Below are 103,923 nucleotides of genomic sequence, written 5' to 3'. Positions count from 1 at the left end.
AGTTGCCAAACTTTGCCCTCTGTACCAAAGGAGGGTGAGGTTTTCATTACAAGAGGGTTTAGCAACGTAGAGAGTTACTGAGCCTACTCACAGAGAGGGTAGGGAGGGAGTCTTGTTTGTTTCCTTTGTTGAGAAAAAAGAGGAATGGTTTCCGGTTGGCAGAGAGAAGAGAAAGTAGAAGGAAAGGAGAATCAAAATTGTGTGCCTCGGGGGCGCCTGGGTGGCTCAGTGGGCTAAAGCCTCTGCCTTCCGCTCAGGTCATGATCCCAGGCTCTCTGCTCAACAGGGAGACTGCTTTCCTCTCTCTCTCTCTGCCTGCCTCTCTGCCTACTTGTGATCTCTGTCTGTCAAATAATAAATAAAATCTTTAAAAAAAAAAAAAATTGTGTGCCTCGGGCGCCTGGGTGGCTCAGTTGGGTAAGCAACTACCTTTGGCTCAGGTCATGGTCCCAGAGCCCCTCATTGGGCTTCCAGCTCCATGGGGAGTCTGCTTCTCCCTCTGACCTCCCCTCTCAAAATAAACAAATAAAAAATTTTTTTTTTAAATTGTGTGCCTCACACGTGCCTGGCTGGACCCCAGTTCGGAGTGGCAGAGGGAAGAGCAGGAAGACAGCTGGGACAAGAGAAAAGGAAGCGAGCAGGACTGACCCTGGAGGAAATGTATAATCTAAGGGAAACCAGGGCCAGAATCCAAGGTGCTCCTGGCACGCAACATCACCAACATGGAGGGACACAAGGCAGACAAAGACCAAATGAGCTGCGTGTAAAAATACCTGCCTAATGGGAAGGTCTGGATTCTGGACTCTGCTCTGACATGAATTTGTGGTGTGGCATTACTGGAACCACCAAGCCTCCCTGGCTGCCAGTTTTCCCATTTGTGGGATGAAGGGTTTAATGTAGACTGTGCTTACTGATAGCTCAGAACCTTCGTGAATGCCGCTGTTCAATGACAATGCTTTTCTCCAGAGACAAAATGAAAGAACACTCAGAAGAATTAAACCCTTTCATGTCATGATCTCTACTAAGCATTTAACAATCCTAACCTTGGGTAAAGGCTCTCTAATCCCAGGTATGTTTTCATCTGGGACTAATTTCCCTATGGGATTTCAGTTATGTTTACAATCATGATGGCTGCTCTTTGTATAATAGAAAGTGTCTAGGCTTTTGAAAGTTCTTTCACGCAGGGCTAGACAAAAGCTCTGAGTGCAGATCTGGAAAGCTGCCCGAGGATACATTGCTCAAACGGGGAGAGCAAAGGTTGGGGTATGGGCTTCCTGCACAATCCTGGACTTAGTGCTAATATGGCCAAAATGCTGGCGTCATCACTCATGTCCATGTTTCCACAAAAGACGTGGGGATGTGTTCTAGACTTCCAGACAGGACAGGATAGAAGCATTTGTCAATTCTCAAATCCTTAATCCTCTGTTTTTATCCCTCAATGTGTTTTGCAAATATTTGAAATTTCAAAATAAAGTCCATCCATTATATTTCTACAAGCTGTTTCGGAAATATGAGAGATAGCCAATCCTTTCAAATGAAAAGTCTTCCCTTTCCCAGTATTTTTCACTTGAGTATACTGCCAGAGCACAAACCCGGATGTCAGGTGTGTATCTTGGATAACTTCAATTCACAGCAGTTTAGGTCCTAGAAGTATTTATGTATTCCCTGGTCTTGATGAGCACAATGACAGCCTTTCCAAAACCTTGCAGTGGAACGTAATAAAACCTGAACTGTGGCCCTGAATCATTTCTACTTTCGAATCTGTCTCTCCGCTGCTGCTGAATCAACTTGGGCATGTCTCAGGAGAAGAGCAGGACCCTGCATTCTCCTGGCAGACATGAGGAGTGACAACTGATTGACTTTTTGAGGGAAAAGGTGGCTGCTGACTCTTGCCCCAGGCAAGAGTGCCCAGCTGCCCCATTTAATCCCGCAGTGGGCAGGAGTCTGACCAGGGAGCACGGGTTTCAGAGCCACGTGTAGAAGACCAGGAAAGGCACCGGGGGGAAGTTCGGGCTCTCAGCTCCACAGCTCAGGAGACTGCGGCCTGAGCACAAACCCAACAGAGTGACCAGGCCCAGGGCAAAGACACAAACACCAGAAGCTAAGGGCGGGATCTTCAGAGTCAGACTGGCCAGGGCACCTGCACACTCTCCGCTTGCTACCAGGAAGATGGGGTCAAGTCCCTTGAGCCCTCTGGATCCCTGTCCCCACCTCCATAAAGAGCGCTGGTGCAACATATCCCTTAGGATTGCTTTGCAGATTAGATCCACAGGGCATAAACTACCTGAGAACAAGAACTGTTTCCTGTTCATCATGGCTTATTAGGCACCCGACACTCTGCTTGACCAAATAGGTATTCACTGAAAGGCTGTTGAATGAGTGAATGCAAAATGCTTAGCACAGAGCCTAACTCATGGTATGTACTTAAGGAATTCATTTGTTGATTGAATGGTTTACATAAAGCGCTTGGGACTGGCCAATCACACAGCATCCAGTAAGTGGTCAATATGAAAAATGACACAGGGCTGATTTGCATAAGAAGAGCTCACCTAAGATGAGAAATCTAAACGGCAGGGAAACTTACTGTCGTCAACATATACTCTTTCCAGTAAAGCAACCAACTTGGGAAAGCAAGGTGAGTGAAAATGTAAAAATGAGCACTTTTCTCTTACTCTCAACATTAAATCTGAGGGTGGAAATCGTCTCCCCACACAGAACTTGGGATCTGAGGGCTGAAAGTGCCTGCTCCCCATATAGTCTACATGTCTTTACATGTCTATTATCCGGAAGACTCTGCTCAAACAAATGGCTAAATTGTAGCCAGGACAGAAGCTTCCTGAGAGACCCATCAACTGGTCAGTGGAAACCATCAACGGACACTTTGTACCTTAAGATTCTTTGAGTCCCGGGGCGCCTGGGTGGCTCAGTGGGTTAAGCCGCTGCCTTCGGCTCAGGTCATGATCTCAGGGTCCTGGGATCGAGTCCCGCATCGGGCTCTCTGCTCAGCAGGGAGCCTGCTTCCCTCTCTCTCTCTCTGCCTGCCTCTCCGACTACTTGTGATTTCTCTCTGTCAAATAAATAAATAAAACCTTTAAAAAAAAAAAAAAAAAAAAAGATTCTTTGAGTCCCTCACCTCAAAATCCTCACCAGTTCTGGAGGGTTGTATCCTAACCCTTACCCAATCCAAATCACAGCTCCTACAATGGACCCACCAGAAACCAAATTCCCAATCTTAGATCAGCTTTCACCTTGCCTTCCTCCTACCAGCCACCACCAAAGTTCTGTGCTGTTATGATTCTCCCTTAACCACGGTCAGCAATAAATTCAGTGTTATCTTTTCTTTTATATTTTAAAGTTTATTTAGTTATTTATTTGTTTAATCAAGTAATCTCTGTACCCAAGGTGCAGCTTGAAATCATAACCCTGAGATCAACAGTCACCTGCTCCTGGGAGTGAGCCAGCCAAGTGTCCCTCAGCGTTCTCTTTTCAATTGGTTGTGTTGGTGTTATTTAGGAGGTGGCACTGACAAATAGAAACACAGAATCTAGACATTACCAAAAATAGCCTCAGGGCATTTGATCCACCAAGGGCTAGAATCTTCATGCAGTTGCCCTGACAGTCACTCAGGCTGTGCTCTGAGATCTCATGTGCTGCTGGGACCTGTTCCATCTCTGCCAAGCTCTCTCCTTGTTAATTCTCCATGCGAATTATAGTTCTGCTTCTGGAAATTCATCCAAACTGTCTTCCAAGAAATCAACTGACCATCAGCCCTGTATCCTTACCGGCTCTCCAAGAAGGCAGCTGACTACAGTATGATCTAAAATGGCAAAGGCTCAGAAATCTCCTGATGTCCTTCAAACAGGATTGGGAATTCTCAACCACCTTCTAAGAAGAGTGATTCTGTATCTTCTGCCTTTGGGGAATAGAGATTCTGTATCTTATGAAACCAGAAAAAAGATAATATATTTGTTCCTTCCTTTGTGTTAAGGTCTGGGGACCTCTCTTCAAATGTAAATGATTTTTGAATGGGCAACATTTAAAGTTCCTTCCATTTATAATTGCCTCACTCTTCACCCAAGATGAACTCAGGGAAATTTTTTTTAAGTTTTTTTTTTTTTTTTAAGATTTTTATTTATGTGTTTGTCAGAGAGAGAGAGAGAGCACAAGCAGGGGGAGCAACAGGCAGAGGGGGAAGCAGGATCCCCACTGAGCAGGGAGCCTGATGAGGGACTCCATCCCATGACCCTAGGATCATGACATGAGCCGAAGGCAGACGCTTAACTGACCAAACCACCCAGGCGCCCCTGAACTGGGAAATTTGAATTCTAAGTCAGCTTGAAAATATTTTATTGTTGTTCATTTGCTATGGACATAATGCATATTCATTATAGAAAAGTTAAAAGAGGGGCGCCTGGGTGGCTCAGTGAGTTAAGCCTCTGCCTTTGGCTCAGGTCACAGATCTCAGGGTCCTGGGATCGAGCCCCGCATCGGGCTCTCTGCTCAGTAGGGAGCCTGCTTCCTCCTCTCTCTCTGCCTGCCTCTCTGCCTACATGTAATCTCTGTCAAATAAATAAACAAAATCTTAAAAAAAAAAAAAAGTTAAAAGAGATAGATAAATTTTAAAAGCTTCTATCACCTAAACATTGCTACAGTTGATGTTTTTTTAAAGACCATTCCTTCTTTTTTTTTTTTTTTAAGATCTTATTTATTTATCTGACAAAGAGATCACAAGTAGGCAGAGAGACAGGTAGGTGGGCAGAGGGGCGTGGGAAGGAGAAGCAGACTCCCCACTGAACAGAGAGCCCAACGCGGGGCTCCATCCCAGGTCCCCGAGACCATGACCCAAGCCGAAGGCAGAAGTTTTAACCCACTGAGCAACCCAGGCGCCCCTACTGTTATATTTCGAATAATTTGGTTTTCAATCTTTTGGTTATTTTTCCATTAACATGCAGGTATGTGTGTATGTGTGTATACTGATAAAGTCAATTTGCATATTGGGACCCACAAAATTGGTGGCCTAGCCCCCATCACAAATGTAAACCCAAGTCAGCCTGCACTTACAGGAACACCTATCAAAGAAACCCAATATATGCCAATCACAATCCTCCGACTGAACTGTAGCTAGCTTACCTTCCCCTGATAAACAGGACCTACTAGCCTTACAAGGAAATCCTCAGTCTCCCATCATGCCCTATTTCCACGTTGCCTTTTCATATGTTCTAGGAAACTTGCTCTTGCCTTAGGTCCCTCAGGACAGAGCCCACTGCTTGTGAGATGCTGCCCTCCCTCAACCCATGAACTGTTTTCCCCTGAATAAAGGACATCAAAGTCATCACTGAATTGTTTTAGTTTTGTCAATTAACAATACAGACCTATGTTATATACACAATTGTAAACCTTTTCATTTAATATATCTTGGCTATTTTCATATCATTATTTTCCATAACATTATTTTAATGGTTATACAATATACAACTACATAATTTACCTATTTCTGGACACTTTGGCTGTTACTCACTTTTAAACATTATATACTGATACTAATTTGTTGTTTATGTACATAATTAAACATATGTGTAATATACTATTATCTCTCTTTGCCTACCTTTAAGATGTTTTGATAGAAGTGAAATAAAGCCAATTTATTGTCTTGGGAAATTATGCCACTCCTATATTCCTATCTGTCGAGTATGACGGGGCCCCTTCCCCGATCTTCATGAATGTTGGATATTAGCCTACTGTATACATCTAACATCCATATCAACTACTAGACAAGAAACCGAACCTCTTGCAGTGTTTGAACTACCTCTGATCCTAAACATTTCTTCATATTTATTGGTCATTTGTATTTCTGGGTGTACAAATTATCTTTTCATATTCTGTGCTCATGTTTTTGCTAGGATATTCAGTTTTCTCTACTAAGTTATCAGAGATCTTTATATAGGAAGATATAGGAAGATCTTGATATAGAAAGATTCATCACTGCTCTATTCCACATTTTATACAATTTCCTGGAGTTTAAAGGTGAGAGAGGTGAAGGATCAGGGTCCTATAGTAACAGAGGAAAAGTACAGCTCAGGAAATGTCCACAGTGGATCCTAGGGGGTCACAGGGGAATTAAAACCGGGTAATAAGTAGGAGAGAGAATGTGGAAAAGGAAGATGGAGAAAGGCAAAACAAACAGACCATATAGAGAGAAAGAGAATGTCTGAATGGATAACCCTGTCCAAAGGACTTGGTGAGTTCCTTTTGCTATATCTAAATGGTAATTAACCTTTTCTAAAAAGATTTTATTTATTTATTTGAGAGAGAGAAAGCAGGAGCGGGGGAGGAGGAGAGGGAGAGGGGAGGCAGACTCCCCACTGAGCAGGGAGACTGAACTGGGGCTGGGTCCCAGGACCCTGAGATCCTGACCTGAGCCAAAGGCAGACACTGACCCTCTTAACCAACTAAGCCACTGAGGAGCCCCTCAAATTTTTAACTTACTCTTTACTGCATGGAGGGGAGCCAAGACTACTCAAAGATGATTTTTAGAAGTGGGGGAGGGGGTAACCCTAAAAATCTAGTTAAGGTAGCAAAGGTTTATTAAGTTCCTCTTCCAAACAGACATGCTTCCCCTTCCTACAACCCTCTCGTGCTGTCAGAGGCCACCTCCTTTATTCTAGAGCCCCTTAATGCTCTACCTAGCTCGGGAATGTCCCATCTGGAAAACCTCCACCTGCCTGCAAAATGACCTTGCCCACTGCACACTTCTGTAAACACCTGGGGCCTATTTAAAAACAAACAAAAAAAAACCACCAACAAAGCTCTGCTAAGTTTCAGTCATCTTCAAACAATCCTGCCTGCGGAATCCTGTTCTGGGCCCTCCATGATCGTACAGAAGCCCTCCTGAACCTATCTGAATCCAAGCTTCCCAGACTCAGTGATGCGGTGGCTGGAAGGAAAGTGACCCTTTGCAAGCTCCCTTTTGCACCATCCACAGATTTGAGCTCAGAAGACTGTTTTGGTTGTTGGTTGCTCCTTTCTTACTCTATATCTAGGCTTTCTTTCTTTCTTTTTTTTTTTTTTTTTTTTTAGGAATTTATTTATTTATTTGACTGAGAGAGGGAGATATCACAATTAGGCAGAGAGGCAGGCAGAGAAAGAGGGGGAAGCAGGCTCCCTGCAGAGCAGAGATCCCGATGCAGGGCTCGATCCCAGGACTCTGAGATCATGACTAGAGCCGAAGGCAGAGGCTTAACCCACTGAGCCACCCAGGTGCCCTGAGGCTTTTTTTTTTTTTTTAAGTAGGCTCCACACCCAGCGTGGACCCCAAAGTGGTACATGAACTCAAGACCCTGAGATCATGACCTGGGCTAAAATCAAGAGTCAGATGCTTAACTGACTGAGCCACTCAGAGGCCCCTCTCTCCAGCCCTTTATGCTCTGAGACCCAGTGAACTCAGACCTAGGTGACATAATTCTTTCTGGGCAAGCGGATACATTGAGCTTTCTCTTCGGTTGGCATCTAGAGATCTTTATTTCTTACCCTTTGACATTCCATAGCTTAGTTCAGTGTAAGTGATTACCTGGGTAAAGTAATTAATACCAAGATATGAATGACCAACAGTCTCCCATTTCTCAGGATATTGGCACATCAAAGGTTTTATCAAAGCACATTAGTCTATATCATTGGTAGATCTGTTTTGGGGGTGGGGGCAAGCAGGAAAGGAAACTGTATCTGTAAATAGAAAGGAATAGAGTCCATCCCCACCTGACTCCTTCCCCTTCCCCATGAAATAAAAATGAACTCCCTACCTAGCACTGTCCTGGTGCCTCTATGCTGTCCTCATTACAGTAGTCATTACCCGGACAGACATTGTGATCACATCTGGTATAAGCCAAAGCAGAAATGTGGTTTTTCTCAATTTTGTTTTCCCAGTATTTCTTTCTCGCTCTTCCCCAATCTCTCTCTCTCTCTCCTTCTCTTTCTCTCTCTCTCTCTCTCACACACACACAGTGGAGGACTTTTCATAAATATTAGTTAAATGAAAAAACATACATTTGTTAGAACATGCATATGCTATAATCCTTGACTCACTGAAGTGGATGAATAACACTTTTACAAATGAAAGCTAGTTTGCAGTGTAGGCATTTCCCTCCTTCCCCCAACTTTGAGGGTGAGGTATATGTTTCCCACCCCACCCCCTGCCTCCACCAGGAAACTATAGAACTTTCCTCTTGAGAAATTAATATGCTCTGGAGAAAAGTTATCAGGAAACTGACATTTGGGAGTGCCTTCCAAAAAAACCTGTTTGCCTCCCAGTCACCCTCTGTGGCTGAGCCTTGCCAATTCACCTACAGCTGCCTCATTCTTCAATATGAACACACCGCAAACTTCTGAAAAAGCCTCCAACCTGAGAGACAACACAATGAACATGAAGTAAAAGCAACAACAAATTGAAGGAAAACACTCTGTACTTCATACCTTCAAAGAGTTAAAGAGAATAACAAGAAAGAATTCTTAGAAGGTGAAAACAGCACAGAATCAAAACAAAACACCAAGAGGAGTTGAAAGATAAAATCCAGAGAGTCGGCGTGGGCAGGCAAACAGAAATGAGGAATGACAAATGCTACGTGAAGAGAAGTTTCAGAAAGAAACTACAGATAAGATGCAAAAAAACTACTTCTTGAAGCAATGAGACAAAAAATTTCATAGAACTGAGAAACACAATAATGCTGATTGAAATTGCACCAGTGAATTTAGAAAGGCCCATGGCAGGGTTATAATCATGAAATTTCAGGATCTTGCTTATAAAAAGAGAATCCCAAAATTTTCAGGGTGGAGGGAGAAAAACAGGTCATGTAGAAAGAAAAGTGTATCAGGGGAGACTCTAAGGCATTTTAACAGGAGAGATAACAAATTTGGCATACTCCAGGTAGAAACAAATTGCTAACTCCCATCGTCACTCAGAGGGAGAGTCGAGGACTGGACAGCCAGCTCAGGAATCTCCAACATCCCGCTTCCAGTTCTGAGTTCAAGTTCAAATTTGTTTACCTCCCTCCATCATGTACATCTACACCCCACCATGGGGAAGAGGGAAAAGTGAAAGTGGGCTGATTCTTCCTAGGTTACAACCTGAAATATAAAACAGTTTCGACTCACACTCTACTGGCCAGAACATGGTCCCCTGTCCAGAAAGCCCTGCAAGGAAGTCTGGGAAGTGTAACGACCAGCCTGAAAGTTAGACATGATTTCACCAAAGGAGAAGGGGAGAATGGGTGCTGGAGAACTAGCAGAAGCCTCTTCACCAAACAAATTAAGAACTGAATCATATTTCTTTACATCACTAGATACTAATAACCTACAGAGCAACATTTCCATAATTTCGAAGGAAAATTATCTTTATTCAAGAATGTCACACTAGTGGAGCGCCTGGGTGGCTCAGTCGGTTAATCACCTGCCTTTGGCTCAGGTCATGATCCCAGGATCCTGGGATAGAGCCCCACATCAGGCTCTCTGCTCTGCAAGGAGCCTGCTTTTTCCATTCTCTCTGCCTGCCTCTCTGCCTACTTGTGATCTCTGTCTGTCAAATAAATAAATAAAATCTTTAAAAAAATAGGTATTAAAAATAATAACTTCTTGAAGCAATAGCTAATTATGTTTACATGTTATAATAAGGCAAACCGATTACCAAATGGACCCCAAACCATGATGTAACTATGGAACAGAGAGGAGGTAGGGGAGGAAGCCATGCATGTTTGGGGGGTATGGGGATAGTATTAATGAAGTAAATCCTCCTTTGTTATGATACAATAGATGAATTATAAAAATCAAGAAGTAGCAGAAAACCTCATTCATAAAAGGAGAAATGCAATATAAAAATAAGAATATTTTGACCTATCAGACTGGTGAAATCCCCGAAGTGTGGTAATACACACACTTGGCAAGGCTTTGGGGAGGTAGGTGCTGGCACACGTTGCTGGGAAAATTGTACATTGGCTAGCCCATTGTGGAGGACAATTTGGCCATGCCTATCAAAATTACAAAGGCATGTGCTTGTCAAGATTTTATTTGAGAGAGAGAGTGAGCACAAAATGGGGGAGTGAGAGGGAGAGAGAGAATCTGGAGCAAACTCTTTGCTGAGCAAGAGCCCAAACCAGGGCTCAACATGGGGCTCGATCCCACAACCATGAGATCATGACCTGAGCTGAAATCAAGAGTCAGACGCTTAACCCCCTGAGCCACCGGGTGCCCCCAAAGGTGTATACTCTTTGAACCAGCAGTACCACTTATGGGAATTTATCCTAGAGATACACTTACATACGTGCAAAATAACATCTAAATATCCACTGTTGCATTTTTTGGTAAAGGAAATACTGGAAATAAGGCAAATGTCTATCTGCCTAAAAAAAAAAAAAAAAAAAGTAAAGATGCTCTGTTTACTCAAATGGCATGATTCATGAAATATTTCTTAGCCGAAAAAAGCAATAGGCGGAACAGTACATATAGGAAGGAACCATCAGGGCTGTTTCAGCAGTGTGTCTGGCTCTGACTCCTGCGTGGTGGTGAGTGTGCACTTCCCTACCCCCTTATACTGCCAGGTCCACGAGACATGCTTTGGTCAATGAATGGGAGCAGAAATGATATGTGTCGCCTCTGGGAGGAAAGCTTTAGGGGCCAGTGAGCAATTTGTTATCTTCCTGCCCTTGACCTTGCAAGCATGGTGCTCCAGATGGGAGAGGCTCTGTTGGTTTGCAGTTCTGGATGAGGACAAGGTAAAATAACCTACGATGGCCATGGAACACGAATGAGAAAGAAGCCGCTTGGATGCCTGGATTATTTATTCCTGCAACATGTCCTACTTTATCATGACTGATAGAGGATTCTGCACCACTTTTTGTATGGGGAAAAAAAAAAAGGCAGAGAAAGTAAATATACCTTGAAACACATCTGTTCTTTTCTTATATATTGACATGCACAGAAAACTAATGACAGTGGTCACCTGAGAAGAAGCTGAGTTAGGCAGGACTACAAGGATGGAAGAAAGGGGTAGGAGAGGTGCTGTATACCCTTTGGTGTTTTGTTCTCGAACCATATGAATGCACTACTTATTCAAACACTTTATTTTTTAAAAGGATTTTACTTATTTATTTGAGAGAGAGAGAGAGAGTAAGAGGAGAGAGAGAGTGTGAGTGGTGAGCATGGGAGCAGGGAGGCAGAGGGAGAGGGAGAAGCAGGCTCCCCACTGAGCAGGGAGCCGGATGCAGGGCTCATCCCAGGACCCTGGGGTCATGACCTGAGCCGAAGACAGAGGCTTAACTGATGGAGCCACGCAGACGCCCCTTATTCAAACTTTGATTAAACAAGAAGTACTAGCATAAGTACATTATTTAGAAATGTGGAAGTAAACAGATGAAATAGCAAAATAATTGAAAGTGGTTATTTCTAGGGAGAGGAAGCTAGGGAGGAAGGTGATTGGTTCCCACTTGGCATCATTTAGTACCATACCATTTTAAAACTATGACTATGTATTATGTTGATTTTTTAAAAAATAAGAGAAAAAAACATGGAGAGTGACCATGTTAAGCATCTTATAAAGTGATATTTTGAGGGCTAAGCTTTATCCACCTCAGTCTTGCATTGGGAAGTGATATTTGAGTGGAAATTTAAAAACTGTTCCAAAGTGCCAATCTTACAAATTGAATCACATCTTTTATACTTGCAGGTCACTAATGTCAATCTTAAATACTATTTGGCATAAAATGTAACACAAAGATTGGTATCTGATTTCATAGTCTAGGAAAGAGGACATCTAGAAAAGCCAGAGGTTATTTTTGCTTTTGCCACGAAAGGCAACTTCTGCCTCTGAATACTTCCCATCTACCACAACCACTGCCCAGTTGTCTGCATCAGAAATCTGGAAGTCTTAACTCTTCCTTCTCCCTGACCCTGCATTTCTTCAAATGCCAAGTCTATAGGTTCTACCTTTACCTGGACCACTTTTCTCCATCTCTGCTGCCTGCATCTAACAGCTCACAGGGTCACTGTTCTTGTTTCCAGTTTTGCCCCTTCAAGGACATTCTCTTTGCTTCAATCAGAGTCATCTTTTATTTTATTTTAAATATTTATTTATTTCTTTTAGAGAGAGAGCAGGGGTGAGGGGTGAGGGACAGAGGGAGGGAAAGAATCTCAAGCAGGATCCCCACTGAGCACAGAGACAGACATGGGTCTTGATCTCATGACCCTAAGATCATGACCTGAGCCAAAATCAAGAACTGGATGCTTAACTGACTGAGCCACCCAGAAGCCCCCAGAGTGAGCTTTTAAAAATACAAAGACAGGGGCACCTGTGTGGCTCAGTGGGTTAAAGCCTCTGCCTTCCGCTCAGGTCATGATCCCAGGGTCCTGGGATGGAGCCTCACATTGGGCTCTCTGCTCTGCAGGGAGCCTGCTTCCCTTCCTCTCTCTCTGCCTGCCTCTCTGCCTACTTGTGATCTCTTCTGTCAAATAAATAAATAAAATCTTTAAAATAAATAAAAGACAAATACAACCACATCACTTGGCCTAACACTTCAATATTCTCCAATTGCCTTCAAAATTAAATCCAAACCCCTATACCAGAACTTTCCGTTACCTGGCCCCATCCACCTGTTGGCCTCATCTGTCTTTACCTGTTGGTCTGTCCTCTGTTTACTGAATTTTCAGATATTCAGAGGAACCAATGGCTATTTTACTTTTGCCTTTATGTCTTCATGTATGCTGTTTTCTCTGCCTCAAACACTCCCCTGTTTAACTGGTACTCAATCTTCCTTCTTCCACAAAATCTTACCTGGCATCCTTGTGCTCAAGTTGGTATAGCTCCCCTGTGTTCCAAGAGTTCCCTCTTATCAGACCAATAGGAGGGACTCCATAGAAGATAGGTGTTTCTTTATCTGACCTCTCTTCTGAGCTGTAAACTTTGTTTCTTTTTTTTGACTTTGTATCCTCAGCTCTGGCACATGGAGGAGTTTGGGAAATACCTGTTGAATAGGCAAATGAACAAGACTCAAATCCAGAAACAAGTGCAGGTTGATATTTGATTTCCAATCAAGTAGAAATGGAATAAATACCTCTGCCTTTCTTTGGTCAGCTATAATACTAAGTCTTAGTAATTTCATCTTTAAAACTCCCAAGTTCTCCAAGTGACCCAACTTAGCTGGTATCCCAGATATAATCAACAATAATAGTGCTTGGTGAATCTAAGGGACTCATGAAAAGATGCAGTTGGTAGACAAAACCTGGTGCCCAGATCTCTTGGATAATTAAATAAACCTTGATATGAACAGATTACAATTGACACTGGCTACTGCTCAATGTCTGGGGCTCTATTTGGTTCTTGCAAGCAGTCAAATCTGCCTTTCATCCATTACGTCTCTATTCCCCCAGGTAACTGAGATAAAAGGCCATATAAGTTTACAGAATGAGGCATTGTTTCTTTCAGCCAAAAATCTGTAATTTTTCATTAGACTTTCAATAGCAACATTGAAGATGGGCAATTTGATATGAAGCCAGTTGTACCAAGAACAAATGTCACCATTGGGAATTGTACATCGTGTAATTAGGAGGCAAAATGGTGACACACGCACTGGGAGCACAGAGCAGATAAAATGCTTCTCTGGGGTGGCTCAAGCAAAAGTCTGCCCTGGAACTGGAGGAATTAATTTAACCAATACTTATGAAAAAGTTTTCAGTGCCACAAAGTAATGAGAAAAGTAGAGGCTTCAGAGAGTTTTCTAAAAAGCTATATTTATTCTTTTCATTTTGCATTTGGAGTTTTCATTACATACATTCAATTGTGCAAATTTGACAGATTTTTAAGATTTTACTTATTTATTTGACAGAGAGATCACAAGTAGGCAGAGAGGCAGGCGGGGGTTGCAGGGGGCGGGCTCCCTGCTGAGTAGAGAGCCTGATGTGGGGCTCGAACCCAGGACCCTGGGATCATGACTTGAGCTGAAGGCAGAGGCTTAATCCACTGAGCCACCCAGGTGCCCCGACAGATGTTTTTAATATGAATTAATGTTAACTAGAAAAACAAGTAATGGGACAATATATAAGATAATAAAAGGTGGGGAAGAAAAACACACTTGTCTATTTATGGAAGATTCTTGGAAGGATGCCCAAGTCACTGATTACGAGGGTTTTCTCAAGGGAGGGAGCTGGTGCGTCACAGGAAAAGGCAGGAAGAGAATTTCACTACATCCTCCTCTAATCCTTCCAGATTTGGAACCATGTGAATTCATTAGTTTTTCAAAAAAATATATTAATTAAGTTAAAATAATAGGAATAAGGTAATTAAATAAGATGAAATGTAGTGGGAACAGTACATGACAATAGTTTATGTGCTTATTTGGAAAAATTTAAAAATTGGCAATTCTTTGTCAGACTTCAAAACAAGTAAAAATTTTTTAATCCATGAAATCCCAAAGTCTGGGAACTATTTCTAAATAATTTTTTCAATAAGCCAGTCTTAAATGAATGCTTTCTCATTCTAGCTAAGGAAGACATATGTGCTAGTTTGACCCATCACTGTTGATGTTGACTCTGGTCACTGGGTTAAGGTATCGTCAGCTAGTTTTCTCTACCATAAAGTTCTTATTTTTTTTAAGATTTTATTTATTTATTTGTTAGTGCGCAAGAGAGAACACACTAGCAGGAGGAGCAGCAGGCAGAGGGAGAAGCAGGCACCCTGATGAGCAAGGAGCCTGACTCAATCCCGGGACCCTTGGGATCATGACCTGGGCCTAAGGCAGACACTTAACCGACTGAGCCACCCAAGCACCCCACCACAATTATCCTTTCTACATAATTTTTTGTGGAGACTTTGAGACTAATATCTTGCCCTCATCAAACTTTTACCCCTATTTTTAGCATTCAGTAATGATTGTGTAGGACTGTCATTTCTTCTATATATATATTAGTTGGCATTCTAGTGTAAGCAAGAGCTTTTCTTTCTGCCTTATTAGTTTGCTTATTTCTTTAAATTATCCTAGACTCATGAAGTTTTTTTTATTTTATTCAAAGTGTTTAAGTCTATTACTGTTATTATTTATTTTTTTAATTTTATAAAATTAAATTAAATTAATGTATTATTTGTTTTAGGAGTACAGGTCTGTGTTTCATCAGTCCTACACAATTTACAGTGCTCACCATGGCACATACCCTTCCCAATGTCCAACACCCAGCCACCCCATCTCTCCTACTCCCCTCCACTCCAGCAACCCTTAGTTTGTTTCCTGAAATTGAGTCTCTTATGATTTGTCTCCCTCTCTGATTTCATCTTGTTTTATTTTTTTCCCTCTCTTCCCCTATGATCCTCTGCCTTGTTTCTCAAATTCCACTTATCAGTGAGATCATATGATAATTATCTTTCTCTGGTTGAGTTATCATGCTTAGCATAGTACCTTCTAGTTCCATCCATGTCATTGCAAATGGCAAGATTTCATTTTTTGATGGCTGCATAATAGTCGTGTGTGTGTGTGTGTGTGTGTGTGTGTGTACCACATCTTTATTCATTCATCTGTCGATGGACATCTGGGCTCTTTCCATGGTTTGGCTGTTGTGGACATTGCTGCTATAAACATTCAGGTGCACATGCCCCTTTGGATCACTACATTTGTGTCTTTGGGGTAAATACCCAGTAGTGCAATTGCTAGGTCGTAGGGTAGCTCTATTTTCAACTTTTTGAGGAACCCCCATACTGTTTCCAGAATGGCTGTACCAGCTTGCATTCCCACCAACAGGGTAGGAGGGTTCCCCTTTCTCTGCATGCTCGCCAGCATCTGTCATTTCCTGACTTGTTAATTTTAGCCATTCTGACTGGTGTGCAGTGATATCTCACTGTGGTTTTGATTTGTATTTCCCTGATGCCGAGTGATATGGAGCACTTTTTCATGTGTTTGTTGGCTATTTGGATGTCTTCTTTGTAGAAATGTCTGTTCATGTCCTCTGCCCATTTCTTGATTGGATTTTTTGTTCTTAGGGTGTTGAGTTTGATAAGTTCTTTACAGATTTTGGGTGCTAGCCCTTTAACTGATATACCCTTTGCAAATATCTTCTCCCATTCTGTCAGTTGTCTTTTGGTTCTGTTAACTCCTTTCCTGTGCAAAAGTTTTTTATCTTTATGAAGTCTCAATAGTTTGTTTTTGACCTTGTTTCCCTTGCCTTTGGTGATGTGTCTAGGAAGAAGTTGCTGTGGCTGAGGTCTAAGAGGTTGCTGCCTGTGTTTTCCTGAAGGATTTTGATGGTTTCCTATTTCACGTTGTGGTCTTTCATCCATTTTGAGACTATTTTTGTGTGTGGTGTAAGGAAATGGTCCAGTTTCATTCTTTTGCATGTGGCTGTCCAATTTTCCCAACACCATTTTTTGAAGAGACTGTCTTTTTTCCATTGGACATTTTTTCCTGCTTTGCTGTTGATTAGTTGACCATAGAGTTGAGAGTCCATTTCTGGGCACTCTGTTCTGTTCCATTGATCTACATGTCTGTTTTGGGCCAGTACCATACTGTCTTGATGATTACGGCTTTGTAATAGAGTTTGAAGTCCGGAATTGTGATGCCGCCAGCTTTTCTTTTCTTTTCCAACATTCCTCGGGCTATTCAGGGTCTCTTCTGGTTCCATACAGTGTTATTATTTATTTTGATGCTTGTGTTGACCCAGATTTGGTTAGTGGAAAAAATCTTTTTTTCTTGTAACTATGGACAATTTAACCTGGCCTGATTGCATTTTATGACTGAAATTCTCTCATCTCACATTTGTTCACTGTATTATATAGTTTTCTGTTTCTCAAAAACACAGGTTGTTTAGTGCCTCAGGGCCTTTACACTGGCTATTCCTTCTTTTTGCAATGCTTTTCTATCCATCTTCCCATGACTGGCTCCTTTGATTCATTCAGGGTCCCCTCCTCAGAGAGTCTCATCTAACGTAAGGCTAATTCCTTTCTCACTTTCTTACTCTCCCTCTCATTCTCTGTCCTGTATTTTTAACCTCTCCCTCTCCACTGGCTCCTTCAGAGGAGTATTCAACATGTTCTAGCCTCTTCCACACAAACTGTTCTAACCTTTACTCATAAAACGAAACAAAATAAAAGCAAAAACAACAACAGAACCCCCAAACCTTAGGAATTCTTCCCATTTCTCTTTAGTTTTGGCTTTCTCTTCCTGTATGTCCATCCCTTATCTTGTCATTAGCCAACTTCTTAAAAAACATTGTCTACGTACTCTCAAGCTCCACTTCTTTGCCTTCCATTTATACTTCTACCCACTGCAAGCTGGGTTTATACTTGGAAAAACTGAAGTTAAACTATTCTCACCAGGGTTACCAACAATGACAGTGGTGGTTAACCCATGAAATACCTTTGTGTGACCTGGAAAAAAGTGCCCCTCCTTCAAGGCACTTGGTTTCATCTGTCCGAAAATGGTCATGTTATGCATACCCATCTGCAATGTCCACAGTTCCTTGTGCCCACTGGCATCATGCAGTGCACTACCTGCACAACCATACTCAAGGGCTCTGCCAGGAGCCTCCTTTCTTCAGCTTTATCCTACTTGACCACTCTCAACCCCTCCCATGAACATCCTTCCTTCTCAAATGCTATCCTCTTTTGGCAACTGCAATACCATACTTTACCTTCTTGCTGCTATTTTCTTATCTTCCCAGGCTCCCCTTTTTTGGACCTTCTCATGACTATTAAGTATATTTCAGAGTCCTTTTCTGGTTTGTCTTCCTTTATTACTTGACTCATCTGAGTGATCTCAATTATTTTCATTCAACAAACATTTACTGAGTGTCTGCTTGGTGCAGACATCTTCCAAATGCCAATGCCTGGCATTGTTCTGAGCACTGACCACTAGACTTTCTATATATGTGTTGATGAATTGTAATCACTTCTATTTCAGATCAACGTATCCAAATGCTTTCCTGAAATGAACTTGAATTCCAAATGAATTCCTCAAGCTTAACTTTAAAAAAAAAAAAAAAAAAAAAAAAAAGATTTTATTTTTAACTAATCTCTACACTCAACATGGGGTTTGAACTCACAACCCTGAGATGAAGAGTTGCACACGGCAATGACTGAACCAGCCAGGCACCCCCTCTTAAGCTTAATTTGCTCAGAGCTCATCATCCTTCTCTCCAGATCTAGTCCTCTTTCCCTGTTTCAGCAAATTATATTCATTCATTTGCCCAAGCCTGAAAGCTAGAGTCATCCTAGATGCCTACCTCTCTCAAGAAAGTAGTAAGTCTCACTTTTCTTTTTCCTAGGTATGTCTCAGTTTGACCCACTTCTCCCCTTGCTATCACCACCACACTGGTCTTCATCCTAGTTTAACCCACAGCCACTTCTCATATAGAATAAATACCGCAGCAGGCTCTTCCCTGGCCTCTGCCTCCTGGCCCTCCTCCTGAGAATGAATTTCATCTGAGGACTCTTCTTATGACACAGGCTGGTGATTCATTCTCCCCCCAGCCATACTGAATTTCTTTTAGTTTCTGCACATTTCATTCTCTCTGGTCTCTGGGTCTTTGCCTAGGCTGTTCCCTCTGCCTAAAAGAGCTCACTTGTGCACTCCTGTCTCCTCACCTTGCTGACATTACCTTTTCCTTCAGGCTTTAATAGAGATCTTACTTTATCTGGGAAGCCTTCCCAGAAACTCATAATCTGGGACAGGTTTTTTTGTGTTATGTTTTGTTTTGTTTTGTTTTTTCCCCTGGGCTGCCAGAGTAAACCAGTAGCATTTACCACACCATTGGGTAACTATCTGTCCATTGGTCTCTATCTCCTTTTAAATTTATTATTTTTTAAAAGATTTTATTTATTTGACAGAGAGAGGCACAGCGAGAGAGGGAACACAAGCAGGGGAAGTGGGAGAGGGAGAAGCAGCTTCCTGCCAAGCAGGGAGCCTGATGCTGGGCTTGATCCCAGGACACTGGGATCATGACCTCAGACAAAGGCAGATGCTTAAATACTGAGCCACCCAGCGCCACTCCTTTTAAGTTTAAGCATCTAAGAGGGAAAGGACCCAAGGGCACCTAGGTGACTCAGCTGGTTAAGAGTCTGCCTTCAGCTCAGGTCATGATGCCAGGGTCCTGGGATGGAGTCCTGTGGCAGGCTCCCTGCTCAGTGGGGAGTCTGCTTCTCCTTCTGCCCCTTCTCCCTGATCATGTTCACTCTGCGTCCCTCTCTCAAATAAAAAAAATCTTTTTTAAAGAATAAAAATTTTAAAAATATAATAAATAAAATAAAATTTAAATTTTAAAAAAAGTGGGAAGGGATGTTGACTTTCTTGTTTAATATTTAATCCCTGGGACCTAGCACAGTGACTGGCACATAGTAGGTGCTCAGTAAATATGTGTTGAATGAATGCATAATCGGATGAGTATAAGATATAGAATCCAAAAAGCCTGGCCCTGATTCCCCATAGGACATTTATAAAGTCCTTCTTTTTGAGTCTGTACCTCAATTTCCTCACTTGTAATATGAATATATGCACTTGGCCTGTGAACAAGGCAGGTGTTGCAGGTACTAACCACCCCCATAATTGAAAATTCTTATTTAACTTTTGACTCCCTCCAAGGCTTTTGACTAGAAGCCTTACTGATAACATAAACAATCAATTAACATATTTTGTATTAAATACGTATTACATACTGTATTCTTACAACAAAGTAAAGGAAAATATTACTAAGAAAATCACAAGGGGGGCACCTGGGTGGCTCAGTGGGTTAAAGCCTCAGCCTTCAGCTCGGGTCATGATCCCAGGGTCCTGGGATTGAGCCCGCATCAGGCTCTTTGCTCAGCAGGGAGCCTGCTTCCCCCTCTCTCTCTGCCTACTTGTGATCTCTGTCTGTCAGATAAATAAAATCTTAAAAAAAAAAAAAGAAAATCATAAGGAAGAGGAAATACATTTATAGTACTGTATTGTATTTATTGAAAAAAAAATGCATGGGTTGGAACCGAACAGGTCCACTTATACATGGATTTTTTTCAATAAATATACATACAATACCATAAATGATATTTTCTCTTACGATTTTAATAACATTTTAAAATCTGGCTTAACTGTAAGAATTCATTATGTATCCCTTCCCCTTAGAATTTGGATCCTGTGTTGTCTTGACCAAAAGATCATGACAGAAGTGATGCTGTGATAATTTGGGGGGGTTCAGATCTTAAGAAACCAGTGATTTCCATTTCGTTTCTCTTGGGATGCTTGCTGGTGGAACCAGACAATGGGGAAGCTGCTTCTGGAGAGGCCCACATAGAGAAGACTCAGGCCTGCCAGACTGCAGCCCACAGCTGAGGCTCGCAGCCAGCAGTCATCACCAACTAGCCAGCCCTATGAATGGGACATCTTGGAAGTTGATCCCCCAGCCCTGTGGAACGTTCTCCGTGCTCGGGGGACCCCTCCTCTCTGGGACTGGCCTAAGCTGTTGATTCTGGAGCTAAATAATTGAACGTGGTTGTTTTAAATCTAAATTTGGGGGCGATTTGTTATGCAACAAGTGATAACCAGAGCAGATTTTGCTACCCACAAGTGGGAGGCGGCTGCCACACAGCGAGCAGCATTGGCTTTGGCTGTGGGACCTGGCAGGTGGCGGACGTCAGAAAGGCCTGCGGGAGGGTAGGACGTTGGTGGGAAGGGCTTACCAGAGCTGGGGAAATTGTTACCTGGAGCTAAAGGAGAGTCTAGTTACATAGAGAAGTTTGGCAATACTGTTGCCATTACCTCCTGTAATGCAGAAAATAAAAAGTGTATTTCATGAACTCAGTGACCTAGCTAAGGACTTTTCTGGGCTGTTTCCAAAGTCTGCCTGGCTTCTAGCTGTGCAGCCAGTTTTTACCATGATACCTGTGTACCCTAGTCATGTTCTCAGACACATCGTGTGCGTTCCTGTACAAAATCATATACAAACTATGGCTTTTCCAGGTCCTCGAAGTGTTGGCCCTGGCCCAATGAGACTGGCTAACTCCAGCCTTCTAGGCTTCTCCCTCCTGTTAGGGAAAGTGACACAAAGAAGGCCAACAATGTCAGCACTGCCATCTTAGATGACCAGAAGCAGGTCAGAAGACCAGCTCCCTCAAAATTGGCTTTCCTCAGTCCTTCGGTACTGTCCCTTCTGTTCGCTCCTATGATTTTCATTACATATATATTAAAACATGTTTATAACACAGGCAAATGTTACAAAGAATAACCAACCGTCCCCTCCACCATAACCACAATCCTGCTTTTTGTTTATCTTTCCCTGTTTCCCTTCACAATTTTATTCCATGTGGGTGTATCCCTATTGATATATTTAATTTTGCTTGTTTCTGTAGTAACTGACAAGGAATTATACTGCATGCCATCTCTTCCACTTTGCTTTGTTCTCTCAACATTATGTTCATGGGTTTCACCTACTTTGTTTTTGTCTTAATCCTTGTAACCAATCTATAAAAGAATTGATAACTTATTATGTTCTGGCACAACGTGTTGTGCATATTGGGTGATCAGTAAACACTGTGTGATAATGCTTTGTGGGGCATGTCCACAGAATCGCTGACAGCTCATTACCATGCAGGTGTCCTTGTCACACGAGATCAGGAGTTTCCAGATGAGGTACAAAACTTTCAGGCAAAGGCAAAAACTGTATCACTTGGGATAAATCTTTGCAATACTCAGATACTCCCTAAGTCCATAAATTCATTATTTAATCTGACAACCTCATTTTTAAAAAAGATTTTATTTATTTATTTGACAGAGATCACAAGTAGGCAGAGAGGCAGGCAGAGAGGGGGGGTAAGCAGGCTTCCCGCGGAGCAGAAAGCCCGATGCGTGGCTCGATCCCAGAACCCCAAGATCATGACCCTAGTTGAAGGCAGAGGCTTAACTCACTGAGCCATCCAGGGGCCCCCTGACAACCTCATTTTCTAAGAAAAAAATTTTCTGGGTATCTGGATGGCTTACTCGGTTAAGCTTCTGCCTTAAGCTCAGATCATTATTCCAGGATCAAGTCTGCATCAGGCTTCCTGCTCAGTAGGGACTCTACTTCTCCCTCTGCCCCTCACCTCACTCTCACGCTCTCTCAAATAAATAAAATCTTAAAAAAAAATTTTTTTCCTAGCAAGAAAAAACTAATAAAGCTTGAAAAGCCCATCTTTCACATCATCTTCCTGCCTAGATGTCTTCCCATTAGTGCAAAGAAGTGAGAGCAAACCATCAGTGAAGGAATATAGAAAATCTGTCTCATTCACTCCTTTAAGCATTTAGCTTAAGTATTATGGATAAATCTTTCCTACAATGTAAAGATGAAAACTAAAATAACTGTTAATCCTAACTGCCTTTGGCAATCACCTCCTGAACTTAAAAAAAATGATGTTTGTGTCCCCAGGAGACTCTGATGATCCAGGATGGTGCTGGGGCACTCACATGCAGCAGAATTTGTAAGCCATAGTCCTAGGCCACTTTGTCCTCTTCCCATGGTGTCTAGCACGGTGCCTGGTGGAAAGTGACACTCAGAATGAATAAATAATGTTCTATTTGTCAGGAAGGAGAAGCACAGTCTCTAGTGTCCGCACCACAAACTCTCCAGGCGCCCTGGACAAAGACACGGAGGAGGCAAGGGGGGCGGAGAGGGGTAGTGCGATGCCGCTGACGTCCAGGTCTCTCTCTTGACTGACTCGAAAGTGTCCACCCCGAAGCTCAGGTACTGTCCAGAATGCCTCGGAAAACACAAATTCACCACGAGGTTCAAGGGGTGCCAGACTGTCTCCTGTTTCCACAAATGAGGCAGGTGCGGGTACTTTGAGCTTCGGTCCAAGTCGAGTCGACTCCTCTCGGCTCCAGACTGCAGTGTGGCAGCTCTTCCCGCGTGGGGAGAAGGGTGCGAGTGGGAGTGGACAACATGACGAGCCGGAGCAGGCCTGTTCCGCGGGGACAGCGGTGCAGCCGCAGGCGCTAAGAGAGAGCAGTTGCACAGCCACCCGCGGGTGCACGTGGCGCGGCCGCAGCAGCTATTCTGGGGCGCGCGGCGGCGGGGGTGGCGGGGGCGGGGACTACAAGTCCCGGCATGCCTCAGGCAGGGGCGGGCCGGCGCAGGAGCCGGGCCCGGGGACCAGCCAGGCTCAGGCGTGCGCAGTGGTTCTCGGGAGTGGCGGGGCGGGTCCTCCCAGGCTGTCAGCTGGGGCCCGGGGCGCCCGGGCGGCGGTGGTCGCGGCCATTGGCGGAGAGGCGGGAGGGGCGGGGCCCCCGCGAGCCTCTGTGGGCAAAGCCGTGCGCGCGGAGGCAGGCAGGCTGCCGGCTGGGGAGGCACGGGTCGGGCTGGTGCGTTCCATCCTGGCCATGGCAGCGGCGCCGCTGAAAGTGTGCATCGTGGGCTCGGGGAACTGGTGAGCGGCGGCGGGCCGGCGGCGCGGGCTCCGCCTCCAGGAAGCCCCTCTCCCGGGCGGGCTAGGGCCGCGCGTCCCCTCCGCAGCGTGGGCACCGGGCACCGCGCGCAGGGAGGCGGGGCGGGTGGCCTCGCGGCTGGGCTGGGCACCGCGCACCCGGGGAGGCCGCGCCGAGACACTGGCCCGGGAGGCCCTGGGCCCGCGTGCCCGCGGAGGGCAGCAAGGCGAGAGGGTACTGCGCGTCCGCGGGCACCTGTCTGCGCTCTCACCCCGCGGCGGGCGCACGGAGGCCACCTGCTCGCCACGCCCGGGTGTTTTGCGCACCATTCTAAGAGCGTTCTCGGTTCTGGGCGGATCTCCTGGGTCTAGGAATCGGTGGAGACTCGAGCATTTTTGCCGTCGTTTCGGTATTGGGGAAACCGAAGCAAAGAAGGGCTAAAGGGCTCTTGCCACCCAGGTGGTGTACGGGACCGGTGCTGTCCTTCCAAGTGCGGGTTTCGCTCACCACCTCTGATAGTCCTTTATCGTAGGAAGATTATGTAGATAAGAAAATCCAAGTTCCAACAGGCCCGACTCACGGAGTAGTCCAGGGGCGTTGGGAATTCTCTGGAGGGCTGTTGCGAGGCTTTGGTCTCCGCTGGGCTTTATTTGACTTCGGACGTTTATACAAGCGCTTTGTGACAGGCGCTCTTCTGAGCACTTTGTAAATGTCAGCCCTTTTAGTGCCCTTTATCAAACTTTGCTACTCTGGTGAGTTGGGTGAGTGTAGAGGAAAGTGGGGCCAGGTGGGTGGGAGGAAGTGGAATATAATAATAGCCTCTGATATTTTCGGTCATTTCCCCATTGTTGTGCACTTTTTTCGCACATCCGAAGGATTGGTATGGAATAGTTCAGAGTTGTGTTCTTTTAGCTTGTGTTTTTCTGGACACTAATCACAGTTCAGGCTTCGTGGAGAGCTGCCCCACTAGGAATGGGCCTAATGACTTGTCTTACTTTGTCTTACTCTTTGACATAGCCCAAAAAGTTCCTGGAGGAAATCTTCATCTGTTTAAATCTTACCTGGCTCTCCACTTTTCCATCCCAGCAAGGCCACTGGCCTCTCCCTGTACCACACCCCCACCCCCAGCAGGCAAGGTAATGATTTACCTCATTACCTGTTCCACTCCTCTCTATCCAGTTCTTAAGAACAACCAACTACACTAGGGCCTGGCATATTGCTAAATAAAAATTAAAATGAATGTTTGAAAATTGATCTTAAAAAAAAGGTAATTCGATTAGGTAATCACATTAAAAAACCAGAAGATACCCCCCCCCCCTTTCCATAAAGCAATGAAATACCTGACACTCACACTTGCTGCGCAGGGTATCTCCTGGAGGAAAACCAGTAATTAGTTTCTTCTGGCCTTTCTGAAGGAATTCCAATGCTTACATATATTGCTTTCCCTCTCTGACCTGCAAATACTAGAATATTATGTACTTTTCTGTAAACTTCTCTTCTTGGTCAGCCACAGAACATTCTACACATATAGTAAAGTTGGTACCTCTGCTGCAAAGCTTCATGTGGACTTCAGGTTGGCTTTGCCAATTTTGATCCCAAGGTCACTTGAATGAGATTACTTTTGGCCATGGGACTGGAAAAGTACTCCTGTAGCACGTGTTTTTTTTAACATTAGTTTTCTCTTCTGTAAGGGGACACAGACCCATAGATGACAGAGCCTTTTCCTAATTTACAAGGTGCAGAGGAGCACGGCGTTGCCATGCTGGATTTAGGCCAGGAGCAGGAGTAGTGAAGTAAACTCCTGCCCGCCCCTCAGTGGGATTTGGCTGCCTTCCCACGGCTTCACTCTGATGTACTTGACTGGGTTTTCTTGGTCCACTCCAGCCCAAGGAAATGGAGTAGAGCTTGGCTAATGACCTTAGAGCCCAGCAATTGAGAAATGTGCCATCCTGATGGTTTGGGCTGTCTGCCCAGCTCCATTAATTATGGGAGCAGACAGGAACATTGTTGCTCGCACTCAAGTCCTAGAGAGAGGATCACGACCTTCCCGGAGAGATTTCAGAAGTTTGGGAAATGAAAACAGCATGGAGAGGCTTCCTAGGGCTTGGGGGGTGTTCAGCTCTGGTCAGCAGTCATTTCCCCAATCTAGGCACAATGGTACAGAATCCCTGCCTATAAGGAATTTACCTTCAGGGCTGAGATGAAATGGAAGATAGCTTCAGAAGAAAAGGAAAGTGGAACGAAATACCTGTCACAAGGTTAGTTAGATGTTACCTTTTAGTGTTGCTTAAAATGTGGATCAGAGACCACCTGCATCAGAATGACTACTGAAGCTACACTTGCTGACTCATACTCCCTGAAGGTGGGACAAATTTGTCCTTACAGGACATTGGCCTTCTGCTAATTTTGAAATACTGTCTAGAGATGAACCTGCCCTTCCAGATTTGGTCCTTCATTCAATCAAGAATGTGAAGTTGCTTAAGCAATGTTTAATCTTGAGACTCTGAAGTAGCTGAGCGTGGCTGTGTCAATAAAGGTGTTGTCGTATCTAAACTGAAAACAAAAAGGTGGCCTTGTGCTCTCATTTGAGTGCCCTCCCCCACGTAAATGCTTAATATTTGCAGTATAGATAATGAATCTAGCTGACCTGGCCAGGAGTTTCAGCCTGGAATGACATGGGGGTTAAAGTCAAGTTGTCATGCCCTTGTCATGTCCTTTGGCACTTCCTTTCCTATGGACAAGTCAGAGAAGAGGCCAAGAGGGGGCCTTCATGCATCCTGCCGAGTCCCACGATGCTGCCCCCTCCTGGGGTGCAGGGAGATGCTTCCTGGCCTGCCTGGCTTTTCATGGCCCTGGGAACTCAGGAAAACAAGAAAAAACAAAAATAAATCTTCCGAAGTTCCTCCAGATATGAAACAAAGTTTCATTACCCAAACTTTGGGAAATGACCCAGACACAGGGCAAGATCCAGTTCTAGCACTGAAGCCTCAGGGCTGTGTGTACAGCCAAACCCCTGTGGTAGGGAGCATATGTCCAAGCCCCGGAATGTGTTTGGAGGCGGGGTGGTGCAGGAGGGGCTGGGGGATCCCACTGTTTGGGTTTCAGTCCTGGTCCTCTGTTTCATAAGGCCTTGAGCAAACTGCTCCTTCAAGAATCATTGGTTATGATACTGGTACCTGCTGTCTCGGATTTTGGTTAGGATGAAATGACATGTGTTGGGGAGAGTACAGAGTGACCAGCACTCAGTAGACATCAGCTACTGCTATTGTATTTATTTGATCAACCTTGACCAGCACGGTCTTTAAGTCACCAAATGGATCCAGCTGGAGTCTGACCAAGAAGCAGAGACATAGGAGGGAGAGAAGGTGAACGAGTATAACTGATAGGCAGCTGGAGGAGTTGGTGGCGTTGTTTCTCTCTGGCCCCCGTTTTCACCATCACCCCACAGCAGTACGGATGGGCAGGGAGAGCTGTGGCCTACTTGACACTGATGCCCGGAGCTGGATGTGGGTGACTCCCATCATCTTTTGCTTTTGCTCTGAACGCAGCATTGCGGCACTTAGCTCTGTCACCCTTTTGTGCTCCTCAGTTTCCATGGTACTGCTTGCAACATACCCACAGGCAGTGCTCAGAAGCATCCTGAGCCCCTGTAAATGAGTTCCTCTGCGGTCAGGAAGAGATTCAGAAATAATCCCCTCTGTGGCTGCAGGTGTCACTGCTTTGGGAGCTGGAGGGAGAACTGAATGATAGGGTTGGGTGGGAGCTGAATTGGGAAAGGATCCAGAGTCCCATGTGAACCAGAGTGAGTTTGTACAACTAAAACCCAGAAGAAGCCCTGATACTTGTGCCTCTTTCCATCACCTCTGCCCTCTGTTCAGTACAGAAGGTCCCCAACTTTATAGTGGTTCAGTGTACACCTTTTCGACTTTATGATGGTGCAGAAAATGATGGTGAGAGTGTGAACCATAATCTGAATTGTGAATCAGGCTCCTCTTCTGGGCTGGGGGCTATGCAGTGGATCCTCTGTCCTGATGCCCGGCTGGGGCTGAAGCATCCGGTCAGACACCGATCACGGGGGCGAACAGGTGGTACAGGGACCGCCAGTGTTGGTCACTTCAGTGCAACGTTCAGTCAATTACCTGAGCCCATCAACACCTGGGTGTGAAATAGGCTTTGTGTCCAATGATTTTGCGTGACTGTAGGCTTATGTAAGTGTACTGGGCAAGTTGCAGTAAAGCCAGGCTAAGCTACAGTGTTCAGGAGGTGAGGGGAACTAAATGCATTTTAGGATATTAGAAACTTAATGATGGGTCATATGGGATATAACCCCATCATAAGCTGAGGAAGATCTGTATAACAACCATGGCTGCTTTTGTAGGGGTGAGTCAGCAGCTCCCAGTTCTTGAGCCTTTCATCACTGTCATTATCATTCTCTAACCTGTCCTCCTTCCCTGGGGGAGGGGGGAAGGGTGTCTTTTTTTTTTTTTTTTTTTTTTGAGTGTCAGGTATGTGCATTACTTCATTGAAGCCTCCTAACATGCCTGTGGCAGTACTATTGTTCATCCTAATTTGCATGACAAGAGGGAGTTGGAGAGAAAACTTTTCAAGGTCCATGGTTAATCCTTGGCGTGGAAGCCCAGATTCTTCTATCTCCAAGGGCCTTGTTTCTATAAATTCTTGGTCATTTTCATTGAGAAGCATACTTAGACCTGCGGACAAATCTTATCATCACAGAAATATTTGAATATCTTGTGTCTTACCCTCCCAACAAAAGTTTAGTATAACAATATTTCCCTTAAGAAAAATCAGATTGAGGGGTGCCTGGCTTGCTCAGTTGGTGGAACATGTGACTCTCGATCTTGGTTTGTGAGTTCAAGCCCTATACTGGGCGTAGAAATTACATAAAATCCTTAAAAAGAGAGAGAGAAAAAAGATCACATGGAAATGTCTTGAAAATTGTCACTTCCCTCTGGAACAGGCGTCCCTCCTCTACACATGGCAGATGATCACAGTTTACTATTTTTAAAGCAACTGATCTTCCTAAAATTAATCTAGCAGATTAATTGTTAGAAAAAGCTTATATCTAAGTGAAAAATCTCAGTCCAACTTCCACCCCTTAATCTCTGTGCTGCCTGGGTGAGCCCACTCTATTCTAAGACACCCCATTGGCTAGAGAAGTCTCATGTCTGCTCCGTTTTCTCTGTGGCAAGCCAAGTAATGTCTCTAGGTCTCTCAATGGTTGCTGGTGGAAAGTTGTTTTGGGGGTCCACACCAGCCAGGTCTCCCTTCTCTTACCTTCATCCCTCACCTCCATGCTTAGTGATACCAAAACTTACTGGCCTTAAACAGTAGTCACTTACTAGTTCATGCTTCTGGGGATGAGCAGTCTGAACAAAGCTGGGAGGGTCTTCTACTGGTCTAGCCTGGGCTCACTCATAAGGCTGAGGTCCAGTAATGGGTTGGCTGGACTCCTGACCCTAGACCACATCTTCTGTGTGTCTGGCAGTGGGCAGGCTTCTGCCAGGCTGAGAGGAGTGACCTGAGAGGACTGTGTGTGTGTGTCACATTAGTCTGCAGGCTAGTTGGACTTCTCCATTTGGTGGTTGGATTCCCATAACAAGAGAGAGCACATAAAAGTACCTCCTATGAGTAGAGTCACAGTATTTGTCGTGTAGCTGGCTCACTTGACTTGCATAATGTCCTCAAGGTTCATCCACGGTGTAGCTAGCTTGTGTCAGAATGCCCTTCCCTTTTAAGGCTGAATAATATTTCATTGTGTTTATATAGTACATTTTGTTTATTCATCCTTCAATGGACACTTGGGTTTCTTCCACCTTTTGTCTGTTGTGAATACAATGGTCCCCCTTGCCCACTGGGGATACATTCCAGAACGCCCAGTGGATGCCTGTAATTTCGGATAGTATGGGAAACCTTATACTGTGTTTTTTCCTAGACATACATACATGTGATAAAGTTTGATTAAGCACACTAAAAGATGAATAACAACTAAGAACAGTTGTAACAATATGCTATCTTAAAGGTTATGGCAGTATGCTCCATCACTCTGAAAATACCTAATTGTACTATACTCCCCTTTCTTGTGATGATGTGAGCTAATCAGCTGCCCACATCATGAGGTGAAGTGAGGTGACTGGCAGAGGGGTTGGGACACGGCATTTGAGGGGAGGGGAGTGATAAGGGAAAACATGGCAACCGGAAAAGGAAGACAAGGGGTGACTTCTGTAATGCTGCTCTGACTGATCTGAGTCCCTGCTTTCCCTTCTTGAGGGTCCATACCCTGAAGTGGAATCGGCAGATCCTACGGTAATTCTAAATTTAGTTTTTTTGGCCATCCACCGTATTGCTTTCCATGACAGCTGCACCATGTTCTATGCCCTCCGGCAATGCCCAAGGGGTCCAATTTCTGCACAGCCTCACTGACACTCTTTATTTTCCAGTTTTGTTTGGGTTTTTCATTTTGTTTGTTTTTTCCCTGTAGTTACCATCCTAAGGGGTGGGAGGTGGTATATGTCTTTTATTAATTGCATGTTAATGTGGCATGTACAGTTTTGCATCCTGTTTTTTGTTAGATGTAACATTCTATCACCAGCTTTGTCTTCTGCCCTTTGAATTCTGATAGGTGGAAAGGCTTTTTTCAACTTCTCCCCATCCTTTTCTCTGTGAAGTTGTACACATTGATCTTTTCCCCCTCTGTGGTTTCTTCCTTTGATTTTAAGCTGAGGAAGCTTCCCCATCCAAAGATCAAATAAACATTCACTGAGTGGAATCTGTATTTAAAATACTTCATTTTTCACATTTGCATCTAAGACTTTGGCATTTGATTGTACTTTAAAAGCCCTTTAACGCAAAGAATTACATAAAATGCTAACAGCGGTTCTCCCTGGGTGGTGAGATTATTCATAATTGTCTTTTCATCATTCTTGTATTTCTTGTTTGAGTAAAAAAATAGATGTTATTTAAAACAGAATCGACCACCCTCTTCCCTTGGTTCCGTAGTCGGATGAGCGCTGGAAGAGATTGGGGCTTGGAATGTAGAAAATCTGGCTGAACCCTTGCTGATTTCCCTCACTGGGACTTGTCTACTCCATAAAAAGAAGGAGTCACTTCTCTTGGGTTCCTTCTGGCCCAGAAAGGTTCTGCGTTCTGTGGAGGAGGACTATGGACCGCCAGAATTCCATCGGGTTGGTGGCTGGCTGGATGGGAATGCCAAGGGGGGGTGCTGGGGTGTGGAGGTATGTCAAGCTGGAGGTTAGGACCTCCAGCAGGTGAGTGTCCCTCCAGCTGGGACACATGAAGGGAGAGCAGAGTGTTGAAGACATACAGGCGGGGTGTGACTCTATCTTCCACCAACCACCTCTGTGCTCTCTGGGCTTCAGGTTCTTCACTTAAAAAATGGAGATAATAGAGGCACCTGGTAAGTTGATTCAACATCTGACTCTTGATTTCAGCTCGGGTGATGAGCTCGGGGTAGTGAGATCAAGCCTCCCTCCTATCAGGCTCCATGCTGGGCTTGGAGCCTGCTTAAGATTCTCTCTCTCTCTCTCCTTCCTCTCCTGTTGCTCCCCCTTCTCTTTCTCTCCCTCCTTAAAAAAAACAACAACTCTATCCCTCTCTGTCCCTTTGCCCCCCTCCTTTTTCTTTCTCTGCCTCTTAAAAAAATGAAGGTATTAGATGGATATTATAATATACTTAGTATATATAATATATATAAAATGATAGTGATAATACAATCTGCCTCAAAGGGTTGGCGAGCCATGAAACATCTAGTTAACATCGGTAAGATACTGAAAGTAATGTGTGTGGATGTAATCATACTGAGGCATGTAAATGTATCAAATCAATAGGGTGTACATCTTAAACTTGTGTACACAATGTTATATGTCAGTTATATTTCAGTAAAAACAGCAACAAAAACCTGGCCCTGACAGCCCAACAGGCCTACCCCTTTCAGGCACGGCCCTCCCCTCTTCTCTTTGTTTTCCCCACCCTGCCCTGCCACCCATTCTCTTCCTTCCTCTACCCTGCTCCCTCCCTCCCTCTGTCTTCCCTCTCCCCTCCCTGTCACTCCCTTTTCCTTCCTTGACCTCTACCCTCCCGGCCTCCCATCCCCTTCTCCCCGTGGAAATGTTGGCTCCAGGTTTGAGCAGAAGATTATCTCCTGGCCCCACCTGTTCTGCACCTTTGCTCCAGGGCCTTGAAGGCTCCCCAGTCCCTCCCATAGGTGAGGGCCTCTCAGCCCTTGGAGTTCAGAGTTCAGCCCAGCTGCACTTGCTCCCAGCTCTCCCTGACCTTAGTGTCATCTGCTTAGCCACTTTGTTCCCCGTGGTGTGGTTACTTTTCTTTGTGAGCTTGTTGGAACAGCTTCATTCTGTCTCCATTTCCCCATCTCCAAGGTCTATGAGGGTGTGGACTCGTGTGCCTTACTCCCTGTATCCCGGGTGCCCAGCAGCGTTTACACCTGATAGGTGTTCCGCATGCATTTTCAACACGTGATGCTCCTCTGTACCAGGGCAAATGTAAAGGAGCAGGAAGTGTGGGCTTTGGAAACAGACCTGGGTCAGAACTGCTGGTGACTAGGTGGGTAGCGTGACTTGTGGGTGACACTCTTTGAGCCTCAGCTTCTTCGTCGGTAAAGTTAAAGGGGATAATGAGCACCTCTTTTGGGGCTGCTGTAAAGATGAAAGGAGATCTTCAGTCCCGGTACACAGCTGTCCCTGGAGCAGGGCTTCCTATCCGTGTGAACTTCTGAGCTTCATTTGGATGGCTTGTAGAAGTTGGGAAATCAGTCTACATGATTTCATGGGAAGTGTGATTTTATACTCCTCTGTGAAAACTCAGGACTGGTCCTGAGCAGCCCTGAGCCCCTCGCCCAGTTCAGCTACTACCTGGTTGTGTGACACAAGGTCAGGGTGTCTTAATGTGGAAGGTCATAAGTTTGGACACAGTTAAAATCTCTGTTTTCCAGGCTCTGCCCTTAACTGCTTTTGGCTCTGCTTCATACTGCGTTATTATTTGCTTTTTCTCCTTTGTGTAAAAGTTGACTTTAAAAGAAAACTTTCTGTCACTACTGTCAATACCATATGTTGGAGGTAACAGCAACCAGGAGAAGGAAAACAAAACAGTGTTAATAGAAGTCTTGCCAAATCCTGCTACCTGCCCAGGCTCGGTGTCTGAAGCATTTAGAGGCTTCGTTCGGGAAGAAGGGACATGAACACATGGTGGAGAGATGGTAACAACATAGTAGCACGCCCAGGAGACATTCTACGCTCTCTCGAAGGCCATGGAGTTGAAGGGGCACAAGTGAGGGGTGCTTGGGTGACTCAGTGGGTTAACCCTCTGCCTTCGGCTCAGGTCATGATCCCAGGATTCTGGGATCGAGCCCCGCATCGGGCTCTCTGCCCAGCAGTGAGCCTGCTTCCCTGCTCTCTCTTTGCCTGCCTCTCTGCCTACTTACGATCTTTGTCAAGTAAATAAATAAAATCTTTAAAAAAAAAAAAATAGAAAAGGGCACAAGTGAGTCAGTGTCCTTCGGTGCTGTGGGGGGGGGGTGGCACTTGGCCATGGGGGGGTTACCCCTGGCACCCATTCCTCACTTCAGAAAACACTGGCCTGGATCCTAGACCTGAGATGGACATTAAAGAGCATTGCCCCACCTGTCATTTAGTAGATGAATGAGCTGGGCCAGGTGTGGAAATGGCTGTCCATGCCCTTGACCCTGACAGTGAAAGATCCATGCCAGGATTTGCTTGGGCAGTGGCAAAAAAGCCCCTGAAATGTGGAGGGCTCCACCAGTGGGGCCTGGGACCCCAGCCCCAACCATGACCAGACCATGTAGAAACCGCCTGCATGGACTGTAGCCAGTACTTTTATTTTAAGCTCAGTCTGATATCTGTGAGTGTTTTTGGACTGGCTCTCAGCAGGGCCCTTTTTAAAACAAAAACAAAAACAAAAAACAAAACAGGGTTTGTCACTTACCAGTAGCCTCCAGGCCCTTCAGAAACACTCAGGTTCCTCCAGAACACTTGGTTTGCTCTGATTCTGTTCCTTTGTGTCAGTCAGAAGTAGTAACATGTGTCATGAGCACAGCTGGTGCCATTTCAGAGCCAAAAAGGAATTTGGGTGTGGATTATAGACTTCTTTGGAAAAACAAACCAAAAAAACCCAGCTTTTTTGGAAACATAATTAATATACAAAACCCACTGGACCTACTTAATGTATATAATTTGCTGGGCTTGGAGATAGGAGTATACTCGTGAAACAACTACAAATCAGGTTGATAAAAATCTTTGATAAAGGGGCGCCTGGGTGGCTTAGTGGTTTAAGGGTCCTGGGATCGAACCCCACATCGGGGTTCCTGCTCAGCAGGGAGCCTGTTTCCCCCTCTCTCTCTGCCTGCTGCTCTGCCTACTTGTGATCTGTCAAATAAATAAATAAAATCTTTAAAAAAATATTTGATTAAAAACAAAAATAAAAAATAAAGTTAATAAAAACAAGAAAATAAATATTTATTTCTTAAATAGAAAGTTCTGCCTGGCGCCCCTGCCCTCCCCCCCCATTTTTGGTGGCAGTAACACTCAGTGTCCTATCAGCTGTGGGCTTGTCATTTGTGGCCTTGTTACATTGATGTGGATTATACTTTCGGAGGTTTTATAAACAACCTCGGAGAAAAGGCGGGCAGTAAGGAAAATGTTTGGTTCAACATGAAGATTGTACTGAACAACAACCAAAATATTTGGTTCGGCTTGAAGATTTTACTAGATTGTCAAAGAGATTATAAAAATAGTGTTTTAAGTCCTGATCCCCCAAAACAAAAACAGATTACTATGTAAATTATTTAGAAAGAACAGGACAAGGCCTCGAAGGCACTAGAATCTTTTTGTTTTTGACCTTGCTAGGTTTGTCGTTGAATTAAATTCCATGCTTCTCAGAGTGCCTGGGCAGCTCATTTGGTTATAAGCATCTGCCTTTGGCTCAGGTCACGATCATGGGGTCTTGGGATCAAGCCCCAGGTCCCTTGGCCTCCCTGCTCAGCAGGGAGTCTGTTTCTCCCTCTCCCTCTGCTCATACTCTCTCTCTCAAATAAATAAAATCTTAAAAAAAAAAAAAAAACCCTTAAATTCCATCCTCCTTTCTTCTGATCACCTTCCCTTATCACCTTACGGATGGATAGACTAAGCTTGTGCATCTCAACTTTGGCTATAAATTAGATTACTTGGAAGCATTAAGAGTCGTGAGTCCCAGGCCACCCCGCAGACCAATGATACCTGTGCCCCCGGAGTAGGATCCAGTGTAGGTAGGTTGTTTTGTTTTAGATTTTTTTTTTTAAAATTTGACAGATCACAAGTAGTCAGAGAGGCAGGCAGAGAGAGAGGAGGAAGCAGACTCCCTGACGAGCAGAGAGCCCGATGCAGGGCTCGATCCCAGGACCCTGAGGTCACGACCTGAGCTGAAGGCAGAGTCTTTAACCCACTGAGCCACCCAGGCGCCCCCAGTGTAGGTAGTTTCTAAAGCGCCCCAGGGATCGACAGCATTGAGAACGGCTGCTCTGCACAGCTGTCCAGAACTTTCCGGAGCTGTCCTCCCTCACAAGAATAGCACATATCAAAGCTCTGTGGCTTTACCTGTGAAATCTTACTCTATGCTGGCAAGACAGTTTGTAGCTAAATACATACTATTCTTCCAGTTCTCCTCCTGAGAATTGTAGAAAAGAGGCCAAGAGGGGTGCCTGGGTGGCTCAGTGGGGTAAGTGTCTGCCTTTGGCTCAGGTCAAGATCTCTGGGTCCTGGGATCGAGCCCCACATTGGGCTCCATGCTTGGCTAGGAGTCTGCTGCTCTCTCTTCTGCTCCTCCCTTCCCTACCCCTAGTTTGTGCTCTCTCTCAAATACATGAAATCTTTAAGGAAAAAAAAAAAGAGAGAGGCCAACGTTCTTCCCAAGATCACTATCACCTTAATTGTAATCTGGGAAACAGCTGCTAACAGACTCCCAGGGAGGTAACAGCTCAGGCTCACAGTGTTCTTGGCATTGAGTAGCGCAACTCACACAAGGTCACAGAGAGCAAGTGTGATTCTGGGGAGCTGAGCAAAGTGGAGGGCGGGGGGAAGCCACTAGGCACTAGGAATCCAAATCTAGTAAATCAAGCAGGAAAATAAGCCAGAACCACCAGATCTTCCCCCGGGATCTTACCAGAACATACTTGCTTTTCTTGTTTACAAAGCCTTCTTACGGGGGAAGCCAAGCATCTGCAACCAAAGGCAAACCTGTAGCATGTGTTGAAATGAGCTAGTTCAGAAAATTCAGATGAATATTAGAACCATTAAACATTAAGCCCATCAGACCTTGCTGTGTATCCTTTGGGATTCACTGGTGCAGAAAATGACATGACCCAAATAACGGGGGGAAACTCCATTACAATACATGTCAGGTCATCAGGGTCTGGCTCTGCCTCTTCCCTGGTTTCACCAGTAACTTCACTCAATTACCCATTTGCTCATTTATCTCCCATTATCACATACTTGCCACGCACCCACTGGGCCTAATGTATTGGACTAGATGCCGTGCCGGTGAGCCAGGAGAGCAAAGGCAGTGCAGTGCGTTCTTTGCACTCCAAGAGCTTTCCACCCCCCAGGGAGGTGAAGGAGGTAAGAGGAATTGCTTCCCCGTTGTATAAAAAACAGTTCCTCATTCAGAGTCACCCCAGGCCCAGTTAGCGGCCTGTGGCCCTGGAACGTGTCTACTATGGTGGCCCCGGCCCCAGCCCCAGCCCAGCTGCCCTTGTCCAGGGGACTGGCGTTAACTGGTTGGAGTGCATGATCTTCCCCTGTAGCAAAGCCTACGGGACACTGATTAGTTACCAGAATGTGTCTGGTGAACAAAGATGTGAGAGAAACAGAGCCTGTGGGAGGCTAGAGGCCAGCTGGGTCACACAGCTGGGTCACACCAAATACCCAGACAACCGTGCCCTGGCACCCTTGCTTTGCTCCTTTTCTGGAACTTGGAGTCTTGTCTTCCCATTACGAATGCAGCTCTGTTGTAGTTCACTGGAACACAGTTTATCCTATGGTAACTACATTTTAATCTCTGTGATGGATTTGAAATATAGCCTGGTTGCCTCAAAGGTTTAAGAGGATCCGCCAAGTATTACTTTCTTGTTTTATATCTCTTAGGTGGGTTTCTTTTCTGCCTGGGGTACTCTCTTCCAGGATAGGTTGGTTGATGCTTACTAGTTTGAAGAGATCGTGTTTTTGACCTTGTACCCAAATCCTAATCACAGCAGGGTGGGGGGAGGGTGGGGGAGGGTGTTCTTTCCAGGTGAAAACTAAGCTTTCAGCCTGTGGCTGATACGACGTCCCATCTGAATTATAAGCCCAGTGCTTGAATCAGAATCCGCACTTGTTTCTTCTGAATTAGAGTCGAATGCTTTTCTCTTCTGCCCAAGTGAGTTTAATTTTTTTCTTCTTCTCCGTTGTTTCTTTCGTAGGGGTTCAGCTGTTGCAAAAATAATTGGTAATAATGTCAAGAAACTTAAGAAGTTTGCCTCCACCGTTAAAATGTGGGTCTTTGAAGAAACAGTTAATGGGAGAAAACTGACAGACATCATAAATAATGACCATGAAAATGTAAAATATCTCCCTGGACACAAGCTGCCAGAAAATGTGGTAAGACTTTGGGATGGAAAGTACTTCTGGTTAATTCTGAAAGTTAACGCTTGGCCGAGTTAGCACATGGGGCTTGGGGAAATGGGAAAGCTACTTCCTTCTTCTTTGTCCCTCTCTGCTACCAACTAGTTTGCTTGGTTTTGGTTTTCCTGACTCTGAAAATGGGCTTTGTATTATTTTGCTAGGGCTGCCATAACTAAGTATGATAGAACAGGTGGCTTAAACAACAGAGATTTGTTTTCTCACAGTTCTGGAAGTTTCAGGTCCAAGATGAGGTTGTCGACAGGTTTGGTTTCTTCTGAGGCTTTCTCTTGTAGATGGCTGTCTTCTTCCTGTGTCCTCACACTCCTGTGCCTTTCCTCTGTGTGCCCTACTCTTCCTTTAAAAAATATATATATATATATATATATATATATATATATATATATAATTTTTTTTTCACTCATTTGAGAGAGATAGCGCATGTAGGAGCTGGGGGAGGGGCAGAGGAAGAAGTAGATTCCCTGCTGAGCAGGAAGCCAGGCTTGGGGCTCAGTCCCATTACACAGAAATGATGACCTGTGCTGAAGGCAGATGCTTAACTGACTGAGCCACCCAGGTGCCCCAGTCTGCTCTTATGACAGGAATCCTATTGAATTAGGGCCCACCCTGATGTCCTCCTTTTAATGCAGTCACCTCAGTAAAGACCCTGTCTCTAAATAACGGTCTTATTCCAAGGTACTAGGGTTAGGATATCAGCTTATGAATTTGGAGTGGGGGGCGGGCAGCACACAATTCAGCCCACAGCATGCAACTTTCTTGGCATTCAAGGTGCTGGTCCCATCAGAGCTGGAACTCACAACCTTGCCTTCAGCTGCTTGAGGACCCCCCCCCCCCCAAGTCCTAATAGTCCCTTTCTAAGTGCATGGACTTTCGTCTGCACATGAGGACAGCTAATGCACTGGTCTGTGATTTAAAATCAGAATCAAGGCCTAAATTACAGAAGGAGATTGAAGAGAATAGAAGGTCAGAAGACTGACAGTTTAAAATTTAGGCCTATTAGGTCTGAGAGGGAAAAGGACAGGTAATTGCCTGGCCTCATTCCGGTGACTTTTGGGAGGTGTGTGGGGGGAGAAATGGGCAAGAAGAACAAGAGTGACCATGCCTGTTTGTCTCAGTGGAATTTGAACTTCTATTGCCAGATTTCACCCCTTGCTGGCTTTCTGTAATCGTCTGAAGACCAGACCATTGTGGTCTGATTCCCTGCCTGATGCCCTGGTTAACCAGACAAGCTCCTCTTCTTTGTTTATGAAGTAGTCATCTCTGCATATATTTACTCACCGGCCTTTGTGAGCATGTACAGTGCATGCAAAGCTCACTGTTGCCAGAAACGAGAAGAGGAATAGGATGACGTCGCTTCCTTCAAGGAGGCCAACAGGAGAAATGGATTTGTAAACTGACAAACGCCAGGAAGTCTGGATGTGGAAAGACCTTGCTTGCTGGAGGTCGCTCTTTGGTTTTTGGTTAGTGTTCATTAGTGTCAAGCACTGTGCTAAGTAGCTCGCATATCATATCTCGGCTAATGCTCTCAGTAACCCTCTTAGGTGGATACTGCTGGTTTTCCTGTTAGGAGGGTGGTTCTGATTTTGTAGGGAAGGATGCTTAGGAAGGATGTGTAGGGAAGGATGCTCAAGAGAAGTTAATGGACTTGGCGCAGGGTCACATAGCTAGAGGCTAGGCTTTAAATTTGATTTCTGGTAGACTCATCCCATGGAATCCATTGTCTTCTAGACAATGATCACTTTCTCCTCTGTGTCCCTACACTGTGGGTCAGGCAGCATTTCTGCACATTCTCGGCATTGTTGGTAGGGAGAGAAAGGATCCCTATGGTTCTGAGTTTAGAAGTTGAGTTGTCCAAATATAAGAGGGGAAGAACAAAGGGAGTGGCTGTTCCACCGCAGTGGGAGGCTTCTGGGGGTCATCTCTGACCCATGCTTGGAGAAGGAAATTTCCTGCGTTTCAATTCTCATTGTTGTTGGAATCGAGGGCTGCTTCCCTTCCATAAACCGCATGCTTTGTTAGTACAGTTCCTTCCACTCTGCTTTGTGCCAGTCCCTTATGTACCTAGATGTTTGGCCCCACCTGCCCCAATAATGTGAACCTGACTTTCTGGTTTTGGGTTCTTCTACTGCTCCTGGTGCAGTGCTCAAGGCGAGTGGAGGGAGGGGAACCTGCCAAGTGGTTCTGTGAAGCTGAAGCTTGTGCCGGGAGCAAGGAATCCAGGAGGGAAGGAGGCAGGGAAAGAACTGACCTAGAGGAGCCAACAGCCATTGCCACTCAGAGCCCAGTCCCCACAGTGACTGATTCTAACCCCCTGCCCACAGATGTGGACAGAAGGAGGAGAAGAAGGAGGAACCATCGACTCCTGGGACCCTGTTGATGCCTGAAGCTTTGTAGGTTCACTAAAGTGAATGTGTCCATTCTCTGGAGTGGACATTTGTGCAGTTTCCAGCTGTTTGTCATTGTGGACCATGTTCCCAGGGGGTGGAAGTGCAGAGTCACCTGGAGTTCACAGCGGTAGTGTCACTACGTCATACCGCTGGATTCCAAAGTGGTCCTACCAGTCTCCGTTTCCCCAGCTCGACTGAGGGGTCACATTGTTCCACATGCTTGCCAGTGCTTGGCTGGAGACACCCAGGGTATTAGAAAGTTCTATTTCTTAAGCCTGGTGGAAGGTACACAGGTGGTTTTTTCCCTCTATACTTTCTATAGTTTCTAATGGCACTTACATAATAAAGCGGAGTGATGGTGAAGTGTAGTGGTGGGGGATGTCTGGTGGCGGAGTCAGTGCCTGGATCAGAGGGATGGGTTGTTCTTTATGCTGTATTACCCTTAGGCATTTTGTGAATGAGGTGTTCCATGTAGTTAGTTTGCTGTGAAGCATTTTTTTTTTAAGTTGGGTTTTTGTTTTTGTTTTAAGATTTTATTTATTTTTTTATTTATTTGACAGAGATCACAAGTAGGCAGAGGCAGGCAGAGAGAGAGAGAGGAGGAAGAAGGCTCCCCTGAGCAGAGAGCCTGATGGCAGGGCTCCATCCCAGAACCCCGGGATTATTACCTGAGCTGAAGGCAGAGGCTTTAACCCACTGAGCCACCCAGGTGCCCCTTTTGTGTTTTGTTTCATATGTTTATTTCAGTTTCTCAGCTATCTCATTTGATCCTTTAAAAAAATCAACTAGTGTTAGGTAAGACTCTTAACCATCGTGAAAGATGGTTAATTGTGAGGTTTGTCAGTCAGTGCGCTGACCCGAGACTGGGAGTCCTTCTTGCTTGGGGGTCCCCACACTGTTTCCCACTGGCCTTCAGGCCCATCCTCATCACACGACCCTCCCCACTTTCACCCCCAACCTCTTGTAACAGGTGACCTCTTGTCACCATGTCATCACCTGTTCGCTAAAAGCTGGGACAGTCTGGTTTTGCAGTTTTTTTCTGAAACTGAGTGAAAAGAACGCTTCCTGTTTCTTGCCACTGTCGGATATAAAATTGTCGATCCTGTCCTCAGTCTCCTCCAGGTAGAGTGCTCCTTTGCCCTCTGGCACCAGGATTTACGATGACAGCATCTTCTGTGAAGTACTGTTGTCATTGCTTCTCATCTTGCTTTCTAAGCCTTAGCCGTACCTTTTTTTTTTTTTTTAAAGATTTTATTTATTTATTTGACAGAGAGAGATCACAAGTAGGCAGAGAGGCAGGCAGAGAGAAGAGAGAGGGAAGCAGGCTCCCCGCTGAGCAGAGAGCCCGATGTGGGACTCGATCCCAGGACCCTGAGATCATGATCTGAGCTGAAGGCAGCGGCTTAACCCACTGAGCCACCCAGGCGCCCCTTAGCCGTACCTTTTTTAAAAACAACTTAAACATTCTTTTTTTTTTTTTTTTTTTTAAGATTTTATTTATTTATTTGACAGAGAGAGATCACAAGTAGGCAGAGAGGCAGGCAGAGAGAAGAGAGAGGGAAGCAGGCTCCCCGCTGAGCAGAGAGCCCGATGTGGGACTCGATCCCAGGACCCTGAGATCATGATCTGAGCTGAAGGCAGCGGCTTAACCCACTGAGCCACCCAGGCGCCCCTTAGCCGTACCTTTTTTAAAAACAACTTAAACATTCTTTTTTTTTTTTTTTTTTTTTAAGATTTTATTTATTTATTTGACAGAGAGAGATCACAAGGAGGCAGAGAGGCAGGCAGAGAGAGAGAGGAGGAAGCAGGCTCCCTGCTGAGCAGAGAGCCCGATGCAGGACTCGATCCCAGGACCCTGAGATCATGACCTGAGCCGAAGGCAGCGGCCCAACCCACTGAGCCACCCAGGCGCCCCCCTTTTTAAAAACAACTTGACTGAGGTATGATTCACAGATCATACAGTTTGCCCATTCAAGTGTACAGGTCAGTAGTTTTGAGTATATTCAGAGTTGTGCAGACATTACCACCATCAATTTTAGAATATTTTCATCAGCCCAAAAAGAAGCCCTACCCCATGTAGGTGTCACTCCCTATTTCCTCCTGTCCCCTGCCCCAGTCCCAAGTAACCGCTGGTCTTTCTGTTTCAACAGACTTGCCTGTTCATATAAATCACACCATCCAATAGTTTTCTGTGTCTGGCTTCTTTGATTTAAGATTGTGTTTCAAGGTTCCATCCGTGTTGTAGCCTGTGTCAGTACTGCATTCCCTTCCATGGCTGAGTAAGATTCTGTTTTATGGATGTACCACACTGTATTTTATCCACTTGTCCATTGATGGACATCTGGGTGGTTTGTGCTTTTCGGCTCTTGGAATTAATACAGCTGTGAACACTTGTATAGTGTTCTGTGCAAACGTGTTTCAGTTCTTTTGAGCAGGTACCTAGGAGTACCAATTGCTGGATCATGTGATATTGTTGAACTCTTCGAGGAGCTTCCAGGGTATTTTACAAGGTGACTGCACCACACTGCTCTAGCAGTGTGTGGGGGTTCCAACATGCTCCATAGCCTTACGAACACCTTTGTCATTATCCAGCTTTTTGATCCTACCCATCCTAGTGAGTAGGAAGTGGTATTTGTGATTTTGGTTTTCATGTGCCTCATGGCTAACCATGTTGAGCATCTTTTCATCTGCTTATTGGACCTTTGTATATCTTCCTCAGAGAAATCTGTATTCACAGTATTTGTCCATTTAAAAAAATGGGGATGTCTTTTTATTAATGAGTGGTAAGAACTCTTTTATTCTTTCTCAAAAATTTTATTTTTAAGTAATCTCTACGCTCAGCATAGGGCTTGAACCCATGACCCCGAGATAAGAGTCATATACTATTCCTACTGAGTCAGTCAGGCGCCCCTAGAATTTTTAATATAGGGGTGCCTGGGTGGCTCAGTGGGCTAAAGCATCCGCTCAGGTCATGATTCCAGGGTCATGGGATCAAGCCCCGTGTCAGGCTCTCTGCTCAGCAGGGAGCCTGCTCCTCCCCCACCCCCGCACCCTGCCTGCCTCTCTGCCCGCTTGTGATCTCTGTCAAATAAATAAATAAGAATCTTAAAAAAAAAAAAAAAAAAGAATTCTTAATATATATTAGATACAAGTCTATTTTCCCAGGTAAAGAATTCAGAAGTGTTTTCTACTTTTCTTCAAGTTTTTGCTTTCTTAATGTTAATCCTTTGAAGCAGGAAGGCTCCTAAGTTTGAAGTAGAATTTGTTTATTTTCCTTTCTTACTAACTCTTTGGATTTGGTTTCTTGCATAGGCCTGCATTGGCTGATGTTTCCTCCACACTTAGAATAGTGATGGGATTTTGGGGAGTCTGAGGGAGTGCCAGGGACAGTGGGCATGGTGAGGAAGAACAAAGCAGGGTGAAGAGTTTCCTTTCTGTGCTTTAAGTGATATCCTGTGCGATAAAAGGTTAGGCCGAGACAATTAAAAAAAAATGGCCCCTTACTTTTGGGTAATAGGGTTGCGATAACAACTATTAATTTTGGCTGCAGTCTTTTTCAGAATGAGAATATCAGGTCAGTCGGAGCCTCAGTATTAACTCCTTCCTCCCTGGGTATCACTTTTTGGGTTTTGTTAGAGGAGTCTTTGTCGCCATTGCTTCTCCAATGTAAATGTTCCTCGGAATCGCTTGGAGAGCTAAACAGGGATTGCTGTGTCCATCCGAGGCTTTCTAAAACTCACCGGGTCTCTGATGAGGCCCATACATGGGCATCTTTAACAGGTTCACTGGGTGATGATGATGCTGTTGTTCAGGAACCACACTTTGGGCCCACTGGTCTACCTCATCAGTCTGTATTACTGGTGTAGTTTCGGGGGCTCCGGGTGGCAGACAGCTGTGTTTCTCGCAGCAACCTCACTGCTGGCATGTTTACAGAAGACTCATCAGATAAGATGGTCTGTGCCTGAGGATCATTTTTCTGAATATGGAGCCAAAGGATATACATTTCCCTTATGCTCTTGGCTGATACTGAGACCAGAAGACCAGAAGGGCACCATTATATTTTTGAACCTCTGCTTTGCTATGTGTGTTCCTCACATGCCATTGTCTTTCATCTAAATACTAATTCCGTGGAGAATGTAGGCGAGTGGCCTGTAGGTGTCCAGTTAGCTAACTGGTGATAGAGCAAGGCCAAGGTGTGTAGATGGTCTCCAGTGATAACTTGAGCTGGGGGGATGGGAAAGAACCTTTAGGCTTCTTCACATAGATTTTTCAGCTCTGTTTTAAATTATTTTCTCTGCGTGTGTGTGTGTGTGTGTGTGTGTGTGTATGGACCAAGAGCCCTGGAGTCCTGGAAGTCTGAACATGAAGAGGACCAACCATGGTGCCTTGGTTCTGACTCCATTTTTCATTGTCCTTGCCTATGAAAGGCAAGCCCCTTTGTTCCCAGTTGTCTTTCCCAGCGTATTTCTGGTTCTTTCATGGTGGACACCCTCAGAAAGATTTTGACAGGAAGTGTGTGAAATAGGTCAGCATTTGTAAAACAGGGTCTTGGTTTCGTTCAGAGTAAAAGATAGGCAAAGACTTAACTAAAGGTTCTATTCTGAAACAGGGTATCCAGTTACTGGCTTAGCTGTGGAGCGCAGTTACTGGCATAGCTGTGGAGCGCTCGGTTGTTACTGTGTGAGAGGAATAGTGTTCCGTGAACCGACCATGCACTCAGTAGAAATGCAGCTCGTTTGTTGCACTTGCTTCTGTGGGTTAAACCCTCAGCACTCCACCAAGGAGAGCAGAAGGACATCTCTGTGTACTGTGAGCCCCCGCTCATCCCCTCCTGGAGAGCCGTCATGTTCCCAACCAACGGCAGGTTCTTTGATTTGTTGAAGAAGGAAATGGAAGGGACAGAAGGAAATCGAAACCAGAGGGCAGCTTCCTTGTGTGTTTTTTTTAAAAAAGGGACCCAGGGATGGGCAGACTCCTTAAATGGTAAGAATTTATAGAAAGCAAGTAGATTTTTCTGATGTGTGATCTCTTTCATTTGTTTTGTATCATTTTGAAGCACTCTCATGCATATTGCTTAATCTGAAAGTGCTCTGTGACGTAGCTGGGTAGGAAAATTACATTTATACCCCTCCGTACATGGGGTAAGTGAGGTCAGTGAAGATACATCTTTGTCCAAGTTCACACAGCTGGTCATTTGCAGATACAGGACTCAGACATACATCTTTCCATATTTGCTCTTCAGTTCTGGTGTCTTTCCTATTTCACCATGTTGGGAAATGTCCCAGAAGGGCGGAAAGGGAGATGCCTGAGTGTGTGCATGTGTGTTGGGGATGGATGGTGAGGAAAAGGAACAAGAGGTCTAGAGAAGAAAAAATATTTTAACTAAAGTTCAGGCCATCCGGCTCTGTGTCCGAGTGTACAGAGCAGAGATCCCCACCTAAGTAGGGCTGGCTGCCCATGGTGGAGTGAGGGTCAGTTTCTACAAAGGCTGGGAGGGGATTGGATGGGACCACAGGCAGATACCCTAAGAGCATAGAGGGCTTTGCTAGTCAAGGACAAAGCCGCTGGGGATTGGAGTCAGGAGGCTAATGGAATAGGATAAGAAATTGCTTCTGGGGATGTAGCATCTCCAAATGTGAGGGAACTAATAGGCAGATAGATGTTTGGTGACTCAGCCTAGATTACTAATCCAGAGAAGCCCCTCTGAAGAGGAAGACAGCTTCTCCCCTGCTCTGGGGAATGTGACTAAGAGAAGTGCCAGTAAACTTTGGGTTATGATCTGCTGTTTGGGGGATGACTGTGCTGCCATTCAAACCAACTTAATCTAAAATAAGGGATGATTTGGTTCAGAGGACTAAAAATCCAGGTAGAGCTGGGTTCAGGCACAGCCTGAACTAATGTCTTAAATGAGGTTCATGAGGCCCTGTGTTTTCCTCGGTTTCTCTGCTCTGCCTTCCACAAAGTTGGCTTCATTTCACAAGGGAGCCCCTTGACAGGACTAGGTTCTCCCCCTTACATTTGTAAAAGGGTTGCAGCTGTTCCAGACCTCACAGTGTCCTCCCATCCTGTTCAAGGAAAGACCCTTGTAGCTACTAGAGAAGACTAAGGAAGCAAACATCTTCTTGGCTCTCGTTGTTTTTATGTGCCCACAGGCTTAGATGGAAAGACCATCCTTGGAGTAGGGGAGGGCCCAACTCCACGCACACTGCATGGTTAAAATGGGGAAGCAGTAACTTCTGAAATGAAATTTCGGGGCACTTTTGCCAGAAAGGAGAATCCAGGCTGGGTAAATTATAGAAGTTTTCCATACCAACCAAAGGGATAAGGGGATGAAATAATTCCAGATAGATTTCCCTGGGCGATTCTTTGAGGGAGGGAGTAATGCTTATTAGCACATGTATTAAGAGAATAGACTAAGATAAAAGGAGAGACATAATAATTGCTTGACTTAAAGAACAAAAGGATTTCATTCCCTCTCACATAATAGTGGTCTAGGGCGTTGCTTCACACTGTTAACTCTTGGTCCCATCTTTCTTCCTCATGTCCTGTGTCATCTCTTAGGTCTGGGTTGTCACGGGTTTCAACAACAAAGTGGGGAGATAAAGTATAGAGGAAGCAGCTGTCTGTTTTAGGGGTTCTGTGCCATGAGTGCTCTGCACCTCCCCCTCACACTGTGTTGATGAGAACTTGGTCCATGGCCTGTGTCACTGCAGGGGCTGCTAGGAAATGCGGTCCCTAGCAGGTGACCAGTGACAGGCCTTCAGCTCTGTGATTATAGAAGAAGGCAAGAAGGAATTTTGGTGAGGAGTGGGCAGTCTCCATTGTAAGGGCGTATTCAGCCAGAGCGGCCCCACCGGATTGAACAGCCATTTTGCTGTTTATGCAGTAAAACGTAAATTGACCCTATCCCCTCCCCACCAGGGGAACTTACTTAAAAGCAAGTCCGGGAAACCAGTCCCAGGTAGCAAAGCCCAAATACACGGGTGGGTCAAGTCAGGTGGAGATCACAGCCGTAATGCAGGGATGAGTCGGGTCAGGTGGAGGCATCCAATCAGTAGAGCCGCATACTGTCTCCCTAGCTACCAAGGAGTGTGGGCCCCGCCTTTTGGGTGCCAATTCTGACCAAGGTGATAGGCTAGTTCAAATGTCTACTATAGGGTAAATTGTAATTCAGTTGGTCACCTATGTGTGACCTAGCATGACTGTGCAGCTTTCTCTGTGTGTTTCAGTCTCATCGGCCACCTGGGTGTGGCCAGGCCCAACCCCATGGCCTTTGCTCTATAAAAGTTAGTCTGTGAGGCAGGGAAGGGTCATGCTCTCTGTAAGAGGCGAGGCCCCGACCGGTTGGTTTGATTCTTGATGCTTGGTGCAAAATAAAGCTTTGCTTGACCTTCACTTTGTATCAGTCTCGCTCCTTTAATCATGGACCCGTTATTGGGGGATCCAACACAGGGGACCCAACACCATCAAATGCCCAAACTAGCTTTCCTAGGAGGCTTAGCCATCCTGAATGATGTTCCTGTGGCACATAGCAGCGCCTCCTCAGGAAAGAATCTTCTCCAGTCCCTTCATTTGGGGAACCAGGAAGGCTTTCAAAGGAGTTCAGTTAGAGTTCGGTTCAGGTATATATGACAGAAAATCTGTCATAGCAGTGACGTAAACGTTTGCTTTTGCTTCTCTCCTGTAAAAGACGTTCATGGTATAAGTGATGTGTTAATGGTGTCAGGGACTCTTTTTATCCTACTCTTCTGTCATCTCGGCATTTGGTTCCTCCTCATAGTCCAAGATGACTGTCTGAACTCCAGGCGTTCAGTTTTCTCTGGCAAAAGGAAGAGGAAAGGCCTCAGAGGGCATTTCCTGGGAGTCACACATAGCACTTCCATGGACACCCTGCTGGTCAGAACTTAATCACTTGGGGCACTTAGCTGCAAGGGGGGCTGAGGAACTAACTAGCCTTCCTTCCAGGAGTTTATGAGCTTTACACTGGGGCCTCTTGTGCTAAGGAGGAAGGGGAGAACTCTGGACATTGGACAACAATAAACAGTCTCTGTGAGAGACCACGTGCCCCCCTCACCTCTGCCTGCAGATGTGTGTGCATTTCTCTGCCCATGCTAAATTCTAAAACCCACTTTCATATTTATCTGAAGGAAAGAAACCGCCATCAGCGCCGACGTATTAAGTGCATACCAGGTGCAAAACACGATCGGTATCACTTTCATGAGCACACTCTCCCAGGGCATTACCCAGCAGAGTTTAGCGTGCGGCTGTTGACAGAGGTGTGGGCAGAGTGGTGGGAGCCAGAAGGACTTCCTGGAGTGCCCAGAGTTTAGCGACGGCAGGAAATCTTAACCTCCCCGAAAGGGCAAGGGGACAGACCTGTGTCACCAAAGCAGCCTGACCAGAGCTGAGAGGCCTGGAAGAAAGGCTGCCTGTCAGGAGGTTATAACCGTGAAACGAAGCCGAGCCAGCACCCCTGTGAGCCTGGGCCAGAATGACCCCTGGAGGGTGATAAATACCCTGACCTGTCTCCCCTCCCACCCTGGATCTCCTAGCAGTGTCCCACTTCAGCTGAGTCCCAACTGGCAGGCTTTAGAGAGCAAGGGCCCTAGGGAAAACAGTCCAGGAAGGCAGCTCCCCGGGGAACACAGCAGGGAGGAGAAGGGCAGAAAGTGGATTGGGGGTTTGGGAGAGCAGCACAGAACAACCCACACAGTATTACGATTCCTTTTCCCAAGTAGGGAAACTGAGGCATGGAGAAGCTAAGTCACTTTCCTAGCTGGGAAGCAACAGACAGGACCCTCTTAGCTTCAGATGTGTCCTGAAGGGGAAGGCTGAGCACACGGCACACTTGCCTTTCCTGTCCGCTGCCCAGTGCTCTGCACACAGTAGGCATCTATAAATGGTCAATGATTGAAATCATCCAGAGAGGCATATGTGGGCATATGAGTAACCGTTTCCTTTTTCTTGTCTCGTAGGTCGCTGTCCCAAACCTCAGCGAGGCAGTGCAGGACGCAGACCTCCTAGTGTTTGTCATTCCCCACCAGTTCATTCACAGAATCTGTGACGAGATCACCGGGAGAGTACCCAAGGAAGCGCTGGGCATCACCCTCATCAAGGTAACTGGCCCCCTGACCTCAGGCAGAAAAAGCATTGTTGGACTTCAGTTACGGGGAAATTGTATTTCCTCTGACTCCCGTTTGTTGGAAGTAGGAGCTGAAAGGGAGGCTATGGCACTTTTTTGTTTTCTGGGTTTTTTTTGTTTTTTTTTTTTTTTAAAGATTCCTAGAAGGTGATCGATGACACATCCCCGGAGCTTCCCTGAGCTCAACTTCAGGCGAGAGCTGCTTTCTATCACAGAGGGTTTTAGCCTTGGCAGTGATATGAGGATGGGCTTCTCCGGGTGAGCCTTGCTGCCAGAAAGAACCTGTCCAGGACACGGGTCTCAGCCTGCGTCCTGGGAATCACCGGTGGTTTGTGGTGCCGGGAAATGCATCCTCGTTCGTTTCCACTCTGGGTACATGCTCGAAAGGGAGTTTTTAACCAGAAGTTCATAGGCTACCCCCACACGTCCCTAGACAGAATTCAGGAAGTTCCTGGCTTATATGTGGGGGAGAAAAATTATATTTTTGTTCGTTTTAACTTCTAACTGAAATGAGCATTTTCAGATGCCAGCCACAGGCCAGACTTGCAATAACTATAACATTAGCATGACCCGTGGCTCTGTTGTTGACAGAAATCGCAGGTGTTTTCCTTCCACTTTATAACGCCTCCAGGTATCTCAAGGTAGCATTTACGCTGATCATGACCTTGAAACTGTGGTCATTGGTAAACCTGCCAAATCCTCTTTTTCTAATTGCATTAATAAAACAGCACATTTATGACTTGTCATAGATTTGTGTGATTTCCTTTTTTTAAAACGTTTTGATAACTGTGTTTCAGTATAATTGGCTTCCTGGGTCATCTCATGCATTTTGCTTTATGCATATGAAATTCTGAGAGTGAGTCCATAAAACTTCACCAGACTGCCAGAGGTGAAGGCCACATCATAAAAAAGGTTAAGAACCCTGTGGAGAGATTTTGTTCTCTAAAGCGGTTCACAGATGAATATTTATGGAAGCAGACTTGAACAACTCACATATCAGTTATAAATACAATGGATAAATAAATAGTGGACTTTATTTTGGAATACTACATGGTGGTAAATAGGAACACACCAGAACGTTCATGCAGCCATATAGATGAGTCTCTAAAATGATAGTGGAGCACCAAGTGGTACCTCATGGGTGAACCGTACAGTTGCACTTACAGACTTTGAGAAACAGGCAATATGGTGTAACAGATTATTAGGAATATAGCCTTATGTGGCAAAACTTGGTCAAGAAGAGAAGGGAACAGTGCATACAGCCTTGGGTAGTGGTTCACTCTGGTCGGGGTGGGGACTAGTGGTGAGAAGGAGTATGGACTAGGGGAGGAACACACGAGACTTCAGTGGTACAGGCTGTGTTCTGGGTGGTCACATGTCCATTTTCTTCCCCCTTTTGTTGTTAGGCAGACACGGTATGTATGTTACCTTGGAAGAGCTGTTTTTCAAGTTGTGTATCCCCACTGGGTGCCTGTATCTGCATTAGTAACAGAGCAACCATGTCATGAGTTTTCATTTGGTTTGTTTTCCTCAAACTTGTTGACATCCTTACAGGGCATAGACGAGGGTCCTGAGGGGCTGAAGCTCATTTCCGACATCATCCGGGAGAAGATGGGCATTGACGTCAGTGTGCTCATGGGAGCCAACATTGCCAGTGAGGTGGCTTCAGAGAAGTTTTGTGAGACCACCATTGGTGAGGTTACCTGGGTGGGGAGGCCTGGGGAGCCCGGATATGGTGTTTCAAAATGTACATTTGCGATTTCTGGTATTTTCTGTACTGGACTCTTCCTCATGTGGATATTCAGTGGTATAGGGATTTAATGTAAAGGAGGTCTTTCTGTGGAACTGAAGTGTTTCAACAGCTTCCAGAATGAAAGTAAAGGCCAGGAGACCATTTGGACCTCCCCTGATCACATAGTGAATTATCAAACACAAAAATGCAGAGTTGCTTATACTGAAAAGCGGGTGATAACATCCATGGAGTGGCTCCCCTGGCCTTTGAAAACCCAGATCTCTTTTTTTTTTTTTTTTTTTTTTAAACTCTCAAATGCCAGTATCTGATCCTCATTGGATTCCAGTGCCATTGAAAGCTTTGGCAGCACATATACTAAAAATTGTAACGATAAAAATTGATGGGAATGAGCCCTGTTTCAGGTGAGTTATCTAAAACTCTGTGAACAAGTTACCTGCCCCAAGGTCACATAGCTAGTTTAGAACCCAGGCATGAACTTGGCCATCTTGTTTCCTAAATTAGAAAGCTCTTTCTACTCTTACACAACATTGGTGTTGTGAAAATTTCTGCTTCTTTTTAAAAGGGTTGTGGAATTCTCGTGTGCCCATGTACCGTATGAAAAGATAGAGGGACGTCTGGGTGGCTCAGTGGGTTAAGCCTCTGCCTTCGGCTCAGGTCATGATCCCAGGGTCCTGGGATCAAGCCCTGCATCCGGCTCTCTGCTCAGCAGGGAGCCTGCTTCCTTCTCTCCCTGCCTGCTTCTCTGCCTACTTGTGATCTCTGTCTGTCAAATAAATAAATAAAATTTAAAAAAAAAAAAAAAAAAAAGGAAAGAAAGAAAAGACTGATAGAAAAGTAATATTGCTATATTTGCAGGTGCTTGGAAAGATTTCAGTTTATTTACTACTCCAGAACTTCCTTCTACCTTTGTCAAACATACCAGCAATGTGAATGATTTCTCCCTGCAGCTTTGTAAAGGGAGGCCCTGAGAGAGGTCAGGCACTTTTGAGTAAGATAGAATGCATGGGAAAAAGCAGCTCCTGGTTCTTTTTTTTTTTTTAAACTTTATTTATTTGAGAGAGAATGAGGGAGTGCAGAGGGAGAAGGAGACTCCCTGCTGAGTAGGGAGCCCAACACAGGGCTGGATACCAGGATCCTGAGATCATGACCTGAGCCAAAGGCAGGTAGATGCTTAATTGACTGGGGGTTAAGAGCCCGGTAGCTCTGGATTTTTCTAAATGCCTGCAAGTTAGGACGGTTTTACTTCTTTTGCTTATTTCTCTCTCTCTCTCTTTTTTTTTTTTTTTTTTTAAAGATTTTATTTATTTATTTGAGAGAGAGGGATGAGAGGGAGGGGAGAAGGTCCAAGGGAGAAGTAGACTCCCTGCAGAGCTAGGAGCCCCATGTGGGACTCGATCCTGGGACTCCAGGATCATGACCTGAGCTGAAGGCAGTGGCCTAACCAACTGAGCCACCCAGGCGCCCCTTGCTTATTTCTTTTTATTTTTAATTGGCATTGATATGTGGAAAATAGGTATGATCAAAAGAAAACCATTTCTTACATTTAATTTCCATTGTTCTTATGTCTGTAAACTATTAATTTATGTTTATAGTTAAGCTATGTACTGCTTTATAATTGTTCTATTTGTTTAATATATAACATAATTTACATACATTTTCGCAGCTGGATAGTATTCCATCAATAATCCCATATATCTGTGCACTTAAAACTTTTCTTTTTTGAGAACTGCTATCTTATGGAGAACAGAGGTATTGCTAAATAATACAATGAAGAAAACAAAATGGACTATAGTCAATCCAGGTTGATACTTATAAAAATGACATACATAGACAGAGGTAAGAAAATTCAAACAGTATGAGAAAGTGTGTCGTTAGAATTAAGATTATGATTTCTGGAGCTTGGGAAGATGGCAGAGCATGAGGAACGTGAGCTCATCCCATCTCACAGGTACAAACAGGTATCCTCCACATCCAAGTCAATAAATAGAGAGGGATCCAGAGATGGGCAGAACGAACTTCGCGGCTAATACAGAGAAGAAGTTGCATCTGACAAGTGAGGAAGGTCAGAAAGGTGGAGGGAGGCTGCCCACAGGAGGGAGAGAGCTGTGTGCATGGGGAGGGCAGAGAAATGAGCTGTTGTACCGGTGAGCTCCCACGGGAACACTAATCCCCAAACATTTGGCTTTAAGAACGAGAGGGGCTGAATTCCATGAGTCTGTATAATAAGTGGGAATTGGAACCTGGAGCTTTGGAAGTCAGCTGACTCAGTACTGAGCGAGCCTGGAGGGTGAGGGATGGCAGGGTTGCTACCCTTAAAGGGCAGCCTGAGGCAGAGAGGCAACATAAAAATAGCAGTTTAGGGGCGCCCGGGTGGCTCAGCGGGTTAAGCCGCTGCTTTCGGCTCAGGTCATGATCTCAGGATCCTGGGATCGAGTCCCGCATCGGGTTCTCTGTTCAGCAGGGAGCCTGCTTCCCTTTATCTCTCTCTCTCTGCCTGCCTCTCCATCTACTTGTGATCTCTCTCTGTCAAATAAATAAATAAAATCTTAAAAAAATAAATAGCTGTTTACACAGTGTTGGGGGACCAGTGGGAGACAGATCTGTTCATACTGATTTTGGAGCATGTTGGTGGACTTCTCTGAAAATGAGGGAACTGCCAGGCGCCATTTTCCACCTCCATCCCCCAACATAAATATAGAGCCATCTTTGGAAGGCAGGGCTGCACAAACATTTGTAGCCTCTGCCCAGCATTCAGGGCAAATTTTATTAAAGCTGTGTGCATGCCCTGCCTAGTCACTGGGTGCACACCTATCTCCTTGCGTAGCACCCAGACACCATTGCACATTTTGCCTAGCCTCATGACCCTAGCCACGCAGCTTTCCAGCCACAGTGGCACTTCAAGAGATCCAGCATAGGACTAGAGTCCCAACACTCATTTTTTTAACACCACCACTTCGCTCCCAAGTTCCCCAGTGGGTACGTCCTCTCAGAGCAGATCTGCCTGCGTCCCATGAACACCACAGAGAGCACAACCCTCAGCAGGCAGGGAATCAGTGCCAATGTCCACACTGGAAGGAAAAGTGATTCAGACATGACAGCAGGACCTAAGCAACACACACAGGATACTCTCTTGAAATGAGGGGTTCTGGGGAACAGGGGATGTGCACCACAGGGACTTTAGGACCTCCTCTGCATAACATCACTAAATGAGAAGATGTTGTTTTCTTCACTCTCAGAGACAGACACAATGAGGAGACAGAAATTTATCCCAAATGAAAGAACAGGACAAGGCACAGCCAGAGATCTAAGCAAAATAGTACAAGTAACTTGCCTGATAGAGAATTTGAAGCAGTGATCCTAAGGATACTTACTGGACTTGAGAAGAGTGGAAGATGTGAGGGAGATGCTTAATGTAGTGATAAGGAATAACGGAGCAGAGATGAAGGGCTCAAGAAATGAAATGAGAAACATGCCTAATGGAATGAGCAGTGGGATGGAAGAAACAGAGGAAGGAATTAGTGACCTGGAAGACGGAGAAATGGAAAGTGTTCAAGCTGAACAAAAGAGAGAGAAAAGAATTGTGCAAAATGAGAATAGACTGAAGGAACTCAGGGACTCCATCAAATGTAGTAATATTTGTATTATAGGAGTCTCAGAAGAAGAGAAGATGGGGCAGAAAATTTATTTGAAGAAATAATAGCTAAAAACTTCGTTATCTGGGGAAGGAAACATGTCCAGCTCCAGGAAGCACTGAAAACTCCATCGAAATCAACAAAAGCAGGGGCCCGTGGGTGGCAGTCAGTTAAGTGTCTGACCCTTGGTTTTGGCTCAGGTTATGATCTCAGGGTCATGAGATCAAGCCCTGCATCTCTTTCTGTACTCAGTGTGCAATCTGCTTGAGATCCTCTCTCTCTTTTCCCTGTGCCCCTCCCCCCGCCTGCTTGCTCTCCTCTCTCTAAAATAAATAAATCTTTTTAAAAAAAAATCAACAAAAGCAGGGGTGCCTGGGTGGCTTAGTGGGTGAAAGCCTCTGCCTTCAGCTCAGATCACAATCTTAGGGTCCTGGGATTGAGGCCCGCATAGGGCTCTCTGCTTGGTGGGGAGCCTGCTTCCCCCTCCCTTTCTGCTTGCCTCTCTGTCTACTTGTGATCTCTCTCTGTGTCAAAAAAAAAAACCTTTAGGGACGCCTGGGTGGCTCAGTTGGTTAAGCAGCTGCCTTCAGCTCAGGTCATGATCCCAGAGTCCTGGGATCGAGTCCCACATCGGGCTCCTTGCTCGGCAGGGAGCCTGCTTCTCCCTCTGCCTCTGCCTGCCATTCTGTCTGCCTGTGCTCGCTCTCTCTCCCTCTCTCTCTCTCTGACAAATAAATAAAATTAAAAAAAAATATTAAAAAAAAAAAAAAAAAACCTTTAAAAAATCAACAAAAGCAGACCCACACCAAAACATTGCAATTAAAATTGCAAAATAAAGTGGTAAGAAGAAATCTTAAAAGCAGCAAGGTAAAAGAACTTGGGCACCTGGGCGGCTCAGTTGGTTAAGCAACTGCCTTCAGCTCAGGTCATGATCCTAAAGTCCTGGGATTGAATCCTGCATCAGGCTCCCAGCTATGTGGGGAGTCTGCTTCTCCCTCTGACCTCCTCCTGTCTCATGTTCTCTCTCACTATCTCAAATAAATAAAATCTTAAAAAAAAAAAAAAAAGAAGAAGAAGAAGAAGAAAAGATGACACTTAAAGGGGAAAACCCATAAGGCTAACAGAAAACTCTTCAACAGAAACTTGGCAAGCCAGAAGGGAGTAGCATGATATATTCAAAGTGCTGAATGGGAAAAATCTGAGGCCAAGAATACTCTATCAAGCAAGGCTGTCATTAGGAATAGAAGGAGAGAGAAACAGTTTCCCAGAGTCCCACATTAGGTTCCTTGCTTGGCGGGGAGCCTGCTTCTCCCTCTGCTTCTGCCTGCCTCTCTGCCTATGCTCGCTCGCTCTCTCTCCTTCTGTCTCTGACAAATAAATAAATAAAATAAAATAAAATAAAAACCCATCTATATGCTGCCTCCAAAAGACTCGTTTTATTTTATTTATTTATTTATTTAAAAGATTTTATTTATTTATTTGATAGTAGATGGAGAGGCAGGCACAGAGAGAGAGGGAAGCAGGCTCCCTGCCGAGCAGAGAGCCCGATGCGGGACTCGATCCCAGGACCCTGAGATCATGACCTGAGCCGAAGGCAGTGGCTTAACCCACTGAGCCACCCAGGCGCCCCCAAAAGACTCATTTTATACTTAAATACACCTGCATATTGAAAGTGAGGGGATGGAGAAGCATGTATCCTGCAAATGGTTGTCAAAAGAAAGCTGGAGTAACAGTACTTAATATCAGACAAAGTAGACTTTAAAACAAGAGTGTAACAAGAGACAAAGAAGGATACTATATATCTTAAAGGGGATGATCCAACAAGAAGATATAACAATTGTAATTACTTATGCACCCAAATATATAATAAAACAGTTAATAACAATCACAAAGGAACTAATTAGTAATGATACAGTAATAGTAGGGGACACACCACTTACATCAGTGGACAGATCATCTAAACAGAAAAGCAACAAGGAAACAATGGCTTTGAATGACACACTGGAACAGATGGATTTAACAGGTATATTGAGAACACTTCCATCCTAAAACAGCAAAATACACGTTCTTTTCAAGTACACATGGAACATTTTCCAGAATAGATCACATATTATTAGCCCACAGAACAGGCCTCAACAAATAGAATAAGATTGAAGTCATAACCATGTATCTTTTCTGACCACAACCTTATGAAACTGGTAATCAACCACAAGAAAAAATATGGAAAGACCAAAAATACATGGAGGTTAAATAACATGCTACTAAATAATGAATGGTCCACCAGGAAATCAAATAAGAAATAAAAAGATAAATGGAAACAAATGAAAATGAGAACATAAAGGTTTAAGACCTTTGGGATGCAGCAAAGAGTCCTAAGAGGGAGGTAAATAGCAATACAGGCCTATCCAATGAAGCAAGAAAAGTCTCTAATAAACAACCTAAATTTAACACCTAAAGGAGCTAGAAAAAGAAAAAGCAACAAATCCTAAAAAGAGCAGAACAAAGGAAATATAAAGATTAGAGCAGATATAAATGATACAAAACCAAAATGATAGATCAATGAAACCAGAAGCTATTTCTTTGAGGGGGGAAAAATAAAATTGATAAACCTCTAACCAGACTTATCAAGAAAAAAGAAAGGACACAAAATCTTAAATGAGGGAGGAAAAATAACAGCCACAGCAGCACAGAAATGCAAACAAGTTGGAGAGAATATTATGAAAAACTACAGGCCAACAACCTGGAAGAAATGGATAAATTCCTAGAAACCTATAAACTATCAAAACTGAAATAGGAATAAGGAGAAAACGTGAACAGACCCATAACCAGCAAAGAAAGAAATGGTAATCAAAAAAGTCCAAACCAAAGTTAGGACAAGATGGCTTCATTTATTTTTTTAATTATTATTACTTTTTTAAAAATTCATTTTAAAATTTTACTTTTTTCTTTGAGAGGGACCACACAAGCAGGGGGATCAGCAGAGGGAGACCGAGAAGTAGACTCCCTGCTCAGCGGGAAGCCTGATACAGGACTCAATCCCAGGACCCTGGGGTTATGACCTGAGCTGAAGGCAGACACTTAACTGCCTGAGACACCCAGGCACCCCTGAGATGGCTTCATTTTAAAGATGAGTTGATACAGAGGCACCTGAGTGGCTCATTTAAAGCCTCTGCCTTCGGCTTGGGTCATGATCCCAGGGTCCTGGGATCGAGCCCCACATCGGGCCCTCTGCTCAGTGGGGAGCCTACTTTCCCTCTCTCTCTGCCTGGCTCTCGACCTACTTGTGCTCTCTATCAAATTAATTAATTAATTAATTATTTTAAAAAGACGAGTACATACATAGTCTTCTCAACCTATTCCAAAAAAATACAAGAGGAAGGAAAATTTCCAGATTCATTCTATGAGGCTGGTACTACCCTGATACCAAAACCAAACAAAGATACCACTAAAGAAGAGAACTACAGGCCAGAATCCCTGATGAACACAGACCAAAAATTCCCAACAAAGTACTAGCAAACCAAATACAACAGTACATTAAACAAATTATTCATATGATCAGGTGGGATTTATTCCTGGGTTGCAAGGGTAGTTCAGTTTTTGCAAATCAATCAATGTGATCATACCAATAAGAGAACTCACCACTGTTGTTCAACATAGTATTAGAAGTCCTAGCTACAGCAGACAACAAAAAGAATAAAAGGAATCCAAATTCGTAAAGAAGAAGTAAAACTTTGACAATTTGCAGATGACATGATACTGTCTATAGAAAACCTGAAAAAGGCTCAGTTAGTTGGGCGGCTGCCTTCAGCTTAGGTCATGGTCCCAGAGTCCTGGGAACAAGTCCCGAATCCCGGCTCCCAGCTCTGCAGGGAGTCTGCTTCTCCCTCTGACCTTCCCCCCATCATGCTCTCTCTCACTGTCAATCTCTCAAATAAATAGATAAAATCTTAAAAGAAACAAACTGAAAAACTTCACCAAAAAACTGCTAGAACTGGTAAATAATCTCAGTAAAGTTGGAGAATACAGTATCAGTGTACAGAAATCTGTTGCATTTCTATACATGAATAATGAAATAGTAGAGAAACGAAGAAAGCAATCCCGTTTGTAGTTGCACTAAAAATAAGATACCTAGGAGTAAACCTAACCAGAGAGGTGAAAAACCTATATTCTGAAAACTATTATGACACCGGTGAAAGAAATTGAAGATGACACAAAGAAATGGAAAAGCGTTCTATGCTCAGAGATTAGATGAGCAAATACTGTTAAAATGCCTATACTACCTAAAGCAATCTACATGTTTAATGGGGTCTCTATCAAAACACCAACAGCATTTTTCACAGAACTAGAACAAACAGTCCTAAAATTTGTACGGAACCACAGAAGATTCTTAACAGTTGAAACAATCTTTAAAAAGAAAGGCAAAGCTGGAGACATCCCAATTCCAGACTTCCCAGTTATATTACAGAGCAGTAATAATCAAAACAGTATGGTATTAATACAAAAGTAGGCACATAGATCAGTGCCATAGAATAGAAAATCCCAAAATAAGCCCACCATTACATGGCCAAGTAATCTTGAACAAAGCAGGGGGGAAGTCTCTTCGGCAAAAAGCTCTGTGAAAATTAGAGAGCAACCTGCAAAAGAATGAAGCTGGACCACCTTCTTACATCATATACAGAAATCCATTCAGATGAGTTAAAGACCTAAATGTGAGACCTAAAACCATAAAAATCCTAGAAGAGAGCACAGACAGTAATTTCTTCCTAGATTTGTCTCCTGAGGTAGGGAAAACAAAAGGAAAAAATAAACTATTGGGACTACATCAAAATAAAAACCTTCTGCACAGCGAAGGGAATAGTCAGCTAAACAAAAAGGCAGCCTACAGAATGGGAGAAGATATTTGCAGATGACATATCCGGTAAAGGGCTAGTATCCAAAATACATAAAGAACTTACGGGACTCAACATCCAAAACCCAAATAATCCAGTGAGAAAATGGGCAGAAGACTTGAACAGACATGTCTCCAAAGAAGACATCCAGATGGCCAACAGACCCATGAAAAGATGCCCAATATCACTTATCAGGGAAATGCAAATAAAAACTTCAATGAGATACCACCTCACACCTGTCAGGATGGCTAAAATCAACAACACAAGAAACAACTGGTGTTGGCAAGGATGTGGAGAAAGGGGAAACGTCTTGCATTGTTGGTGGGAATGAAAACCAGTTCAGCCACTGTGGAAAAGTATGGAGGTTTCTCAAAAAGTTAAAAATACAGGGTGCCTGGGTGGCTCAGTCAAACGCCTGGCTTTTTTTTCCGGCTGAGGTTACAGATTCAGGGTTGTAAGAGTGAGCCCCGCATTTGGCTCCATGCTGAGCTGGTGGGATCTGCTTGAGATTCTTCCCCCTCTACTCCTCCCCCTCCTCTCTAAAATAAATTTTAAAAAAGAAGTTAAAAATAGAACTACCCTATAATCCAACAATCACACGCCTGGATATTTACCCCTGAAATACAAGAACACTAATTCAAAGGTATACATGCACCCCTATGTTTATGGCAGCATTATTTATAATAGGCAAGATAGGGAAGCAACCCAAGTGTCCATTGATTGATGAATGGACAAAGATGCGGTGCATGTGTATAGTGGAATATTACTCAGCCATAAAAAAGAACGAACTCTTGACATTTGCAGCAACATGGATGGAGGGAGCTAGAAAGTATAATGCTAAGTGAAGTAAGAGGAGGACAAGACCATATCATTTCACTCATCTGGAATTTAAGAAAAAAAAGCAAAGAGAAAAAATAAGAGAGAAATCAAGAATCAAGACTCTTGAATTACAGAGGACAAACTGATGGTTACCAAAGAAGAGGTGTGGGGTGGGGGGATGGGTAAATAGGTGCTAGAGATTAAGGAGAGTACTTGCAACGAGCACGGGGTGATGTATAGAAGTGTTGAATCACTATATTGTACACATGAAACTAAATATAAAACTATGTTAACTAACTGGAATTAAAACTTCTTTAAAAATTAAAAACAAAAATCCACAGCATATCTTTTTTTTTTTTTTTTTTTAAGATTTTATTTATTTATTTATTTGACAGAGATTACAAGTAGGCAGAGAGGCAGGCACAGAGAGAGAGGAGGAAGCAGGCTCCCTGCCAAGCAGAGAGCCCAATGCGGGACTCGATCCCAGGACCCTGAGATCATGACCCGAGCTGAAGGCAGCGGCTCAACCCACTGAGCCACCCAGGCGCCCTCCACAGCAAATCTTAAGGTATCCACTAAGATACCTTAACCTAAAACTATTTAAAAAGTTAAAAACAAAAACCCACAGCAAATCTTAAAGTGTCTACTAAGAAACTCGAGATTTAGGGAGTTAATAGTGATTTACCCAAGATTCTATAGCTAGCTATTGGTGGAGTCAAGATTTGGATCAGGACTGACTTCAAGCTCTTGATCTCTAGGTACCATATACTAGTGTCCTTTTTAGTTGGTTCCTAACTCAATGTTGACTTGGGTTCATTCCTGTGGAGATAAAGGAACAAGGGCTTACCCAGTTTCAGGTCCCACCTCTGGAGCTCCTCAGCATGGAAGGAGGCTCATTTTGTTCACATAGAGATCATAGGGATTTCAGAAAATCACAGACCAGCAGAGCAGAAAGGAACCTCTGATATCACCCCAGACCATCCATTGCTTAACAGATGAAGAATGAGTTACTTCACAAGATCACACAGCCAGGGGTGCCTGGGTGGCTCAGTGGTTAAGCCTCTGCCTTTGGCTAAGGTCATGATCTCAGGGTCCTGGGATTGACCCCGCATAGGGCTCTTGCTCAGCGGGGAGCCTGCTTCCCTTTCTCTCTCTCCGCCTCCCTCTCTGCCTACTTGTGATCTCTCTCTGTCAGATAAATAAACAAAATCTTAAAAAAAAAAAAAATCACAGAGGCAGAAGGGAATGGTCTTGGGTCTGCTTTCCACCTAACCCTACCTTACTGAAGACATTGTGAACTTTGCTGGCTGATCTCATTTGTTCAGCAAATTGTTTAGCAGATTGGAGCCATTTATATAAAATCAGGAGATTAGTGACTTTGAAACAGATATAGTCTGACACAGTACAAAATAGCCAAGAATAGGTCTGTTGTGTAAACATCCTTCAGCCTTGGGGCACCTGGGTGGTTCAGTGGTTTAAGCCTCTGCCACAGTATGAAGTAGACAAGGATAGGTCTGTTGTGCAAATATCCTCCAGCCTTGGAGCACCTGGGTGGTTCAGTGGGTTAAGCCTCTTCGGCTCAGGTCATGATCTCAGGGTCCTGGGATGGAGTCCGGCAGGCAGCAGCAGCATCATCGAGCTCTCTGCTCCGCAGGGAGCCTGCTTCCCCCTCTCTCTGCCTGCTGCTCTGCCTGCTTGTGATCTGTCAAATAAATAAAATCTTTAAAAAAAAAAAAAAAAAAACCCTTAAGCCTCAATTAAATGGCCAGCCCCTCTTATCATAAAGAAGCATTACATTTCTTAACTCATTTTCTGTGCCAACATTTTGAACAGTAAGAAGTAAGGGAAAATGTGATCTGTTCTTGTCACAGGAATTGTTCTATAAAAAAGAGGAAAACACATCAAATTTCCACATCCATTCCCCATACTGAAAACACAGTGTTCCTACATAATTGCAATAGCATCCTTTAAAAAAAAAAAAAAAGAAATTGTAATTCCCATCTCTCTTCCCAAAAGGAATCCCTGTTAGCAGTTTCTAAGTATTCTTCCAGGGGGGGAGAAATTGTATGTATACCTGCCTATATATAGGTTTTATTCTCTAACAGTTAATTCTTTTAGCCACCTGTGATTCTAATGTAGCCTGTGAAATTACATAATCACTTTTGTTAAAAAAAAAAAACTAACTAGTTGTTCCAACTCAGTTTTATTTTGCCAATAATAAATTGGCAATCAGTCTTGGCAGTCGATTGGAAATGGCTGGTTGCCCTAATCATTCTGTAGGGCTGAGATCCCATCTCTAATCCTTGATTGAAACCTGTGTCTACCCATAGAATCTGCTAGAATTTTTATGTACCTGTAAGTCATGTTCATTGTCGGGAAACATTTAGTGGGGCATATTAGGCTCTTTTGTTTTGTAAAGACAGACAAATGCACAGAAATTATTTCTCTTTCCCTCTGGCTTCTGTTTATCCAGTGAGTCGTGCCTTCTCTGTAGATTGGCGACGTCTGTTGGCAACAGGTCACTCTTGGCAACAGTGACCTGAATTAAATTAAGTAAAATATTGAAAGGAAACTAAAACCCAAAGGTGATATTTTCTAAATTGTTTTATAGAACCTGAACTTAACCAGGAGGAAATAACCAGGAGGAAATAACATAAATAATGTTATAAAACAGCTGGCTTGCCCTCTTAAAAAATGCCAATGTCATGAAAGACAGCGAAAGGTTAAGGAGTGTCCCAGATTAAGAAGACTCCAGAGACGTGCCTGCCAAATGCAGTAGGATCCTGGGTTGGGGGAGGGAAAGACAGCATTGTACTAATAGGAAAGATTAGAATGTGAATTGTATATTAGATAATTGTACCAACATTAAATTTCCTGCATTCGATAATGGCGCTGTGGTTAATCCAGATCTCCTTCCTTGATGACATTAGCAACCAACTCATTCTTAATTATGGTAGGTTCAGGAGTTTCCACCCACTGGAGTCTTTTGTGGAGGGAGAAGAAAAAACAGCCTTGTTTTTCAGACACTTGTAAAAACTCTAACTGGCATGGTGAACTGTGGTGCCCCCTTGCGGTGAGAGTTCCCTTCATTCTTGGGACTGACTTCAAGAACTGGAGACTTTTCACGGTCACCCCACAAATACTTTTCAAAGCCTGTTACATATTCAGCATCTGCTAAGTGTCAAGGATACATAAGCTCCCCGTGGAGCTTCCGAGCACACAAACAAGTATGGAATCACACACACACACAATGGAAGGTTCGAAGGTGTCATATTACATAGGTTGATTATCTCTAAAACGTGGCATGAAACGGAAGGGACAGTCCCTGTTTGGTTCATATTGGGTGTGGGGCAGCCTTTCCCCGTGGCTGTTGAGCATTACCCGTTCTAAACCAGATGGTCTGGGTCCCTGCTTCCCTCCTCACTACTTGTGATTGGTAATAATACAGTGAGTGCTTTCCTTGCTGTGACTTAAAATAATCATTTTTTTTTTTTTTTTTAAGTACAAATGAGAAAAAGTGAGATTGCAGTCAATCAAGCCCACCTCTCTCAGGGACACTGTTTAATTTGCAGCCGCAGAGGACCTGGGAGACCGAGCCCACCCGTCTCGGTGGCAGATGGAGAGTGCCCTTCTTTCTGCCTATGTTGCCTGTCCGCTCACAGCAGCAGCTCGAGCCTAGCTGCAGACAGCTGGATTAGTGACCTCAGCCAGGGGCTTGTCTGTGGAGGTCCGGATCGTCCTTTGTGTTGGAGGCACTGAGCACTGACCCGTGGTGAGGGATGGAGGAGAAGGACAGTGATGATGTCATGATGTGGAGGCTGGGGGCTGAATTACCCAACCCCGGTGATGAAACAGGGTTGCACAGAGTCACCCACATGGCCTGGTGGACTGTTTGAAAAAGGAAGAGGACAGTTGGCTCAAACAGACACAGCTCTAATGTTTGGAGAACTCTACTAAATAAGCGGTGCTTACAGAATAGGAGTACTATTACAAGCAGTGCTTGTAGAATAGGAAATGTGTTTCTAAGGATTGGATGTAGAGATTTGAAACATTTTATTATGGACAGTTTCTTTAAAGAAAGCAAAAGGAGAGGTGGAACAGGGTCGTGAGCCCCAGATATCCGTCATCCATCCCGCTCTCCCCGGGATTGTTTTCACATTATATTACTTACGGATGGAATCGTAGTGGTGGACAGTTATCTTTGTCGTCTTCACTGGAAGAATGCAGCTGTGTGAGTTTATTTGGGTTTTGCTGGTTTCTCTTGCTACCTCTCTGCCCCACCCCCAGGAGGAAGCATAGCATAGACAGAACATGGGCTCCGGAACCCAGTGGAAAGCACTCACTGTATTATTACCAATCATAAGCACCTGGGTTAGAATTGGGCTCTGCCTCCTATGAGTGGGTTGATCCTGGGCACATCGGTAAACCTCTCTGGGGCCCCCTAGGTCTGCAAATGGCGAACCTCAGTCATGAGCATGTGTCAGCTCTCCCCATCATTATTCTGTGGGACTTCTGTGCACTCTAATAGGCTCTTTCACACCTGCTTCTTATTTAACCCCACAACAGTCCTGAGGGTGCTATAGTATTTCACTCCTGAGGAAGCTGAACCCGCAGTAGGTGAAATCAGTTTGCAAGCTTGTCCTCGGGAGTCAGCTGGGGAGCACGAAAAGCCACTGATGCGGGTTCCACCACGGGAGACTGATTTAATCGGCCGGGGATGATCCCCAGGTGATTATAATGCGCAGAGACACATGTGGGAACAAGCTTGGGAACCTGGAGGCAGGCAGAGCCCCAGTACTGTAGCCCTCAGTGAGCCTTCTGCCATTTCTGTGTGGCCACTTGACTTGGGAGACTAGATGTGGCTGGGAAGGTTAATCCTCTGCTTTCCAGAGCCGAGCCCCACCCTTGCACCCTCGTGGATCAGAGTGTTTCACACCAGGCTTTATGTGTAAAGTTTTATTTGTGTTTTAGTTTTAATCCCAAATCCCTAAACAAAACAAAATGAGACAAAGGAAAAACTCCAGAGCCTCCATCCCATTCCAGGTGCCGCCCCAGGGGACAGAAGGTAGCAGTACTCTTTGAATGCATTTCCTTCTGTCTAGTCCTTCGGTCCATGAACGTAGCTATTGATGTTTGTGTCAGTTCTCTATTGCCATAGTGATGCTTAAGTATGGATCACAGAAGTGCAGTGCACACGAAGTAGGCACAGCTAACACCTGTGGTCCTCTGGGGACAGGATGCTCTCAGCCAGGGCTGCTGGGCTGGGTGGCTCCGTCCTTGTGTGTCTCATCTTCCTGCCTGGCCCAAAGGGGGAGCCGGGGAGTGTTCGGGCTCTGTTGAAGGCAGAGGTAGAAGGACACCAGCCCCACTTCTGCAATGAATGGGCTGGGAAAATCCCCACGTCATGTCTGCTCCTGTCCTGTTGACCAAAGCACATGACCTAGTCCAAGGTTAAGGGGTAGGGAAATATGCCCCATTTGCTTTAAGTCCAAGCACTTAATGGGGTCGAGCCTAACATGAGTGGAAGGGAATGCGCTCTTTCCCAGGGGAAAGGACAGGGGGTGGTTTTGAACGGGAATCTATTACAGATGTAAACCATGGACGTTGCCTTCATGAATGTTGATGGTAGCAGAAAGTTGGCAACAGTTTTAGGTGTTAAACATAGAAAAGATACTTAGGTAGAACAGAACACACATACACAGTGAAACACAAAGCAGATATTTAAAATGATGTAGCAAATGTCACTGAACATTACTTGTGCCGCAAAATGGGGAAAAGCAGATTATGAAATGTTAGTTCCCAGTTCTGAGAAGAACTATGTATATTCATATTTGAGTAGGTTAAAGATGCGTGCCAAATTGCTAATGATCATCTGTGGTAGAATTACGGAATATTTTTGTTTTCTATTTCTACTCCTGAATTTTCTGCATTTTCTGTGATGAATATACATTACTTATGGTAATACGGAAAACACTTGAAACTGTAAGAGTAGGCATACTTACTCCCTTTTTTCCTAACCTGTCAACAGGCAGCAAAATAATGGAGAACGGCCTTCTCTTCAAAGAACTTCTGCAGACTCCAAATTTTCGAATTACTGTGGTAGACGATGCAGACACTGTCGAACTCTGTGGTGCTCTTAAGGTAAAGTCGGCCTTGTTATTTCTGCTCAAGGAGAGGAGCTAATCAGCCACGGTGCATTATCAAATCTAATCCTGAAAAGTGGGCTCTGTGTTCTGTGTGGCTACTTGAGGGAAGAATAGTGAATTGAGAGCCTTGTTTATCACTTCCTGTTTTACCCCTGCCTGTCCTGGGTGGTTGGACTTCCTCTTCCACTCCACTTGGCTTTCATTTGTAAATTGGGGGGGGGGGGGTGGAGTGTGATGTTTTGTCTTTTGGAAAATTGGCAGCATTAATATTTAAAAAGCTCGGAGAGTACCTTGATTGTAGAGTTTTCAGGGGAGTGAAGCATTGTTGGGTGTTTCTTCCCCCTGTGAATTCATACATTTCTCTTACACACTGTCTTTGAGTGGGGAAGGGACTTACCTCTCTCTGAATTACACTACTCCTTCAGTTCGATGGCTTGATTGGTTCTTTCTAAAGGGAAAGTAGTCTGCTGACAAAGGCTGCACTAAGGATAGTTTTATCTTTGTCCGCAAAGGGAAATGGGCCAATGAAAGAAGCAGCTTCTTGAGGCCAGCGACTTGGGAGGTTAGAGGGAAGCGTTTCCACGTGGGCTCCTGACCTGTTCCAGTCGGCCTGTGGAAGTCTTGGTGGTGGGGCCCTCTCTGATGCTGGGAAACAGCCAGTGGGAGCTGGGCTGCACTTCTGATCCTTTTCCCAGTGGAATCAGCTGCCTTCTCAAAAAAAAAAAAAAGCCTCAGTGTGAATGAATGCCCTGCTTTGAGGCACTTTTGAGTCTTGTCTTTTGTAGGAAAGCTGCTTTTCAGGAATTTGAGCACCTCAGGAAGGAAGTCGGGCAATCTGGCTTGGGTTTAGTCTTTGTCAGGTAAAAATTGCGGAGATAGAAAGTATGCTGAGAAGACGGGAATCCAACGAATGCCTTCCTGCTCTTTCTTTCGATTGTACATACGTCCTTTTTTTCTCGTCAGAGTTTAAAACCACTTCGTGGAATTCCTATCTCATGTTTGTGTGGTCACGTGTGCCTGTACAACGAGGATTTTATGAAGGAGAGTCAGTGAAAGGCTCAGGCTCCCTTGGGGGCAGCACACGGCCCTGTTTCTGAAAGTTTGTGGGGGGCATTTCTCACGTTCTGGCAGGCTGCATACACAGTTAGGACACTGGCTTTGGCTGCTTTGTGTGGTTTTTCTTTTCTTTCTTTCTTTTTTTTTTTTAGGTTGAGATTTTCATGTGTTTTTAATAGTCCTTCATTAAGCTAATAACCACCTGACAGCAGGGGCATCATGAATGCCTAATTGCTCAGCACCAGCCTGTGTTGGTCCAAAACAGTGGTTAAGTGACTGGATATTTCTGGTGGTGGATGGGGAAGCTTGTGAGATCCTGCCCACAACAAAGGGGGCTTGGGGGACAAGAGAGATTCTAGATGGAGAGTTCTGGAAAAGCTCCAGCTAATGGGACCTTATGATGGTTTTGTGTCTGAACGTAGATTGGCTTTTCATTTTTGTTGGCAGGAGACCTTTAAGTGGATCCTGCTACCAGAGCAGAGCCTGGTTCATGGGGGGCGTGGTGGGGGGGGGGGCAGAGACAGATGGGGGTTGAGGACCATTTATCATCCTTCCTCTGGCTATCCTTTGAAACAGGATCAGTTATCATCATGCCTGTCGGCTTGCATCAGAGCTGGGATTTTTGAAAACTGAGAAACTAGCATTTTTGGCAGTAACTGAGTCTAACCATTCCGTCATACAGATAGGGAAACAGAGATCCAGAGAGATTAAATCACCGAATGTAGCAAATACTGGCACAGTTGGAGTGTGAAGGCGGGTTCCGAGAATCTTAGTTTGGTGTTCTTTGGTTCCTGTGTACAGCCCAACTATTTTGGTTTGTGTCCAGTTGAATAAAATGAAGTCCTCGCTTGTCAGAGGCTGCCAACCAAGGACGAATGGGACGTCATCTCTTTTAATACATAATAGTTTGTTATTTTTTTCTGATTATAAAATTAGTGCACATTCATTGTTTCACACAACAGAAGGATGCAAAGAAAGTTAAAGTCACCAAGACTCCGTTCATCCCAAGATCACCACTGGTTGTTATTTTTTTTTTCCTATACCATTGCAGTTTTTTTAGCGAGTATAGGTATGTATATGGCCCCTTTTTAAAAATAGAAAACTGGATCTTAACTATTCAAATAGTTTGACATGTTTTACTCTTTCGCCTTAAATTAATAGTCTTTGGTAATCTCCATTCTAGGAATCAAAGAAATGTACACTCTCCTTTTGGTGCTCAAAACCATGAGGGCATTTGAGTTACCAAAAAAAAAAAAAAGCAAACAGCTCACTACAAGGATAAAACCAAAAAGAAAATGTAAAAACTTTATGCAAAATCATTTTGCTGTAGTGCGTTTTACTGCCTTCAGAATCTCCTTCACCTCTGACCTCTGTTAATCTCCAGTAAGGGAATATCTTTTTAAAATACAACTTTATTTAATCCTAAATGACATACATTAAACTGCATCCATTTAAAGTGCTTAGTAGAGTGGGGTTTCTTGTTTTGTTCCAAAAATTTCATTTATCTGTCAGAGAGAGAGAATACAAGCAGGGAAGTGGCAGGCAGAGGGAGAAGCAGGCCTCCCCACTGAGCAAGGAGGCAGATGCTAGACTTAATCCCAGGACCCTGGGATCATGACCTGAGCTGAAGGCAGATGCCCACCCAAATGAGCCACCCAGGTGTCCCCTAATATAGTGGGGTTTAACAGCTGTGTGCATATACCCTGAAAATCACCTCCATAATACAGAACAATTCCATCATCCTTAAGGGATTCCATATGTCCCTTTTCAGTTCCTATCCCAGCCAGGCAGCCACTGATCTGCCTTTGTACACTGGAGTTGGCATTTTCTAGAACTTTCATAATGGAGTTGTCCAGTGTATACTCTTCTGCGTGTGGCTTCTTTCATTGAGGGTGTATTTTTGTTTGTTTTAATGTAAATTTTAAGTGGCAGTCCTCAGAGCAAAGCACAAAAATCATAACTGTACAGCTCAACTTGTGTTAAAATTTTTTTTTAAGATTTTATTTATTTATTTATTTATTTATTTTAAAGATTTTATTTATTTATTTGACAGAGAGAGATCACAAGTAGGCAGAGAGGCAGGCAGAGTGAGAGGGGGAAGCAGGCTCCCTGCTGAGCAGAGAGCCCGATGTGGGACTCGATCCCAGGACCCTGAGATCATGACCTGAGCCGAAGGCAGCGGCTTAACCCACTGAGCCACCCAGGTGCCCTGTGTTAAAATTTTTAACAGATGCTTTATCGGGATTAGGTTTCATTAACAGTGACCCAAAATAATAGTGGCTGAACACAGTAGAACTTAATTTCTTTCTTATATAAAAGTCCTGAATCCATGTGATAGCTCCATTCCACAGAATCTCAGGGACCCAGTCCTTCCTGCTCACAAGGGTAGGTGCTTATCCTCATGTTTCAAAATGGCGATGAGAGTTGTAGTCATCACCTCTGCCTTCCAGTCAGTAGGGTGGAAAAAAAGAAAGGATAAAGGGCACGTGATAAAGGAAGATAAAAAAGAAAAGAAAAGAAAAAAGATAAAGGGCATGTCCTTTAAGGCAGGTTCTGGGGAGTCACAACGTAATGATCGTAATGATCGGCTTCATCTCAGTGGGCAGTAGTACTTAATCCTGTAACGGTACCTAGCTGCAAAAGATGTTGGGAAATGGTTTTTTGGTTTTTGTTTTTTTCTCTCTTGGTTAGCCATACACTTGCGTGAAAGTCAGGGACTGTCTGACTCAAGAGGAGGAGAGTAGATTAGGGGATAACAGCCACAGGACATTCCCTGGCAGGGATGTTCAGTAGTGAGGTTAAGCACCCCTGATACTGGGCATCTAAGTTTCTCCCAGTGCTTTGGCTGAGATAAATCCCGTGGTGAAGCACAGCCTCAGGCCTAGTGTCTAGCCAGGGCCACACTGCTGGATCCCACTAGGCATATGTGGCCAATTACATTTATATCCAAATTAATTAAAACTTAAAAAAAAATCAAGAGTTCCATTTTGGAGCCACAGTCCCCCCATTTCAAAGACTCGGTCGCCACATGAGTCTTTGGGGAGTCAGTCTCCGTGGCTACCGACTCTGTTGGATGAACAGACAGAAAACATTTACATCATTGCAGAAACTTCTGTTGGACATCACTGCTGTAGGGTGCCCAGCCTGGTGAGCTCAGTGTGGGCTTGAACATCAGCCTGATCTGTAAGCTCTGACAGTGCCTGGCCCGGGGTCAGCCTACACTCTACAGTCAGAGTTCTCCCTTAGGCCCACAGCCCTGGGAGCTGGCCTTGGGTAGAATCAGATGGTGTGCTGCCTGTACAGGCAGTAGGGACTAATGCCTGGGTTTCACTGGAGCCCTTCCTCCCGCGTGGTGAGTGTGTTTGCCTAAGGCGCAGGTAGCCTGGGCCCTGCACCGGGAGACTTCTGCGTTCTTTCTGGAAGCTAGGAGTGGAAGGAGTGGCGTCCTATCCAACCCGCCCGGGTTCAGAAATGCAAGGACAGACTTTAAGAATTGCAAAGACGGCACTTGAAGGCGAATGATTGCCTCTGAGTATTGCCATAACCCAGGAAATGGGGAAGGGCTTAAGCATGTCTGTCTTCTGAAAATCATGGTATTTTTAGCTCCAGAATAGTTTAAAGCAGATTTAAATGCACAGTGGATAATGATAACTTTCACAGCTGAGCGATCTCAGAGGACATCTGCTCGGATGCTATTCAAACACGATCTGACTGGCTCAGTGTGTTTATTTTTCTTTTGACAGTGATAAGTGGTAGAGGGAGAGAGAGAGGGTTTCAAGATCCATCATAAGGCGATTAAACTGGATCAGTGCCCAGGGTCCCCTTGGAAGGCAGGCATTTATCCTGCAGTGGCTTCCTGCTCCTCTCTAACACCCCCGCCCCCACTGTGGGGAGGTCAACCATCTAGGGGAAACTGAGGTAGTCCTCATCTGTGTGCCCTTTGGTGAGGGGGTCACAGAAGGGCCAGAAGAGCTGCTGTGGTCCCAGGCCTTGGGCACCCTCATCTGTCTTTGCTCTGAGAGCAGTAACATGAAAGGTCAGAAGCATTGGTCTGCAGCTCAGGGCTCGTCCACACAGCTCCTGCTTGGATGCTTCCAGTGACTGAGAGCTCACTCCTTCACCTCCAAGTCCTTTGGTTGGGTGAGGTCAGCTCTTCCTGTTAGGAAGTTCTTACCTCAAATCTGAGGTGGCCCCTCTGTGCCTTTCATTCACTGACCTAGAGTACCACCCTGTGATGACCTTCCCCTCTGCCCCCCTCCCCCCGAACTCTGGAGCCAGGCAGCCTGGTGCTAAAGGTCCCACTGTGTGACCTTGGACCAGCTACTTAACCCTGTGTGTGGGAGTTTCCTCCCCTCTCACTGTGCCTGCCTTGTAAGAATGTTGTGAAGATTAAACCAGTTAATAATACTGGAAGCACTTAGAGCGGTTCAAGAAGGTCAACTGTCATTTTTATTATCCCCCTCCCCCACCAATCGGTTCTTCTCCTAACCCTACCCTTTATACCAGAGAGGCCAGAGAGGCACTCCCCTTTGACATCTGATTGCAGAGGGTTTAGGAAGGTCTCCGACCCTGTGGCGTCTGGGAGTGGCTGGGCCAAGTTTGCTGTACCATGGAAGGGGCAAGGCGCGGGGAACAGAGTGGGCCCAGGGATCTAGGTCCTGGGACGGCGTCACTAACCAGCGAGGTGTTCTCAGTAAGCCACGGAACCTTTGTGAGCAGGCCAGGAGGCAAGGGACACACGAGCCAGGGCTGTCAGGAGAATCTAGAGGAGACCATGTGCATGGTGGGCGCTCCATAGGCATTCGTAAATAATCCCTCTCTCCTCCTCTGTGTCTAGGAGCCCCTTGTTGGAAGGAAGTTGTCGTATCTCTCATTTCAGTCTGTAGACTCGCACTGAGGTTGGTTGGTCAAGTAACCTCCAGAATTGGTTACGTTGTGGTGAAGGGGGCACGGGATGGTCCAGGAGACAGCAGAGAGCCATTTCAACAGTCTCACCCTTTGGATCCTAGGCCTTGGCATGTTGCCATGGTAACTTCAGTTTAGCCATTCAGCAGGCTCATCCAACAATTGGCCTCATGGCCTCTGTGCTAAGTACCCCCGTGCCCAGGTATCTCTTTGTTGCCTCGGAGTTGTCCCACTTACCAGCTGTGAGCAGGCCCACAGCTGCACCAGCTTTCCTGGAGGAATGTCACCACCTGAAGGGCCTTGAAAGAGTCTGTCCAGCCCTGAATTTTATCCCCAAGGCACAGAATGCTCAGAGAGGTGGAGTCATTCTCCCAAGGTCACACAGCAGTGAGATGAAGTGAGAACCAGAGGCTGGAGGCCATCTGGGTTTCCGAGCTTGTGCTTCTAGTGTCTCCCCTGGTTTCCTTAGTCTGGCTTTTCTGCCAGGAGGGGTGTCTGGGTCTGTCTGGAGCCAGCCCTTGGGTGTTCCTGCCATCTCCCCTCATCTTTGCATTGTGCTCTGCCTGGAAGGTTAGGGGATTGTTTCATCCCTCCACATCTTGGCTCCTTTCCTGCTGCCTCTCCCGTTCCCTCTCTTCATGGGAGGCTGCTGGAGCCTAAGAGTGTGCCAACCCGGGAGCTGCCTGCTTCCTGTGTCACTGAGCGCGCACAGCAGGTACTTGGAGAGGGAAAGACGGATGCTGTCGGTGGCTGATGAAACCCGCAGTGTCCATTGCTTGTGTGGGCAGGAAGGAGCTGGGAGGCTTTTGCAGGTACAGACAGAAGTTAGTACCATAGGAAAACATAGGCCAGATGGGCTGTCTCAGGTTCCGAATGCAAAAGACCCAGTTCCTCGTCAGCTCTTCCCACAGCTGTGGGAAGTGGGGTCTCCCTGGAGTCCAGCCTTTGTAGGGGGGAGAGAGTGATCCACCTGAAAGCTGCTTTGTTGGTCTGTTAGAACAGCTCATAACCTCACTAGGAGACCCTCTAGAGCACAGAAGGAGAAGGAATTCATCTAAAATCTGCATGTGCTCATGCCAGCTTTCTAATCATTTTTTAAAGAATTTAAAAAATAATAATTTAAAAAATTTAAAAAAAAAAAGAATTTTTAAATTATTCTTCCCTTTCCATGTCAGTAGCCACTAGAAGACTAGCCAGCATCCAGAGTAAGCCCTGGGGTTATTCCCGAGGAAGAAAACAAGATAGATTGTGGGCCCCTCCACCCCTCTCCCCTGTTCTAGCCCTCTTCATTCTGCCCTCAAAACTTGGAAGAAAGGGTGCTGTTTTATTGGTGTATTGGAAGTAGACAAAAGCTTCAGCAGGGCTCAGTGGTTTGGCGTTGTTTTTTTTTTTCTTTTTCATCTGCAATGGCTTTGTGTCTTTGGTCTCCTGGCGAGTGATAGCTGTGCTCAGATGGCCACTCTGTTTCTCGGGGTGAGCCTGGCCACATCAATACTGGGTTTGATGTGTTTTATTAGAAATGGCATATCAACCAGAAAAGACATTTTTTCTCCCCGGTTTGTTCTGCTTCTAACCTCCTCCCTCAAATTTTATAGACCTGATGTTTTGAGAGATGCTCTTTCATTAATAAAAAAACACTTTTTGGGGGGAGGGGAAGGAAAAGATGTGCTTATTTCATTTCCTTTTCATTACCAGTTAGCTTCATATTTTAAGATCGCTCCAGGCACAAATTCCTAAGTAGTCATCAGGTAGTATGGAAAAATGCTGTGTGGTTAGACAAAGGGAAAATACTTGTATTTTCCCTGGCATCAAGTGTGTGCTCAGTGCAGGAGCTAGTAACGTGGACAGGGCTAGGAACCTGGCGACTTGACCGAAGTCCTTACTGAGTGGGCACATGCAGATACGACTTGTCATATATGGTGGTTTGGTTTTACACAGGCCGAGAGGCCCCCACCCCGGTGCAGCCTTCCCTGCTTTGAAATGAAGCTTGTGGCTCCTCCCACCACTCCACACGCTCTCGTCCTGGATGCACTTCGTTGTTCATTATATGCCAGCTCTCTTCATCAGCTCATTGGGGACAAGCTCTGTGTCCTATTCTGTCTTGGCAACGCCTCCCTGGGGGCACCCTCAGCCCCCAAGTCCCCCAGCACTGTTCTCTGGGCCCTGCGTAGAGCTTCCCACAGCCCGCAGGGCATGCTTTGGTACACATAGGTTGAAATGACAATCGGATTTTTAGTGCCTCTTGTGGGTTACCACTTTCCGCCCAGGTTAGAAGTATGTGCATCCGTTTTATTTTCCTGTTAGGTCAGAGGTTGGCAAACTTTCTCTGCGAGGGCTACATGGGAAACGCTGCTGGCTTTGTGGCCCATATGGTCTGTGTCCGTAGCAAGTACTGAAATCTTCTGTTAGGAGCACCCAGGCAAGGTCACCTGGGTGGCTCAGTGGGTTAAAGCCTCTGCCTTTGCCTCAGGTCATGATCCCAGAGTCTTGGGATCAAGCCCCACATTGGGATCTCTGCTCAGTGGGGAGCCTGCTCCCCTCAACCCCCGCCACCTGCCTCTCTGCATACTTGTGATCCCCCTCTCTCTCTGTCAAATAAATAAAAATCTTAAAAAAAAAAAAAAAAAAAAAAAGGCACCCAGGCAGCCACAGATGGTGTGCAAACAAGCAGGGGACGCCTGGCCTCTAGGACATTCACAGAAACAGGCAGTTCACCCTTAATGTGCTGATCCCCAAACCAGATTGTCAGCTTCTGAAGAGGCAGGTCTCAGTCTTACCTGCCTTGTGCGTGGCAGAGGGCCACGTGAGAGTGGGAGCTCAGGGACTGGGAATGCTTATATAGGGATACTTCAGTGAAACAAAAGGCTGAAGCTTGAGCAGCACATTTGTAGACAACTGACCCAGCAACTCCACTCCCAGGCACACCCCCAACAGAAATGACTGCCTGTGGTCACGCAGAGCCACGCACCGGCCTGGCCCCAGCAGCAGCATTTGCGGTAACCTCAGACAGGAACTATCCCCTTGCCAATCCGCAGAACAACTGGAAAAAATGGTGCTGTATTCATATGCTCTGAGCGTGGGGTGTGCTACGCAACTCATGGGTCCCTGAACTCTACCTCTGAAACCAATACCGCACTATATGTTAGTTAATTGTTTCAGTAAGATAAAATTTAAAATTGAATGCAGCAGTGAAAATAAAGGTGCTCTAGGTAGAAATACAGCTCAGCCTCACAAACACGATGTTGAATTGAGAAAAAGATGGACATAGGATTGCATACGAGCCTGTTCATGGCTCGAATGGAAAGACAGGTGAAGCAAATCTGGGTTGTGAGTACGTTGGTGAGGGTGGGGACTGGGAGGGGTGAGAGACAGCTTCTGGGGCACTGGTTAGGTTCTGTTTCTCAGTCAGGGTGCTGGTTCCAAGGGTGTGTTCCGATGTGAGTACGTTGTGAGTACGACCGATCGCCAAGCCGTACACTTAGGACCTGCATACATTTCCATGTGAATGGTATAATTTAATCAGGCATTCGGTTTAAGGGGGGGGGGGGCAGTTTGTCCAAACAGTATCTAGCAGAGCCTTCAGCCAGCCATTTTAATCCTCTGGCTGATGCTCCCCAGCTCCTGCTTCCTGCTAACCCCAGACCTGGGCCCTTCGTCCTATAAACAGGAGCGTTGAAGCCTGGTGCCTTCTTTGCCTCTGGCCATCAGGGCGCAAGGGTAGAAGCTGGGGCTGCGTGGGAACCGGTGGAGCGTTCTGAGGGTGGGCCAGGTGGCCCTGTGTGTCCCCCCCCCCCGCTCTCCCCCACCTTCTGGCAGCCTAGATCTGTGGCAGGCATGTGACAGGTGTCCTGGGGCTTCCCTGTCTCCTTCACAGAACATTGTAGCAGTGGGAGCCGGGTTCTGTGACGGCCTCCACAGCGGGGACAACACCAAAGCTGCCGTTATCCGCCTGGGGCTCATGGAAATGATCGCCTTCGCCAGGATCTTCTGCAAGGGCCAGGTGTCCACGGCCACCTTCCTGGAGAGCTGCGGCGTGGCTGACCTCATCACCACCTGCTACGGAGGCCGGAACCGCAGGGTGGCTGAGGCGTTTGCCAAAACCGGGAAGGTAGCCCCTGGCTTGTCCTCCCCTGGCACGTGCACCCTCACTGAGACCCCTGGGCTGGGGCAAGCTGCGGTCCCCTGGAGGCAGAGGCAGGCGTTTGTCGTTTGCTGGGCGTATCCCACTGCCACTAGGCTGCTTTGGCTTTAAAGTACCTTTGCCTGAGTCCTTCAGCTTGCATGTCTCTCCATGGCTTGTGCGGAGGGAGGATGCCAGCTCCCCTCTGCAGCGCTCCTCTTGAAATAAGAGATTCTCTGGTCTTTTTTTTCTGAAGACTTACTTATTTGTGAGATGGAGAGAGCACGTGCACATGTGTGCATGGTGGGGTGGGGGGAGAAAGGCAAGCACACTCTGCCCTCGGCACGGAGCCCAACATGGGCGCTCCATCTCATGACCTGGAGATCATGACCTGAGCCGGAACCAAGAGCCAGACACAGAACTGACTGCACCACCCAGGCACCAGACTCTCTAGTCTTTACAGTAGCGATTTCTGCTTGATTTTAAGACCATCGAAGAATTGGAGAAGGAGATGCTGAACGGACAGAAGCTCCAAGGACCGCAGACATCCGCTGAAGTATACCGGATCCTGAAACAGAAGGGGCTGGTTGACAAGTAAGTCCCCCCTGCCCCGCCCCCACTGTCCCTGGGACCAGAGGGCAGCCACCTCCTGCTTCCCTCATGACCACCATCCCAGTCAGTGCACTTGGGCACAGCTGTATGCAGAACTCCGCTCAAATAGTTCCGCCTTTGTGTGATGTGAACATCTGTGGCAGGAAACCTCTTCCTGCCCTGAAAATGAGTGTTGACACAGAACCAGCCTCAGCTTTGGGGAGAGGAACTCAGTTCCCCTTTTTTTTGAGAGAGAGAAAGCACACGCACTTACGAGAGCACGTAGGGGGTAGGGGAATGGGGGGGGGGCAGGGAAGGGGGAGAGAAAGAATCTTAAGCGGGCCCCATGCCCAGTGCAGAGCCTGACACAGGGCTCAATCCCACCACCCTGAGATCAGGACCTGAGCTGAAACCAAGAGTTGGACACTTAACTGACTGAGCCGCCCAGGTTCCCCAAGAAGAACTTAGTGGGCTCACAAGCAGGTTACAAAACACGAAGGTTAAGGTTCTGGTTTATCCTGCAGGGTGTTCGGTAAGAACTGCATGTCATAAGTCTTGAACTCAGAACAGACGATGACCTTGTTGTTTGTTATAAAAAGATACAGTCTTGTTAATAAAAGGTCAGACAGTTCAGAAAAGAAGAAACGTGCAAGGTAGCCCAGAATGCTCCCACTAGAAGCGACCTGCATTCAGGTTTGCCCAGGAACTTGGCAGTGTCTGTGTCCCGTGGATGAACGGGTGGGTGCCTCTAGCCTCCACTGCCCTTCCGGGATGGTCATTTGCTAAAGGTGGGCCTGGGACAGCCTGATCAACTGCCCGATTGAGGGAGTAAACCCTGTCGCCCCGCCAAGCCCCCAGCCTCTCTGCAGCTGCCCTGTGGCCCTTTATCTTGCTTATTTTTGCTGAGCCGCCTTCCATAACCACGAGGCCGGCGACACCATCTAGTAACTGCTGCGCAACATATTCTGCGTACCCTCCTCTTTTCAGGAGGGAGGGAGAGGTTTGCTTGCCTGGGAGAGGAGGGGGCTGGGCGGCTGCGTGGACGCTGCCAGGTGTGGTCAGTCCAGGGCACGCACTTCCCCCTGAGCCAGTGATGGTTAGAGACGTGGCTGCTGGTTCTCTGGCGTGTCTCCTTTCTCCTCTTCGGCTCAGTCCAGATGTCTGCTGGTCCAGACCACCCACCTTTACCTCCCCTACATCCAGCTCTCCTCTCCTCTGCACGAGTACACACTGGTGAGCTGTAGAGTTCCCTATAGAAAGTTGAAAAGGAAGGAGGACAGGACATTCGTCTTCCTTCTTTAATTTGCACTTTATCTTTCTGAAATAGCTTTCAAAACCAGCCAGGCAGAGATGGAAGGCATAAACAGGCCTCCAGAGGAGGAGAATTACCTGTAAATTGTGGCTAAAAGGAAAACACCTCTGATGGGCCTGGTGTTCCTTCCATACTTAAGGGGAAACAGTGGAGTGCTTGTCTGTGGTGGGGCGACTTTACTGAACCTTAAATATTTATCAGTTTTCTAAAGTCTTAAGAAAACATTTGGGTGTTTGTGGAGGCTGATGATCTCCTAATCACGGTTTTCAAGTGCCATCTGTCTGCTGCCGTGGGGCGTATTTGATAATGGACGAGTCTGTCTCCATCGTGGAACTTGGGGAGGCTATGGATTGGAACTGGTGTTCTGGAATCAGTACCTGTGCCTGTTTTAGAAAAGCAGGTGTAATCAAGCAGGTGAACCTCGGCTCTGAGCAGATGCCCCTCCTCCGTCACATCCCATTTTCTTTCTCTTGATTAGAAATGGAACAGGCTGTGCCTGTGCTTAATGAGGTCACTGCCGGGTTGGAGGGAACACCTCACTTCCCACAGGCTGAGGCGCAGAGTTCTGGGGGGCTCTCCCCCTGCACTCACCTCCTAGAGCTGCTTAGCCAAGTTCTGCCATTCTCCCTTGCTCTTTTTCCCTTTGTCACCCCAATACCCCGATCTCCTCTCTTCCCACCCCGCCCCCATGGCCATGGAAAGTGCAGTGAACCGGAGGGCAATGTTCCAGCCACCTGGGGGCTTCCTAGCCATGTGGTCTGGGTCAGGTCATATTTTTATCTGTGCCCTAGTTTTTTCTCTACCCACCAAATCAAACCAGCACACCTGATGATTGCCTTCTACCTCGAGTCTTCTGATTCACTCCTGCTCATCCGGAATGGGTCCTTAGGTTGGCATGTAGGATAGTGCCTCTCAGTTCTGTGCCCCTGGAACTTTCTGTCACTGTCCTGGGACGCCCTACAACCCCTCCTTCAGCTGAAGCAGACCTCCCTTTGTCCCAGTACCCTCTTCTCAGAGGCTTTTGTGCCCTCCTGCTGTTTGGCCTGCCTAGATGGCCCCCCTTAATAGGCGTGTCAGCCCTGACCACCCTTGAGGTGACTGGGTCTGTCCTCAGACCCCCCTTCATCCACCTCCTCCAGACGCAGATAACTCTCCCAGCTTTGAACATCCTGTTTACAGGAGTGGTCGGCAAACTTCTGTAAAGAACTGCATAATAAATATTTCGTCTTTGCAGCCCACATACAACTCTCTGGTGTATATTCTTTTTTTTTTCTCCCTTATATGGCCCTTGAAACATACAAGAATTGTCCTTAGCTTGCAGGCAGCGCAGAACAGGCCACAGGCCAGGTTGGCTTCTTAAGCTGTGGCTTGCGAACCCCAGGTATAGAGCATCCTGCTGCTCAGGAGCTGTGGGCTTCTTATGTAAATGTGCAATTTACTTAAAGTCTGCAGGCGTGGGGGGAGAGAGGCACATGGCTCCTGTTTGAAAAAAAGGAAATTCGAATCTTAGTAAAAGGCATCCAGTGAAAAGTTAACTCTGGAGCCCCACCTTCACTGCAGGCAGCTTTCTGAGTTTTTAGCATATCCTTCATTTTAGGGGATGGGTGCTGTGCTCCACGTTCCGCTCTGCTTTCCTTTGTTGGAGGATAGGGTTTGAAGAATGTGCCACATTGGCACCCGCAGATCTCTCACGTAATGGCTGCAGAACATTCCACAGTGTGGGAGAACCACAGTTTATTTAAACAGTCTCCTCCTAATAGATAGGCACATCGTCTGGGCTTCTCTGCAGTTCGGAAATTTGCTTTATTACATTTCCTTGTGCATGCCTCTTTAGGGGCATGTGTGAGTATCGGGTGTTTGCATTCGTTCGCCGGGGCAACCACAACAAAATACCACAGACCAAGAGGCTTACACGGCAGAAATTTCCTTCTCACAGTTCTAGAGTCTGGGAGGCTAAGATCAAAGGGTCAGCACGTGCCTTCTCATGAGGCTCTCTTCTTGGCTTGTTAATGGCTGTCTTTCCTCTGGGTCTTCATGTGGTCTTCCTCTGTTCTGTGTGAGTCCTAATCTCCTTGCCTCATAAGGACGCCAGCCATATTGGTTTGGGGCCCACACTTTATGAACCCCTTTTAACGTAATTACCTTTTTAAGGGCCCTCGGTCCAAATACAAGTCCTGGGGGTTAGGACTTCATTGGATGAATTGGGATCTGGGGGTACTCCTCAGCCCAGAACCGTGTTGTAACCTTCCTGAGGGCTGGGACCTTGCTGATAATACTCCATACCCTGCAGCTGGTTGAAGACTGACACATCTGAAGTCCTCAGTGTCCATTAGTGGGATGGCTAATTGACTGGCTTGTGCCAATATTTTTCAATGAAATAATTGTCTTTCACCCTCCTTTCACCTCTAACCTCATTTAGAGAGTTCCCCAAACTGATCTAACTGGCCTTACGGCATTTTATGTTATAGAAAATAACATTTAGATGGGCAGTATAGGCTTGAGTCTTGGCTTCAGAGTTAGAAACTGTGCCTCAGTTTCCTTATCTATGAAATGGGGATAGTGTTACCCATCTCACAGGGTGGTTGTGAAAAATAAACAAGTAACTTGTCCATAAGATTTCCGCCCCCATACACACACACATACTCCAAATCTCTTGTTAGCATTCCATCTACACACTTTGAAAGTTGGGAGCATTTCTGGCTGCAAGAGCAATGCCCAGTTTAAAAAGCCTCAAACAGTAGGGTTATTTTTTTCATGAAACAAGGATTCTGGAGGTGGACATTATTGGTGTTGATGCAGTGCCTCTCAGTAATCCTGTCAGTCTTCCCTCAAAACCTCAAGATGGCTGCAGCAGCTCCATGCATCACATACACAGCTTCACTCAGTGACATGGAGCAGGTGCAGTCTGGGGAAGGAGAATTTTCTTCCAGGGCCTCTCAAGGAGAAGACTATTTTCTGCAGCAGAAGTATTGGGTCTTACTCTCTAGAATTTGCTTCCTTGGCTAATTCTAGGAGAAAGTAAGGCTGGGAAACGGAGCGTTAGGCTGTTTGCAGTGTTGGTAAAGAGTGAAGGGATTTGGGAACAGCTTCGGGTGGCCCTTCATCACCTGCCACCCTGCTCTGGGAAGACACAAATTGTTCTGATCATGGGATCAGGAAAACTAAGCCATGGAAAGATGAAGGGGCTAAAATCTGTGGGCTCTAACTCCCATTCCCAGTGTTCATTCAACAGTATTCGCTGAGCACCTGCTTTCAATCTGTGCACTGTGCCAGAAGTGAATAAAACACTTGGGGCCCTGACCTCCCAAGAGCTTGCTAGGACCTAGGGGCTGTCTTGTGGCTGTGTGTATAAACTGTCACTTAACTGCACACTTGCCACATGACAAGTGTTCTACTCTGCAGGTTACCTGTAAGTCACTTCATACAGTAGGCTTTAACACAACATGTCATGCCCAATTGAAAATTGCCCAGAGCAGACAGACTGTGGATTTGACTGCCTACCTGACTCAAAAAAAAAAAAAACATTCTGTACCTTATAAAACCCACAGTGATAGACATATGACCTAACAGGGCTGTTTGCCATTCGTAAGTTAAGTTGTCATTATAGGATTCCAGCTAGTTAATTTTCAGAATGGCCTTTAAGACTCTATTGATCTTGTCAAGCTTACTTTGGGCTCGCGTGCGTGCGTGTGTGTGTGTGTGTGTGTGTGTGTGTGTGTTTAGAAGCCTGATTGAAATTAACTTTGTTATTTCCATGGTGATACCTGCTGTTTAAAATACTTGCTGAGCCAGCTGGACCCTGGGATAATGCTGTCCTTTCTCACGGTGGATTATTGGCCCACACCTTTGTACCCTCAGCCATTTCAAACTTTTCATTTATATCCATGTTCACAGCCTGGAAGAAAAGGCAAAATAAACCCAGCTTCCATCTTGAGATCAGTGCTTTGCTAATTGTGGGTGCCCACGTTGATTCTTGGAGGAATGTTCCAGACTGGAACTATTTATGGTGATACGTGGGCCGCCTCATTCTTTATCCTTGGATGATCCCTTTTGGAGGAGAGAGAATGATACCTCCTTGCAATTTTTTATTCTCCAGTCTCTTAAATTATTGACAGAAGTTTGGACTCATTCCAGACTTGCCCAAGAGCCGGAGCTACAGCTCTTCATGTGAATGGCCGCAGATGGCCCTGCAAGGATTACCGTGGGACTTGTTTGGAGATTGTCTACACCAAACAAGTCGGCAGAGGATGGTCTGGGTCATAGCAACATCTTACAACCACCGTGCAGAGGCTCTCTGCCCACCAAATGATAGAGGAATATAATAGATGGCGTTCACTTTGTTGTCCAAAGTAGCACACGCATCTGTAATCTGTTAGGGAGGAGAGGAAGGCTCATTTGTTCTGTGAGGTAAACCAGATGGCTCAACTTGCCTTTGTTCACGTTTCCTCCCAACCAGGTTCCCGTTGTTTACGGCAGTGTATCAGATCTGCTATGAAGGCAAACCCGTTCAAGAGATGTTGTCCTGTCTCCAGAGCCACCCAGAGCACGTCTAAAGTGGATGGTGCAGCGTTGTGGGGAACGTGTTGCCTTTCTGATCAGTCTTTTTCGGTCAGATGGAAACTGGGACTGGGCAATACGATGTTTGCTTGACCATAATCCCATCATGGGTGAGGATGAATTTTTACCAGTTCATTTTTGAATTGCAAGACGCAGTTCACTGGCTGAGATGTGGTAGGCAACAAATAGACACATGTATGAATGTGTGAGTCTGTGTTCATTTCTCATGCTGTGGATATTTCTATGAACCAAAATTAAAGGTCCTTTTTAAAAAATTACTTTTTGAATTTTCCCACCATGATAGCTTAGAAGATGGGAATGATCTCAGCTAAATTTTTTACATCCAATCCATATGCATTTGAGTGAAGGGATTTTATTTTTTCCTCATTCTCTTTAAGTTAAAACTGAACCAGCATTTCCATGGTAGAACGGAGGAGTGAATGTGTTCAAAGATCAACATACTGTAACTTAAACTCTATCTCAAAGCCAGCATAATTAACTACTTTGATTGTGGGTTGATCTTTTTTTTTAACAATTAGAGATTTTTAATTGGGTGATCCACTTATGTATCTTCCTCTTCGCAGTTTTCTGCATTTTTAGCCTCTTTCCTCATTTGCTGCCAGAATGTGCTTTCGTATAGAGGCTCAGCAGTGGCAGAAGGCAGAAAACGCATCTAGGCTTTTCCTGTTGTGACTGACACATTCTACTGATTAATGACCCTTGTGTGATGCTTTTTCTTGGGTAGTCCTTTTGTGCAAACATTTCCTCTGAGCCTCACAGATCCACTGAGATGGGACTCCCATGATTCCTCTTTCGAGTTGCAGTCATGGTACCTGGTCACCTGGCAAGTAGGGGGAGAGCTGAGATTGAAGCCCAGTGTTCCTCCACCCTACCGCGGTGCCCAGACCTCAGGCATCACCACGCTGATCCGATCTCCCATGATCCGATAGGTCATGGGAAATGCCATGTGCAGCCTTTCCTGAGACTCGAACAGGGCTTCATGCCACTGAGACTGGCGTGGGCCATTGTCTAGATGGCTGCCGCTTAGTGTCGTCCTCACTCCATCAGCTTCCCTTAGAGTCTCAGAAATGCAGGTTTCCAGGTCCCATCCCAGGCTTCTCAACTGGGGTGAGGTATCTGTCTATACTTCAATATGCCTTCCCTGTGTTTCTGATGGTCACTACAACTTGAGAACCACTACTTCAGAAAGTCTGCTCAGATTGGCATTTCTCAAACCATGTCCCATAGGACATGAGTGTCCTGGGATCCCATGGTGGTCGGGGTGTTCTCCGGCAAGATCAAGTCCATTTGGAAAAAGCTGCCTCTGCACACCCCTCTTGAAGGCTTAGAATGTGTGTTAGTATGTCCGTAGAACTATCTGGCAAGTTCCAAACACTGTAGACGACCAAGGTTTCTTTGAGAATCTTGCCGAGTCTTTAAGGGAACACTGTTCTAGGCCGTGGTGACCTGAGGACGGCCCAGGTATACCCTTCACTCCTCGCAGAAGTGAGGATGAATGACTACCCACCTGTGGCATTGTTAGCTCTGAACTTTCACAGTTCAGGCCTGCAATGAATCTTCGATGAAGCTTTAAGGTGACACGGTCAAGTACAACCAAGTGGAGGTCAGCCTCGCTGAAACGCACATTATGTCGAATAAGTGCTTTTAATTCTACAATTAGAATGGGAATTACTGTATCTTCTTAAATGAGATTGATTTCAGGATAGCATTATAGTTATCTTACATAGCACTTGGAAAGTGTTAAGGGAACGTATGAATGTCACTTACATATTCATGGATTTTCAGTCACTTTGTGAGATTTTGACTTTTTTTTTTTTTTTTTTTTTTTTTTTAGTTTTCCAGTTGGGACTTTTTTTTCCTTCTATACCTGAAATGATTATAGAAAAGATTTTTGTGGGAATTTTAAAAACTCAATCCAGAACATACAGGGGTAATTTAAATCGTCATACACTGAAGTCTATGAAAGCACACAAAATCTACAAATTTCACTGATCTTTCATGCCACTCCTAAGTTAATCAATTTTTGCTTATCTCATGATTAATCTTTTTAAAAATTTGTACATAGATAATAAAGTGTTACTTTTTAAGATACTTAAAGGGCTGTAAGCTAATTGTGTCTATTAAGTAGGGTAACTAGATGTGAGGAATTAGGATTTTGTTTTACATACGATGTCATCTGCATTCAGCTTCCTGCTCTAGGTTTCCTACTTGTTTTTTCTTCATGAGTGTTCTCTTGCTGATCTGAAGTCTGCCGACTGTACCTCTTGAACGTAACTTCTGATACTCTGCACATTAATGGAAAATGGCAAATTTTATGAGTTTGTGCTCTGCTGACTGTAGATATTTATTACTCTCTGAGTTATCTATTTTTGTAACCACCTGTGGTCCATCGTTTGATTTTAATTCTTATTTCTTACTAATTATGGTAAAAGGGAGGGAGACATCTAGAGGAAAAGCTTAATTTGTACTAGTTCAGCCAATCTGTGAATGTAAAAACTTCACTGTTGCCTTGCTATAATCCAGCCTACTATAATGTGGAACAAGTATCTGTCTTGACATCCATCCTAGCAGGTGGAGTTGAGCTAAACAACTGGTCTTTCATTTAACTCTTAAAACCTGGCCCCATGGCATTGGCCCACAGAGTGATGAGGTGCCCGTGTACGAAGGGATCTTTTCGTTTTTCCACCACTTCCAATCTAAGAGCCTTTTACTCACATGTGTACTTATCTGTTTACAGACTGTAGATGGATATAATTTAAAATCTTGATTTAATAAACCTCTAATGCCCCAAACCTGTGCTGCTGGCTTTTTTTTTCTGGCTTAGTTAAGAGCTTTATTTATCTAGGTCAGCTGCTTTTTTGCCTGAATTGTGTTGCATTAACAGTAATAGAAAAGTAATTTTTAAAAGAAGGTTTCCTCTCTAATCCCACTCCTCAAGCACATCTATTTCCATTTGTTTGCATTCCTTCCCATGGCTTGGTGGTATTTTTATATAATCATAATAGTAGGATCCGGCCTTCCAGTTCCAGCCACACAATGGAGGAATTTTATCTTTATCTTTTGTTTATCTTTATCTTTCCTTCCTTCCTTCCTTCTTTCTTTCCTTCCTTCCTCCCTCCCTCCTTTCTTTCTTTTTTTTTTTTTTTTTTCTCTTCCTTTCCTTGCCCAGGAAAGGAGAGCACAAGGAGCAGGAGAAGCAGACTCCCTGATGATGAGCAAGGATCCCTGCTCACTACTGGATCCCAGGACCCTGGGATCATGACCTGAGCGGAAGGCACCGGTCTAACCCACCGAGTCACCCAGGCATCCCTGGAGTAGTAAGTTTGAAATCCACACCACCACCACCTCAAATGCGTAGAAGAGCTAGGAAGACACAACCCGCATCCCTTTTATATGCTAGGCTGATCTCAAAAGAATGTGAAGGAAATCCCCTGGAGGCTGAAATAATTAGGGATTGACAACCAGATCTGTAAAGCCCCAGGGTACCTCTCTGGCTTCCAAGAGTGAGTGGGAGTACTCTCCATTGTCTGAGGGTTTGGGCTGGAAAGGTTAATGCTAGAACTAGAACCTGCAGGGGAAGAAATGTGCCAAGAAAAGCCATGGATAGGCACAACCAAGGAATGGGTTCCAGGTGGAGAAAAAGGTCTCTGCTAAAAATTTGTAATTTTGAGTCCAACGCCACGAACAGGTTTTGGGTTTGAATTTTGATATCCAGGAGATCACAAGCAAAAAGCAAAGAAAAAGACCATGGCCTAGTAATGCCAGTAAAGAACTGGCAGAAGCAAACAAAACACCAATGCAGAGACACACTCTGGATCCACGCTGCACAGGCCGCCTATGAATAAGGTCCCACTGAACATGCCTTTTAAAGTTCAGAAAATACAAACAAGGGCTGACCAGGGTGCCGAGAACAGGGAATCCTGATGCAGTTTTGGTGGGAATGTAAGTTGGTACAGTCACTGTGAATGGCTTTTAAGGAATACAGAGTTTCCTCAAAACACTAAAATTAGAGTTACCATATGTTCCAGTAATTTCCTTACTGGGTATTTACCCCCCAAAATGAAAACACTAATTTGAAAAGATAAATGCACCCTTGGGGTGCCTGGGGGGCTCGCTAAGTTGAGTGGCTAACTCGATTTTGGCTCAGTCATGATCTTGGGATCCTGGGGAGTCTGTCTCCCTCTGCCCCTCCCCCCACTCATGTTCTCTCTCAAATCTTTTTTTTTTTTTTTTAAACAGAGATCACAAGTAGGCGGAGAGGAAGGGAGGAAGCAGGCTCCCCGCTGAGCAGAAGGCCCATGTGGGGCTTGATCCCTGAGCCAAAGACAGAGACTCAACCCCCTGAGCCACCCAGGTGCCCCTCAAATAAAGAAATCTTAAAAAATAAGTGACTCAAGTTACGGAAGCAAGCCATGTTACCCTTGGTTTGGAGGGGAGGTTTGTAATGGGGCGAGTGGGAATGGTATGCAGTCTAGCTCACAGGATTACTTGCAATGGTCAGTGAAAAGCAGGAAAGCTTACCAACATTCAAGGAGAAAACCCAATGATCCTATTAATAGTTGCTTGTGACAGATGCCATTCTGTATGTTCATCAAACTAATTTTTTTTTTTTTTGTGAGATACACAGTTAAATTGTATTTTTCCGCAACCCAACAGTTAGGTGAGGCAGTCTGGCCATGGCACAGGCAAGAAAGAAACGGCACTTGTTGGATTCTTTGCTCTTGGGTGTGCTGATTGGATTATCAATTTCCAGAATGACTTGGAAGCTATCTGTCGAAGATAGCCTGGATTCCTACAGGACTGGGTAGAGAATATCCCTCCCCCCCCACCACCACACACCCCCCTCGGTCCACATTGTACTGTAATAGGTACAAAAATAAAAACTCAACTGTCATTTACACCCCCAAGAGCTGGGAGCTGTTGTTAACAGCACTAGCAAAACTTAACCGAAGATGCTTAAAAAAGATGTTAGTAGTTAAGGGCTGGGGCATGCAGAAATACCAAGAGATGTGGGAGAATATCCACCTGTCATTACAGCATCATGGTTAGTATCCTCTTGGGCATCTTCGGTTTGGACCAAGAGGCTGTGGAATGTGGGTGGGTAAGCCTGTGGCTATATTGGTTCCTCTCCTCCCCAGAACTAACTAGTTCAGTCCAGACTTTGTGTACATAATGGTCCCTCTTTATCCAGAATTAATGCCAGGAAGGTCCAGGATTTATACTCCTGCTTACTTACTTTAAAATATTTTTGAATGGCTATCACAGTCACTCGTACAAAAATAAAGTCTATGGTTCGTTTCCCAACTAGCCACTGTTAACTAGTTTCTCTTGTGCCCTGCTAGAATTTTCATTTTATCTGTTGATTTTTAGAAGACTATTTTTAAGTAATCTCTACACCCAGTGTGGGTCTTGAACCCACAGAGTGGAGATCAAGAGTTGCACACTCTCCCGAGGGAGCCAATCAGGTGCCCTTCCAATTTCATTTTATATATGCAAATCTGTATTCTTACTCCCTTTCCCATTTTTCTACACAAAATAGAGATTACTAGAGACATTGTTCTGGACCTTGTGCTTTTTTCACATAATATTCTGTCTTGACATTTTTTTATTTTTTTAGATTTTATTTATTTATATGACACACACAGACACAGCTGAGAGCTGAAACACAAGCCAGGGGAGTGGGAGAGGAAGAAGCTGGCTTCCTGCTGGAGCCGGGAGCTGGGTATGGGGCTTGGTCCTAGGACACAGGGATCATGACCTGAGCTGAAGGCAGATGCTGTAAGGACTGAGCCACCCAGGCCCCCCTTGACTGTCTTTTTTCTTAGGATTTTACATATTTATTTGAGAGAGACAGCAGGAGAGAACGGGAATGGGGGAGGGGCGGAGGGAGAGGGAGACGCAGACTGCTAGCGGAGCAGGGAGCCCTGCATAGGGGCGGTGGGGGTGGGACAGGCGGCGTTTCAATCCCAGGACCCCCAGGATCAATATAAGAGCGAAGGCAGAAGCTTAACCGATTGAGCCATCCAGGCATCCCTTGACAGTCTGTCTCAGTGGCTTGTTTTAAACTGCATTTTTAAAACTTCCTATTTTTGAAATAATTACAGACTCACAGGAGCTGCAAGGGTAGTACAGAGAGATTTCATGTCCCCTTCACCTAACTTTCCTGCAGATATCAGCACTTAGTTTTTGAAAGCATAAGATAAAAAAAAAAAAAAAAAAAGTAGTAAAGCACGTTTAGCACTTTTCTAGTGCTTTATATATATGAATTTATTTAATCCTCAAAATGTACCATCCCCTGATACAGAGGAGGAAACAGATACAAAAGCCAAGGAACTTGACAAAAATCAGAGATCATCATCGATAAAGGCGAGACTTGAACTCAAGCAGTTCGGCTTAAGAGTTTGCATTCCTAGCTTACAGGCTATACTAGCTCCTCAGAGGAATGGCTGTTCACAGTTGAGCAAAATCAAAGAACTCTTTCTGCCAGTTTGCCCACATGTCCTATGTTCGTGCATGTGTAAGATTTTAAAATACTGTTCTAAAACTTTCATTTTTTAAAACGACTTTATTTTTATTTATTTTTTAAATGTTCCTTTGTCTTTTTTTTTTTTTTTAAGATTTTATTTATTTATTTGACAGAGACCACAAGTAGGCAGAGAGAAAGGAGGAAGCAGGTTCCCCGCTGAGCAGGGAGCCCCCATGCAGGGCTCCATCCCAGGACCCTGGGACCATGACTTGAGCCGAAGGCAGAGGCCTTAACCCACTGAGCCACCCAGGCTCCCCGAAAGACTTTTTTATTTTTAAATACTTTCTTAATGTGGGTCTCAAACTTGCAACCCTGAGATCAGGAGACACTGAGCCAGCCACGCCCCCCTACAGCTTTCTTTGATAGTCTTAATATTGAAGAATATTAATCTCCCATATCTTTTAAATATCTGCATCATATTTTATTTATGACTATTCCATAATTTATGACAGATGAATATTTAAATTGTTTTCTCCATTTCTCTTATTACAATAATTGCTGCAGTAAATACCCTTGCACATGGCTCTCTGCTCACTTACATGAGGAAATCTAACGGATAAAGCCCTAGAAGTGGGACTGCTGGCTCAGAGGTACATGTGTTTGATATTTTAACAGGCACCGCCAAATTAACCTTCAAAAGGATGGCTTCAATTCATGCCTCTGACCTCACTTCCTCTCCTAATTACTACCATAACCTCTGTCAGGGATTCCTTTATAATAGAGACCTGAAGTGAACCAATAAATCCAAAAACTGCAATTCTGCATTCAGCAAGAACTTAGAAGTCTCTTGTTTCACAGGAAAACGTAAAATTTTGTTGTTCAAAACAACAATTGTGTTCAAGTAGCCAGCTTAACTAATAGTTGTAATAGTTGTGGTTCCAAAGGTTTATATATGCACAGAATGGGTCATTAAGTTAGCCACTTACAAGGGATGTTGAGAGAAGAAACATTAATAAACACCACACATTCACTGTTCAAGCCAAACCCCAGAAGGTTCTTATAAAAAAACAAACAAACAAACAAACACAAGAAACAAAAACAAACAAAAAAGCTGAAAGGGTAGTTAGAAGATGCGCCCATGAGAAAATTCTGGCTTCCGGTGAGCTATGACACCCCTGTCCACTAGAGGTCACTCTTTGGGAAGGACTTTTCCCCAGGCTGCTGTTGGCCGCCTGCAAAAAATGGCATCGCTCCTTGTTCCTGGGATTTTTGGTCAAGTATTTAGGTCATACATTTCTTATGAATGTGACAGCTGAGTCTGTGCTAGGCATTTGTCCATTGTCTTTGTTTTGACTTTTTAACTCAAGACCGACCACATATTTTGGTGCACGGTTGTTTTACTTATACCCTGGCCTGTATCCACTTACACGTCTATTTGATGGGACGTTGGCATTCCACAAAAGCAAAAATACCTGCTTCCTGCTTTTTCTTTTCAGGAAAGACCCCAGCAACATACTGGGGGAAACACTTCTGGAGAACGGCTCTTCCATGCTTTAAAGAAGTTTCGGCAAGGAGGGAGGTAGATAATGAAAGAAGAAACCTCTTTGCCTCCTGAGTTTCCCTCTCGTTTGCCTTTGATGGTATAATTTCCATTTAGAGACCATTTCTTTAGGAAGCTAATGAAATTTAAGCTTCAAGGACCCTTTGTTGTGCGGAGTCCCTTCTATGGCCCTGTACCTTTGTTTTCTTAAATTTGTGTTCTTTTTCTTAAAGAGAGATCACCACCTGCCCCCAAGTTGTGAGAGCTGCGGGCCCTGTAAAATGAGTCCATGTCAAGTTTTGAGACTTTGGAGTCAGGTGGGGATTCAATTTCTGGATCTGTGTGACTTTGGGCAAGTTACTTCACCCCCTGGCCTTCGATTTTCTTAACTCTAAATAGTGTTGGGTTTTTTGAGAAGTCAGAAAATATGTACTTTGCTTTTCACAGTTCCCTGAACACATTAAGGAACTTCAGGAGGAAAAGAATGTGGGGAGAAAAGACAAATCCATACTTGGTTTGAATCGCTTAGGGCCTTCTGGAGAGAGATGTCTGGGGGCAAGAGAACATTCTAGACTACAGATCAAAAGGGTAAGGCACTTACAAAGTCAGAGTAGAATGAAGGAGGTATCTGTGAGGTATGGAGGGAAGGGGAAATCCAGCACCCAGAGGCAGCTATTTTATTTGTTTTAATTTTTTTTTTAAATATTGTAATTATTTATTTGACAGAAAGAATGAGCACAAGCAAGGGGAGCAGGAAAGGGAGAAGCAGTCTCCCCACTGAGCAGGGAGCCTGACATGGGGCTCAGTCCCAGGACCTTGGGATCATGCCCCCAGCCAAAGGCAGACACTTAACCCACTGAGCCACCCAGGCACCCCAGCAGCTATTTTAAATAAGATAAAACTGAAGTATCCAGCAGAAGACCTGGACAGAAGTTCACATTTCATTTCTTCAAGGAATTTATAAATCTCGCACTCTGTTCTTCAGGATTTACTCATTCAGGGACTCATTCTCATTTTCTTTTTAGCTTTATTGTGGTGTAACTGACAAACAATGATTGTATATATTTTGGGTGCAAACGTGATGATTCTGTTTACATATATATCGTGAAATGATTACCACAATCAAGCTAGTTAGCTTATTCATTACTTCATATAGCTACCTTTTTACTAAAGTAGTGGTGAGGAAAAAACGTAATATCCACTCTCTTAGGAAATTTCAGCTATACAATACAGTATTATTAACCACAGTCCCCAGAATTTAATCGTCTTATTACCGATTGTATTTGGTGCCCTTTGACCAACAGATCCCCATTTCCCCTCCCCCCCAGTCCCTGACAACCACCACACTACTGTTGGCTTCTACGAATTCAACTTTTTCAGATTCCACGTATAAGTGAGATCATAGAGTAATCGCCTTTCTATTTGGCTGATTTCCCTTGGCATAATGTCCTCCAGGTTTATCCATGCTGTTGCAAATGGCAAGATTTCCTTCTTTTTGTGGATGAATAATATCCAGGCACGTGTGTGTGTGTGTGTGTGTGTGTGTGTACCACATCCTCTTATCCATTCATCTACTAACAGACCCTTAGTTCGTTTCCTTATCTTCGCTATTGTGGATAACGTTGCAGTGAACATGGGGGGACAGGTGTCTCTTCAGGATACGGATTACAATTCCTTCAGGTATATACCAAGAAGTGGGATTGCTGGATCCTACAGCAGTTCTATTTTTAATTTTTTGAGGATCCCCATGCTGTTTTCCATAGCAGCTGTACCTTCCCAGCAACAGGGCACAACCTTTCCTTCACAATCTTGCCAACACCTCTTTTCTCTTTCATAACAGATAGCCCCACTAGTATGTGAGAGGTGCTATCTCATTATGGGTTTGATTTGCATTCCCCCGACAATTAGGCACATTGAGCACCTTTTCCTGCACGCCTTGGGTCCTGTTCCCATTTGATTCCGCAGTCAAAGTAAGGAAGCTGTTGGGAGTCCATTTAAAATGAATTGTTGCGAATGCCCAGAGGAATCACTTGAGGGCAGTACCGCACAAGGGTTATTCAGCCCAAATCCCTGAATCAACACACATTTACTGAGGGCACGTAATGTGCTAAGGAAGCTTGTTGGTAGGGCATTGGCTAACCCTGGGAAGTCAGGGAAGGCTTTCCTGAGGAGGAGACACTTAAACCACATGTCAGGATGCAGTAGAATTGAAGAGGGGAGAGAGGGGTGTTCTTAATAAAGGGAACAGCAGGTGCTAAGACCCTGTGATGGCGGAGAACCGAGTGAGGGAGGGACAAACAGAGAGTAAGGTAGGAGCTGAGAGAGGAGTGCGATGTGGAGGGAGATCAGGGCTGGAGCTAAATTTCTAGAGTCTGTTAACATTTATTCAGAATCTACTATGTGCCAGTCACTTTCCCATAAGTTACTTCATCTCAGGGCACATGGCATGAAATCTCCTTTACAAAGGCAAGGGACATGGCTACCACCCACCTTTCCTCCAGCCTCCTCTCTGTCCCAGTATATCCCCTACTCCACTGGCCCCAGAGTCCTGCTTTTCCCTCAGTGCATAGGTCAATTGTCTCCTTAGGTTGAATGTTACTGATCTTTTTGTGTATGTTTTCTGTCTTCCCGATTAGACAGTATGTCCCTGAGCCAGAAGGTTCTGCAGATACCTCAAGTGTATCTGGTATCTAGCCCAGAGCTGATGTCTAGGGGGCATGCTATTCCCCTTGGTTTCTGACGATAATGTTGACAGCATGGCACAAGGTCACGGTAATGTATAGACTGTCGTCATGGCCCCAGTTCTGCACGCCCCCCTGAATGCCCTTAGCCATGAGGCTTTACAGATGGCGTCTATTTCCCCTTCACTTGAATCAGCACTTGGCCTTGTGACTTGTTTACCAATGCCACGTGGCAAAGTAGTGTGCCAGGGTCAAGCAATATACTTACTTGTAAAATTGACCTTCTCCCGGGCCTTGGCTCTCTTTAGTCTCATTTCTGGGAGGTAATATGAATCATATTTTAAATATTTTTATTACACAAAATAGCTCAAATTCATTCATTTTAACTGCAGTCTAATTTTCTGTTATATGAATAAACCCCAATAGAGTTATCCTTTTCCCTACTAATGGCATGTGGGTCATTTGGAGGTTTTTTACTAATACAGGAAATCATGAGAAAATGTTCCTATGCATGCCTCCTGTAAACATCGGTAAGACTTTCTCAAGTGTATATACTAGTAGGTCAGGTGGTATACACATTTCAAATTTGCTGAAATACTGTTAAATATTGCAAATATTTAACAAATATTTGAATTTTTACAAAATATTTTGAATCAATCTATTCTCCCACCAGCAATCCATGAGAATGCCCACAGCTCCCCATTTAGCATCAGCGTTGTCATCCTAATGTTTGCAGTTTCTTTGCCAACCTGATGGGTCTGAAATGGTACCTGGTTAATATTTAAATGTTTGTTTCCCTGATTTCCAAAGAGGAGGAGCCTCTTTCCGTGTGTATATTGGCCCTCCTGGTTTCCTCTTTTTTGAATCATCTGTACATATCCTCTATTTTCCTGTTGGGTTGTTTGCCTTTTTTTTTTTTTTTCCTTTTTAAATAGACTTGCTCCTATGAGTGTGTATATAATCTTTATATGTTATATATTCTATACATAACATATACCTACATAACATAAAGATAAAATATAAAGAATATAATATATAGTGTATATAATACATAAATAATATTGCATATTCCTTATATGTTTCATTGCTTATATGAACTGCAAAGATCTTATCTCAGTAATTAACAACTTGATTGACGTATAGTTAACATACCATACAAGTCACACATCTACACTGTGTAATTCAATGTTTTTTTCAGTAGTCAGTTTGGGAACATTTTCGTGACCTCGGAAAGAACCCTGTGCCCTTAGTTCGCCAACTCTCCAGCCCTAAGCCACCACTAATCTACTTTTTATCTCTGGACATTTCCTGGAAATAGCATATGTATAACCCATGGCCTTTTATAACTGACTTCATTCAGTTAGCCTATTTTTAAGATTCATGTAGGTCAGAACTTCATTCCTTTTTATGGCCAAATAATATTCCAAAACACTTTTGTTTACTGATTCAACCGTTGAAGTAATGTCTACTGAAAACCGTTACTGATCACAAAAATTGTTCTGATTTCTGCATATCTGATCTGATTTTTACTCCCCCATCCTCCTCCCACACATGACAAGAAAAATGTGTTTTTATTATTTAAATTCCGTTAGCCAACATACAGTGCATCATTCGTTTTTGATATGATGTTCAGTGATTCATTATCTGCGTATAACACCCAGTGCTCATCACATCACGTGCCCTCCTTATAGGAAAAGTTCTTTTGACCGAGACGATGAAAATGTTTATCACTGACTTGGAATTGGGCTTTACTGGTGAGTATCCTTGGTCCAATCCCCATAGAGAAAAGTTCTAGAAACCCTGGTTATCCTAAGTATGGCCCGTGGATGACAGCATTGCGTCCCCTGAAGCTTAGTAGCAATCAGGCCCTTTCCAGACCTGCCTGAATGAAACTCTGAAGTTCAAGGAGACCAGGTGACTCATTGGCTCATTCAAGTCTGAGAAGGGCTGCTCTATACCACTATGTCTTCCCCGGCATCCATGTTGAAACCACCTGGGAGGCTTCTAGATCAGTGCCAGTGACCTGTCCACTTTTCAGAGGTTCAGATTTCACTGTAGAGTGGGTCCTGAACCCTGGGCTGATTCCACTGAGCAGCCAGGCCTGCAAAGCTCTGACTGCACATATCTTTTAGGAGCAATCCCAACTTTTTTCTGTAGATCACTTGAATTTAGGAATATTTATTCTACATGCTTTAAGCCATCAAGATGGCAATTGTGCCTATTTTTTTAAAAAAGATTTTATTTACTTGACAGAGAGGATGAACGGTGGGGAGGGACAGAGAGAGAGGGAGAAGCAGACACCCCAGTGAGCAGGAAGCTTGAGGGACCTGGTCCCAGGACCCTGAGATCATGACCTGAACCAAAGGCAGACTCTTAACCAACTGAGCCATCCAGGCACCGGGGCAATTCTGGTTAGCAAAACTGACCTGATGGCTCTCTGGAAAGGGTCCCCATGTCCCTTTTCTAAGGAACTGGAGTGTGATGGCCAGTCCAGCTTCTGCCCTCTGACCCCCATCTCTGAGTGGGTGTTCAGAGCTCTGCTGACAAAGATGGTCTGTGTTTCGAAGCAAACACAGCTGAAGCCCCTGCGAAGGGAGCGCTGCCAAGGATGCACTTGTTGTTCTTGGTTCGTTTTCAGTATCCAGTTTACAAACTTGCTCTGCAAGGAACAGTTTACAAACTTGCTCTGCTTACTCCTTTAAGCGGTGTTTACCCAAAAATGGCGTCTCCCTTGCTCCTGCCAACAGATTAAATACAGGAAGAACAAACATCTTGGGTAGACACCCAGATTTATCTCTTTTTAAATAAACTCAGTCCTGATTTTATCTTCACTAAGGAAGCTGTGGCAGCTACAAGCAACAAGCAGACTGAGTCTCCCTCCCCCCAACCCAACTCCTTTCCCTGGGGATTTGCTCCCACGCACTGGCTTCCTCATGTGTGTCTCTGTCCCTGTCGCGTCACGGGGATCTCATGGCGATAGTGACGATACCCCCTCACTGGCCAGAGCAGGCAGGACAGTCTTCACCTTGCATTTCCATAAAAGGTTTCACCAAATCGCTGGGGGTTTGTCTACGCCTCCTGGCCATTTATAATCCTGTCTTATTACCTCTGTGTCACCGAACGTCCCCACAATGCCCCAGCTCCTTGGCCGAGGCCACTTTTCCCAGTTAAAGGAAACAGGAGGGAGGGGAAGGAAGGTATGTTTGTCCAGTACATCCTGCCATTAGCCGAGTCCCAGACACACGTGCAAGGTCCTCTGAATTTTCCATCTACACCCGTTTCGGCCACCTCAGTACTACGCCGCCTGAACTTACTGAAAGGAGTGACTGCACGAATCAGAGGCCCTGAGGTTCCTGAAATCCACACCACGCTGGACGCTTACAGGTGTCGCATAGCTTCTCGGGTTCTCTACTGCCAAGCTGTTCATTTCATCCATTCTCTCATACCGGCCCAAGGAACCCTGCTTTATTTTCCACACATCAAGTGTTACACCTCCCTTGTTTGTGATACTTTTCCCAATTCCAGCTCCAGGACGTCGCCCTATTCCTTGCAGCAGATTCCTTGGAGGTTTTTAATCCCCTAGAGAGTTCTCGAACTGGGGCCATTCAAGGCACAAGTCCCAGTCTCCGAGAGGACAGAGCTTGTCCGACCCAGCATTTCAAAGCTCCCTCCTTGGGGCCAGCTCTCTGTTTCCACAGGAGCCAGCAACCCTGCCCAGTGGTGTGGGACCTGGGGCCTGCCGACGGCAATTACTCTTGTTTTGATCCTTGCCGAAGACTTTTACTTCATTTGCTGGTACACTGCCTCTCTGATTACATTACAGGTCTGCACCCGTGGGTGTGGGTGTGGGTGTGTGTGTCTCCTTTATAAACGTCAGCCTTTGCTTTTCTTTCTGCCAGTCCCTACTTACTCCCCTATCCTGCCCTTCTCATTTTTTTTTTTTTTTTTAATTAGAATGCCAGTAAATAACTCAGTAATGTAAGCCTCACGTTCCTGCTCCCTGGAGGTAGGAGCTTGTGCATGGTATTTGCCAGTGATTTCCACTGAAGGGTGTTGAGCAATTTGCAGCACGGTTTGTCTTCCCTTCAGAACAACATACACAACTTCTGAGAAGTCTCTGATGCCCTTTGCACACTCCAGCCGCGCGTGCTCTGCTGACAAGGATTTTACGTGAACACCGTCTTTTTTTCACTTTGGTGCTTGTATCTGCAGAAGAGTCTGTGTTCTTGTCAGTTCAGAGGGATGACTTCTTTGGTAGTTTCTATTCTAGAACCTTCTCAAACAACAACCTGAACAATGTGTGTGTGTGAGAGAGACAGACAGAGATATAGAGAAAAAACAAAACATTGTCGCATGATTTCATTTGTTCATTCTCCCTAAATGTCGAGGTCTTTCTGTCTCTCCTGCTGCCTCCCCTACATGATACTCTCTCTCCTTCTCCCTCCTGCTTCACTTCTTCATTTCTAGCTACCACATCCAGTTCCAACCACCTTAACTGACCTTAATACAGAACATTACATATAATTCCAAATTAATTGAACTTTATACACTTTAGTATTCTCTTATTAAATGGCAGCAAAATAGAATAATTTCCTCTTTTCCAATGAAGAGGGGGAAGGGTTGGTAACAAAAATGCTTTCTTTTTTTTCCTCAAAAACCTTAATGCCATATATATGGTTTTATTGTCAAAATTTCAGTCGCCCTATAGGATCCCACCTCTCTCATTTTACATTAAATCAAGAGCGTTTCCCCATGCCATTAAGCATTCTTAGAAAGTGTATTTGACTATCTGTAAGCTGATGGCATTTTAGTGTTTGTTTTTTTTTAATTTTAGGATACACAACTTAATTATATCCATTGATTGAATTGCCAGTGCTAGAATTATAGAGTTTCAAGGGCATATTTTAAAAGCTCTCAGCAAAACATTTGCCACGCGGTCCTGCAGGTGGGCCCGTCTAGCTGGCACTGAGCAATATCTTGGAAGAAGACAACTTTGTCATCTAATAAGTGAGAACAGCATCTTGATATTTTAATATGCATTTCATGGATGACCAGTGAAGACTCAGAGATAATAGCATTTAGAAAAGGAAGGACGTTTACTTGCAAAAAATACGAGACACGCAGAAGGACCTGCTCATCAAATAAAAAACACAACGGGTCATTAAAGCCAAACACCACAAAATTAGCAACAGGACTGAATTTACAGTTGGCATGTTCATGACCAAAACCCAGTAATTTTCTTACAGGGCTATCATTTCTGCAAAAATTGTGGCCAGTCTTCAGACTGCAGCATTGCAAAAGTCAGGGATAAAGTTGTTTGCATTAAGCAGTCAGCAACTTAATGCTCGGGCCTGTTCATGTACATGGGGGGCTGAAGTTAGGGTTAAAAGTATTTATTGTCCCTCAACCATGGGACTTAATGGAGGCCATATGTGTATAAAGGATGTGCAGAAAATATCGTGTCTTCTTTTGTAACTGCATATTTTTCTGTCTTTTGCCCAATTTATTGAAGAAAGAGAAAATGAAGGAAGGAAAGAAAGGAGGGAGGGAGGAAGAAAGGAGAGAAAGAAAGAAAGAGAAAAGGAAAGAAAAGAAAAAGAAAGCAAGCGACAACACGTGTTTGTAATGATGTGCACAAATTGGAGGGTTTGTGCCTGGCTACTGAGAATGTAAGACGGTGCAACTGCTTTTGAAAACAATACAGTGATTCCATGGTAAAAAAAAAAAAAAAAAAGATACAATTACCACAGGATCTAACAATTCCACTTCCTCAAAAGTTGAAAATTGGGGGAGCTTGGATGGCTCAGTTGGTTAAGCGTCAGATTCTTGGTTTTGGTTCAGGCCATGATCTCAGGGTTGTGAGATCAAGCCCTGTGTGGAACTCTGCCCTCAGTGCGGAGTCTGCTTGGGATTCTCTCTTTCCTTCTCCCTTTGCCCCTCCTCTCCCTCTCTCAGATAAACAAATTGAAAGCAGGAACTCAAACATATTTGCACACCCGTGTTCATAGTGGCATTATTCACAACATTCAAAAGATGAACCTTGAAGACATTATGCTGTGTGAAATAAGCCTCACCTAAAAGGGCAAATGCCATCTGTTTTCACGTGAGGTACCTCGAGTAGTCAAAGTTAGAGATGAAGAGGAGAACGGTGGTTGCCAGGGGCTGAGGGGGGGGAAATGGAGAGTTGTTTAATGGATATAGGGTTTCAGGGTTACAGGATGAAAAAGTTCTAGAGACGGATGATGTGGTTGTACAGCAACATGAACACACATAATAGCACTGAAATGTACCCATAAAAATGGTGAGAATGGTTAAGTTTCATGTTCTGTATATTTTACCCCAATTTGAAAAATACATTGCAGGGCGCTTGGGTGACTCCGTTGGAGAAGTGTCCGATTCTTGGTTTCGGCTCAGGTCAGGATGTCAGGGTTTTGAGATCGAGCCCCATGTCTGGCTCCACGATGGGTGTGGAGGCTGCCTGAGATTCTCTCTCTCCCTCTCCCTCTGCACCCCACCCCGACTTGCGTGTGCTTTCTCCCTCTTAAAAAAAAAAAAATCACATTGCTTATATTTTCTCAAATTACTTTTAATAGGCTGTGGGTTTCTAATTGTGCCATGGGTTTTTAGGAATGATTCTGACTGAAAATCATCAACAATTCCTATCCACAATTCAGGTTCACCTGTTGGTAGTAGGAGGTTGGTGGCTGGGGGCTGGAGACCTGGTGAAAACGAAATTAAGGTGAGTTATGAACAGGGACAGACCCTGAGAGATAGAGTTGGGTGGGTTTGTTATGCTCTTTTGAGGATAAGGAATTACAGATTTTCTTAGGGTACCTGTTCCAAGTACTGTTGCTGTGTGACAATTGTCACCAAACTTTGTTGATTAAGCAACAGCCATTTTATTTTCTCATGGATTCTGTGAGTCGGCAATGTGGGCAGGGTTCTCATCTCATGGTGTTGACTGAGATCACTCAGTGGTACTCAGCTAGGGGATAGATTGGTCTGGGTCCAATATGGTGCCTTGATAAAGAATAGCTGGGTGGCTGGCTTCAGATGGGCCTGTGAACCGGATAGCCCACACTTGCCCTACTCACCTTGTGGTCTCAGGGCTGTCAGATTTCTTCCATGGAGCCTCAGACCCCCTGAGTGAAGGTCCCAAGAGAACAGGTTGGAAGCTGTATGGCTTTTCTGACCTAGCCCTGAAAGTCACACAGTGTTACTTACACTGAATTCTTTTATTTTTTTAAAGATTTATTTATTTATTTGAGAGAGTGGGGAGGCGCAGAGGGAGAGGGCAAGAGAGAATCCTCAGGCAGACTCCCCACTGAGCCCAGAACCCGTTGCAGGGCTCCCTCCTAGGACCCTGAGATCATGACCTGAGTCAAAATTAAGAGTCAGTGCTGAACCGACTGAGCCACTCAGGCACCCCACACTGCATTCTGTCAGCTCCAGTACAAGGTCAAGGAGAGAGGGATTACAAGCCATCTCCCAATAGGGGAGTGGCTAGGTCATACCGATGAGAGAATGTGGGATGGAGATATTTTGTAGCTGTCTACGGACAACACAGTATACCCTGCTGCTAGAAAAACACAATAGACTAGAATTAGGAAAACCCTGGAATGAAAGAAGGGCAGGACAAACACAGCCGGTCTGCGACCTCCTGCATAGCTGCTTAGGTCCCTGTCTGGCTCCCTGTCTTTTCCTCGGTCTTCCTCTATTTTCTCTGGCCCCTGCTCTTCCTTCAACCCCCCACCCCACTTCTCCGCCTGTGACATTCCCCCAAAATGTCTTCGTTCAAATTCCTGAGAGCGACTCTGATTGGCTCAGCTCTATTCCTCAGCAAACTGTGATCCAATCATGGAGAGGCTGGGGCCAGTTGGAAGTAAAGGGAAAGGGGGCCGGGCAGCTGTCAGATCACAATGCCATTGGTTCCAACGCCAGGCTGTACCCTTGAATCTCCTGGGCAGCTTTTAAACAACAACAGCAATAACAACAACAAAACTCATGGGGGCGCCTGGGTGGTTTATTCAGTTAAACAACTGCTTTCGATTCAGGTCATGATCTCGAGGTCCTAGGATGGAGCCCCACATCGGGCTCCCTGCTCAGCAGGAAGTCGGCTTCTCCTTCTTCCTCTCTCTCTGTGATCTCCCTCTCTCACTTTCTCTCAAATAAATAAATAAAATCTCTCTCTCTCACTCTCTCTCTATATATATACACACTCTTGACTTGGGTCCTATCCGGAGGATGTTCTGATTTAATTAGTTTGGGGTGAGAGACTGACCACAGGTATTTTTAGATACATGGAACCCATGCTTCTCCTGCAACCTGGCTGTAATACTCTGGGAATGACAAAGGTGTGACCCCAGCTTGACCAGGGAGTATCGGCTACCACACAGGGAAAGAAAAACAGGTTTTTCTTGTTTTTCATCTTTGAGTACTTGTGTTTCTTTGTTTTTCACAAATAAAATCTCAACGAATTTGTGACCTAGAAAGCAACCCAGAGACAACCAAATATGACACATTCATTTAGATACAGAATAGAGTGATCAGTTCACCCTGGTTGGCCTGGGACTGTCCCATCTTTAATACAGAAAGTCCTACTGCGTCCCCAGGGAAATCTCCCAGTCCCGGGCAAACCGAGAAGGTTGGTCACCCTATATGGAAACTCTATCCCCGTTGGCAGTCACTGCCCATTGTCCCCTGCCCTCAGCCGCCGGCAGCCACTTAATAGCTACTTTCTGTCTGTATGGAAATGCCTGTTTAGACATCTCATATACATGGCAGCCTACAGTGTGTGGTCTGTTGTGTCTGGCTTATTTCACTCAGGATAACGTGTTTAAGGATCATTCACGTAGCTCGGATCAGTACCTCATTTCCTTTTATGACTGAATATTCCATGACATGAAATAGCATATTCATCAGTTCATGGACATGTGGGTCATTTCCATGATTAGCTATTATGAAAAATGCTCCTATGATCACACATGGAAAGGTTTTTGTGCGGATGTGTGTTTTTAACTCTCTTGGATATTCTCTGAGGACCGGAATTGCTGGGTCATATGGTAACTTTACATTTAACATTTTGAGGAACGGCCATATTGTTTTCCACAGCGGCTATGCTATTTTGCAATCCCACCAACAGTGCAATAGTTGTGCCAAGTTTTCCACATACTTACCAACATCTGTTATTATCTGTCTTTTTAATTATAACCATCCTGGTGGATATGAGTGGTATCTCATTAAGGTTTTGATTTGCATTTTCCTGATGACTAATGATGCTAAACATCTTTTCATGGACTTATTAGCCATTTGTATATCTTCTTAGGGATACGTGAATTCAGAGCCTTTGTTTGTTTTTTATTTTTTTGGAGAGATGGGGGCCAGAGAGAGAGAGAATCTTTTTTTTTTTTTTTTAAAGATTTTATTTATTTATTTGACAGAGAGAGATCACAAGTAGGCAGAGACACAGGCAGAGAGAGAGAGAGGAGGAAGCAGGCTCCCTGCTGAGCAGAGAGCCCGATGCGGGACTCGATCCCAGGACCCTGAGATCATGACCTGAGCCGAAGGCAGCGGCTTAACCCACTGAGCCACCCAGGCGCCCGAGAGAGAGAATCTTAAGCAGGCTCCATGCTGGGAGCCAATACAGAACTTGAGAATCTTAAGCAGGCTCCATGCTGGGAGCCAATACAGGACTTGATCCCATGACCCCAAGATCATGACCTGAGCTGAAATCAAGAGTCAGATGTTGATCCACCCAGGCACCCCCCCCACCAGTTTACTCATTTTTAAGTTGACTGTGTTATTAAAATTGAGTTTAAGAATTTCTTACATATTCTAGTTACAAGTCCCTTATCAAACACATGATTTGCAAATATTTCCTGCCGTCCAGTGGATTTTCTTTTTTTTAAAGATTTTATTTATTTTATTTTTGAGAGAGAGTGAGGCACCATGAGTAGGGGGGAGGGGCAGAAGGAGAAGTAGGCTCCCTAGTGAGCAGGGAGCCCAATGTGGGACTCCATCCCAGGACCCCAGGATCATGACCTGAGTCAAAGGCAGACACTTAACTGAGCCACCCAGGCACTCCCTTTTCATTTTCTTGATTGCATCCTCGCAGCATGAAATATTTTAAATTTTGACTAAGCCCTATTTGCCTACTTTTTCTCCTCTTGCTCGTGCTTTCGGTGTCATACCTAAGAAATCATTGCCTCTCCAGAGCTGGGAAGATTTCAGCCTGTATGTTCTTCCAAGAGTTTTGTAGTTTTAGCTCTTGCTTTTAGGTATTTAATTCACTTTGAGCTCATTTTTGCATATGGCATGATGTAAGGGCTTACTTCATTCTTTTGCATGTGGCTCTCCTGTTGTCTTAGCACGATTAATTAAAAAGACTTCTTGCCCATTGAATGAGTTAGCACCTTTGTCAAAAACAAACTAACCACAGATAAATGGGTTTCTTTCTAGACTCTCAATTCTTACTTTCCCTCCTTCCTTCCTTCTTTTTTAAATTAAAAACATTTTTTTAAAGTAGGTTCCATACCCATGGGGCTTCAACTTATGACCCTGCGGTCAAGAGTCGCATGCTCTATCCACTGAGCCAGCTAGACACCCTCTAGACTCTCAGTTCTATGTCATTGACCTATGTCTATCCTTACGCCCATACCAACACTGTGTTTAGCTTTAGAGTAACTTTAGAAACAGAGAAGTGTAAGTCCTCTAGCACGGTTCTTTCTTTTTGATTGTTTTGGCTATTCCAGGTCCCTTGAATATCCGTACGTGATTCTCACTCTCAGAATCCAGTGGAAAT

The 103,923-nt window shown here is 44.9% G+C and overlaps 1 protein-coding gene across 1 annotated transcript; it reads left to right on the top strand.

Moving 5' to 3' along the window:
- The first annotated feature begins 23,192 nt into the window (after positions 1–23,192).
- On the top strand, positions 23,193–85,227 carry GPD1L (glycerol-3-phosphate dehydrogenase 1 like). Its single transcript, XM_059162391.1, has 8 exons — positions 23,193–23,386; positions 36,886–37,063; positions 48,468–48,608; positions 50,189–50,327; positions 65,756–65,868; positions 75,709–75,942; positions 76,442–76,548; positions 82,314–85,227. Exons 1-8 carry the CDS (start codon positions 23,340–23,342, stop codon positions 82,408–82,410), a joined length of 1,056 nt encoding a protein of 351 aa, XP_059018374.1. The 5' UTR covers positions 23,193–23,339; the 3' UTR covers positions 82,411–85,227.
- The last annotated feature ends 18,696 nt before the right edge of the window (positions 85,228–103,923 follow it).

The sequence above is a fragment of the Mustela lutreola genome, chromosome 2, assembly GCF_030435805.1.
Source record: "Mustela lutreola isolate mMusLut2 chromosome 2, mMusLut2.pri, whole genome shotgun sequence".
Taxonomy (NCBI): Eukaryota; Metazoa; Chordata; class Mammalia; order Carnivora; family Mustelidae; genus Mustela; species Mustela lutreola.
This window is presented reverse-complemented; position numbering and strand designations above follow the sequence as displayed.

Coding starts and splice junctions, on each gene's coding strand:
- GPD1L (XM_059162391.1), top strand. CDS start 23,340: ATGGCAGCGGCGCCGCTGAAAGTGTGCATCGTGGGCTCGGGGAACTG. Junction 48,609..50,188: donor TGGGCATCACCCTCATCAAG/GTAACTGGCCCC, acceptor ACATCCTTACAG/GGCATAGACGAGGGTCCTGA. Junction 65,869..75,708: donor AACTCTGTGGTGCTCTTAAG/GTAAAGTCGGCC, acceptor TCTCCTTCACAG/AACATTGTAGCAGTGGGAGC.